The 138,158-nt window shown below is 44.2% G+C and overlaps 1 protein-coding gene across 1 annotated transcript; it reads right to left on the reverse strand.

Annotated features, from left to right (window-relative positions):
• Window positions 1–66,697: 66,697 nt before the first annotated feature.
• LOC311232090 (uncharacterized protein) lies at window positions 66,698–121,642 on the reverse strand. The gene is made up of 3 exons (XM_084318779.1): window positions 121,570–121,642; window positions 118,409–118,544; window positions 66,698–70,287 (listed from the first exon to the last, which is right to left on the reverse strand). The coding sequence occupies exons 2-3, from the start codon at window positions 118,527–118,529 to the stop codon at window positions 68,969–68,971; spliced, it is 1,440 nt and encodes a 479-aa protein (XP_084174905.1). The 5' UTR covers window positions 118,530–118,544; window positions 121,570–121,642; the 3' UTR covers window positions 66,698–68,968.
• Window positions 121,643–138,158: the final 16,516 nt, after the last annotated feature.

Consider the following 138,158-nt stretch of genomic DNA (forward strand, 5'->3'; position numbering starts at 1 on the left):
CTTTTGATTCTATTATATGTACCACTGTATTGCACATCGTTGCGGGCAAGACCACCCGCATTTCATTGTATACCTGTATGCCGTGACAATTAAAACTCTTGACTTGACTTGACTTGACTTACCAGCAGAGAGCCCGAAAATTCTTATATTAAACTTTCGGCTGTGATTCTCGAGCTGTTCTGTCTTCTGTCGCAGACGTTTATTTTCTTCCATTATCGCATTCTGGCGACGCTCCAGCTCAGAGATTCTCACATCAGCTTCCACACTGGCCTGGTCGTGGTCATTCATTCTGTCAATACAGGAGCCCATCTGGGTCTTTAGCTTATCCAGACTTGTATTAACTGAAGCCAATTTAATATCCAAGGCTGAAGTGATTTCTTCTCTCACAATTTCACGCATTACCGTAGCCATTTCAGCAGTGAAAGATTTACCGTGGCGCATGCCTTGAGCCATGGTGAACAGCAGCAGGTGCGCCTGTACGTGGCTCGTTAGACCAACAGGTGTAGTCAATCCAGATTGTGTCGTCTTGCGCTCTTACAAGCTTTGATAGTTCAAGTTCAACGAGGTATCACACAGCAAAATATAAAAGTCTTTCTCAGGACAAAGAGATTATAATTAATTAGCAGCAAAAGTCCATCGGAATACTTATATTAGATTAATGGGAGCAGCCGGAGAGAAGCAACCAAACGTGTCACAGCATGCCACCGGAAACGGAACCCAAACTCTGCCTGCGTTATTTCTTTTATTAGTGGTATCCATTCATTTTTCATCCATCCAGCCTCACGTTATCATTGGGAATGGCTCTGAGCTTGAAAAAGGCAAATACCGCCCCTTATCGTCTCCCGGATGGTATTGCACCCATTGGAATGGAGTAGATGGGAATGCATCAGAAAAAATAACTCCGGGCTCCACATTTGACTTCTGAGGCATGTAACCTGAGACTATTGCATCCACTGAGGGCACTGGAAGAAGCGTCGATTATGTGTTTCGGAGTATAACGTTGGATCAATAAACGCGATAGATATTTGGAATGGCGATCAGGAATTGGTTTATCTTTTTGCAGAACATCTGATCTGAGGTTCTGATTCTATTCTGAGATTGACAAGCTAAAAGCAATTTGTTTTGATAGTCTATCAGTGAGCTGGATACAATCCTACCTGGAGGGGAGAGAACAGATGGTGGAGGTAAACGGTACCCTATCCCCCCCCCCCTCCCAGTGAGCTGTGGTGTTCCACAAGGAAGCATACTAGGACCGCTACTGTTCCTAATTTATGCAAATTACATGTCGTCAGCTTGTGACTGCAACTTGTTCCTGTTTGCGGACGACTCAGCCCTGCTGGTCTCTGACAAGAACAAGTTACAGGTTGAAAAAACCCTCAGCTCGGCACTAGGAAAAATCTGCATATGGCTCGCCGACAACAAACTATCATTACACATGGGCAAAACAGAGTCCATTCTCTTCGGTTCAAATAACAAACTCAGCAAGACCGACGGCTTCTCAGTTACAGTGGGTGACAATATTGTCACAAGGAAAGATGAAATTACCTAACTGGGTTCCATCCTAGAGGCTAATCTTTCCTGTGACAAAATGGCATCCAATGTAATAAAAAAAGTCAACCAACGAACTCGATTCTTGTACCGGATCTCCTCTCTGGTAAACAAGAATACCCTGAAGACTCTGGCAGGAGCACTCATTCAAGGGTACTACGACTATGCTTGCACCTCATGGTACCAAAGCACCTCAAAGGCACTAAAAACCAAATTACAAACATCTCAAAACAAACTAGTCAGACTACTGCTTGCCCTGACTCCTAGAACCCACCTCACCCCTGCCCACTTTGACAACCTAGGATGGCTTAGAGTAGACGAGAGTACAACAACTTGCAATGGGCCTGGTCTACAAGATACACTACACGACCAAGGTACCCATGTACATGTCAAAATACTTCCCAAAGGTCAGTGAATACCACGATCACAATACCAGAGGGAGCTCCACAAATCATGTTAAACCCAGATTTGGCTCAAACAAGGGACTAAACACGTTTCGCAATTATGCATGGATTTAAGCAAAAACAAATCTCCTGACTGAAATTTTTTTCAGGCCAAGTCATATTCTTATTTGAACCTCCACTGTTTAATAGCGTTAGCGTTTTAAGGGAACCTACTTGTTTCGGTTTCGTCGATAATCCAATGTACAGTTACCCCTAGGGCTGAACGATTAATCGATTTTTTATCGAAATCGGGATTTGAAAGGATGCAATAAAAAATCGCCAGGCCTGCAATACATTTTTTTAATTTTTTATTATTTAACCAGGAAGTCCCATTGAGATACAAGATCTCCTTTGCAAGGGATACCTGGCCAATATGACAGCAATAACATTTGCAATACATCACACAGCAATACAATGTGTGATACATCACACAAGAACATAATAAATGTGCATGTATACAATACATCACATGTAAACACAAAAACACAAAGCAGAATAGTCTACATGATAGTAAAAGTGTATAATACAGGGTAATACAGTAATTTTGCAGTTGGGACCCGACTACAGAAAGCAGCAACATTCTTCTTGTAGGAAGTTGTGTAATACAGATTTAAATTCACCAAGAGAGACCGGGGTGTCTAAGTGGATAATGGTCCTGTAGCCCATTCCATGCCCAAGGTGCGAAGCTTGAGAAAGCTGTTCCTAGCTAACCCTGCTCAAGACAGAGAAAACATCGGAGCTGAGTAAGGAAAGGGTGGGGGGGGGCATCTCTAGGGATGGGTACCTTTCACATTTGAACCGATACCGGTACCGGTACCTGTGAATCGATACCGGTACCCAACGGTACCTTTTTTCGGTACTTAAAAAAAAAAAAATTGCTTTTTTTATTTATTTTTTTACTTTTTTCTTTTCATGTCAACGTTCACACGCACAATATATGCTTACCTAGGATTTGACTTGATTCAACAACAAAGCAGTCGGAGCAATGACAAGCCGAAAACTGTCGAAATTTAATTTACCTACCTCAGTCGTAAAAAAAAATCCAAACTTCAAATAACTACAATTTCGACAGTTTTCGGCTTGTCATTGCTCCGACTGCTTTGTTGTTGAATCAAGTCAAATCCTAGGTAAGCATATATTGTGCGTGTGAACGTTGACATAAAAAAAAAAAAAATTAATAAAAAATATTTTTTTTTATTTTTATTTTTATTTTTTTTTCGGTTTCTCACTTGATTCGATACTCGGTAGTACCGACGTGTTTCGGTTCGGTACCTCAAAAGTACCGAATTCGGTACCCATCCCTAGGCATCTCTCTCTCTCTACTGGTTCAATTAATGTAGAAAAGTTGAAAAACGTTGCACTATAAAAACAAACTGGATAGTTGATGATAATAAACATTTAACTTCATTAGCTGAAGTAAGTATTCTAAAATAATTTAAGCCATTCTCCTTTTCTGTGTGTGTGTGTGTGTGTGTGTGTGTGTGTGTGTGTGTGTGTGTGTGTGTGTGTGTGTGTGTGTGTGTGTACACGTCTCATATCTGGTCTGACATCAGAGGAGTTTGATAGTATTTACTGAGGATTGCCAGATAATGTTGATATTTAAACACAAAAAATTATAATACAAAATAAATATACATGATCATGCAACTAACATACTTTTTTTTTGTAGGAACAGTTTGGGAGAGGTAAGTGGTTTTAGATTGTGTGTTGTGAAGTTTAGACTTCAGAGAGGGAGAGTAAAGTACAGAAAAAAAAGGTACCGTTGGGTACCGTACTGGTATCAATTCCCAGGTAAAAAGAAACATTTTCAGACTCGGTGTCCCGAACAGACCAACCGCGTAGGCCAGATGCAAGCCGCATTTTACAATAAACCACTGTGGGGCTGCTTAAAAAAAATTATAATCGCAAATGTAATCGCAATCGCAATATCTGTCACAGACAGACTTATCCCCCCCCCACCCAACCACCTCCAATGTACAGTCCCCCCCCCCCTCCACTCCACCCAACCTACCCAAACTCCTCCAATGTACCGTTTCTTCGTCAAATGTATATACTCTCTTTTTTAGACTCTTTTTGTATCACAAACAATACTGTATTTGTAAATCTGGTATGTCATAAATGTATAGATGTAGCAGTATTGTCTATCTGTATGTCATATATGTTATGATGAATTGAAATTAGGGGACCCTGATGTAAACAAGACGAAAGTCTTTCTCTGGTCTGCATCCCCTTAACAATTGTGTGTATTGAGCTGTACTGTATTGTACCCATTCTGCAATCTGTTAATAACAATCAATCAATCAATCAATATTTAACAGATTGCAGAATGGGTACAATACAGAACAGCTCAATACACACAATTGTTAAGGGGATGCAGACCAGAGAAAGACGTTCGTCTTGTTTACATCAGGGTCCCCCATTTTCAATTCATAGTGACATACAGGTATATAGTAATGTTACATTTGTGACATACAATATGCAAATATACAGTACTGTTACCCAGAGTTCCTAACAGAGATTATACATATGATGGGGAGGAGACTGTACATTAGGGGTACTGTGAAGTAACACGACAATGACAAATGTGTTGTTTCTGTTTTTCTTTTTGACATACTTGTGGCACACGGAACAAGTTAACAACTCACCACTACAGACAGCCCCCAGTAGCCTAGGCCCGGGTTTCCGCTAGAAAATGTTTTTGCCACGCTAGGATTCGCCTGTTCGAATCCAGCTCACAACTGCGGGGTTGTCACCAGCTTGGCTGGCCGTTCACACTAATACAATTGGCAGTATTAGAGGGTGGGAGAAGCTGGCGGGGTGGGTCCGGGTCGTTGTAAACAGCGACTCCTACAGTTCGGTCGGGGCGCCTGCTAAGCGCGGATAGGATCTAAGTGGGATAGTGTGATCCTTCCACACCCTACGCCCTCTCAGTGAAAGTCCGCGCTGCCAGGTGAAAAGAAGCGGTTGATTGGCTAGACGTGTGTCGGAGGAAGCACGTGATAGCCTCCACTCTCCCAGACCGACTGTGGGGGGTAAGTGCGCAGCGACCAGGAAGGGGATTGGGAATTGGCATAAGGACTAACATTGGGATGGGAGAAAATCGGAGGAAAAAGGAGGGGGAAAAAGATAAAAAAAAAAAAAAAAAAAAAAAAAATTGCCGGTCTCCGTGTCCTTGAAGATTTCAATCTCCCGAACAAATGGGAGAAATTCCGGTCAAGAGTTTATTGAGCTTAAAAACAATTGATAACGCAAATAACGTTCTGATTAACAAAGGCATTCGTTTTGTGGCATTAACGTTACCTAGATTTATCAACATTCATATGTACATTTATCATACACGGAAAGCGAGCGGCGCAAGCACACACGCACACGCAACAACAACACACTGGTTGTCGCGTAAATATCGTTCTGACTCCAGTCACCCGTACAACTGCCTCTTTGAACTGCTGCGGTCAGGCAAGCGATACCGGAGTCTCAAGGCGAGCACAGAAAGACTCAGAAGAAGCTTCTATCCCCAGGCCATCAGGCTGCTAAACGAACAATGAACACTACACAACAACAACCATCAAACGCACATAGCACACACATCCACACGCACACTCACTTTAAACAAACACACTGTAGCACCCACTCCACACACTTTATAGCACACGCTCACTTTAAACAAACACACTGTAGCACCCACTCCCCACACTTTATATTTATTGATGAAGGATTGCACTACAACTCGTACACCTTACTGTAAATTGTACCTAAATTGTACCTCATCCCATTTCTGCTTTGCACTATATAGTATTGTACATTAGTACACTGCATAGTATTGTATATTATATGGTAACTCAGTTACGTCTATTCTGCATCGAACATTGTACATATGTCTATACTGAACACTGTGACCTCATTTTCTAATTCTAATTTACATGCTATACTATGTTATTTGATACTATCTTGTCTAGCCCAGTCTCTGGAGCGTAACAGTAAGAAGCATTTTGTATGAAAGTATTCTGTACTTCTGTATGACAACTATTAAAGAAACTTGAAACTTGAAACTGATTACAGTTTTTCTCAATTGCTTTGGTGCATTTCTCTGATCAGAATTAAAGTTCTCATAACTGTTAGTTCAACCTCCACAACATTTTGTGCACATCATAGTAGCAGTTTCTCATTCCTCCGAACAAATTGCAAATGCTTTTGGACATGCATCAATTGCTTTCATACAATTCTCTGCTGTTTTATAACATTATCATTTGCTTATGTCATGTCAGTCAAAATGAACTATACTTATGACTGCTGAATAGTCATTCCCTATAAAACTAATAGTCCTCATTTCATTGATTGAGTCATTACATACAAAAATGTTGAACTAGTCTATCAAGCACAGCCTCACAATGGCTGAGGCTGGTCAAAGGGTGCAGCCAAATGTTGAGAGAACCACTGTAAATTAAATTACTGTATTCAACATTTCGTCGGGAGAGCAGGTGTGTATACTGGACACTAAACAATCAGCACTGCACTACTGCCATTGTGTCATACATGAAGCTTGCAGTGGGACAAGAACTTGTCACTTTTTACATTTCACATTTAGACAGCTTTACTGCAGCACAGATTTACTGTATTGTAGTGTACAGTAGTGTTACAGTAAATATTTGCCATATTTACAGTATGGTACTGTACTGCATTATTTTACAAGTGGGAAGCACTGTTATTGTACACTACAGTAATATGGGTTACTGTTAGGGATGGGTACCTTTCACATTTGAACCGATACCGGTACCTGTGAATCGATACCGGTACCCAACGGTACCTTTTTTCGGTACTTTAGTCTCAAGAAATTTAATTTACCTACCTCAGTCGTAAAAAAAAAAATCCAAACTTCAAATAACTACAATTTCGACAGTTTTCGGCTTGTCATTGCTCCGGCTGCTTTGTTGTTGAATCAAGTCAAATCCTAGGTAAGCATATATTGTGCATGTGAACGTTGACATGAAAAAAAAAAAAGTAAAAAAAAAAAAAAAATGGTTTCTCACTTGATTCGATACTCGGTAGTACCGACGTGTTTCGGTTCAGTGCCTCAAAAGTACCGAATTCGGTACCCAGCCCTAGTTACTGTAAAGCAGTATATCTCATGTTTGCTGTACATGACTGTAATTTTACTCTGCACCACATAGGATTGCAAGACAACCTTGCAGAGGTGGAAGAGGGCCCCTTTTTACTCCACAACAAGAGGAAGCCATTTGTGCAATGGTGATTGCAAACAATGCCATAAGGTTGACAGAGATACAAAGCCAGGGTTCCCACGCTTGCCTTGAATTTTTTTTCCATACTACCTCCTGATTTTCCAGGTACCATATTAAGTGATGATCTATAGGCCCCTGAAGTTTTCCGCCCCCATCCGCGCCCCCCCTCCCCTCACACACACAACCCCCTAGGACACCTGACTACTTACTTGATTTAAAAGATGTACCAGTCAAGTCTACATTGTGAATGCTTAGAGATTATGTCTTATTGATAATATCAATGCATGAAATAATGCAACAAGCTGTAGATGAACAACAATTTATTGAACTGGAACACATGAGCACTGGGATTTATATATGTTCTCTCTTCCACTCCTCTCCTATCTCATCCTGTCCTCCTCTCCACACCTCCCATCGTGTCCGCTCCTGTCTTCTTTTCCTACTCTTCTCAACTCCTCGTAATCATAATCGAAATTAATCGTTGTGAGGTTGCATCGTTTCACCCCTACTACTCTTACTCTGTAAAAGCGTTTGTAAAAGCTTTTGTAAATCAATCGTTATGATGAGAGCTAACCAGGGGCGTATTTAGGATTATAGGAGATCCGGGGCTTAGCCCAGATAGGTGCCCGCCTTTTTATTTTTTTTTATTTTCTAATTTCTTCTTTTTTTTTGCAGGCAAGCGGCAGATTTTTTTTGAATTTAATTAACCTGTACGTGCAATTTCCTGCAATATAGAGCCTTCAATCTTGACCAATAAAGCTGCTCTTTTCACTATAAAACTCAGTTAACCATAACATAGTTATGGTTAGATTTATATATTGGGGGGGGGGGGTATATCATATTTTTCATATGATCAAAAAGTGGTGGAGCAAGAGCATACCTTTGCTCCCCCAAGTTCAATAGTGGGAGAGCAGAGATGCTCCGAATGCTCTTATGGCCAGGCGTCTATGATTCACTGATACAAAGTAAAATAGTGCAGTGCAATAAAATAGTTAGTAAAATAGAATAAAATAATGCAATAGTGCATTGCAATAAAATAGTTATCATCGTATTTTTTCGGGAGGCCGGTAAGGAGTGCATTACAGTAGTCGAGTTGGCTTGAAATAAAGACATGGATCTGGTTTTCAGCGTCCTTTTGATTTATAAATGCTATGTTTCTAAGGTGGAAGAATTAAGTTTGTCAACTTGTTGATTGTGATTTAAAGCTTAGGTCTGAGTCTACCATGACACCAAGACTTAACTCACTCAAATACAGTTAGCAGCTGGATAGACCACAGATGGAAATTAGCGTCTGCTAAATCTGGTGCAAACATATTTTCATGTAACAATGATGAATTGTCAGAGAAAAAAAAAAAAAAAAAAAAAAAAAAAAAAATAGATTCGGGGCTTTTCAGAAAACATTCGGGGCTTGAGCCCAAGTAGCCATCCCCTAGCCCCGCCCCTGGAGCTAACGTTGGCTAGCTACTGTACCTGGTGCTGGCTAACTGGCTCGTTATGAGAGCTAACGTTGGCTAGCTACTGTACCTGGCGCTGGCTAACTGGCTCGTTATGAGAGCTAACGTTGGCTAGCTACTGTACCTGGAGCTGGCTAACTGCCTCGTTATGAGAGCTAACGTTGGTAGCTACTGTACCTGGCGCTGGCTAACTGGCTCGTTATGAGAGCTAACGTTGGCTAGCTGCTGTACCTGGCGCTGGCTAACTGGCTCGTTATGAGAGCTAACATTGGCTAGCTACTGTACCTGGCGCTGGCTAACTGGCTCGTTATGAGAGCTAACGTTGGCTAGCTAGTTAGCAAGATTGCACTGCTTACTAACTAACGTTGATAAACCCAGGTTTACCACACAGTTAAAACACAGCTACTTACATTTGAGGATAAACTTGCATAAGAAGTTTCACTCAAGTTTCACTGTAGATGCCAAGGCTCCATTGGCTCACCAAGCTGCCTGCATCAAATTCCAACATCCAATATAGGATGCCAAGAGCATGCTCTACAACATGGGATCATCCATTTCTATCTACAGTAAAAGCTGTTCACGTGTAAAGGGTTTTTATAAACTCATGTTAATTCTGTGCTCAATAGTTAAATTTTATTACACATCATCCAATAGAATTTTCCAGGACAACTGTTTCTATTTCCATGTAATTGGTCACTTTTGCTCAGTTTCCATGCCTTTCCATACCTGGAAAATGAATCCCATGAATCCCATGTTTTCCATGTTTTCCATGTTTTCCAGGTCCGTGGGAACCCTGAAAGCGCTGTTATAGAGGATGACAATATCTTTGGGAATATTGAATCCGTTTCAATCGCTACAATTGACAGAGTGCTCAGTGGAAATTAAATGTGCATGAAACAATTGTAGTACAATTGACAAATAAGTAGCCATTTGACTGGAACAGAGTGAAGGAGATCCGCCACCAGTGTGCACAAGTAAAACATTTATGTGTTCTATGCATACTCTAATGTTCAGTGCTGTAAACTGGTTACTTTGTGTAGTGCCATGCAGTACACTTACATGGCAGTTCATACTGTACAATATGTTGTCCAAAATGCATTATGTTCAGGGATTAAAGCAAAAAAATATCTCCTGACTGAACTTTTTTCAGGCCAAGTCTATTCTTATTTTAACCTCCACCGTATTTTTTTTTAATAGCGTTAGCGTTTTAAGGGAGCCTACTTGTAGAGCCTACTGTCCTGACTGTGACTATAGACCTACTGTTGTGGTTGTTGTGCCAGGCAGGGAGGCTGTGTGCTGGAGAGCGTGAATGCAAGTCTTGTGGCTAGCTTCTGATTGATGGCGAGCTAGCACCCTTTTCCCATTACTTTGAACCATGAACTAAAAGGCTTGTTATCATACAAACAAGGGACTAAACACGTTTCGCAATTATGCCACAACAATGTGGAACGCCCTACCCACAGCCGTAAATTTTTTTTAATCCTCAGTGTTTCCCACAGGATTTAGTGAGACTGTGGTGGTGGGTGAACCTCTGCCCCTCGGTCCGGGGGCATGCCCCCTCGGATTTAAAAAAAAATTAAGTTTTAAAGTTAAATGCATCAATCTGGTGCACTTTGAGAGCAAAATTAAGAGGCTAGATCTATGATGATCTTTGTGCTCAAAACATACATTTGAGCCATCAAAGAAATTAAGCAAACGTGGTTGCCTGTGTTGAACTAGTTTATTTTTTAGAAGAAAAAAAAATAGACTGGATTACTATTACGACTACTACCAGTGCCAATACTACTGAAACATCCCTATTGGCAAACTTTATATATATAAAAAAGCGTAATTTTTTTTTTTTTTTTTAATATCAATTAAAATATTATATACATATAATCAAATAGACGGAAATCCGTCTCAAGACGGAACGCTTTAATGCCTGGGTATATATCTTCGATGACCATGGTTTCTGCAGTTATCAAGATATATTTAACTAATTTAACCTCACCAGCTCCACAAATTTTTTCTAGCTACAATTAAGAGCAGCTTTGAAGGCTCACGGAGTCCCATTAAATATTCCACTTGAGCAACACAGATTTCACAAATTCTTTTATAAAAAGGAGACATCGAGAGGCTTCGTCTCTGACTTTTATCGTCACTTACTTACGTCCTCATATGATGTCCTTCCCCTAGACTCGGTTTGGAGGAAGGATATCCCAAACTTGGATGTAGATTTTGATTGGGATGCAGTCTGGGCAAACGTTCGGCTATCATCACGCAACCCGGATCACCAACAGATTAATCTTAATTTTGTTCATAGGACTTACCTGACTCCTAGACGTTTGCACCTAATGGGGCTCAGACAAGACCCTCGATCCTCCTTGTGTTTAAACGGTGCTCTTGGTACATTTATGCATATGTATTGGAAAAAGTAACCACTCAATTATCAGAATTTTTATCTCTGACCATACCTACACTGCCTTCTGTATGGTTGTTGAATGATGTTTCTCAGTTATCAACCGCTGCCAAAAAGTTGATAGCGTCACGCTGGATTCAACCGAATAAAATGTGCCGGAAGGTATGGGTTCTTACCTATCTCGATGTGATTTATCTAGAGATATCTACTGCACGAATTTTAGGTGTTAATGAAGCCAGCATAGCAATCTGGTTAGCTGTGGTGGAGAAGATAAAGGGAAGCATATGAACTTGTAATTTCTGATGATAAATGGAATAGTGGATGTATAGTTCAAGTGGGGGTCCTGAGGGGGGGTGGAGGGGAAGGAAAGAGCGAGGAAGAGCGAGCAAGAGCACATTATTGTATTGTATTTATTATTTTTATGTCTTTTAATCTACATATATTTTGATTTAATTACAGGACTGTCATTATTGTTATTATTATTTCTGTCAATGTCCTGTGATTTATCATTGATTTTTACTGTTACTGTATTGTTTGTCTAGTTTTATGTTAAAAAAGGGAAAATAAAAAACATTTGTTAAAAAAAAAAAAATCACAACAGCAGTTATAATGTATGTTTTCATTAATACGTTTGTTTACCAATAGGTTAAAGTGTTCTTAGTTAGATTTTAGTTTAAAAAAATCTGTTGTTGTAGGTGCGGCTGGGTGGCGCAGCGGACACTGCGCTCGTCACCAACGCAAGAGACACCGGGTTTGACTCCGGCTGTCAGCGTTGCCTCTGGCTTGGGCCGGCCGTCATACTAACTCATTGGCAGAGTTAGCGGGTGGAAGTCGATGGGTGGTAATCTGGACATTGTGGACAGTGACCCATACAGGTCGGTTGGGGGACGCCTGCACAGCAGAGACAGGAAATGGCGGGGGTAGTGTGAGCCTCCCACACGTTACACCTCGCCAATGAGAGTCCGCGCTGGCAGGTGAAAAGATGTGACAGGCTGCCTCCTCGTGTATCGGAGGGTACACGTGATGCAAGGCTTCTATCCTCCCTACGACCGACCTGTAGGGGGCATATGCGAGCAACGTTCAAGACAGGGGGGGGAGAATTGGCACGATAAATTGGGATGGGAGAAATAGAAAAAGTGGATCAAAGAAGAAAAAAATAATGTGTTGTTGTTATCGCAGATCACCGGCCGTCTGAGAAGAGGACATCCTTCCAGAGCTTTCAAAGAGCGTTGGAATTTTTCAAAACTACACTTCCCAAAGGCTTCTAGTTTTCTGCAAGCAAGTGGCTTCCCGATTATTATTTTTTATTTTTCTTATTACGCAGGATTATATACCACAAAACTGAACGTTATTGGCATATATTGGAGCACAGTTAGTTTGTCTCCCCTATTTTGAGCATTTAGCAACCATCCGATTTGAAATCAGTTTCAAAATGGCGGAGCTCTTGTATGAATAAAAAACCTACTGTACATACAGTAGATTTCATTATCTGTTCTTCATGCACGCCTGGTGATACTAAATCCAAAATTTTACTCTGCCATTTGAAAGAGAAGATTTGGCCCAATCCATGTGCGAATTGGCTATAATAAAGTAATTTATAGGCCTGCTATTCTATAATAATATTTCAAATTGCATTGGTCCGGATGGGAGAATTCAGTACTGTATCTACAAAACCTTCTGTTTAATCATCTTCTCTTTATTAATTCCCTTAGATTTTTTGTACACGTGATCTCAGGAAGGTACTGAACGAGCTCAGTGGCCGTTTTTCATGTCTGGTCATTTTTAGCATGGTGTTATTCACTGTCAAAGATGCAAAGAAAAATCATAATTCATATTCTCCTTCGTTTCATCACAATTTAAGCAAGCCTAGTAATAGACACAATCTTTCTGACACTGGGAATACATTCACTTAGGTCCATAGATGTCCCTAGATAGATAAGAACATGCAAATGGACCTTGTAGAAGTGGAGCAATATTCCATTTAATTAGGTATGTATTTTAGGCAGATTTTCAGAAAATAGGGCTCCGGGCTTTAGAGGTTAAGCCGTAGCCATATTTTCAGAAAATCTGCCTAAAAGTACATACCAAAGTAAATGGAAGATTTCTCCACTTCTACAAGGCCATTTGCATGTTCCTGGTATCTAGGGACATAGATGGACCTCAGGGAATGTATTCCCAGTGTCAGAAATATTGTGTCTGATACTATGCTCAAGTAAATTGTAATGAACCAAAGGAGAATATACAGTATTTTATAAAACTGTTTAATTCACTTTGAAGGTGAATAACACCATGCTAACATTGACCAGTCGTGAAAGATTCAGGTGCTCATTCAGCACCTTCTTGAGATCAAGTGTACAAAAAATAAATAAAAAAGGTAAATGAATAAAGGGAAGATGATTTACAGTTTTTTTTGTAGATACAGTACTGAATTGTGCATGCAATTTGGAATATTAATATACCACCAGGCTTGTAGAAGTGGAGCAATCTTCCTTTTACTTGGGTATATACTTTTAGGCGAATTTTGAGAGTCTGGCTTAACACATTGAGTGCCAGCGACGACATATCTCGTTTCATCAGCCCCCCCCCGGTGAGTGCCGACGGACGATAAATGTCGTTTGTTTGCCGTATTTTTTTTATTTGCGATTTGAATTCATATTTCATCAATCGAGCCATGCTGCAGAGTCTCTCTGAGCTCAATTGGGAAGATACCGCCCCCTATCGTCTCTCCCTGTGTAACTGCACCCCATCAGCTCAGACTGATACAGGGGGAGGGGTCAGTTTGCTAATTTTATTTTTCTATCAAGCCAACTGAAGAGACCAAGTGATCGCCGGCCCTCAGAACAGCGACGATTATGTATTTACAGTACCAACACTGTAATCAATAAGCGTGATCGATATTTGGAATGGCGATCAGGACTTGGAATAATCTTTTTGGATAACATCTGATCTCAGGTAAGGAATCTATTTAAGGATAATTTAGGATAGTCTTAGGATAATCAGACCTGTTTTAACTGAGATTTCAGCGTTTGCCCTATGTATGATGTGGCTGTTTGGCTGTGATCACTGATGAGGAAATAAGAGAATCGATTCATCAGATCGCCTCTATAGCGTGCATACGTACACATATACTATCGATAATCTAGCGTTTATTTGTAAACGATTCATAAATAGGCCGAAAAATGACAACGTTTGTGTATTCTAGAATATTCCAGTAAATGTCTTTTATCAAGGAATCTTTATATTTTCCTTGAAAACAAGGGCTTTTCAAAATGCTATAAAACGAAAATGAACCGATAAAAAAACAATACGTTTCGACAATGTTGACTGCAAACAAGTCATTGATAAACGACAGGCAGATTAGACACAGCCATAATTTAAGAGAGAGAATATGCGTTCACAACGCCATCATTGAAGTGGGTCGCGGCATTCAACGTGGTAAATCAACGTTAATCAAAGGCACTGAAAGTGTTAAGAGGTTAAAGTCAACACTTATAAAGTCATAATGTTTACAGATTAAAGTCAACATTTCCATACTTGTTTCCATGCAGTCCAAACAGCTCTGCTCCTGGTCCAGCTGTGGCGGTTTCATGCAGTCCACCAAACAGACAGTTCTCTCAAACCAAGGTGTGAGAGGCTATGAGGGGTAGTCATATTCAGACCAATCTTCGGGGAAAGTAAGGAAAGAAATATCAGTACATTGTACATTCATCCTAACAAACAAAGGTCTAACTTTTCAGTTGAAATTCATCAGGAACACAGAAAGCCAAGCAAGAACCATCAGTCCTTAACCAGCTATACAGGTAGCTCTATTTTCCTAGGCTGACAAATTGGAAAGGAAGGAAAATCCTGACAGGAAGATTTTCATAAGAACTGAAAAACACATGGGTGTGTATATAGACAGATGCACTGCTATAGTTCTGATCTATGAATATAAGCCTATGATATTGCTTATGATATTTGATGGCCAAAACATCTGATTGGTTAGTGATGCAGGCAGCTGTTGTTTTTGGCCAATCAGATGTTTTTGTCTTCCAAGTGGTGTTTCCTGGGTCACATTTGAAAAACTAAGATTAAGTTAAACGAAATAAACTAAATTAAATGAAAATACAACTAAATGCAATATCGTGGACATCTACAGAAGATTGCAAAATGATTGTTTGGTCAAATGTAACTAATACAACTTTACCATGGACTCCTAAACCAAGCTAAACTAGGATAATGTATGTCAGATAAACAGATGAGAAACACTGCTAAGCTAATGTTAGTTCTGGATTTTGCTAATGAAGGGCTAATATCTGAGGCTGCCGCGGCTAATAATAATAATAATAACACTAATAATAATATAAAAGAAGAGCCATGGATGGTCACCACAGATAATCCAATATCAGTTGGATAACAGATTTCTACCACTACTGAACAAGCCCAGATCACCGTCAGATCCTCCTCACCTCCACACCGCTCGGTAAGGACAGGAGCACTTTTAAAACACCAGGCCACAGCAACAGCAAAGCAAGCTGGCACTAACGTTACTGTTACAACGTGTGTGTCCGTGTGCCCGTCTGCCAGTTCTGCATGCTAGAGGCCATCAGGCTCCAGAACCGGGGGCACGGACTGCTGCCAGCAGCTGGAGAACCAACGGCTGCAGAACTTGAGAACTATTAGGAATGTCTGACTTAGGGCTGGGCGATAAAACGATAACGATAACTATCGCGATAAATTATTTCATCGAAATAAACATGAAACGTAGTCGCAAAGTTTCGATATATCGATTTTCCAAGCTTGGATATGAGCACACGCACTAACAACCAATCAGTGAAGGAGATGGCCGACAGCGGAAGGAGACCCGGAAGGAGACCCGGAGGTAGGACTCAAGTAGTAAATAAGGCTGGCTAGGATAATTAGCTTGCACGGCGCTATTTTATAATTTACGTGCCGAGTGGGTGTGTGGCGTGAATTCTGAGGACACGGTTATAGTAGTGTGGGGTATACAGTGGACGTCGTTGCAATGTATTGGGGCGGAACGGAGTATTTTAGGGTCATATTTTGTACATTGTCATGGAATACACCGCTTGGAAACAACAGGCTGGCTAAGATAATTAGCTTGCACGGCGCTATTTTATAATTTACGTGCCGAGTGGGTGTGTGGCGTGAATTCTGAGGCCACGGTTATAGTAGTGTGGGGTATACAGTGGACGTCGTTGCAATGTATTGGGGCGGAACGGAGTATTTTAGGGTCATATTTAGTACATTGTCATGGAATACACCGCTTGCTCTGGCTAACTGCTAACGTGCGCGGACTGATGACGACATCAACTCCAGTCGAGACATTCGCAGCAGCAAAACAAGTCTATTAATAGCCCGTCCATCGGCGCCGTGCATAAGAAGTTAATTAAACTTGACAGACATTATATCGACGATAATTATCGATATCGAGTTATATGAAAATAATTTTATAATTTTATCGCGATAACGTTTTTGGCCATATCGCCCAGCCCTACTCTGACTCTTAACCACTAAACCCTGCATGGACTATAACGCATATTATGACCGTACAGACCATCATCTGCACCTTTGTGTATACTGTTTACTTTTAGTCATATTTTATATTGCCTATATTTATTGTAACTTATATTATGACCAATAGGGTATACAGACTCATCTGTACCTCTGTGTATATGGTTTAATTTATTAAAATTGTATATTCAGATTACATTTCTTTATTGCCTATATTTATTGCTCTCCTATTACCCTGACCATCCCGATCCTGAGCCAACCTCTCCAGCTGGCCCCAGGTGTGTCCCATCGGGATGCTTGGAGAACCCTTGTTGACAGCCTAATATGCCCCAAACGGGGTAAAAGGCGTAAGTAAGTAATTACCCGTCCCTGACCATACCTGTACCCCCCACCCCACTACTATGACGACTGAATCTCCCCAAGGGGATCAATAAAGGAATATCCTGTCCAGTCCAGAGGATAGAATGTTTTCCCCTCTGCGCAATAGCATAAAACTGCAGTGCCGCAGACCCATACATAGGAGGGGCCTGTAATGTGCGTTGGGGGCCTGTACTTAGCACTGTGCAATATTACACCTACTGTAGACCTCAGTATATTTTTACTGTATTTATTTACTGTATATTTTATTCCATTTTTATTCTATTTTACGCTACTCTTATCTTAGGCAACTTGATATTATTCTTATTCGTGACCTGTTCTGTCTAAATGTTTAAATGTTGAGCGATTTGCAGTGTCAAATTTCCCACGGGATAATAAAAGTATTTCTATTCTATTCTATTCTATACTGTGCGGTGCACTACTGCGCATGCGAGAAACAAAGTAAAGTCATTCTAATCTAGTCTAAGGGTTAAATTTAGGCCCTCACAGGGCTCTACAGTGCGACCATATTGCTCGCATATGCCCCTAAAAATATGTGTGTGCGAACCTGAAAAATCAATTACTCGCACGGTGTGCGAGTGCAGATTACAGCCCCAGTCGTTCTTTTTATTTCTCCGCTGAGAATCGTTAAAAAACTACAAGTCCCACATTGCACTCAAGCCAACGGTCCAATCACAGTAGAGTGACGTGACTGGTTTCATGGGAAATAAAGCAAATGACCAATCGGAAGCTCTCATTTGGCTTGTTTACTTTCTGCATGTCGGCCATTGCGATCAGGGCTCTGATTGCGATATGCGAGCTTTTTCAGAGACACTAACTTATTATAGTCTTACCAATAGCAATAGATTTTAGAACACCTATATTTAGCGATAGCAATAGTAATATAACGTTAATGCAACAAAATGAATGCCTTGCTTTGTTAATCATAACGTTGATGCAGTAGCGTATGTCGTTGTGTTGACTAACGGACATGATAACAACATAACACTGTGTACACATTCAAATTGCGATAATCGATCCTAACATTTTCAAATCGATGCAGTTGAATTTCCCCTTAGGATCGATGCATTGTTACACCCCTACACCAAAGTAACTGGCCCACTGTGTATGTGTGTACAGCTAACTTGGCTAGTGTTATCAACCCAACAGCAGAGGTGGGCAATAGGGTCCAGCTGCAGCGCCGGACGGCCGGAGTGCAAGCGGTGTGACGTAATTGGCAGACGCGACTGTCAATCAATGGTCTACCTGACACGCAAACTCCAAAACAATGTTTCTGTACTGGAGGTGTACAGTATTTCAATAGGCAACCCTGAAAGGATTATTTTTCTAGAAGAGCAACACAGCCAAAACATAGGCATTGTATGCATAAAAGGGGCAAAAGCTAAAGTTAAGTGACTGTTACTTTTGTAGCAGTAGTTTGATTTGATAGGGACAGCACATGTTAATGAACATCAAGTACAAAATACAAAATGTAAACATGCAGGGTTGTAGCAAGAGCTAATTTACACACATGCACGCACAGTACAAATTTACATTTATTTAAAAAAAAATGAACTCTGTTACTTGAAATATTTTCACTGTGCTCCTAAATATTTTTGGGTGCTCCTAAATTTCTTTGTGTGCTCCTAAATTTCCTTGGGAAAAAGGTTAGCGTAGAGCCCTGCCTCATCCTTAAGCTTATAGTAACAGTCAGGGCTGGTAATCCAATTGATATTCAGTTTAAGATAACAAATTCTAGACTATAGACAATTGGTTGCATTGAATGCTTTATTTGGTTACTCCTAATCCAATTGATATTCAGTTTAAGACAAAAATATTTTGGACATTAGGTCCTATTTTCCGTATGTTACTTTATAATAATAATAATAATAATGACTTGGATTTATATAGCGCTCTTCATGACACCCAGAGCGCTTCACAGAGTCCATTATTCGTTCATACACAGTCATACCGGTGGTGGTAAGCTACAATTGCAGCCAGAGCTGCCCGTATGTTACTTTATGTTTCTAGTGTCCTATATTATATAGGGATGCACGATATTGATTTTTTGACACCGATACCGATAATTTTATGCTCCTCAAGCTGATAACCGATATCGATATTTATTGTATTACATTTTTTTTAAATGTATATATTATTTTTTTAATCATTTTTTTCTTTTTTTTTTTTTAGTATTTATAAGCTTCGACGTCATCGGTACTGCTATCGGTACTCGAGAAATTATGGAGTTTTTTTTTTTAGGAATTTAAACGTCGCAAACTAATCTTGTTGGCCGTTTTCTATCTCTCCTCCCTGGGTCTCTCTCTGCCTGCGCTCTGCTCTGGCTGTGCTCTTACACACACACACACTCACTCACACACCACTCACTCACTCACACACACAGCTCTGCTCTCGACAGCGTGCGTGTGCGTGCGTGTGCGTGTGTGTGTGTGTGTAAGAGCACAGCCGGCTCGCGCAGGCAGAGAGACCCAGGGGAGAGATAGAAAACGGCCAACAAGATTAGTTTGCGACGTTGCCACAAGTGCAACAAGACATTTGCCAGTAATGTATAAGCGCTGGTACTTGTCAATGTGGCTGGCGGGGAGCAGCTAACGTTATAGCTCCGAGTAGAATAATGGCCGACAATCCGGAGGTAAATAAACGAAGAGAGCTTCTGATTGGTGGTAAGAAGAAGAGGTGGGTGCAAGCGGAGGGGCGTAATTGGCAGATCGACTGTCTGTCTCCGAATGTAACGTGACTACCAGGGGGCGAAATTAAAGCCCGCCGCCCGCCAGGGGCGCTCAGTTTTTACCTTTGGCGCTTGCCACTGAGAGCCCTGCCCGCCGTGTGGCGTGTAGACGTGTAGTTCATAATGATACTCTTATTTTGAAGATCTGTGCGGGTCTCATTTCCGGCCCAAGCGCAGCTAGAGTCATAATATCGATGGCTCCGGCAGTTAGCAGCATTCGGTTCGTATGATATTCTTATTTTGAAAAAAAACGTGGCAACGAGTCATATCCGCCCAGCCGGGCCAGCCCCCTGCAGCGGGATACTATTGGCTTCTGCTCGTATCAACACAGAGCGGCCCGCGCCCCGCAGCTCTAGTGCCACTGCTAACGTTAAGCTCTCAGAATGGTAGCAGCTCGCCTGCAGCATCTAGTGCTAACGTTAAGCTCCCAGAATGGTAGCAGCTCGCCCGCAGCATCTAGTGCTAACGCATTGTCTAACGGTATCTAGCTGGCTAGCTACTGATATCAACAAATGCTCCAGCAATAGTCTACTCGAGTGCATAAAACCTCCGTTCCCTCGTTAGCTAGCTCGCGTTAGCTAGCTCACGCTAGATCGATCTGTCCCAGTAAACTAAATTGTCTTAACGTTATCTACCGGGCTAGCAGTAGCTACAGATAGCTCCTGATATCAATGTCTTATAACATTGATTGAATGCGTATTCTAGCTGAGGGCATGTTGAATGTGATTTGACAACATAACCGTAACGTTATAAATGGGTCCAGCTGCATCGCCGGAGAATCCTTGCATGCTGAATGTAGGGTCTAGCTGCAGGGCCGGAGAATCCTTGCTGGAGCTGGAGGCTACTCAAGTATACACACAGACAGTGGAGCTGTTTGCAGATAGCAAGCATTTTGACTTATTGCGTGGTGGCGATGTCTCGCAGATAATACAACTACAAGTATGATTATATAATATATATTTTATTTAAAAAAAAATTTATATAAAATATATATATATTTTTTTTAATCAAAAAATTTTTGGCAAGTAAGAAATATGCTTGGCGGGTAGACTCTTCCCATCTACCCGCCACTGGCCGGTGAGTCAAAAAGTTAATTTCGCTCCCTGGTGACTACCGTACGTCACAGACAAGAAGGGGAGCGCTGGATTTGTGAAAAACTCCCTGTTCCTAAACCACACGCTATCAGTTTTACCACAGTACTGGCAAAACGGGAGGAGGCTATAATAAAAACAAGCGCCCTTCATCCAAATCCACCCACACCGGATTTCTTTTAACCAAAAAATGTATTATATGTTATCGGAGCTATCAATAACGTTATCGAGTTTATCGGGATGACGTCATAATTGCTGATATCGGCCCGATAATTATCGGCCAGATAATTATCGTGCATCCCTAATATTATATGTTACTTTGTTTCTCGCATGTGCAGTAGTGCACCGCACAGTACAGGCCCCCAACGCACAGTACATGCCCCTCCTATGTATGGGGCTGCAGCACTGCAGATTTATACCCTACTCCCTCTGCGTGGGCGAGACCTGTTTGAGGCCATCTCCTCCATCCCAACCTCATCCTAGAAGCATTAGCTTAGCATAGCCTCTCAATAGCCGAAACAGTGGCTGAAACGCTCAACAGTTGAGATGTTCGGTCATTATTAGTAACGAGCTGAATAAACACACATTTCTCTCTCTATACAGAGAGTGAGAGTCGCACCAGTTTCTGACCTAACGTCACATGATCTCCCAAACTCATTCTCTTCGGTTCAAATAACAAACTCAGCAAGACCGACGGCTTCTCAGTTACAGTGGGTGACAATATTGTCACAAGGAAAGACGAAATTACCTACCTAGGTTCCATCCTAGAGGCAAATCTTTCCTGTGACAAAATGGCATCCAATGTAATAAAAAAAGTCAACCAACGAACTAGATTCTTGTACCGGATCTCCTCTCTGGTAAACAAGAATACCCTGAAGACTCTGGCAGGAGCACTCATTCAAGGGTACTATGACTATGCTTGCACCTCATGGTACCAAAGCACCTCAAAGGCGCTAAAAACAAGATTACAAACATCACAAAACAAACTGTTCAGACTACTACTTGACCTTACTCCTAGAACCCACCTCACCCCTGCCCACTTTGACAACCTAGGATGGCTTAGAGTAGACAACAGAGTACAGCGACTTGCAATGGGCCTGGTCTACAAGATACACTATACGACTAGGGTACCCATGTACATGTCAAAATACTTCCCAAAGGTCAGTGAATACCACGACCACTACACCAGAGGAAGCTCAACAAATCATGTTAAACCCAGATTCGGCTCAAACAAGGAACTAAACACGTTTCGCAATTATGCCACATCAATGTGGAACGCCCTACCCAAAGCTGTAAAATAATGTGAATCCCTACCCACATTCAAAACCGCTCTTAAAGAGCACCTACGGGAGGCTGCAATTCGAAACTGGCCACCGTAAATGCCCAAACCCCCCACCACTTCCTAATAGACAGTCTCCTCCCCACCGCATGTATATATTCTGTCCCCGCTGTATGTATATTTCTCTCCCACCCACCCACCACCTCCTAATGTACAGTCTCCACCCCACCGTATGTATATTTCTCTCCCACCCACCCACCCCCTCCTAATGTACAGTCCCCTCCCCATCATATGTATATACTCTGTCAGGATCTATGGGTAACAGTACTGTATATTTGAATACCGTTTATGTCACAAATGTATCAGTACTAAATACCTGCATGACATGTATGTCCCTATGCCATAAATGTCATGTATGTTGTGTATGTCATAAATTCCAATATGAAATGAAAATGGGGGACCCTGATGTAAACAAGACAAACGTCTTTCTCTGGTCTGCATGACATCCCCTTAACAATTGTGTGTATTGAGCCGTACTGTATTGTACTAGTGTTGTCACGATACTGGAATTTCTACTTCGATACGATACCTTGAAAAGTATCGATACTTCGATACCATTTCGATACCAAAAAATAATAATAATAATTTTTTTATTTAAACAAATGTAGCTTTTGTTGCCGGTTGATTCTCCTCAGCTTCTCTCTGGTACTGTAAGAGAAGATAAATATAACACTTTTAAAACCCTTTGTTTATCTTTAGATCACACATTTAAAAATAACTGTTCATCTCACTTCAATAATTTTTATTGCAGATGCAGAACATGGTATTTTCTCAAGCAGACAGATGTAAACACTGTAATCTGTGTTGCATGTACCTGACAAACTGAACTGTTTGTATTACAGTTAGGCCCTGTCCACACGAGCGCTGGATTTAATATAACCGAAGTTTGAAAAAAATAAAACTACGTCCACACAGGTGAACAACAGGTGAACAACCGTGTATAACTGCGTACTCACGCCGGCTGGAAAACCAGCAAACCGATACATGTAGTACAATGTCAAAGCAGTAGGCGGCGATGTTGTTCAGACATGAAGGCCATTTCAACCAATCAGAAAAGGTTGAACGCTCACTACACTTCCTGTTTTGCCGCCATCTTTAAATGTCATTTTCAAACGGAGGATATATTTTTCAGCAAAGAAAGAAACTGCAAATAAAAGTGCAATAAACAAACGGATACATTCACTGTGTGTTCTGCCTCTCATTTGTTGATGAAACAAAACCATCAGCAACACAATTTACCAACAAGAGCGGATAGTTTAGTCTCACAAAAGACCGCCGGTGTTGTTAGCTACATGCTAATGTGAATGGCTATATCTATGTATAGTATATAGCTTAAATGCTAACGTAATGTGGTAACGTTACCGCTATGAATGGATGCAAAACGTTATTTAACACATTGCAGAATGGGTACAATACAATACAGCTCAATACAAACAATTGTTAAGGGGATGCAGTCTGGACTGGGTTCCTTATAACAATAACTTGACAACACATGAGTTTAGTTTATCCGCAGCTACATGTTTACTCTGAGCATCAGGTCAGGAATGCGACAACAGACGTCACATCAGTCGATCACAACACTCTTCAACACAGACGATATGTTTCGAACAAAAGTTTGTTACAATCATTTTCATATAACGCTACTATAACGCAGCTGTAAACACTGGCTCTGGCTCTGCTCTAATCTCTCTACCCCGCGGTCTGCCGTGAACATGGGAAATAATTGCGACAGCGCTGCTGTAAACACTGGGAATAACCTCGGTTGCTATGCCCACACGCAACCGCAAAACTTCACCCTGGCCACCGGTTTTCAAGGCCGCGGTTGTAGTGTAGCAAATCCCCGGTTGTGTGTGGCCGAACAGTGCAACTACGCACATACAATCATGGTTATATTAAATCCAGCGCTCGTGTGGACAACCCCTTAGTAACAGTTTCGATTTTTATTTAAAGATAACAGGGCTATATAACTTCACAACAGCAAAATTACTAGAGATGTTCCGATACCATTTTTCCCTTTCCGATCCGATTCCGATACCTAAGCTTTGGGTATCGGCCGATACCGATATTTATCCGATACCAGTGCATAAAAAAATAAAAATAAAAAATTATATAAAGTATACTTTTTTTTTTTTTACAGATACTGTTATACTGTTTTTTAGTAATAACTAGAACGTATGGTATTTATTCAACAACAGGTGATTGTATAGATTTGTATTAGTATCATTAATCAATGAGTATGGGCTGCAGCACTGCAGATATACCCTACTCCAATGATCCACACGGACATTAAACGGTGTTGCACTCGCTACTCTGCTCAGTGGCTCTGCAGATATACCCTATTCAGTCTGTAAGCTAGTGGCAGATAGAACGTTCATGTTGTGATTTTTGATGCAAAATAAATATTCAACATTCTCTTTTGAAACTCCGCCTCACTCTTATCCTTTGGCACTTGCTGTACTTTGCTTGCAGGTCTGCAGCCATTATTTCTGGATTATGAATAGCACCAACTTTAGACACGGTAACGTTATCAAGCTAAGCTAACTGACCTAGCTCGTCTTCCCGCATTGACATTTGATAACGTTAGTAATAGTCAGCTAACGCTAGTCCGTAGCTACTTAACTTAAATACAATTCACCGTGGGTGCATTATTGTTGATAGACGGTCACGGACAGTGTTAGGTCCTGGAGAAAGGACAGGCGATCATCTGATTTGATGTAACGTTAAAGCGGATGTTGTTCCAACTAGCTATCTTACCAGCTAATGCTATCATAACACCAGCCAAACACATCCCGATTCCCGTCCGAGCTCCCCGTCACACTGCACTGTCGGGGACAATGGAATTTAAGAAAGTGTATCTGCTGTTAAAATGACACAGCATCACACTTTAAAACATGTTCATTTTATAATCCTCACTCTCCGCAGGACTCGGCAGGAGATAAATTACATCATGGGATCGGAGGCTAGAATTTACGTGTACTCGCCGATACCAGCATTTTAGGCAGTATCGGCGGCATTTCCGATACTGGTATCGGAACAACTCTAAAAATTAGTACTAGGGGGGGGAGGGAGGGAGAGAGAGAGAGAGAGAGAGAGAGAGAGTCTCCGGAGGTATGCTCGGACTCGGAGCATTTATTAACATTACATTTTCAACAAGATTGCTGCTACTTAAACACTTCATGGAAAGGGGGTAACGTTATGTCGAGTTCATACGTGTACTAGTGTAGTTAGTATGAACTCGACTTAACGTTACTCCGTTTCCATGAAGTAATTATAAAGGTGGCCAGATAGCTAGCATAAGCTAACGTTAGCTAATAGCTACCGTTGGCACTGCTCTGTAACAACGCTTGCAAATGGGCATCGTGGCATCTTTAGCTTTTCCCGAAACGGGGTAACGTTATGTCGAGTTCATACGTGTACTAGTGTAGTTAGTATGAACTCGACTTAACGTTACTCCGTTTCCATGAAGTAATTATAAAGGTGGCCAGCTAGCTAGCATAAGCTAACGTTAGCTAATAGCTGTATTCGTATCGTTGGCACTGCTCTGTAACAACGCTTGGAAATGGGCATCGTGGCATCTTTAGCTTTTCCCGAAACGGGGTAACGTTATGTCGAGTTCATACGTGTACTAGTGTAGTTAGTATGAACTCGACTTAACGTTACTCCGTTTCCATGAAGTAATTATAAAGGTGGCCAGCTAGCTAGCATAAGCTAACGTTAGCTAATAGCTATCGTTGGCACTGCTCTGTAACAACGCTTTAGCTTTGCCTTTGTCGTTTACTTCAAACCCGAAGTACTTCCAAACAGCACTTCTGCTGTTTTCTTTATCCACAAGCACAAGTTGCGGAGGCTGTGCATTTTCCATCTTCAGCTAAAATGTTTGTTTACAAACTGAAGACGGCTCTGTGAGGGGGAGGGCTGGAGGAGGCGGAGGGGCAAGCGTGCTCTGAACAGCATGTCAACAACTTCCGGTAGAACACTCGCCAGCTGGTACCGATACTGCAGAAAGCAGGGCTGTACGTTAACTTTTTTTGCACATAGCACTGGTGCTACAGAGGTTGATAGTTTTGTAGCACTGGCCAAAATCTTGTAGCACAAGTATAAAACGTGTTATATTTGTAACAGTCACAAATGTGCCTATTGTATTTGTGTTATTTAGTTGCTGTCAGGGAACAAACTTAACTTTTTGACTTACCAGCCATTTGGCTGGTAGATTTAAAAAAGGCAGATTTTTTTACCAGCCAAAAATTATAAATTGCTTTTTAGTATATCGCCATGTGTTATTATTACTATAATACTCTCATATGCTATTTTCAATTAATATCATAAACAACATAAGGAATATTAGCATAATTTTGAGTGGACTGAAGGAATGAGTCAGCGTTAATAGTTTTAAATGCAAATAATTTATTGAAACATAGAAGTGGGGTCGGTTGAGACACACACACACACACAATGGGGGACCCTGATGTAAACAAGACGAAAGTCTTTCTCTGGTCTGCATCCCCTTAACAATTGTGTGTATTGAGCCGTACTGTATTGTACCTAGGGCTGGGCGATATGGCCTAAATAAATATGATATCACGATATTTTCTGACCTTTCGGCGATACACGATACACATCACGATGTTTTTCTTTTTTACCCCAAACAATTCATTATGAGGCTTACCAAGACAGTATTTGAGTTTGCAAGCTAACATCAAAGACAAAATAAAATACCCATGCATTTTTATATTAGATTTAGACTATTAGATTATATATTGCATATGAGATATTATATGATTTAGATATGAAATATGATGAATTGAAAATGGGGGACCCTGATGTAAACAAGACTAAAGTCTTTCTCTGGTCTGCATCCCCTTAACAATTGTATGTATTGAGCTGTACTGTACCCATTCTGCAATATGTTAAAGTTTTAAATCAATCAATCAATAAATAGCATTTTAGCATTTTTATGAAACTACTGTATATATGTATGTCTCTAAATGTTTTGATGAATTGAAAATGGAGGACCCTTATGTAAAAAAGCCGAAAGTCTTTTTCTGGTCTTCATCCTCCTGTACTGTACCCATTCTGCAATCTTTTAATACAGTTTTCATTCATTCATTCTGACGGAAACATAATCATTTTGATTGACAGTCGAGTCTGCCAATGACGTCACACCGCTTGCACCCGCCCTGCTGTTCTTAGCACCAATCGGCAAGCGTTATTAGTTTTTGACTTCCTGAATGTCCCGTGTGCTGAACATCAACAAAGCTACTAACGTTAGCTCCCCGCGGCCGTCGAGTAGGAGACCAGTGCTTCACAGGATGACTAAATGAGGCATAATGATTTTACTACAACGAATGTTATAATAAAAGCCTTTCCATACATCTGTCTGATTGAAAACTTTATTAACAGACCGCGGAATGGGCATATCTCAGCACAGGCTGAGATATGAACGAGTAACGTGTGGACAGATTGACGCGACACAATCCTCTTGGGCAAAACATCACGATATCCACGATACGTTGAAAAAGTGTATCGTTAATGAACTGTACCCGATATTTATATAATATCGTCATATCGCCCAGCCCTAATTGTACCCATTCTGCAATCTGTTAAATAAAGTTTTCATTCATTCACACTGTTTCAACTCACCACCCCTGCATCATATTGTAGTCTAGTCTGTCTTCAAACTTCCACTCCTCTCGACACACACCCTTTCCCCAGTCCACACTGTCTCTAATTCTCTATGGCTCTGCCTCTGATCAGGATTAGCTTGTTAGCTTATGCTAATGTAACGTTCATTTCGGGCGATGTGGGCATAAAGGAATGGCGACGATGCAAAGCGTGTTAGATGCATTTGACCCGTTGTGAGAAAAAAAAACACCACAGACTTATTTCGGATCGCAAAATAGCCGCAGTCTGCTGTGCAGCTCCGCTCCGCTCGGCTGAGAGCAGAAGGCAGAAGCACGGTCTGGGGCGGATATGACATCACGGAGTTGCTATGGGTTTTTTCAAAATAAGAGTATCATATGAACCTGACTGTTGCTAGCTGCCAGAGCCCAGATATATCATGACTGGAACTGCGCTTAGGCGGAAATGAGACCTGTGACAGGATTTTCAAAATAAGAGTATCAATCAATATGAACCGAATGCCTATCGCACCAGTGCTACTGAAGTAAATCCATTCATCTCACAGACCGCTGTTGCTGTAGCACGTGCGATATATATGTCGCACTGTACAGCCCTGCAGAAAGTATCGGTATTTCGGGAAATGAGTATCGAAACCGTTTTAAATATTCAGTATCGATATGTATCGATACTTCGATATTTTTGACAACACTATATTGTACCCATTCTGCAATCTGTTAAATAAAGTTTGTAGGGATGCACCGAATGGGAAATTCTTGGCCGAAACCGATACCGAAAATAGAAAACAGTTGGCCGAAAACCGAAAGCCGAAAGGCCGAAAATGATTCATAGAATAGAATTTTTTTTACCAATGTTGTGGAACATTATGATTATGGAAAAATATATGATTATGGCTAAACTTAACATAAATAATAAATAATCACTATTATGGGTCCATAAAACATTTATTCAGCACTTCTGAATGCATACAGTACATTAATTCCATCTTTTCTCTGGCTGCCGCGGCGGACATCTGTGCTCTACTGAGCGCACCTTTCTAGTCCCCAGATGAATGCGCTCTCTTGACTCGGCACAGTAGACGCGTGACAGACAGCGTCAATGTGAGAAACACAATCCCCCCCCCCCCTCTCGCTCTGAATAATATGCATATTAGATCACTCAGTGATTAACCGCGACGGGCATATAGTAAATAAGGATATAAAAGCATGCTAAAGACGCATTTATTGGACGCGTTGCGCGCAGAGTTTACATAGAAACAGTGCGACTCCCGACAGCATCACAACAACACGCGTTAGGTTACAGGTTGTTTCTGTTTCGGTGATATATTTTCGGTGAAAAAAACTCTTTCGGCCGAAAGCCGAAAGGCAATTTTTGGCCATTTTCGGCCGAAAACTTTCGGTGGCCGAAATTTCGGTGCATCCCTAAAAGTTTTCATTCATTCATCTTGACTGGAAACATCACTGCCTGGTATGGAAACAGCACGGCACAGGACAAGAAGGCCCTACAGAGAGTGGTGCGCTCAGCCGAGTGTACCACGGGTAGAGCTGCCGCGGTATTGATTATTTCCTTACCGCACAAATTTGCAAAATATTTCCTACCGCCGCGGTTATTACCGCATGCACACAAAAAATTAAAAAAAAAAGTTTGAATGCCTTTTTTTTTTTTAGTGGTAGTCTACTGTTTATAGCATATAGCCTGCCTCTAGTCTAAATGTCTATCTTTAGAGGATGACTGCAGCATGAATATTGTTTGGGATTCGGCAAGCACGCATTAGTTATTGAAAGTGAAACACGGATTCGAAGTTTCCACTCTGGTCGTGCACCGTTCACTCGGTGTCGCGGGCAGGGGTGGTTACCCCTAACCCCCCCGACCCTTTCTTATTATTATTACTATAAAGTTACTACTTTATAATAAAGGCATTCGTTTTGTGGCATTAACATTATATAGTTATACGTTCAATAACATCAGCGTATTTACCGGACAATAGCAAGGCAAGCAATACTCTATTCATATCTCAGTTCCTTTCTTTGCTCAGAGCGTGCTGAGTTGTCCCATTCTGCGGTCTGTTAATAAAGTTTTCAATCAGACAAGTGTATAGAACGAAGGGCTTTTATTATAACATTCGTTGCAGACAGTAAAATCATTATGTCTCGTTTAGTACTCCTTAGGAGCGATGTAGTCCACTCCGGCGGAGAGTTAAAGCTAACGTTATTAGCCGTGTTGTGATGATCTGACATTCAGGAAGTAAAAACCTAATACGCGCTTGCCGATTGGTGGTAACACACTGCATGACGCTACAACGTGTGACGCGTCTCTCTTCTGACCAATCAGTGGTCTGCAATGTTTCACGTGACTTTTCTGGTACCCAATAGGGTCGCTTGGAACCTCGATAGATGAGTAGGGTATATCTGCAGAGCCGCAAGCCCAACGAGAGGAGGGTAATTTATTATTATTATTATAAAAAACAGCGGTGACGCGGTATTCAGCCTACTCTGCGGTGGCCGTGATGTAACAGCGATACCGCGGTAATGCGGTAATCGCGGCAGCTCTAACCACGGGTATTGAACTACCACCCCTGCAGGTTCTATACAACAAGAGGTGCAAATCCAGAGCCTGCAGAATAATGAAAGACCCTCACCACCCCAACAACAGCATGTTCATGCTGCTGCGGTCAGGCAGACGCCTGCGAACACCAGCTACTAGGACAGAGAGACTTCGGCTCAGCTTCTTCCCCCAGGCCATCAGAGCCTTGAACACTGAACTCTCCACACACAAGCACACATGAGCACACACACGACACACACACTGTACACGCTCACACACTAGCAGCCACTTTAACAAGAGCAAACACACACTCATGCTGCACACGCTCACACTTACAAAAGGAAAGGTCACTTTAAGAATAGTATAGTATAACTTGAGATAATATAATATAGCATTGTATAGCAGTGTACATAAATACCCAGTGCCTCATCTGTAGCTAACAGTGTATTGCACTACCACAGGACCTAGCATGTCCTACCATGCTCTGTAAATAACTCATGTACATACCGATACGCCATACTTTGTTTTGATTGATTGAAAACTTTATTAACAGATTGCAGAATGGGTACAGTACAGCTCAATACATACAATTGTTAAGGGGATGCAGACCAGAGAAAGACTTTCGTCTCGTTTACATCAGGGTCCCCCATTTTCAATTCATTGTAACATACATGACATACAGATAGACAGTACTGCTACAGATACATTTATGACATACCAGATTTGCAAATACAGTACCGTTTGTGATACGAAAAGAGTCCAGAAAAAAAGAGTATATACATTTGACGTAGAAACTGTACATTGGAGGTTGGGTAGGTGGGGGGGACTGTACATTGGAGTGGTTGGGTGGGGTGGGGGGGGTTGGGTAGGAGTGGGGGGGGGAGGTTGGGTAGGAGTGGGGGGGGGGGGGGGGGGGGTTGGGTAGGAGGGGGACACTGTACAACTGTACAAGCAAAACTGTACATTGGAATATTGACAAAACCATACTTGGTAATTTACTGTACATTGGAGGGGGTTGTGTTAGGACATTTACAGGGGCCAGTTTCGAATTGCAGTCTCCCGTAGGTGTTTTGGGTAAGGATTCACATTATTTTACAGCTTTGGGTAGGGCGTTCCACATTGATGTTGCATAATTGCGAAACGTGTTTAGTCCCTTGTTTGAGCCGAATCTGGGTTTAACATGATTTGTGGAGCTCCCTCTGGTGTTGTGATCGTGGTATTCACTGACCTTTGGGAAGTATTTTGACATGTACATGGGTACCTTGGTTGTGTAGTGTATCTTGTAGACCAGGCCCATTGCAAGTTGCTGTACTCTGTCGTCTACTCTAAGCCATCCTAGGTTGGTAAAGTGGGCAGGGGTGAGGTGGGTTCTAAGAGTAAGGTCAAGCAGTAGTCTGACCAGTTTGTTTTGAGATGTTTGTAATTTTGTTTTTAGCGCCTTTGAGGTGCTTTGGTACCATGAGGTGCAAGCATAGTCGTAGTACCCTTGAATGAATGCTCCTGCCAGAGTCTTCAGGGTATTCTTGTTTACCAGTGAGGAGATCCGGTACAAGAATCGAGTTTGTTGGTTGACTTTTTTTATTACATTGGATGCCATTTTGTCACAGGAAAGATTTGCCTCTAGGATGGAACCCAGATAGGTAATATCTTCTTTCCTTGTGACAATATTGTCACCCACTGTAACTGAGAAGCCGTCGGTCTTGCTGAGTTTGTTATTTGAACCGAAGAGAATGGACTCTGTTTTGACCATGTGTAATGATAGTTTGTTATCAGCTAGCCATATGCAGATTTTGCCTAGTTCTGAGCTGAGGGTTTTTTTCAACCTGTAACTTGTTCTTGTCAGAGACCAGCAGGGCTGAGTCGTCCGCAAACAGGAACAAGTTGCAGTCACAAGCTGACGACATGTCATTTGCATAAATTAGGAACAGTAGCGGACCTAGTATGCTTCCTTGTGGAACACCATTGATTGATTGATTGAAAAGTTTATTAACAGATTGCAGAATGGGTACAGTACAGTACAGCTCAATACATACAATTGTTAAGGGGATGCAGACCAGAGAAAGACTTTCGTCTTGTTTACATCAGGGTCCCCCATTTTCAATTCATCATATGACACACACGACATACAGATAGACAGTACTGCTACATCTATACATTTATGACATACCAGATTTGCAAATACAGTACGGTTTGTGATACTAAAAAAATCCAGAAACATTTGACATAGAAACTGTACATTGGAGGAGGTTGGGTAGGTGGGGTGGGGTTGGGTGGGGCTGTACCTTGGAGGTGGGGGGGGGGGGGGGTTGGGTAGGGGGGACACACACTGTACACTATACATTGGAATACTGACATACATTTGACATAGAAACTGTACATTGGAGGAGGTTGGGTAGGTGGGGTGGGGTTGGGTGGGGCTGTACATTGGAGGTGGGGGGGGTTGGGTAGGGGGGTGGGCACTGTACATTGGAATACTGACAAGGCCATACTTGGTCTTTACTGTACAACTGGGTTAGGACATTTGTATGGGGCCAGTTTCGAATTGCAGTCTCCTGTAGGTGTTCTTTGAGAGTGTTTTTGAAAGTGGGTAGTGATTCACATTCCTTTACAGCTTTGGGTAGGGGCCGGGATGGGTATTGTTAGGATTTTATCGATACTACTACTCCTATCGATACTGCTTAACGGTTCGGTACTTTATCGATACTCTTATCGGTTCTTTTTGATAATTTTTTTATGATTTTTATATTTGCAGTTGAGAGCATTGGTCATCTCCCTACAGTAAAGATTAGAAATGATTGAATTATTGTAAATTTGTGTGGAGTGGTGGGAATAGCTGCTTCAATAATAACTTATAACAACAACAGACAAGTTAGACAACTATGTATACAAAAAAAACGATATACACTGAATGATTAGTTGTTACCTAAAGTCCTTGGACTCCACTGTAGAGAACGGGTGCAGGCCTTTGACAACAAACTTTGTCACAGCCCTGTGACACTCGTTCACCCTATCCTCTGTCATCTTTCCTCTAGCTGCTAGGGAGAAAGGACTTTGGGTGGTGGAGGTAGAGGGAGGATGTGTGGTGGGCTCACTGGGACACATTGGTGGCTGACCTCAGCTTGACGATCTATAAAAAGTTTTTAGATTGTAGTATTTGTAGCTAAACAATTATTTTGTTTATTAGCCTATTTGTAATAATTCGTTATTAGCCTAGGAAACTCCGTATCTTGGCTTACCGGCTGCAGTGGACGTGGATGCAGATGGACCACTGCGCGCAAGGCAGTCGAATACGGCGCATTTCTGCAAACTAATATAGTGTTTTGCAAACAAATGTTGATAGATTGCTCGTATTGCCACCCTTACTGGCAAATGTTTTGTTGCACTTGTGAACGCTTCGCTCTATCCGCCATCACGACTCAGTCCATGCAGAGCTGTCTGTGTCTGTGTGCAGCGCGCGTCAGCACGGAGACAGCGCTGAGATGCTTCCAGCTGCAGCACATCAGGTGTGCGGGGCTTGTATGTGCGGGGCTTGTAAGCGTTGCGGTCTGACGTGCTGCAGCTGCATACTATTGACAGCGCTTTCATTAAGGAGTACCCGTATGTATGTGTAGCGCGACTCGCGAGGAGTGTGTGTAATAATGACTCGCTGCGACTCGCTTCTCGTGCAGAGACAGAGAGAGGAGAGATCGTTCGCAACTTTTAAATAATAATAATAATAATAATAATTTCTCTAGAGTATCGATAGCAGTACCGAGGACGTCGGAGCTTATAAATACTCCGGTATTTTCTAATATAGTACCGGTTCCCGTTTAAAACCGGGGTCCGGGGGGCATCCCTAGGGCGTTCCACATTGATGTTGCATAATTGCGAAACGTGTTTAGTCCCTTGTTTGAGCCGAATCTGGGTTTTACATGATTTGTGGAGCTCCCTCTGGTGTTGTGATCGTGGTATTCACTGACCTTTGGGAAGTATTTTGACGTACATGGGTACCTTGGTCGTGTAGTGTATCTTGTAGACCAGGCCCATTGCAAGTTGCTGTACTCTGTCGTCTACTCTAAGCCATCCTAGGTTGGTAAAGTGGGCAGGGGTGAGGTGGGTTCTAGGAGTCAGGGCAAGCAGTAGTCTGACTAGTTTGTTTTGAGATGTTTGTAATTTGGTTTTTAGTGCCTTTGAGGTGCTTTGGTACCATGAGGTGCAAGCATAGTCGTAGTACCCTTGAATGAGTGCTCCTGCCAGAGTCTTCAGGGTATTCTTGTTTACCAGAGAGGAGATCCGGTACAAGAAACGAGTTTGTTGGTTGACCTTTTTTATTACATTGGATGCCATTTTGTCACAGGAAAGATTTGCCTCTAGGATGGAACCCAGGTAGGTAATTTCATATTTCCTTGTCACAATATTGTCACCCACTGTAACTGAGAAGCCGTCGGTCTTGCTGAGTTTGTCATTTGAACCGAAGAGAATGGACTCTGTTTTGACCATGTGTAATGATAGTTTGTTGTCGGCGAGCCATATGTAGATTTTGCCTAGTTCCGAGCTGAGGGTTTTTTCAACCTGTAACTTGTTCTTGTCAGAGACCAGCAGGGCTGAGTCGTCCGCAAACAGGAACAAGTTGCAGTCACAAGCTGACGACATGTCATTTGCATAAATTAGGAACAGTAGCGGTCCTAGTATGCTTCCTTGTGGAACACCACAGTTCACTGTGAGGGGGGGGGGATAGGGTACCGTTTACCTCCACCATCTGTTCTCTCCCCTCCAGGTATGATTGTATCCAGCTCACTGATAAACTATCAAAACCAATTGCTTTTAGCTTGTCAATCAGAATGGTGTGATTGACAGTGTCGAAGGCCTTTTGTAGGTCTAGCATGACCATGCCGCAGCTTACTGTTACTTGTTTTATTGCACAATGTCGTTCTATTGGATTCTATATATTACTATTGTATTATGCACATCGTTGCGGGCAAGACCCCCCGCATTTCATTGTATACTTGTATGCCGTGACAAATACAACTCTTGACTATTTGTTAATTCACTCATAACGTGGTGCTAACGTAGCATTAGCATAGCAGCTTAGCTTGTTAGCTGCTCCAGCTACCTCTGGTCAAGGCCCAGTCTGGATGGAAAAGTGGCAGAAACGCCCAACAGATCAATAATAGATGAATAAAAGCAGATGTTACTGTAACAAAACGGAGAGGTCTACATGAACCTAATGTACCGTTTGTTTACCAGAACGAGGATAATCGAGAAAGTATCCGGCTTTCGACATGGACAGTCGCATTATTCTCAGCTCCCAACAACGGCGTCAAAGAAAATCAGCAACAAGGTTTACTATACACGTTCTACTCTCCCTACTTTGGATTACGGACCAGTACCTTAATTCAACATGGAAACACCACCAGACAGGAGTGGAAATGGTAAAAAAAAAAAAAAAAAAAGTCTCGTTGCGACTTTTACCTGCTAAATGGCTCGGAGAGAAAACATCCAGCAGCAATACAGCGTGTTAACGTCGAATCCGGGACGAAAGAGTTTACCCCCGTCGGGCAGGTTTGATAGAAGGTCGATGATCTTCTTATACCTGCTTCTTTCGGGAGACATTTCGCTGAACCCAGGTCCAGTTATCACTCGGTACCAAGCGAGACAACTCGGACTACAGACGCAAACAGCGACGACCACCGCTGCGACCAACTCATCATCCAACGTCAACAACCCTCCTCCACCGCCCACTACTGGATCACCGGCGGAACGCCCGAGGGACCAGAACGAGGCGGAATGAACCGGAGGTTACAACACCGGTGCCACGGCAATACATCAAACCAGCCCAGGACAAAGGGTTGCCGCCAGAGAAGACAAAGGACTCCCCCTGGTGGAGTAAAGAGTGTGATGTAGCTGTAAGGAATAGGAATAAAGCATATAGGAAGGTGAGACAGTATCCAGGGTTGTGTCAGGCAGTATAATATAAGAGGTTAAGGGGAGTAGCAAGAAGAGTTATAAAAGATGCTAAAAAGAGTAGTTGGATGAAGTTCTGTGAAACACTAGGCCCTGAGACTTCTGTGAGGCAGTTGTACACAGAATGTCAGGAATAAAAAAAAAAAAAAAAAAAAAAAGCTTGATTCCAGTGATTCAGAAGGGTGGGGTAGAAGCAGTTACCAATAAAGAGAAGGCAGACATGCTGGTGGAGGCCTTTCAAGCAGTGCATAGTTCTGGGAGTTTCGGGGAGGAGAGAGGGAGAAAGAGGGTTGAACTGTTGTCGCAAAATGAGTGGAAGTTGAGTTGGAGCTCAGAAAATAAAAATCTGATTAATTTGTACTTTACAATGAAAGAGTTAGGGGATGCTATCCAGGCTGGTGCAAACACGACGCCTGGAAGAGATGGATTATCCTATGAATTATTTAAGAATTTAGATGAGTTTGTAAAGACACATACTGGGTTTGTTTAATAATGTGTGGTTAGAAGGCTGCTCGCCAGAGGAATGGAAGCATGCCGTCATCATTCCTATTTTGAAGCCAGGTAAAGTAGCGTCTGACCCAGGGTCATATCGACCCATAGCTTTGACGTCTGTATTGTGTAAAATTATGGAAAGGATGATTACTAATCGATTCGTTTATTTTTTAGAAAGTAAAGATCTTTATGTTGGATTTCAGAATGGGTTTAGGAATGGCAGGTCTACAATGGAATCAGTAGCTGTTCTAGATCAGGACATTAGAAAGGCATTTGAGAATAAGGAAGTAGTGGTAAGTGTATTTTTAGATATTGAGAAGGCGTATGATTCTTTGTGGAAAGAGGGGTTGCTTTTGAAATTGTATGATTTAGGAGTTAGAGGGGGAATGTTTAATTGGATAAAGGATTTTTTATTAGACAGGACGATTCAAGTACGTGTGGGGGGGCAAACCTCAAAAACTGTAAAAATAGAAAATGGCACCCTGCAAGGAAGTGTGATTAGTCCGGTCCTCTTCGATGTTATGATTAATGACATTTTTTGTCAAATTGGAAGAGGGTTTGGGTTGTCTTTATTTGCAGATGATGGGGCCATATGGAAAAGAGGGAGGAATGTTGAGTATTGTTTAAAGCAGGTTCAAAGAGCTCTGGGGGATGTAGAGGAATGGGGAGACAAGTGGGGTTTTAAAATCTCAGCCTCTAAGTCTAATTATATGATTTTTGGTTTTAAAAGGAAGTTGCCTAGAGGTGGGCTGGTCATGTATTGGTCTCCCTTAGAGAAAGTGAAGGTGTTTAAATGTTTGGGAGTTTGGTTCGATGAAAGAATGAATTGGGCTGTTCATATAGAGAAAACCCTGGTAAAGTGTGAAAGAATAGTGAATGTGCTGAGAAGCTTGGCTGGGAGTGGGTGGGGAGCGGATAGAGAGACCATGTGCATGATATATCAGGCGATGATCAGGTCAGCAATTGACTATGGCTGTTTTGTGTACGGTTCTGCTGCCAAGTCTAATTTAGGAAAGCTGGATGTGCTTCAGTGCAAGGCTCTGAGAATCTGTTGTGGAGCTTTTAAGACCACTCCAGTGGTATATATAATCCTATATATAATCATAATATACTAGTCCTTACTCCATACATAATCCTATATATATATATATTCATAATATACTAGTCCTTACTCCATACATAATCCTATATATTAATGATATGTGCGGTGCTAAAGCAATGTCCAAACATGAGACAATTCAAACTGAATTATAAGGAAATGATTTTCACGAGGTACAGGGATGAGGAAGGGATTTGACATTCATGGGTGTTTACATTTTTATTTGATTTCTTTCATGTTTTACATATATAATCTTTTTATTTTTAGCATATATATATATTGTTTTTGTAATGTTTTAAATTAGTACACTAATTTGAGTAGTGGAAAAGGGGTAGGATTAAATAAGTGTATACTTCTTCCTACTCCTTTTCAAACATGTAAATTGAGTTATGTTTTGTTTTTGTTTATTATTTATTCTTTTCCATTTCATAGAGATTTTATATTGTTTGTATTTACATGTTCAGACTGTTGCCAGACTGTTGACCGGAACCCGCAAGAGAGACCACATCACCCCTGTCCTTGCCTCCCTTCATTTGCTTCCAGTACGCTACAGGATAGATTTTAAGGTTCTCCTATTTGTTTTTAAAGCCCTTAATGGTCCCCCCCCCCCCCCCCCCCCCCCTCCTACATCTCAGACCTCCTATCCCCCTATTCCAACACCAGGTCCCTCAGGTCAGCCGATCAGAGGCTCCTGACAGTCCGGAGGTCTAACCTCAAGCTCAGGGGGGGCCGTGCCTTTGCTGTCGCAGCCCCTGAACTGTGGAACAGCAGCCCCACCTCCATTAGGCTTGCCCCCTCGATAGATGCCTTCAAATCTAGGCTCAAAACCCACTTCTACCTACTAGCCTTTCCTGTTCACTGACTCATGCCCCGTCTTCCTGTGTGCTTGCCTGTGTGCCCTCCCATAAAACGGAGTGTGATTGTTGTCAATATGTATCTATGTGTATCTACCCTCTGTACAGCACTTTGGTTGACACGTGTCATGTTAAATGTGCTATATAAATACATCTGATTGATTGATTGATTGATTGATTGATGTTCGAAATGAAGATTTAAAAAAAAAAAAATATATATATATATATATTCCCAAGTGATACAACATGCACACAGTGACATTATTGATAGAGTACATCATCTGTTCACTCACTCAGAGATCCAGTGCAGATCAGATCTTCAAAAATCTATATTCTATTTTCTTATTATTATGCTGGTTATTTGGATTCCTACCTGCCACCGGCGCTGTTGCTGCTGTGATACCTGTGTTTCTCCATGGGGAGGAATAAAGGTTGATCTTTATCTTAACCCTTTCACTACCACACTGCCAAAGGGTTAACCCTTTCACTGCGACAATACAGAGGGTTAACCCTTTCACTGCCACATGACAAAGGGTTATTCTGTAGTGTGGTAGTGAAAGGGTTCACTTTCAGCTGTTCATTCTCCGGTTTCAAAACGTCCAGATCTTATCGGGGATTCGGGATCCGACACGACGAACCACAATGTTTCTACCTTTGTACCTACCGGGTGTTCGTAGCTGCAGGATATTCTCACTCATTTTTCAAGGCAAAGACACTAATAGTGGAGTATGTCACTCCCCAGACATACTGGCTCTGCACCACTGTAACACAGAACACATGATTTACCACATATATATATATCTGTCTGAATATACCTGCATATAATCTATTTATACACCGCATATAACACATAACTCTGTATGATAGCATGTACAATAATGCTATATACACTGTATATTTATTTTAACGTATATATATTTATCCACACCGTATTGTCTTTATACCTGTATCACTGTACATAATAATACTACAACTCTGTACATACATCTGATTAGCACTATTATAGTCCTAATTTATATATTGTATACCCAGCTTAATCACCTGTACATTGTATATTACTACTGCACTTTACTGTTACATTTGCACTCTGGTTGGAGGCCTCTTTACAACTTCTGTATGACGACAATACATTTTAATCTAATCTGAGAGGAGAGCTCAACTTTAAAAAGAAACTCAGTGTCACAAAAGTATGTGCATATCTATCTGTGGAGTGGATTTATGGAACAGTCTGGAGTTAGAGCTAAAACAGGGTAGGAACATAAATCAGTTTAAAAAGATGTACAAAACACTTTCTTAAATAGTATATCTGGAAGAGGAAGTGTGTTGATTGGGAGTATGTGTCAAATGTAAATAAAAGATGAGATGAAATTGTGTATATTATATGGTATGCATATTTATATACATTTATTTATATATAAATGTATTGGATTATATAGAGATACAGCCTTTATACATATAATTAACAATAGAATACAATTATATAATTTGTGATGAATAGTTAAAAAGGGGTAGGGGAAAAAATAAAAAAAATTAAGTGTATACTTCTTCCTACTCCTTGTACACTATGATTTGTTTATCCGTTTCTCTATTTGTTATCTTTTTTGTATATATATATATATATATATGTCAAATTAACAGATATATTTTTGTTTTTATACTTTATACTATTCATTCATTCATTCATTCAATCTAATATAATCTAATCTAATAAAGAATTAAAGTGAATTACCTGAAACAAGGTGGATCGTGGCCACAAACGCATATCCCAGCAGCATGGCTCGACCAAGCTTCTAACCTCAAGACTAAAATATTCTTGAACAAATATCAAGTGTAATTATGGAAAAGAGTCCAAACAAGTGAGCATATGAGACAGTTGGTGAAAATAATATTGTAGCCCACTAACTGAGGAGGGTTTTACCACTGAGCTGCAGACACTTGGAAACTTGGAACACGTGAACAACCTGACTTCCTTCCTCCTAATAATTATCTTTCATAGTGAAATGAACTGTGAGTTAAAGACTCATCTGTAGGAATATCTCTCAACTGAACATCTCTCACACGTGTCATATTTACAATCAATGTTGTAGTTACTGAACACGTGTCATATTTAGAATAGAATAGAATATAAGTACATTTATTTTTTTAAACTCAATTTCTATTTACATTTTGATTCACAAACATACAAACAACATCACCCTTGAATATTAATCACACATCAGTTGGTCTTCCAGGCACATAATACAAAGACAGAATGTACAACACTGTTAAACAGACATAAATAATAAAGAAAAAAATTATAATACCCAAAAAAGAAAAAGAATTACTGACTAAAGCAAAAATGTGCGACATGGGTTCAGTGACCCTCCTTGAACCTCTTTCCTCCTTTACCCTTCGCCCTCTTGTGTTGCATTTGTTTCTTCCTCTGTGATGTCGTTCTCGTTCCCCTTATAGTCCTCCCACTTTCCCCATCTTTCCCCAAATTTCTCCTCCTGTAGCCTCAGCATGTGTGTTATCCTCTCCATATCCTGTATCTCCTCTACTATTCCTACCCATTGTGCTATTGTTGGTGGATCTTCCTTGTACCACAGTCTCGTTATTGCTTTTCTGGCCGATATCAGCAATAGCTTTATTAAATATTTGTCTCCCTGTGACGGGGTCCTCTCCCGAACTCCTTTGATTCTCTCATAAACAGGCGTAGTCGAAAGATCTCGTTGGTGGGTTTTTATTTCCCGCCTCCCAAAAGTGCAGAGGTGATATAGTTTTACAAAAAATGTGAAAAGTGAAAGTAACGTAAAACAAAATACCCTATACTTACTATATCTAACAAAAGTGGAAAAAGAGAAAACAAATAAACAAAACACAATATACTTAATACTTAACCCTACACAAAGTCTAAATACACAATATACACGACTACTTCCACTACAAGCAATACCAACACGTTTTACTAGGGATTCTGGTTACCTTCACTGTAACTCAGTCCATTCAAGACTGACGTCCCTGGGCCAAAGCAGCTCTCTTGTATCCAATAGCCCCTCCCACTAGGCTTTAAACAGGATGTACATATTATTATTATTATTATTAACACATTAAACCAATTCCTACACACAAAATATATATCCTCCACTATATCACATAACTTCCAACTGTTTTAAATTACAGATAACCAAGTAAACAGTACAATACAATAATATCGCTCACGTGACGATTACCTTGCGCCAACCCCTCCCATTTAACCTGGTGGACATGTGTGCTTCTGCTTGGCCAAACAACCTAGGAGTGCAGAGTAAGCGAATGCATCATGACTGTGAGTAATAAATGTGATGTGATGAATGAATGTCTTGCTGTATGAACGTCATTCTGCTATAACAACGGAAACGGAATGAAATGATTGTGCGCATTCGGACATCCTACGAAAGGTGACAGGAGGGAATGTTTGGTGTGTGTGTGTGTGTGTGTGTGTGTGTGTGTGTGTGTGTGTGTGTGTGTGTGTGTGTGTGTACAGTATGCGCACTGCCCACAAAGTCAGTGACGGAGCCGCACCGTCACACTCCCCCTTGTATATCCTTGTGTGTCAAGTTCCCTAAGTATAGTACCAGGCCCGTCTGGGGTATCACGTATCCTATTATTCTGGTTATTGTCTCACCTATCTCCTCCCAATACCTCTTCAGCCTCTAATACCCCTAGAATACGTGTGTGTGATTTGCCCCCTCCTTCCCACACATCCTCCAGCATGTCTTTTGTGTTGGTGCATACTTTCCCTTCAACTCCGGGGTTATAAAGAACCTGATTATGTTCTTCCATCCAAATTCCTTCCATACCCTTGACCCCAGGGAGCGAAATTAACTTTTTGACTCACCGGCCAGTGGCGGGTAGATGGGAAGAGTCTACCCGCCAAGCATATTTCTTACCTGCCAACATTTTTTTGATTAAAAAAAAATATATATATATTTTATATAAAAAAATATTTTTTTAATAGAATATATATTATATAATCATACTTGTAGTTGTATTATCTGCGAGACATCGCCACCACGCAATAAGTCAAAATGCTTGCTATCTGCAAACAGCTCCACTGTCTGTGTGTATACTTGAGTAGCCTCCAGCTCCAGCAAGGATTCTCCGGCCCTGCAGATTGATTGATTGATTGATTGAAAACTTTATTAACAGATTGCAGAATGGGTACAATACAGTACAGCTCAATACACACAATTGTTAAGGGGATGCAGACCAGAGAAAGACTTTCGTCTTGTTTACATCAGGGTCCCCCATTTTCAATTCATCAGGACATATATGATATACATGACATACAGATAGTCAGTACTGCTACATCTATACATTTATGACATACCAGATTTGCAAATACAGTACTGTTTGTGATACAGAAGGAGTCAAGAAAAGGGAGTATATACATTTGACGTAGAAACTGTACATTGGAGGAGGTTGGGTGGGGGGGGTTGGGTACATTGGGATATTGACAACCATACTGGGTAATTTACATTGGAGGTGGTTGGGGGGGGGGGGGGGTGGGGGGGGGGGCACACTGTATAAACAAGTAAAACTGTACATTGAGGGGGGGGGGGGGGGAGGAAACACTGTACAAACAAACAAAATTGTACATTGGACTATTGACAAGACCATACTAGGTAAATGACAATGTACATTGGAGGGGGTTGGGTTAGGATATTTACAGGGGCCAGTGTTGAATTGCAGTCTCCCGTAGGTGTCCCTTGAGAGAGGTTTTGAAAGTGGGTAGTGATCCACATTCCTTTACAGCTTTGGGTAGGGCGTTCCACATTGATGTGGCATAATTGCGAAACGTGTTTAGTCCCTTATTTGAGCCGAATCTGGGTTTAACATGATTTGTGGAGCTCCCTCTGGTGTTGTGATCGTGGTATTCACTGACCTTTGGGAAGTATTTTGACATGTACATGGGTACCTTGGTCGTGTAGTGTATCTTGTAGACCAGGCCCATTGCAAGTTGCTGTACTCTGTCGTCTACTCTAAGCCATCCTAGGTTGTCAAAGTGGGCAGGGGTGAGGTGGGTTCTAGGAGTAAGGTCAAGCAGTAGTCTGACCAGTTTGTTTTGAGATGTTTGTAATTTTGTTTTTAGCGCCTTTGAGGTGCTTTGGTACCATGAGGTGCAAGCATAGTCGTAGTACCCCTGAATGAGTGCTCCTGCCAGAGTCTTCAGGGTATTCTTGTTTACCAGAGAGGAGATCCGGTACAAGAATCGAGTTCGTTGGTTGACTTTTTTTATTACATTGGATGCCATTTTGTCACAGGAGAGATTAGCCTCTAGGATGGAACCCAGGTAGGTAATTTCATCTTTCCTTGTGACAATATTGTCACCCACTGTAACTGAGAAGCCGTCGGTCTTGCTGAGTTTGTTATTTGAACCGAAGAGAATGGACTCTGTTTTGCCCATGTGTAATGATAGTTTGTTATCAGCGAGCCATATGCAGATTCTGCCTAGTTCCGAGCTGAGGGTTTTTTCAACCTGTAACTTGTTCTTGTCAGAGACCAGCAGGGCTGAGTCGTCCGCAAACAGGAACAAGTTGCAGTCACAAGCTGACGACATGTCATTTGCATAAATTAGGAACAGTAGCGGTCCTAGTATGCTTCCTTGTGGAACACCACAGCTCACTGTGAGGGGGGGGGATAGGGTACCGTTTACCTCCACCATCTGTTCCCTCCCCTCAAGGTAGGATTGCATCCAGCTCACTGATAGACTATCAAAACCAATTGCTTTTAGCTTGTCAATCAGAATGGAGTGATTGACCGTGTCAAAGGCCTTTTGTAGCAGCATGACCATGCCGCAGTATTTGCCTGCGTCCACCTCTTGTTTGATGTGGTCATTCAAATAGAGAAGGCATGTGTCAGTGGAGTGGGATGTTCTGCAGCTAGACCCTATATTCAGCTAGACCCTACATTCAGCATGCAAGGATTCTCCGGCGATGCAGCTGGACCCTATTTAACGTTACGGTTATTTTGTCAAATCACATTCAGCTAGAATACGCATTCAATCAATGTTATAAGACATTGATATCAGGAGCTATCTGTAGCTACTGCTAGCCCGGTAGATAACGTTAAGACAATTTAGTTTACTGGGACAGATGGATTTAACGTGAGCTAGCTAAGCTAGCTAACGAGGGAATGGAGCACTCGAGTCGACTATTGCTGGAGCATTTGTTGATATCAGCAGCTATCAGTAGCTAGCCAGCTAGATACCGTTAGACAATGCCTCGTCATGTATTAAACTAAAAGTGAATAGTTGACTGGGTCATTGTTTAAACAGTAACGTTAGCTCATGGAGGTCCGATATAGACTAGAGCAGACGGAAGTAAACAAGCCAAATGAGAGCTTCCGATTAGTCATTTGCTTTCTTTCTCGTGAAACCAGTCACGTCACTCTACTGTGATTGGACCGTTGACTTGAGTGCAATGTGGGACTTGTAGTTTTTTAACGATCTCGCGGCGGAGAAAAAAAAGACGAGCTATAATCTGTACTCGCACAAGAGTATCGTTATGAACTACACGTCTACACGCCACACGGCGGGCAGCCCTCTAAGTGTCATGCGCCAAAGGTAAAAACAGACCGCCCCTGGCGGGCGGCGGGCTTTAGTTTCGGTCCCTGCTTGACCCCGTTGTTGAGTGCTGCTGCACCTCGCATATGTTGTCCCATTCCTTCTCTGTGATTCCTATCTCTAGTTCCCTCTCCCATTTCTCTTTTATATAGTTGGTCGTGTGTCCCTTGCTGGCCATTATAGCCCGGTACAGTGCTGATATTACCCTACCTTTCCCCCCTTCGTACACCCTTACTATCATCCTAATTATTCCATTCTGTTCCTCGTCTTTGTCCCCTCTTATTTCTTTGTTGTAGTAGTCTCTAATCTGTAGATACCTGAAGTGGTCCCTGTTTTCTAATCCAAATTTCTCCTTCAGTTTTTGTAGGGTCTGCATTTCCCCCTTCTCTATCATTTTGCATATCGCTGTTGCACCACCTCTTTCCCACCTCCTGAATCCATGGTCCACCCTCCCTGGCTTGAACCTTTTGTCGTGTGCTACCCATCTCAGAACCCCTGACTGCTTCCCTAACTTGTGTGTTTTTACTACTCTGTTCCATATAATCAAAGTGCACTTGGTAATTGGATCTAACAGTTCCTCTTTTTCCTTGAATAGTTCCCTATCCCCTACCAGAACCTGTACTTTGTATCCCCCCCCCTTCTTTTTCAATGTCTTTCCATCTAGCCTCATAGTTGTCGTTGCACCAGCACGTCACTGCTCTCAGCTGTGCCTCATAATAATAGTCTTGTAGGCTGGGTACTGCCATTCCCCCCTTCTCCTTTGGTAGCTGTAGAGTTTTATATCTGACCCATGGTCTTCTCCCTGCCCATATGAACCTCGACACCAGTCTGTCCCACTCCCTGAATTGATTCTGTGGTATCTGTATGGGTAGAGACTGAAACAGGTATAGTAACCTTGGTAGTATGTTCATCTTAATAACCTCTATCCTTGAGTTGAAGTCCAGGGGCATTACTGTCCATCTCTCTAAGTCTCTCTTGATGTTCTGATTGATCTGTGTATAATTCGCCTCAAACAACTTCCCAACCCCTCTCGTGATGTTCACCCCTAGGTATTTAATCCTGTCCATGTCCCACCTTATCCCGTATTCTTCCCTAATTTCTGTCGTTGGAGTATAGTTCCACGCTAAGGTCTGTGTCTTTGTCACGTTTAGCTTGTATCCTGAGTAGTGGCCATATTCCTTCAGTAGATCCATCAGTGCCGGGAAGCTCGTATCTGGTTGTCTCATGTATACTATCACGTCGTCCGCAAATAGGCCTAATTTGTGTTCCGTCCCCTTTATCTCTATCCCCTTGATGTCCTCGGTCTGTCTGATCAGTTGTGCCAATGGTTCTATGAAAACATTGAAGAGTGTCGGCGATAGACAACAGCCCTGTCTGGTAGCCCTCTCCAGTCTGATTCTATCCGTCAGGCTGCCATTCACCTTAATTCTCGCTGTCGGCTCCTGATATAGTGCCTTGACCGTCTTCATTGCCCTTTCGTTTAGTCCGAATTTCTCTAGTGCCTTATATAAAAATACCCATCTAACACTGTCGAATGTTTTTTCTGCATCTAGGCTAATCAGTACCGCACTCCCACCCTGCTTTTGTATCTTATGTGTAATGTCTTTCTTACGTTGTCCTGCGTCTGTCTCCCTTTAATGAATCCAGTCTGATCTTCATCTATGATGTCTGGCATGAACGTCTCGAATCTCTTTGATATTATTAACGTTAATCTTATAATCCACGTTGAGTATGGACACAGGTCTGAAACTACTACATAATTCTCTATCCTTCCCTTCTTTCGGTATCGTGGTGATTATGGCTTCTTTCCATGAGGGTGGCATTTTGCCCTCTTCCATCGTGTGCCTGAATGCCGCTCCTAACATGGGCGCTAGTTCTAATCTAAATGTTTTATAGAATTCCGATGGGAATCCGTCACTCCCCAGAGATTTGCTATTCTTTGCTCTACTAATTGCCTCTTCCAGTTCCCGTTCTGTAATTATTTTATTTAATTCTTCATTCTGTTCTACCCCTATTGATGGTAACTCTAGCTTCTCTAGAAAAGCGTCTATTTCCTCTTCTCCCGCTGCTATTGGTTGTGTGTATAGTGTCTTATAGTAATCTCTAAATGTCCTCTCTATTTCAGCTGGATCTCTCAATATTTTGTTAGTCTTTGTATCTCTTATTGTGTGTATCGTGTTTAACTTCTGTTGCGTCCTAATTCTCCTAGCTAACAGTCTGGTCGCCCTTGACCCCTCTCATAGTACGTCTGCTTCATAAACCTCGCTTTCTTTTCTATTTCCGTCAATAATTCCCTATTTATCTTGGCCCTTACTTCTTTGATTTCCCTGAGTGTTTCCTGTTCTTTTGAGATCTGGTGCTTCCCCTCTAATTCCTTCAGCTTCCCTATCAGATTGTGATATGTCTCCGTTCTGGCTCTCTTCAATAGTGCTGCTTTCTCGATCAATTTGCCCCTTATTACCGCCTTCAGTGTGTCCCATAGAATGTTCGGGTCGACCTCCCCGTTGTCATTTTCCTCCTTATATCTGGCTATCTCCTCCTTAATTCCATTTACCAATCCCTTATTATTCAATAGTCCCACATTTAGTCTACAGACCGTGTTCCTCCATCTACCCTCAAGATCTACTGTCAGATATGTCGCACTGTGGTCTGATATGTCCGCCACCCCTATTCTGCATTTCTTTGCCCTGTAGCTATCTCCCGTCGTCATAAGGAAATAATCTATTCTCGAATATGTCGCGTGCGGATGTGAGTAGTGCGGGTGCATCCCCCTCCAAACGTCTGTAATTCCCATTTCTGCCATTTGTATATTCATATACCTACTAATTTGTGGTCTCCCTTTCCTAGTACTTGTAGTGTCCATGTCATGATTCAATACCACATTAAAATCCCCCGCACATATCAGGATCCCTTCCAATTCCATTGCTATCATGTCATAAATGGTCTCAAATAAACATCTCTCACTCTCCGGGGGGGCATATACATTTACTAACGTAACCATCTGTCCCTCCATTTTCCCCTTCACCAGAACAAACCTCCCCTCCTTGTCCCTTATTTCTTTGACCATTTCAAATTTCACCGTGTTTTTGATTAATATGGCTACTCCTCTCCTCAGGGTCTGTTTAAAGGAACTATAATATGCATTCTCATATCCAAATCTTTTCAGTTTCAGGCCCCCATCTTCTCACTATAATTGGCCAGCATTCGTGCTGTTTAGTGAGTTCGAGCTCCTGGTCAAAGTGCTCTATATGTCCTTCCTCCTGTCCAAAGATCCCCACCTCATAGGTCTCTCTTAATGTGAGTCACACGTTCCATTGCCTCTCCTTCCACCCAGTCAAACGTGTGGTATCCTCTGTGTGCGCCCATGTATTTTGTTTATCTATTTCCTATGTGCTGCATATTTATCTTCTTGATTACTTCCATCTGTGATACTTGCAATGTGTGTTCATGTATGTGTTTCATTAGGCATTATGCATTGTTTATAGCCGGGACATGTCTGTTCGCCCCTGTAATTATCCTCATTCGTAATGCCTGCGGTCTCATTGTGCTTGTGTGTCCCCTCTGGGGCATCACCCCTAGGCCTTCGCTGGAGTGCCGGCTCCCTCTACTGGCCACTGTTGGTATACCCTCGTTTTCTCCCCCCGTCCTGGTCATGTTGTTGCCTAATTACATTCTTAATTATTTACCTCTGCAGCGTTTGTAGTGCGTGTTCATGCATATGCTTTGTCAGTTCTTATACATTGCTTCTATCTGGGCTGCTTATTCCATTCCTTGTGTGTGTACTCATCCCGTTCGCTTCCCCGTGTCTCCTCTCATCTCCTCCTCTCTGTCCCCATCTCTCGCCTCCTCGTCTGCCTCCGCCCTCGGTCTGCCTCGGTTTACTCCGGCCCTCCTCTCTCTCCTCTCTCCGCTCCAGGTCCCCGGTCTCCTACCCTGGTCCACCCGTGTGCCTTCTCCATTCTCCGTTGTAGGCTCAGCGTCGGCTCCACCTCGTTCCTCCCGTCTGCTTCCTCCGCTACCTCCATCCCCCTCCGTCTCATCTCCTTCGCCGCCTCCAGCGCCGTCGCGTATGTCACGGTCCCCTCCTTCCAGTGAATCCGCAGCGAGATCATGGGCGATTGGAACCTTATTCCGCTGTCCTTCAGAATTATCTTAAGCCCCGCGTAGCTTCGGCGTGTTATTGCCACCTCTGTTGAGTAGTCGTGGTCAATCGTGGCCTTTTCCCCTCGATCTCTATTTTCTTGCTCCACGCGGTTCTGAGTACCAATTCCTTTACCTCGAATCTCAGAAAGTTAATAATCACCGCTCTCGGGGGTCTGCCCGCGTGTGGCTTCGGAGCAAGCGCCCTGTGGGCCCTCTGAATCTCCATCTTGTCCAGTCCCGTCTCTTTCAATTCCTTCTTGATAAGCGTTTCCACATATAGGGCCATCGATTCCCTTTCGACTCCTTCCTTCAGTCCCCATAGCCTGATGTTATTTCTCCCTTCCATGTCCGACAGCTTTGTCCTTATCCTTTCCTGTTGCTGAATTGCTATCGTTAATACCTCGTGTATCTCCGTGTTCCACTCCTCTGCTTCCGCCATTCTTACTTCCACTCCTACCCTGCTCCGCCATCTTCTCCTTGACTGCTTTGAGTCCTGTATTTATTTCACCTCTGAAATCCTCCTGTTCCTTCCTCAATTCTTCCCTTAGCCTCCCAATATCGGTCCTTATCGTGTCCGTGTTCGTTTGTATAGTCGCCAATATTCCGGCCTGCATGGTCACGGCCCAGCCTGGCATTTCCCTGTCGGTCGCAGCCGATCCTCCTCCTTCCTCCACCTGTCCCCTCCCGTCCTCTTTTCGGGGGCTCTGCACCTTCAAATTCACCCCTTCTCGTGACCCCTCCATTTCTCTCTCCTTCGTATTCATTGTTTCCTCCTTGCTTCTTGTGTGCATCGCTATTTTTAATTTCTTTTCAGTTTTTTTTTACTTATTTGACCAAGAGCTCCATTGCACGTGTGCTATCCGTCTGCTCTCATACCGGAAGTCCAGAATATAAGTACTTTATTGATACCGAGGGAAATTCAGCACAATAAACAGTTAGGTAGTCAAAATCAAAGATCACAAATAGGAATAAAAATACAGTCTGGGATTTACATTCTAAATATGTATACATTCTAAAATAATTCCTTAACATGAAAAATCAAGTTGTTATAGTGATAGTTAGTTACTTACATCCTTACTTTAACTTATTTAGTGATTCATTATCACAGACAAAATCCTTTTTTATGCAAGAATGCACATTTTAGATGAACTAAATATGTGTTTATGCTGTGGGTATTATAATGTCTTTATATGTATAATGTTGCATGTGTTACGTATGCAAGGGTGCCCAATGCCCATGCAGGTTCTACTAAAGAGAGGCTTCCAGCAGATGTGGTCTGTGGTTAGTTGATCGTGGAAACCACTCAGAAGTCAGGACACAGATTATGATCTATGTGCTTCTCTGTAATAGAGTTTCCTGATTCTGCAAATATTTCAAAATTTGCCCTTTCGAGAGTAGAGCCTTTTCTGTTATAGGTGAGACACAACTTGGAAGATTAGGGCTGGCGATCGAGTAAATTATCGTTTTAATTAATTGCATGATTGTCCATTTTTCAAATGTTTAATACACATGAACATGGGAGTGAAGAGATATGCTTGCTTTATGCAAATTTACATTGATTAAATGAAATTAAATAAATAACCAAAACCAAAGATCAGGGGTGTAAAAAGTACCCAGAAATTATACTTAAGTCAAAGTATGGGTACCGTCTCAAAATCGTACTCAAGTAAAAGTCAAGAGTATCTGGCTAAAAACACACTTGAGTAAAAGTAAAAAAGTTTCTACTTTTAAATGTACTTAAGTACTAAAAAGTAAAAACGTTATCTATTCTTCTGATAGTAGGTGTTTATTAATCAAAGATCCCCATTTTCTAGTCTTGCACAAGGACCAATCAGCATAGGTATGGACGGGTTCATGTTCCATTGATGGGGATTTGATTGGCTGTTTTTAAATAAAGTCGGCGGCCGCAGGATTAATAACGTTAACGTTAGGTTATGACTATAACCAAGTTCTGTTAGTATAGCGACGCTCGGCATCACTCTTCTGCACTGTCCTCGCACACGTGCATACGCACTGAATAAAGACCACAATGTACCTTTAATCCCAATATTCGTCTGACCACACCCCTATCAGCTTACCCATATAAGCAGGGGTGGGGCCACCCACTCGCCTCCTTCCCAAGCTTTCACCACAAGGCGAGGTCAAGGGCTGCAGCGGCGTCGGATGCCGAGCGTCGCTATACTAACAGAACTTGGTTATCGTCATAACCTAACGTTCTGTTTCGTATTAGCTCTCGCTCGGCATCACTCTTCTGCACAAGGGAGGCCGAGCGAGAGCCATCGGCCGACAAATACACCCCGCTGAAAGCCCCCCACAACCATCAGAACAGGGAGGGCCGAGCCCCCCCGACCCACCCTAATGGAGGGCACCCCCCCTATTAGGGGCCTCACGGGAGGGCGACGGACCCGACCGTGCGAAGAGGCACTCAAGCAACTCAACGCTTGACCCCACGACTACACACACGCACAACCCGCATGCCACCCGGGAACGAACGGAGGAAACAACCTCGTTACTGCCCCCAGAATCACGGGGTCAAGGACAAACCCAACCCCGTGGCAAGGCCGTAGCAGTGGAGCGCGAAGGAAGACCCAGACCCACCAAAGGGACTGGACCCCCTGGAACGGGGGCCCGGAGAAGTCCATGATGCCAGCATCAAGACCCCACCAGGTGGGCACTTAGTGACCCCGCCCCCCACATCGCCACCGTATTCGGACAAAGGCCCCTCAGCCGAGCGGGCCCTGTCCCCCCAATAGTACACCGCCTGGCACACTGACCCTGCAGAACAGGCAGTCAGCATGGCCGTAAGCACACAAAAAAGGTTAACCAACGGAAGCAGGCAGCGCACCGGGGAAAAACCAGGCAACAGGCTATTAACCCTAGCCTGGAGACTGCGGACGAGACAGGCGCCAGAGGGGACAGCTGAACACAGCCGCCCCGGCGGAAGGAGCGTAAGCTGGCGGTGTTGCATGACCAAGCCTCCATTTAAAAACCCCCACCCAGAGTGGTTGAGGCAGAGAAGGCTGACACGATCGGCAGACGTCATGAACGTGCAGGGGCACCCTCAAACGGTGAACCCGGGAGTTGACACTGCTCCAACACACCAGGGAATCAACCACCTTGGTGTTACCCAATGCGGTGGTTGTTCCTATAACCCCTCAACAAAAAACTCCAAAACACACCTGCGGGTATACACCGGCTATACCGCAGTACAAGTGTTTTAGTTTTCAAAAAAGGGTTAACCCAGGCCTACGGGTCGACGAAACATTACTTCGGACCGGGCCTGGCGATACGGGAAGCACAGGGTCACCAGAGGAGGTCAAAGACCATCCCAACAGGCCCCTCTTCGCCATGCGCGAGAGAGGAGCGAAAAAGAATGGAGAACCCGCCCCTAAGCACACCGTACTTGGTATTCCCAGGCGGTCTCCCAACCTAGTACTAACCAGGACCAACCTGTGTAGCGGCCGAGATCTGACGAAATCGAGCGTGTACAGGTTGGCATGGCCGTAAGCCATTACGACAGTGCTGAGTAAAAAACTTACCCAACCAGGGTCTCCATAGTGCTTAACCCTGTGACACCCGGACCAACCTGGCATTTTTCCCCCTGAAAAAAGCCCAAGTCCCTCAGGGTACCAGAACAGCAGATCTGCATCCCCGGCGGACAACGGGTTCAACTGATCCGGACCAGCGTGACCAGAACCAGTCCCGTGTCCTAACCACACCGACATGCCTACTCCAGGAGAAAGGGCAGATATGCGTGTCGATCTTAACATGAAAAGAAGGCGCCACCCAGACGTTCGGGCGAACCGCGCCTGGTGGCCCACCCCCAGGGCGTGAGACCCCTCTACATATGTTCAGATCCATTCTGTCATCATCCCCCAGACATGAACGAGAATCCGTCGATAACCAACCCAGGTCGTGGGATGTGGTCGTCGGAAGAGGAAAAACCTCCATCCCAGTTGCTTTATAAAAACGCCGTTTTAATCTCAAGCAACCAAGGCGTGCCAATCAGTCGCCTGTTTACAGCGAGCTAGCACTATGTGTGCGTCGGGACACACCCACATCAATGAACAGGCTATTTAGACCTGTCATTGAATCCCCAAGGCGCCCAGGGGAACGACAAGAGGGGTGTGACACTTCCTAACTCCAACTCTTTTTGAATAGAAAAGAAGGAAGCACCAACAGTATGTATCCCAGTCTACACAGCCGGGGGTAAAATTTTTTCACATTTTTACATCCCACCACCCTCCCATAGGAAGGAGACGGGAATCCCCAGAGAGACTTCCCACGCGAGCTGTACAGATTGAAAAGAATATATTGCACCTTGAGCCATGTAAAAAATTGGTTTTAGGGCTCTCCGGGGAAGAGGCACTGAACCCATACACACTCAAAATCGAATTGAATCGAATACATACACAATAGAATAGGACACCTTCTAGAGGGTCCACTCACTTTGACAATCTGAGGAGGAAGGCTCTGTACTCTGATGGAGGCTCCCTCACATGGAAGGAGGAGTCCGAACTCACAGAAGGCCCTAATAGGCGCTTGGTGAGGAGGAGCCCTGACCACCCCCCCGAAACAGATCCATCACATGGACCTGAACAGCACACGGAAGTCCTACCAACAGAGACGCGCACGGTGACGTACTCTATGGCGGGGGAATTTCTGCGGTGCACACGCCCAATATCCCAGGCCGTGTTACCAGGAAACTCCCCCCCCCCCCCCCCCCGCCTCACCCCGTAACGTGCCGAACCGCAACGTGACAGGAACCTTGAAGGACAGGGGGTGTACCCCTGACCAACAGAAAAAAGGGGGGAGAGGAAAGGTTACCAGTTCACCCCTTTACGACCCCACACCCATGATACGATGTAATGACAAAAAGAGAGAATGACACAGTCATAGGCAGCTCTATGAAGCGTTTGACAGCTTCACACAGCGCATGAGCTAACCTGCTATCTGATTTTTACTAAGGAAAAAACACAGAATAGAGAGGGCTCTCTAAGAGCCCCGGTCCAATTTACACATATGCTTCTGTGGCCAGTCCAACCCAGTTGTAGGTCACATGACACACACAACCCATCATCACCTACAAAAAATGGCAAAAACACTCTACAGAGGAACGCCGTTTTTCATAATGAGAGAATATATAATTCTCGATTAGTATCGGCCACAGGCCTTGCTAAGCACACATGAAAGCGACCAAACAATCTTTTCTTTTAGGAAAATAAAGTTTCTCCAGCAGTCGTAGCACAACCTCAGCAATCAAGCTAAGGGTTACATCGCATCCCTACCACACAAAGACACAATGTAGTGCAACAACATGTCTGATAGGAGGATGAAAAAGTCCCCAGGGAACCGGGGGGAAAAACACAATCCTCCTACTTTACCCTTAATACGGCCAGTTAAAACAGGAAACCTGTTAATATGTGAACACACTGTTCATTGTCATCACAGGCTGAGAAAAGAATATTCTTTCACTCATTTGTCACTAAGCATAGCTTCATAGGTTAGTTACCTTAGTTGTGAGTACACGGTACATATAAACACACATGATGTTTCTCACACAACCAGATCATTTTCACATCTGTAACAACAACCCGATTTGCACGGAGAAGCTAATACCAGTGACAAGACAATTCACACAAAACTTGCGTCGTATCCTAATGTATTGCAGCAACACACGTTTTTGGAAAACAGCGTTATTTACAAAACATGTAGAAGGTAAAGCCAGAAGACGCGTATAAGGTCTGGCCAAACCTTGTCCTACCCGGAGCGTAGATCAGCGAAGTGCAGTCTCAAGACCCCGTAGACAACACAGCCGTCCTGTGTTGTTCGAACTGGGCAGCGTCGCCGCACCAACCCGTCGCTACAGTCCTCTTTGTTGACGCAATCCTTGCCGTCCTGGCTCAGGGCAGGGTCGACGAACATCCCCTGTCAAAGATGACGTTGTAGTCAAGAGTGTAAAACATGTTATAATCAAAGCACGTTCAACAGAGTAGCATTAAGCTAACGGCCGCCCTAACCGTCGGACGCCACCACCCCCGCCTGCGAGACGCCGAGCGAACGAGGGAGAGGAGAGTCGGGAACCGCGGCGGCGCGCGAGGTGCCGGAGCCACCCCGCGCTGGACCTAGGCCGATAGCAGCAAGCTAACGTTCCCCAGCCTAACCTAGTAGGCCACCTAGTGATTACAGCAGGCTAGCGCCGCAGCTAACAGCTGACTGGCTAACAGTAGGCCACCACTAGCACGTAAGCTAAGCAGCTATCACCTGAACGTGTACACAATGATATAACACTCACCCAGACAGGCCGCCGTTCTGAAACCCTCCTCACTTTTTAAGAGAAAAGAGAAACAAGATGTTAACACAGTTTTACAACAGTGATTTTACCCACACCCGACGGAGCCAGCACAATACCAACTGGCCTGTGTAGCTGACTTTGAACACAGATCTTCCGCTATCGAACATTGATGCACATATCTCCTCGTGAAGGAATACTCTCATTTGGATATGAAAGAAGGGGCTACACGGTGACAGAGAGACATCCACTCGTCCAGAAAACACAGGGATCACCAGTGTTAATGGTCGCGGCCCACTAGTTAAACTAAAATGGGCTTCAGACCAAGGTCTTCTGTCGCCTAAGAGGCTGAACAAAGGACCCTAGCCTGGGGCCGGTTTTCATAAACATTGTCAATTAGCCCCCATAGCACTAACAGACAAGTGGAGCCTGCCAGCAAACATAACTCACCAAAACCAGGAACCCACCGCTTCTCACAACAGCGGCGCGTCCTACAGCCCAGCTGTGCCTTTACCGCAACCAGCACACAGCAAGGACTGCAGTTGGAAAAGCATGTAGCGGCGCGAACTCCCAATACGAAAACCGGTGGAGGATTTTTAGAATGATCAACATCTTCCAGACACACGAAGACAATATCGCCGTATTTTCTCAAAAATAGTGAGAGAGAAAATAAAGATATGATGTCAACGTATCCTTGTTTTCCAACTTTTCTCCTACTTCTTCTTCCATCACATCACGTCAAGTGTGGGGATCTACCGAGGCACTTCTTCCTTGTGGTGAAAGCGAGAAGGAGGCGAGTGGGTGGCCCCACCCCTGCTTATATGGGTAAGCTGATAGGGGTGTGGTCAGACAAATATTGGGATTAAAGGTACATTGTGGTCTTTATTCAGTGCATGTGCACGTGTGCGAGGACAGTGCAGAAGAGTGATGCCGAGCGAGAGCTAATACGAAACAGAACGTTAGTTCGGCCAGAGAAATAAATATATTAATTAAAATTGTTGGACCTGCAAGATTTGTACTTTGCAGGTCTGCATTTTAAATGTAAGGGGTAAAAAGTATGTTTTTTTTTCTCTGAAATGTAATTGAGTAAAAGTACAAGTATACAAACCTAATAATACTGGAGTAAAGTACAAATCCCCAAAAACAGTACTTAAGTATTGTAACGAAGTACAATTACTCAAGTACTTTGCACCCCTGCATAAAATAAATATGCTGCAATCATAACAAGACAAAGCCCAATAGGCAACAACAGATGGCCACATTGACCTGCTACTCAGTAATATGAGTACTCACTCACACAAGGTAGTGTCAAACTTTATTCTTATAAAGGTTCACTAAAATACCCTGTTTCTATTAAAACCAAACAATGGACATCAATGCATCGCAACAACAGACACATTGTACAACGGGTACATTGGTAAACTAAGATTTTCATCACTCAAAGATCCTGGATTCCTTGCACTTCTAAAACAAATCACACAATGTATTGTGTCCAACCTCACATGGGGAAAAATAAAGGGTCACAAAAACATCCCCTTCTACAATGTGGAATCAAAACAGTGTCATAGATCCAACAGAATGGAGTCCAATGTTAATCTCTTGCCAAACTTTTACAGACTAATATACTTTTATACAGTAAAACTGAAGTTCTCTCGCTCTCACACACAGTACCATGTGAAGGTCTCTCTCTCACACAGTACCATGTGAAGGTCACTCTCCTCGATGTAAACAAGACTAAAGTATTTTTCTGGTCTGCATCCTCTTAGCAGTTTGTTTTGTATTGAGCCGTACTATATTGTACCCACTAAAGTTTTCAATCAATCAATCAAACCATGTGAAGGGCTCTCTCTCTCACACACAGTACCATGTGCATTTCTCTCTCTCTCACACACAGTACCATGTGAAGGGTTGGAGTTCTAATATCAGTCTAGCTCATTTGTTCTGAGCTGTCTGTAGCCTACCTTTCAGTGCTACTGTGATGCCAGTGTACCAGGAGGAGCACGCGTAGTCATAATGACATTGAGTCTGGGCCCCTGCCAGGACTTCTAAGGCTGACCTGTTAATATAGGTGGACACTCTGCCGAGAAATGTAATTCTCTGGTTGATCTTTGAGACCACCTTTTGTGCCATGCTCACCCCTGATAAGGTGTTGTCCAAAACACATCCTAGGTACGTGACTTCCTCCTTAGCTGTAACCTCTGTATCTGTATCTCCTACCACTAGTTTGAACCCAGGAGACCTATTTTCTTTTTTAGATATATTTTATTTTCAGTTTTTATACACAAATACACATCAAGACAAATCACAAAAAAAAAAAAAAAAGTTGCCAGGCACTGTCACATCAATGAACAAACATACACCATGTCATATGTACATTAATGACGCAAGGGGCTGATTTACTGACATATATACAGTATATATATATATTTTGAGAAGCACTTATGTTCTAGCTAAGCATTCCAAAAAGGGACCCCATATCATGTTAAATTTGTTCAAGGTCTCGGACCTACTGTGACGGATGCTTTCCAGCTGCAGAGAGGAGACCATCTCAGTGAGCCATCTTTTAAAGCATGGAGACGATGTATCTTTACATTCTTTTAGGAGACCTCTTAACATATTGGCCGCCAACGATTATTATATACGTGTTTGTCCGACAACCGTTGAACGCCAACCACGTATATACAGTATACATTATTTGATCGTTATTTCTTTTATTCTATATTTCTATTCATTACAGGCCCACTGACTTGGGGTTAACATTGGGAATTGCATTGAGAATGCCTAGGTGCAATACCGGCTGCATCACGCTAGACGGCGGTATCGAGCACCCTTTCTAACATTGTATCCTGAGCTGTGGGATGGCCAAAGGTGTCGGGTTACATTTTCCCTTGTCGGGCAAGACGAACGGTTCTGCCGGTTACATTGAAGCCCGTCAAATATGCCCGATCCATATGTTATGGTGGATTATGCCGGCAAGCAAATGGACATTGGATGTATCAGATGGCGATCAAGAAATTGGAATATTGTTTTTGGATTACTCCCGGCTACAGGTAAGGATGATTTGACGCCAATTTTAGCTTGATCTTGCAAGGCTTTTGTACTGATCGGGCTGATAAGCGTTTTTAGTGTTGAATACGAATGCCGTTACCGACAATCAAATAATCAGAAACGACTCCCTTTCATGCATTCATGATGGGACATAATACCTATGATGTAGATTTGATTCCGGAACAATAGCGGGTTCAGGCAAGAAACAGCAACGTCTACAATGGAATCGACGTATACTGCCATAACTAAGCATTTCATGAATTACCCTAGACCGCTCTAAAACCATACTTATATTCACCACGGTATAACACGCGAACGTATGGATGTAAAAAATTATCTCTTTTTTGCATCTTGACCGGAAGAAACTCAATGTCAAATGACTATAGTATTGTATCCATGGCTATAATATAGAATATAGATTTAGCTCTACAAACAAGGTGACTAACTCCCATCGTTTACAGCGTGGCAGTAGCTACCACAGGATAAGGCCAATCCCCGGCGGTCAATGAGTTAATTTAGTCGAATGGCAGAGCCAAAAAGGATAGCTTCGGTTTTACCCAGCTGGAGGGACAACCTATTTTCAACCAGAATCAGAATCAGAATCACAAAGGTCTTTATTTGCCAAGTAGTTTTCACATACAAGGAATTTGCTTTGGTCATTTTCAGTGCGACATTAGCGGACAGACATTACCAGACAGATAATACAATAAAGAGGGTGGAGTCAAATCAAATGAAATATGAACTAAGTTGAGCACAATAGAATAGAATATAATTATGAAATACAATAAAATATAGGCCAGGGCTGTACAACTGTAAATAAAGAGGTTGAATAATATTAAATGGGATATAAACTAAATGAAATATAGCACAATAGAATATAGTACAATAAAGATAAAATAGGAATAGGCCAGGGCTGTGCAATTGGGCAGTTATGTGCAAAGAGTATGAGTCAGTGAAGTATGAACCAGCCGATGACTGATCTCGTCAAGCTCATGACTGAGTGACCTCTGAACTTCTCTTTTGTCCTGATGGGAGACCATGCATCGTCCTCAAACAAAAACACATTCACAGGCAGATTTCATGTCATTGACATATAAAAGAAATAAAAGTGGTCCTAAAATACTTCCCTTGTGGCACATTCATTTCCACTAGGAGTGTAAATATTTGACCCCCACAACGATTCGATTACGATTTTTCAGGCAACGATTCAATGCATCATGAAATCCCTTCATTTGACCACAATTCAATTCGATACATTTTCTAGGAGAGGGGGGGGGAGAAGCTGGTCATAGACTACAGGAGAGGGGGAGAGAAGCTGGTCATAGACTACAGTAGAGGGGGAGAGAAGCTGGTCATAGACTACAGGAGAGGGGGAGAGAAACTGGTCCTAGACTACAGGAGAGGGGGAGAGAAGCTGGTCCTAGACTACAGGGGAAGAGAAGCTGGTCCTAGACTACAGGAGAGGGGAGAGAAGCTGGTCATAGACTACAGGAGAGGGGGAGAGAAGCTGGTCCTAGACTACAGGAGAGGGGGAGAGAAGCTGGTCATAGACTACAGGAGAGGGGGAGAGAAGCTGGTCATAGACTACAGGAGAGGGGGAGTGTCATGTACGAAGGTCTAACGACCATACAGGATAGTTAACTGGGCAGGTGGTACATGAGCAGAAACAACCCCCTCAGTAGAAAAATGCTTGTCAAAACAGTCCTGGGTAGGCAGATAGTAAACAAAGACGTTTTCAAATGGTAAATAATATTTATTGTGGTGGGGCTTGAAACCCACGGCTTTCCCCAAAGGGAGAATGATGTTTATTTTAGAGGGGATTTAAACCCAGAACGCACACAAAGGGAAAAAGGTAAGGGGAGAACACACAAGGTGATATATAGATAAACAACTAGATTAGCGTCCGCCGACACTAACCAACCAGCCAGAACGTACTAAAGGTACAAGTCCACACAAAGTGGCCATGGCATACAGTTTACCAATACATATATATATATGCAGTTCCACTTGAAGGGAACACTAGCAAAAGGGCAGGAAAGTATCACTCCACACTCAGTGGAAATAGGCACACCGGCCAACAAGAGGATACTCACTCAGGTAGAGAAGTGGAAATAGGCACATAGGCCAACAATATATATATATAAACACAACAGTGGTTTAACAATGGCAACCTCACTCTTAGTCACCAGCAATTGACAGAATGAGGCGCCGAGACGTGTGTGTGCTGTCAGGTATTTGGCTACCCATCCCTCTTGAGCTAATTGCCAATCAGCTGTCATTCATTAGCAATCAGCACTCTTCAGTAGGGATGGGCAGCACCTGACAGGGAGAGAAGAGACAGCATTAGCTCTCATGTTTACACACACACACATCATCTACAAAACATAACACATTAAATATACTAACCTGTTCAGAAGGTGTCATAAATACAGTAATAATTAGGGATGTCCCGATCACGTTTTTTTGCTCCCGATCCGATCCCGATCATGTGATTTTGAGTATCTACCGATACCGATATTTCCCGATCCGATCAACATTTTTTTTATTTTTTTTTTTTATTCAACAAACATGACCATGTTCACATCTTAAACTCATACTGAGGCCTTAGTTTTTTTTTTAAATTGCATATCATCATTCATTTATTTATTGTCACACAGAGCAGAAGAATTTTGCCAAAACAAACCAATAGTATCCAGCTGCAGAACAGCAGACCAGCCACACTCTCAGACCCAAATGCATTTCCTTTGATTTAATTATACATCAAATGATTTATGAAGTTAACTTTTCACCTGGATAACGTCAACATTCAGGGTGAATGTAATGTGAGAAATTGGGATAAAAAAAATTTAAATAAAAATTATTTGGGTCTGAGATTGTGGCTGGTCTGCCGTTCTGCAGCTGGATACTATTGGTTTGTTTTGGCAAAATTCTTCTGCTCTGTGACAATAAATAAATGAATGATGATATGCAATTTAAAACCAAAACTAAGGCCTCAGTATGAGTTTAAGACGTGAACATGGTCATGTTTGTTGAATAAAAAAAAAAAAAAAAAAAAAAAAATAAATAAAAAAAAAAAAAAAATTTTTTTTTTTATCCCGATCTTCGGAAAATCACGTGATCGGCCCCGATCCCGATCACGTGATCGGATCGGGACATCCCTAGTAATAATGGTAATGACAGGGAGAGAAGCTGGTCCTAGACTACAGGAGAGGGGGAGAGAAGCTGGTCATAGACTACAGGAGAGGGGGGGAGAAGCTGGTCATAGACTACAGGAGAGGGGGAGAGAAGCTGGTCATAGACTACAGGAGAGGGGGAGAGAAGCTGGTCATAGACTACAGGAGAGGGGGAGAGAAGCTGGACCCCATCACCATCGACGGGGCTGCAGTGGAGAGAGTCAGCAGTTTTAAGTTTCTCGGTGTCCACATCACCGACAAACTCATCTGGGATGTCCACAATAATCATGTGGTAAAGAAGGCCCAACAACGCCTTTACAACCTCAGGAGGCTGAAGAAGTTCGGCATGACACCCAAGATCCTGAAGGTGTTCTACAGAGGAACAACAGAGAGCGTCCTGACGGGGTGCATCACCGCCTGGAGGGGGAACTGCACCGATATCAACCTCAGAGCGCTGAGCAGAGTCGTGAGGACAGCACAAAAGATCTGTGGAGGTGAGCTTCTCTCCATCCAGGACATCTATGAGAGCCGGTGCATTAAAAAAGCCCAGAAAATTATCAAGGACCTTAATCACCCCAACCATGGACTGTTCCAGCTGATGCGGTCTGGAAAGTGCTACCGCAGCCACACAGCCAGAACCAACCGGCTGAAGAACAGCTTCTTCCCCCAAGCAGACTCATCAACAGAGCCCATTGACGCTCTCATCTTTATTTTAGTCATATTTTATCTTATTTTATTATTATTATTCTATGCTAATTTTATTGTATTTATATTATTGGAAGCTGCTATGGTGGAAGGACCACAACAAATATAATTTCACTCTTTCTTTGCTGTAAGGTACTGAAAATACGTGACAATAAACAAATGTGAATCTGACACGCTGTTGCTCTCGTTCACGTCTGTGTAATGAATGAGAAGCAGGCAGCACGCTCCCCCTATAGGTAGTTCCTAGCAAGGCAAGTATAATCAAGACCCTATCATTGATCACTTCTCAGACCCAAGTAATAGAAAACAGCATGAATGGAAATAAATCGTTTGAAAATAATAATATACTTCTTACACATTAAATAATAATAGATCATAATAAATAAGATATAAGATATAAGTTGTCCTCTTAGTCCCGGACTGTTCAATCTATCATTAGAGCCTTTAGCACAATATATAAGACAATCCCAATCCATAGAACCTATCGTAATCAAGGGCACACAACAAAAAATTTGTTTATATGCGGATGATGTAATATTGTTCATGAAAAACCCCAACACCACATTGCCCCATCTGCTCAAGTTGATTGAGGACTTTGGTGATTTATCGGGATTTAAGATAAATTGGCCGAAGTCGGCTTTCCTTCCACTTAACACCCCTGCAAAAAAAGATACAACCCTCCCAGGACAGATACCGATGGTAAAACATTTCAGATGCTTGGGAGTGGAAATATTCCCTACCATAAGACAAACGGTGAAGCACAACTACACAAAAATCCAAAACAAAATCAAAGACGACCTTGATAGATGGGCAAAACTTAAGAACACAGTACAAGCACGGATATCAATAGTTAAGATGGATGTACTACCTAAAATCAACTTCTTCTGTTCAATGCTACCGTTACCCCCTCCAGAGGGTTACTGGAAAAGATTACACTCCTCCACATACAAATTTATTTGGAATAACAAACCACCACGTATAAAAAGATCCACCGCACAGAGAAATAAAGCAGATGGTGGCATGGCATTTCCAGATTTTTTCCTATATTTTAAGGCGTACTCATTAAGTCCATTGACAACATGGTTTGACTCCCAAGCATTAGCATCTTGGAGAAAAATAGAAGAAAACATAGTAGCCCCACATAGACTGAAGGACATAGCATACACTAAACTACCAATCAAGCACTGTGAACGAAAATTTGGCCCCATAATTACTCATGCGATCCGGATATGGCGTGAATCACAAAAAAAAAATCCTAACCCACAAGAATGGCACAATCATACTCCCTTATTCAATAACAATGCTCTCTTAATTGGAAAACGACCTATAAGATTCCCTATATGGGAAGAGCAAGGCATACACTCATTAGGGGATGTTTTTAACAAACAGGGTTTTTGTAGTGATAAAGAAATACGCAAAAAATTTAATCTCACCAAGTCCACATGGCTTTTTCACAAACAGTTAGAGCTATGTTTGAAGTCTCACGGTGTTCCATTAGACAGACCAATTGAACACCACAGATACCACAAATTCTTCTACTCAAGAGAGACATCGAGAGGTTTTGTTTCAGAATTTTATCATCAATTACTAACGTCCTCGTATGAAACCCTCCAACTTGACTCTGTCTGGAGGAGGGATATACCAGACCTGGAAAATGACTTTGATTGGCAAGGAGCCTGGGCAAATGTCCGACTTACATCAAGGAACCCGGATCATCAACAAATCAATCTTAACTATATTCACAGGACATACTTGACTCCTATAAGACTGTGCCGAATGGGGCTCAAACAAGATTCCAAATGCACCCAATGTACAAATGGGGACGAAGGGACATTTATGCACATGTATTGGGACTGCTCACCAGTTAAGGCATTCTGGAAAGATGTGACCCAACAAATATCAAAACTCGTATCTTGGAATATACCTGTACACCCCTCGGTATTGCTGTTGAATGATGTTTTTGAGTTTGCAGTGAATCCACAGCTAAAGAGATTGGTTTTATCGGGTATCACAGTAGCCAAAAAGCTGATCGCATCACGCTGGTTTCAACCGGAAAAAATGTGCCGTAAAGTTTGGTTTCTTACATATCTCGATGTAATTTACCATGAAATATCTACAGCAAGAATTCTGGGTCTCAATGAATCCAAAATGTCAATGTGGTTAGAAGTGGTGGAGAGAATAAAAGCTAGCTTATAATGGTAGTGTCTGGTTAGGTGCGAGGGATAGTGGAGGTACTTCTCAAGGTGGGGTCCGGGAGGGGGGGGGTTCGAGCTGAGCATATGTGTGTAGGGTTTTTTTTTTAGATAACAGGTATTATGGGTATATCTTATATAAAACAACTAACCAAAAGGTGATCTCATTGGATGTGCCCTGACAATTAATGCTTGTATATCTTATCGTGTGTTGTCATGTTTGTTTATATGTTTGTTTAAAAAATAATTAAAAAATAAAATACAAAAAAAAGATATATATATATCTTCTTGTACATTTTCACTAGCCTTTGTTTACTTCAATTGTAGACATAATATAACGTGTTTTATTTAAAATAAAATAAAGTACACGCATGAAATCTTTTCGCATTACTCTTTTTCATGTCCACTAAACATACAGCTAGAAAACACATGTCAGTCACTACCTGACGAGCCTCCATCACCAGGAGGACGGGGCTCAGATGTCAGTCCCACTAGAGACACGATCAGGACAGAGGACTGCAGCAGCAGCAGGACCAGACTCACTGGAGGAACCGGCTGATACTGATGTGACGTTCAGGAACCATCAGGCTCTTTGGTACGGACAAAGGGAACCGAGTTGGTGGGAGCCAACAGAAGCATGTCTCCACCAATCACAAGTTAGAGATCCCCTCCCCCCAGGAATGCATGTAATCCAGGGGTTCTCAAACTTTTTTATACCACAACCCATTTTATTTAGGATTTTTTTTGGCAACCCCACACTTAACACTTTAAGTGCCGAAAACGTGTTTAGGCGTCTTTCCTAGCCATGCTCAAGTTGCCGCGGACGCCGTAACTCGTCTTTGATATCAATATTTCAAAAATCTGTGATCAGAATAGTATTACATATTTCCCCTCTGCAGCCTTCACACACAGTTCTGAGCTCCTCTCAATCCTCTAGCGGTTCAAGAGCGCCATCTGGTGGCCGATCGGCAGAAGCGCCAAACAGGAAGTCATGTGGATGAAGTGGTGATCACCCATATTACTTCCGGGCACTCGCTATAGGTCCCGGGACTCGAGCGCGACACAATACATAGCGATCCGTTGCCAATAACTCGATAAACAACATGATTTGGACGTATATACTATTATACAACCTGGAAATGGACCGGGTATTTTGACATCCCATAATGAAAAACTGTCTACCCCACGCTGATCGCCCAACGGCCCGAGGAGACTGGGGTGAGTTTTAGCGTGTAATATTTCCGTGTTCGATACTAACTGATCTGATGAACATATGACCCACATTAGATGAATGGTATAACGCTGCCCACGGAATTATAAACGCCCCCTCGCCCATCCGGTCAACATCAGATGACGTGTAGTAACTTCCAGAAGTACGTCCAGTTGGAATTTTTTATATCGCGCTGATTGCTATCAAACTGTATTTGATCATCAATATAATGCATTTGGGGCTATAAATCACGTTCTGGAGAAAGCTGCAGAAAGAGATGAAAACATACTTATACTTTAGATCATATTTTAGTATGAATATGTGAATGAAAAAGTTTAACATTGCTACACCATGAACAATACATATAGGACCTTGAATGGGCCCTAATAATGGCAATCTAGCAATAGAATTAAAAAAGTTATAGCCCTGCAAAGAAGGGGAACTTCTCCATGTTAATAGAGCTGGCAACGGATGGTATATCATGAATTTAGCCTTAGGCAATCAAAGTGTTAATGTATCACGTAATTTCAACGTGGAATATCAAAATAAAAGCACACGTTGTTGAACTTGATCATGCATATTTATTAGAAAATGAAATTACAGCACTGTTATCAATGAAATGAATGAATATCAACAAAAGCAACAGAATTGTTTGTATACACATTTATAAAACGAGGCATATTTAGCCAAAATATGATGCCAGAACATAAAAATAATTAAGAAAATGCATTCACATGTGCGTTACAAAAAAGAAAATACATAATGGGAAGGGTGTGCTTGTACAGTTGAACATTTCCAAGATACGCTGCAACAGATTTTCAAAACAATTATCATTGTTGCACTTAGATGAAGCCTTTCATACAAAGTAGGTTAAAAATGTAATATAAAAATTTCATACTTCTGAGTTAGTTACTTCTAAGATATCAATTCACACCATCCCACTTATCTTGACGCTTACAATTCATCCATATTATTAAATGGTTGCATTTATATATCGCTTTTATCCGAATCGCTTTACAATTTGTTCCTCACATTTTTACCTATTCACACACCGATGGCGGAGGCAACCATGCAAGGTGCCAACCTGCTCATCGGGAGCAATTAGGGGTTAAGTGTCTTGCTCAAGGACACTTCGATATGCTGCCCGGGAGGAGCGAGAATCGGACCTGGAACCTCCGGATTACCAGACTGCTCTACCTCCCGAGCCAATGTCGCCCCATATTATTAGCATATCATACATTCTAATGAGAATGTTTCAAAGTTTGGATCAATTCACTTTTTTATTCAAGATGTAGATTTTATTTCAAATATTGTACAAGTTCAATCATAAAAGGTTTTACTATCCAACCTAATGACAAGTAAATGTGAATGGATGTTCTATCATCATAAAGTAAACAACTTGTTTTGATTTTTAATTGATTGAATTTAAAGTGAATTGATTCCAACCCTATAACGTTTTGATAGTTTCATCAATAGTACAGCCATTACTGTCAATATACACACAATGACAAAATAGTTAGTTACTTGTGCAACAGGTTGCTCTGCAATTCCCATAAACCCACAAGCAGTTAGATGGTAGAAAAACCACTAAAGATGATAAATTCATATAAATTATTATTATTGACATTATTATTTTGCACATGTTATATCTTATGTTGTATGCCAGTGGTGATGTTCCTAACAAATTTCGTTGTACCAACAATGACAAATAAATATCTATTCTATTCTATTCTAAAGGAACATCCATTCCTTTAAAATAATACCAATGAAGACAATACATGGAACATTACTCTAAAATAAACACTTATTATTGTGTAGTACTAGGAATGTTGACAATATGTGTGACACTAGAGAAAAAAATCACTAGTATCCACATTAAAATATAAAAATCCATACGAGAAGCAGTTTCTCCCTCCAGTGTGTACAAAGTGTTTGTTAACCATCTTGGCTTTTGACTGGTAATCCCATACTGAGGTCAGAAAGTTCTTATGATCCCAGTATTTAAAACACCAGAACAATGTGGTGTTATATTTTATATTTATTAACTTGACCTTCTCTCCCCAGCAACCTCCTGCAAAGCCTCACCTTCCTTCCTCTTTCTACCTTTTTACCCTACCCTCCAATCTCCCCCCAATCCCATTCAATCTTGTTTGCTGCAGCTCAAATGTATCCCCTTGCCCCACTTTGCCTTTTATGTCTCTGTCTGTGTTTGTGTATTGCATGTTTTTTTTGTTTTGCTGCCATTTTGGCCAGGTCTTGCTCGAAAAAGACATCATTGATCTCAAGTGACTACCTGGTAAAATAAAGGTTAAATAAATGTGTGTTCACTCTTATACCATGACATATTGTCCCAGGAACATCCACACGGTCTGTCTCACTCCTCAGAGCGAAAACCGTGTCTATGCTAGTACTGCTTCTCTCTCAGAGGCTTCTGTGCAGGTCAAAAGCTCTTGGTAGTAGTTTTTCATTTCAAAAGAACGGCCAAATATTACTACCACTATTATTGTTATGATTGTTGATGGACTGATAGCTGTAATGACATACTGAAGCGTTTCCCACACTGGTCACAATAGTAGACCTTCTTCCCTGTGTGTTGTGTATTATCAGTTTGGATGGTTTTACATTCCTGCTACATTAGTTAAAATGGTACCTATTTTTCATGTGAAGTTTTCCCCACAGTGGTATAGTTTCTCTCTGTGTGAATGACGTCGATATCATTTCAGGAGCATCATTATGTGAAGAGTTATTCAGTAGGGTTTATCTCCTAAGAGTGTGCAGGTCAATTGACAGGTTTGACATTTCCCTGAATCTTCAGGTGAATCTTCTCGTGTTTTCTGAAATATGCTAATGTCCTGAATCTCTTATCACACAAACCACAATGATGTGGCTTCTCTCCTATGTGAATTATCTGGTGTGTTTTCTAAGGCTTCTCTCCTGTGTGAATTCTCTGGTGTGTTTTCAGATTAGACAGTTGACGAAAGCTCTTCTCACACTGGTGACAGAAGTAGGGCTTTTGTCCTGTGTGAATTATCTGGTGTGATTGCAGACTACCGTGATGTCTAAAGCTCATCCCACACTGGTCACAGAAGTAGGGCTTTTGTCCTGTGTGAATTCTCTGGTGTGATTGCAGACTACTCTGATGTCTAAAGCTCATCCCACACTGGTCACAGAAGTAAAGCTTCTCTCCTGTGTGAATTCTCTGGTGTGATTTCAGATTAGACAGTAGACTAAAGCTCTTCTCACACTGGTCACAGGAGTAGGGCTTCTCTCCTGTGTGAATTCTCTGGTGTGTTTTCAGATTCTGTTGCAGAGTAAAGCCCTGTCCACACTGGTCACAGGAGTAGGGCTTCTCTCCTGTGTGAATTCTCTGGTGTGTTTTCAGACTAGTTCGATGACTAAAGCTCTTTCCACACTGGTCACAGGAGTAGGGCTTCTCTCCTGTGTGAATTCGCTGGTGTGTTTTCAGATCAGACAGTTGACTACAGCTCTTTCCACACTGGCCACAGGAGTAGGGCTTCTCTCCTGTGTGAATTCGCTGGTGTGTTTTCAGATTCTGTTGCATAGTAAAGCCCCGTCCACACTGGTCACAGGAGTAGGGCTTCTCTCCTGTGTGAATTCTCTGGTGTCTTTTCAGATGAGACAGTAGACTACAGCTCTTTCCACACTGGCCACAGGAGTAGGGCTTCTCTCCTGTGTGAATTCGCTGGTGTGTTTTCAGATCAGACAGTTGACTACAGCTCTTTCCACACTGGCCACAGGAGTAGGGCTTCTCTCCTGTGTGAATTCTCTGATGTCTTTTCAGTTTATGTTGCGTAGTAAAGCCCTGTCCACACTGGTCACAGGAGTAGGGCTTCTCTCCTGTGTGAATTATCTGGTGTGATTTCAGATGGGACAGTTGACTAAATCTCTTCTCACACTGGTGACAGAAGTAGGGCTTTTGTCCTGTGTGAATTATCTGGTGTCTTTTCAGATTATGTTGCGTAGTAAAGCCCTGTCCACACTGGTCACAGGAGTAGGGCTTCTCTCCTGTGTGAATTCTCTGGTGTCTTTTCAGATCAGACAGTAGACTACAGCTCTTTCCACACTGGCCACAGGAGTAGGGCTTCTTTCCTGTGTGAATGCGCTGGTGTTTATTGAGATTCATCTTTGAACTGAAGCTTTTTCCACACTGGTCACAGCAGAGACCTTTTCTTCCATCCAAGCCTCTTTGTTTCATCCCAGGCCTGACAGGACAGTTATCTGGATGGAGACAGTGATGGAGAAGAGTGTCAGAGGAAGGAGATTTGGTGATTTTATTCTGGCTGGCTGACGTACTTGCTGACATATACAACTTGTCACTAACACAAGCTATTGTGCCCACCTGCTTCAAGACCACCACCCTCGTGCCAATGCCAAAGAAAAACACTGTAACCTGTCTGAATGACTATCGTCCCATTGCACTCACCCCAATAGTGATGAAGTGTTTCAAGAGTATAGTCATGTCACACATCAAGGAGACCATCCCAGACACACTGGACCCTTTGTAGTTTGCGTACCGTCAGAACTGGTCCACTGAGGATTAGGGCTGCACGATTTTGGGAAATAATCTAATTGCGATTTTCCTGACAGATATTGCAATTAAATTTTCTTTTTAGCAGCCCAAAATGTTTCTTTTTACCTGGGAATCGATACCGGTACCCAACGGTACCTTTTTTCTGTACCTTACTCTCTCTCTGAAGTCTAAACGTCACAACACACAATCTAAAACCCCTCCCTACCTCCGACACCGTTCCTACAAAAAATAATTATGTTGCATGATCATGTACATTTATTTTGTATTATAATTATTTTTTCGTTTAAATATCAACATTATCTGGCAATCCTCAGTAAATACTATCAAACTCCTCTGATGTCATCTGGTCTTTCAGAAGACCAGATATGGGAGATATACACACACACACACATTTGAATACTTTATTTGGTTCCACAAATTATATTACATAAACAGGGAATCAAATGTATCGGGGCCAAGCAGCACTGAACACTTAAGGGTACACATAGCACCTCCTTCTCCACGTGGCTAAGCTGCCAATAAGAGCTGAGACAGAGCAATATTTGGCTATTTGTTTGGCTTTTCTTTTAGACAAGGGTTATGGGGCGACCTGTGATGTGATGAGCATAAAAAACATGAGGAGGCTGGCCCAAACAAGGTTGGTGCTGTATTCAGGCCAATCAATTCTCTCGTTTGGCTTATTCAAAACAGAGGGCTAGATCTAGGGGTGCACCGATATATCGGTCGGGTATCGGTATCGGCCGATAAGTGCCTTGTTGACTGCCATCGGCCTATAAGCTCAAATGTGCCGATGGCAGTAGCCGATAAATATCCGTCAATTTGTGTCGCGTCGATCTGGTCCACACGTTCAAACTTTGAAAAAAGTTTCAGTCAAGCGACCTGCCCACACAAGCTACTAAGGCTGTCCCCGAACCCTGTTTTTAGGGTTTGAACGTTCGCCAGGGTTTATCGAACGAACGTTCGTTTTTTTTAAATTTTTTAATACATTTCTTTTTTAATAAAATAATTTTGGCTGGTATTCATTAATGATCCTTCTGCAGGTTCACCTACGGAAACCTTGTTACCGATTACTTCCTCGGCGGGCTACGGTACGTCTGTTGAGGCTTCTCACAAGCAGATTAATGGCGGCATTGCCTGAAGTAAAAAACGAATAAACGCTTACCGATTGGTGGTAACAGCAGAGGCGGGTGCAAGCGGTGTGACGTAATTGGCAGAATCGCCTGTCAATCAAAATAGAGCTCTGGTTGAGAAATAGTATCCCGCTGCAGCCCGGCAGACCATACTGGTTGAGCCGAGCGCCTCGGGTCGGGGGACGCGCCGCTTCACATCACCTCAACCCCGTGCGCATCCTTTATTTTTTTTTCACCGAACGTTCGAACCTATTAATTAAAGTCCGAATGTCAGCGTAACGAACGAACGTTCGAACGTTCGGGCTCAGCCTTACAAGCTACTGCATCAAAGTTACTACTTATGATTAACAAAGGCATTTGTTGTGGCATTAACGTTATATAGTTACACGTTCAATAACATCAGCGTATTTACCCGACCATAGCAAGCATTACTCATTCATATCTCTCACTTCCTTCCTTTGCTCAGACAGCCCATACTGAATTGTACCCATTCTGCAATCTGTTAATAAAGTTTTCAATCAGACAAATGTATAGAAAAGCTTTTATTATAACATTCGTTGCAGTAAAATCATTATGCCTCGTTTAGTACTCCTGCGGAGCGCTGGTAGTCTACTCGTGGGCCACGGGGAGCTAAAGTTATTAGCGCCGGTAGGTTTGTTGTGGTTCAGATCAATGGCGGACTTACCGGAAGTAAAAAACGAATAAGCGCTTGCCGATTGGTGGTAAGAACAGCAGAGGCCGGTGCAAGCGGTGTGACTTAATTGGCAGAATCGATCAATCAAAATTGTTCTGTTGCCATCTACATGCATTGCTTTGGTTGAGAGAGATAGTGCTCTCTTAAACTAATAAACAAGTCTTGAGCAAGACAAGTTAGTCTGTTATGAAAGCCAGTGAGTATTGTATGACTCAAACTTCAGCAATAATCATGACTCATGAGCATTATAAAATAAAAACACACATGGCATGGTGGAATTAATACCATAAACATATTTCTTGATGTTTCCTTTTTTTAAGTAAGTAAAGAGGCCTATGTTCATATCGGTGAGCACAATTTGTAACACAAAAAGAGAGACATGTAGCCTATTTATTTATTTAATATTTTTTCATTTCATTATTATTTTATTTGTTGCCATGCCTAAAATAATAGTCAAGCATAGGGCTAACATTTTGATAAACAATAATATAGTTTTTTGTTATATGGTTATAATAAAATCTTTTCTATACATTTGTCTGATTGATTGGTTGAAAACGTTATTAACAGATTGCAGAATGGGTACAATACAGTACAGCTCAGTGGAGGATGAAGACCAGAAAAAGACTTTAAGCTTTTTTACATAAGGGTCCTCCATTTTCAATTCATCAAAACATTTAGAGACATACAAATATACAGTAGTTTCATTTTTTTTTTAAGTAAAAAAAAAAGTATATACATTTTCTTTTTTGCCACAAATATAGGTATCTGTATCGGCCGATTGTGTTAGTTGAACAATCGGTATCGGTGGCAAATTTTCATATCGGTGCATCCCTAGCTACAGTAGATCCACAAAGAATGGATTGCACGGTGCAAGTTGCACCCTTACTTACAATTCATTATGAATTGAAAATGAGGGACCCTGATGTAAACAAGACGAAAGTCTTTCTCTGGTCTGCATCCCCTTAACAATTGTGTGTATTGAGCCGTACTGTATTGTACCCATTCTGAAATCTGTTAATAAAATCTTCATTCAATCAATCACCATGCAGATTGATTGATCATTTTATTAAGTGAGAGGGAAGACACACAAGCTGACCTTCGAGGTAGTAAGAAGCAGACAGAGAGCCCTTTTGTCAGGTGAAACCAGTGAGCGCCTAGGTTTGATGCGCTTCACCATCCCTGAGGAGCTGGTGATGGTAGAACATAGCAGCTCAGTCCCACTAACCAGGCAGCAACTTGTCTGTACGGACGATGAGGTTTTCAATGCCCCTGTGGAATCAGTCACAGGTGAAGTTCATTTTGAGTTAGACAGTAATGTAGCCCCAGTGCAAGCTGCTCCACGTAATGTTCCAGGGGCAATTAGATAAATACGAGAAAGATGGCCACTTGGTTTCAGTGTCAGAGCCAACAGAATGGATCAGCAATATGGTGATTGTCAGACGGCCAGAGAAGCTGAGGATATGTATAGACCCAAAGTCATTAATTAAATATGGCTTTAAGGAGATCTCACTACTTAATGCCGACGCTTGAGGATGTGCTATACAAGCTGCCCAGGGCTTGTATTTTCACTCTTGTGGATGCATGTGATGCTTTGCTACAGTGCAGACTAGACGAGGAAAGTAGTTACACCACCACATTTTGGACACCTTGGGGCAGGAAGCGCTGGTTAAAGCTGCCATTTGGGGTGTCTGTGGCCCCAGAGATATACCAGCGAAAACAGCATGAGCTTTTAGCAGGGCTCAGTGGGGTAGAGCCCATCGCAGACGATATATTGATAGTTGGCTGTGGGGAGACAGAAGAGGGGCTATACAGGACCATGACACTAAACTGATAGCACTCATGGAGAGGTGCAGAGAGGTTAGGTTGAGGCTAAGTTTAAAGAAACTGCAGTTCAGGCTCAGAGAAGTCAAGTTTCATGGGCACATCCTGTCAGCAGAGGGGCTCAGGGCAGACCCAGAGAAGATCAGGGCGGTCCAAGACATGCCACACCCCACGGACGCCAAGGCAGCGGTTCATTGGGTTTGTGACATACCTCGCAAGGTTCATGCCCCTCCTCTCTGAGATATGCGAGCCACTGAGGAGGCTGTTGGACAAGGCCGTCCCATGGCACTGGCTACCCAAACATGGTGCGGCGGTCGAGGAGATCAAGCAGCCCGATCCTGAAATATTACCATGTGACCAAGCCGGTCACCATCCAGAGTGATGCAAGTCAGAAAGGACTTGGCTGCTGTCTGTTCCAGGAGGGTCAGCCATGTAGGGTACGCATCACAGGCACTGACTCAGACAGAACAAAACTATGCGCAGATCACGAAAGAGTGTCTGAGTATTGTGTTTGCGTGCCAACGCTTTCACTATTATCTGTATGGACGGGGGGAGATCATGGCGGAAACGGACCACAAGCCACTCATCTCGATATTCAACAAACCCCTCCTCACTGCACCCAAACGGCTCCAGAGCATGCTGCTCACGCTACAGAACTACAACCTCAAGGTCACATAGAAGCCAGGCCCGGACATGCACATCAGTGACACATTGAGCAGGGCCACAGCTCCACCACAGAGGACTGACACGAGATACATGAAACACACAGTCTACAGCCTGCAGAGAGCACAAGAGGACACTGAACAGATTAATCAGGCTGATTATCTGAATGTCACCAGCCAGCGGCTGAATCAGATCACACACTGGGGAGATGAAACCCTTCAGTTGCTGAAAGTGGCAGTGCTCCGGGGATGGCCAGATCACCGGGAGGAGACTCCGCTGGCGATCAGAGTATTGGTCAATCAGGGACGAGATCAGCGCACAAGATGGGGTGCTCTTCAAAAGCCAGCGAGTCATAGTGCCGAAAACGTTACGGGCAGAAATGTTGAAACGCATACACGCCAGCCATGTAGGAGGAGATGCCTGCTACAGACAGGCCAGAGACACGCTGTACTGGCCCAACATGCAAGGTGAAATCAAGGATTACGTGAGCCAATGTTCAGCATGTAATGAATATTCTCATGAGCAGCAGCAGGAGACAATGATGTCACATGCACTCCCAACACGGCCATGGCAGATTGTCAGTATGGATTTGTTCAGACAAGCAGGCAAAGACTTCCTACTCATGGTTGATCATTATTCGGATTTCTGGGAAATAGAGCTACTCCCTGACCTCTCAGCAGACACCACAGTGTTAAGGTGTAAGTTCCAATTTGCACGCCACGGGCAGCCTGACCGGGTGATAGACTGTGGTTCTCAGTTCAACTGTGAAATATTTTGAAAGTTTGCAAAGGAATGGGATTTCGACCATGTCATGTACTCACCCAGGCACCCAAGGTCTAATGGAAAGGCTGAATCTGCGGTGAAGATAGTGAACAACCTGTTCAAGAAGGCAGCTAGTGCAGGTAACGACCCATGGTTAGCTATCTTGCAGTGGAGGAACACGCCCACAGAGGGCACGCTTAGCAGCCCAGCGCAGAGACTGATGTCCCGGAGACTGAAGACCCCAGTCTGGTCGCTGACACACTCCTGGGCCCCAGCGTGGTCACAGGGGTTCCTGAGAAGCTGCGGGTTAAGCATCAAACGGCCAAGCTTGTTTATGACAAGTCGGCCAGAGATCTGCCCGAGCTGTGTCTCGGCCAGGACATAAGAATGAAGCCCCTGCCTGGAGAAGGGACGGGAAAGTGGAGGAGAGGAGTGTGCCTGCAACCGGTGGCCCCCAGATCGTACTTGGTGGATGTGGAGGGGACATTCTACCGGCGGAACCGGGCGGACCTGCGACCAGCGGAGGTGGACCTGACCGGACGCCGCCCGGAGCAACACAGAGTGCAGCACAGCAGCCCACCTGAGGAGCGACACAGCAGTCCGCCCAGCGAAGGGATGGACAGTAACACGGGCAGTGACACCATCACCCAGGAAGTCAGGCCGTTCAGGCAGAGCAGCCTGTACCAGCCTGCGGAGGACCCTCCACCGGCGCCAGAGTACAGGACGTCCAGTGGTAGGCTGGTGAGAGCGCCACAAAGACTGGACTTATAGAGACTGGTTAATGGGTATGGTAAAAAAAATACACAGAAACGATGATTAGGGTTTTAAATAAGGACGTATATGGGGTTTCTTGTATTAATAAAAATTTGCACTAAGGGATGTTGTAACTGTTATCTTAAAAAAAAAGTAATAAAAAAAAGGAGATGTTACAAGGGAATGGGGAATGTTATATAAACCCCCCCACAGTGGTGTGTGTAGTTGGTACATCCCAGCAGGGACCAGGATGTAAAATATGATGTTGTGTTATGGGTTGGCAATACAGACGCACAGTTGACACACGCTCTAGTCTCGTGGCTCGTTATTGAACACAAACAGCCTTCCCCTCACTACAGGACATTTACTCTACCAGGGCCACCAGGAGAGCACAAAACATAATTAAGGACAGTACACACCCCCAGCACTCTTCAAACTGTTTTTACAGACGGGCCATCAGGCTTGTGAATGCTAGCCCACTTTTTATTTTGTGCCAGGCAGACAGACACTCTGAGCTGACTGCTGCTGTGACCTCACTGTCACCCTTCCCCCGAACTGTCAATCACTAAAGACACTTTTAACTGCTGCTGTGACCCATTGTCACCTCCATATTTATATTTGTAAACACTACTGGATCCTACACTGTGAATCGGAATGTGCAATAACGTCAATGTATTGTGTGATTTTGTGTGAAGGGCGGACTAGCAAAGTAAGATTTTCATTGTACGGCAAACTGTCTGTTCTTGAATCTTTAAGCCTGAGCGGTCCGGTTCCACACTGATGATCCTCCTCTACCATGTCAGCATGACCAACCTCTATATACTGATGATCTTCCTCTACCATGTCAGCATGACCAACCTCTATATAATGATGATCCTCCTCTACCAGCATGACCAACCTCTATACACTGATGATCCTCCTCTACCATGTCAGCATGACCAACCTCTCCATACACTGATGATCCTCCTCTACCATGTCAGCATGACCAACCTCTATATACTGATGATCCTCCTCTACCAGCATGACTAACCTCTATATACTGATGATCCTCCTCTACCATGTCAGCATGACCAACCTCTCTATACTGATGATCCTCCTCTACCATGTCAGCATGACCAACCTCTATATACCAGGGCTGTACACTTTTATAATGAACCAACTGAAGTATTACCACAGCTGCAAACATTTCTTCTTTAATTGATAACAGTGTATTAACAGTGTTCATTAGGGATGGGTATCGTTAGGATTTTATACTACTACTCTTATCAATACTGCTTAATGGTTCGGTACTTTATCGATACTCTTATCGGTTCTTTTTGATTATTTTGCAAGAAAAAAAGACAATTAATTAAGAACAGAATCGACATTGCTTTATTGTTTATAACTTTATAAATAAATATTATAAATAAATAGATATTATTTCTTCAGCAACAGCAGCAGCAATGTTCTTTTATAATTATAAATAAATATTATAGCTAGGGTGAAGGGACTTTGGGCTTGGCTGGGACCGGTGGTGGTAGAGGGAGGAGGGGTGGGCTGGGACATGGTGGCTGCAGCCTCAGCCTGGCGATCTATAAAAAGTTTGTTTGTTTGTTTATTATATTATATATTTGTAGCTAAACAATTAGCTAAGCAATTATATTTTATTTATACAATGGCATGCAAATGTCTTGATTCTGATTGGCTGAAACAGTTGTTTCAGACGCTGTTATTTTGTATAACTAGGCCTGCCACGATAACACATTTTGCTGGGCGATTAATTGCCCCCGAAAATATTGCGATAAGCGATATTATTGCGACCGGTTAGAGATTTTTTTTTTTTGAAATTTATTTCCCAAAACTTTTATTTTGAAGCCCACCGCTCCGTCTTTTCCGGTTTTAGACTTTTATTTTGAAGCCCACCGACCGGAGCGGAAGTATTGTTGTTATTATCCTAGCAGCATCTCGTCCGGTTCTGTGTTTTTGAGCTAATGATAAAACAAATGTTGAGATTGTTGGTGAGCAACTAACTTTAGGTTAGTTTTAACGTTAGCTACTAACGTTAGATGCAGCTACTACAGGCAATCAACGATGAGGAGGAAGCGTCAAAGCCGTATAGAATAGAATAGCCCTGTGGTGCGTAGGCACGGGAGCGCAACTCGATTACCCGTTATAATAAATGTATTCATGTTTAACTTGTCCCCGTGTCCAGTCCTTTGACTAGTCTCACCCGTTCATTGTAAACAATGATGCATGTAATTGTATTAACGTTATTCTGTGTTGTAGCTATGCTATACGTTGTATTTCGTTTGTTAGCTATTTAGCTAATGTTGTTGGCATTGAATGAGCATCAACACTAGATCTTTAATCTTTATTTAGCAGTCCAGTTTCTCCGGGCAGTAGCGAGTAACTACTTGGGTCTAAAAATAGCTAACGTTACACTACAAAGAACGCTATTTGGTTAAAAGGAGCAACACTATTGAGAAATGTAGTTAAGCTATATGTGGCGTTGCTAGTGCCCCACGGAGCTCCCGTGCTGTGCTCTGTAGTAAGGCCAGCGGCCCCCCACACGGAGTGACTGACGAGGGGTACTACTGGTTCCGCCTCATTAAAACAAACGCGCAAATAGCAATTAATCGCGCCCGTCAAAATCATTGCATTAATTTTAATTATCGCGGCAATTAATCGATTTATTGCTTATCGCGGCAGGCCTACGTATAACACACTCCACGTGACCCCAGAACCCGCCCACAACTGAATTACTTTTTTTCAAATGAATCCGCCGTTCGTCTTTTCCGAATGAAACCAAGATGGCGGACAATAATCTTTATGAATGGATGTATTGATTTCGTCATAACGACTCATTCAAAAAAGATACACTCACCTGGAATATGTTAGTTGTTTACACAATGTTGGATTATGTAATTGGTTTGTGGAGAATTATCCGACGTTTTTCCCAATATATTTATCATTATTATCCCTCATTATTATCATGGGTAACATTTATTGTATACATTTATTGCATGAGTTAATTAGTATCTGGTGCCGCCTAGTATTAACGAACTATCAACAGAGGCGACTTGGTTGAACATTACCGATACCATATCGACCTCTACTAACATTATCCACTAATGCTTGGATGTAAGCTACTACCATCTATCAGCTACAAGCTAACCCTTTGTTAATTGACCACCTGGTGATTATTGTAACAGAGGATGAATTGGATGCTGGACTTCAAGGCCAAAATAAACGAACATTCTTATAAAGTCCGAATTGTTTCAATGGTTTAAGAAAAGTCATTTCACCCACACCCTTCCAAGGGGGACATCTAGTTGACTCATTGACTGAGACTGCTAGATAATTGGACAATTATTTACCGCACGCGCCCGCTACGAGACGGGACGGACGGAACGCAGAAGGAGGTGCCGCATGGGATACCCCTCAACGTCAAGGTGGAACCAGGACGGAGTGAATACACACGACGGGGCACATTGGAGAGGACGCGGTCAGCTCAAGGGAAGTGAAACGTTGATGTTGACTGCTTATTGGGTTGGAATCGCCGTATTCCGCCCACATGCTGGTTGCTTGAAGTGGTGGGGTCGCTGAACTCCATCCAATGTTAATGCTTAACGCTAGCCATTAGCCAACCAATGCTAATACTGCTAGCCACCAATGCTAACGCTGTTAGCCAAAGACTGCTAACACTGCTAGCAGCCAATGCTTAACGCTAGCCATTAGCCAACCAATGCTAATACTGCTAGCCACCAATGCTAACGCTGTTAGCCAAAGACTGCTAACACTGCTAGCTGCCAATGCTTAACGCTAGCCATTAGCCAACCAATGCTAATACTGCTAGCCACCAATGCTAACGCTGTTAGCCAAAGACTGCTAACACTGCTAGCTGCCGCTAACTACATTGTTGCTCCAAACGCTGTGAACATTATCATTGACACCCTTGCCTTGGTTGTGTTGAACTAAGCAACTACATTGTTGCTCCAAACGCTGTGAACATTATCATTGACACCCATGCCTTGGCTGTGTTGAACCAAGCAACTACGTTGTTGCTCCAAACGCTGTGAACATTATCATTGACACCCATGCCTTGGCTGTGTTGAACCAAGCAACTACGTTGTTGCTCCAAACGCTGTGAACATTATCATTGACACCCTTGCCTTGGTTGTGTTGAACTAAGCAACTACATTGTTGCTCCAAACGCTGTGAACATTATCATTGACACCCATGCCTTGGCTGTGTTGAACCAAGCAACTACGTTGTTGCTCCAAACGCTGTGAACATTATCATTGACACCCATGCCTTGGCTGTGTTGAACCAAGCAACTACGTTGTTGCTCCAAACGCTGTGAACATTATCATTGACACCCCTATACCTTGGCTGTGTTGAACGGTGCAAATACATTGTTGCTCCAAACGCTGTGAACATTATCATTGGCACCCCTATGCCTTGGATGTGTTGAATGGTGCAAATACGTTGCTCCAGACGCCGTAAACTATACTATGAATGGATTAACCAAAGGCTGAAACGGTGCTCACAAACTCTATCCTATTTGCTCACTCTCATTGTGGCCATTACCAGGTTTCAAGTGAGTGAAGAAGCTGTAGCAGTGCTCACCAACTATATCCTATTTGCTCACTCTCATTGTGGCCATTACCAGGTTCAAGTGAGTGAAGCGAAACTACGTTGACCCACTATACGGTCCCGTCATTATCTCCTGCTTGGAGCAGTGTCATTGTAATCACTCTGCTACACGCCAACTGTACGAACTGTGCTTCTGAGTGTTAACCCCATTGTTACTACTGCCTGCGACCAGCGACTCAGCCGCAAAAGGAGCTCCAGTTGAGGCAACGGCTGACTGGGACAAGATGGAAGGTGTAGATGTGGAAGAGCTAAAGAAGAGGCGTACTGCGGCGCAAACAGCTTTCACAAGGAGAGCCAACCAAGTAGCTGACAATGTTGACACTGCATCGCTAGCGGAGCTTGTCAACGACAATAAAGCTCTTCAGATAGAGTTTGCGAAGCTTGTTGACACGACAGGGGACTATGTTGGAGCATTGGAGGAGGCCGACGGAACTGCGCATGCTACCGTGATGGCCGACGCCACAGCAAAGAAAGACGGAAGCAAGCAGAGGAAAATGACACTAGAGAAGAAGATCTTCTCGGAGGTATGGTCCCGCTTCGTTCAACCAAAATTAGGCCCCCTTGAAGCAGAGTTTAAGGAGGCCTTGGAAGAGGCAAAGAGGCTCAGCACCCAATGGGCACCCCAAGACAAGAGAGCATTGGAGGGGAACAAATTGGAGAGAAGACTCAACGCCTTCGAACAAATGATGAGAGAGTGGAGATACCTTCTTCCAACTCCCAACATATCTGAATTAGAGAAGCGGTACAGGCACTTGGACGAGGAAAGAGCAGCACTGATGGACAAGTGGTCGACCCTCCTAGAGCCTGGGGGAAAGGGTGACACTGGATGTGCTTATGAGGGTGAAGAGGATATAAGGACACACAACATTGAAAGGGGCGGCGAAGTAACCAGCCCACTTGATATTTCAAACGATGTTCTGCAACGTGCCGCGGAAGCTAAACCTTCCCCGTCCACCAACGGCAAAAGTGAAGTCCTTCACATCCACATTCACATTCAGCTTGACAGTAGTCAAATAGAGGGCGCTTCCAAAGACTCTCCCTTACCTTTCGGGAGCCACGAGGGGGCCCCGAAAGCAACCCATCTCCAGCTTGGAGCAAAGACCACAAGAAGTGGACCTCATGAGTATACCGACAGGAGTTCGCTCCCACGGGTAAGACAACCCGGCAGCGAACCCTATCTTTACCAGAGAGCTGACCTCGCTATCATGCCTCAGTTACGAGGTGACCACGCCACGCCATCAGGCGATGAGGGCGCAACGCGGGAAGGTCTCGCTCACCACAGAGCCCACCAGGGGGCCCGACAAAAGATAAAGCTCGCCGCCATCAATCTGCCCAGATTCTGTGGTGACAGAAGGACCTATTGGCGCTGGCGGGATAATTGGGAGGACCTCCAGGCTTTGGCCGAACCATCAGGATTGCCTGTATGCAAATTATATCACCTTCTTGACAGCGTAGAAGAGCCACTGAGAAAGAAACTCGGGCTGGATCGCTGCAGAACAGCGGACGACGTTTTCAGGCTCCTGGACAACCGCTTTGGAGACAGGAGCACAACCGCAAGTCTGATCCTCAAAGGTCTGGAAGAAGTGCCTCCAGTACGGAGTAACCAGCCTAGGCCAATGATTGACCTGGTCCAGGCAGTGGAAACAGCACTGTACGACTTAAAAGACCTTGGGATGGAGGACGTGATCAAAAACCACCTAACTGTTGCCGCCATAGAGAGAAAACTGCCTATAGGCATGAGAGAGAAGTGGATCTCCTATGAGCGTGACCCCGCTAATGGCGTCACTCCCGCTAGTTACTTTGACAGACTCTTGTCATTTCTGAAAGGACAAGAAAGGATCCTCGAGAGGCTAGCACAGTTGGAGATCAGAGCCACCCACGCTGGCGAAAGACCAACCCAGAGTGAAAGGCTGAGCGACAGGGGAGGTGATAGACGGTCATTTACAAGAACGACAGCGAGCGAAGTAAGAAGGGAGCCCCAAAGGGACTTGTGCACCATGTGTGGAGAGGAAGCACATGGGAAAAGACTGTACTTCTGCCCGGCCTTCAAGAAGGCTAAACTAATGGAGAAACGAGCCCAGGTGAAGAAAGCTGGAGCTTGCGTAAAATGCCTCGCTTATCACGGGGCCAACGGCCTATGCGAGAAAAGGTTCCTCTGTAAAAAAGATATGTGTAAAGGGGGGCGGCCCTGTCAACCATCATTTTCTCCTCTGCTCCAAGACACAGAGCAGGAACGAAGCAACCAATGAGCCCGGCGCTCGGGCTGGCCGGGGAACCTATCACACTGGTCGTGTACGGTGTTGGGAAGATGGCAGTCAGAGTCGACACCAAGAGGTATGTGGTGGCAATAAAAGTATGGACCCCGAAGGGGACCTTGAGAGCCCACGAGATGCTCTGCTACGGCCTTGAGGACATCGCCAAAGTAGATAGAGTGGTGAGCTCCGAGAGGCTAGAAAAGTTTTTCCCATGTGTCAAGCCAGGAGAATTGACCCGGCCTGATACAATTGATCTGCTCATTAGCACCCGGGAAGGTCGCCTGGCCCCACAAAGAATGGAGAGAGCCGGTGATCTGGTGCTATGGGACGGCCCACTGGGCAAAACTGTGAGCGGTGCGCATCCGGACCTCTTCGAAGAAGTAAAAATGACCACGCATCAATAGAGAATGCAAAAACCTCACAGTAGACTTAACCAAGAGGAAAAGCATGAAAGAGGCAGTAACTGCCACAAGCAACAAGGAAGTCTTCGACTGGCTGAAATGGGACAGCATCGGAGCAGCCTGTGACCCCATCTGTGGGGGATGTCGCTGTGGCAACTGTCCTCCCGGAGGAAAGGAGATGACACTGGCTGACGAGCGGGAGCTAGAGATCATCAAGGCTGGCTTGACCTTCAAGGAGAAAGACTCGCACTGTGGGGACTCCCACTGGGATGCAAAGTACCCCTGGAAGGAACAACCAGCATCTCTCCCTAACAATCGCCGAGCTGTGGAGTCGACCTTCCTCAGTACAGAGAAGCGCCTTGAGAAGGATCTTTCATGGAAAGTCGCCTATACTAGGCAAATCCACGAAATGGTGGAGAGAGGAGCTGCCGTGAAACTAACTAGGTCTATGATGGACCAATGGAAAGGAGCAGTATGGTACGTGAGTCACTTGACCGCACCGAACCCACACTCCGTCACCACTCGAGTACGAATCGTCTGGGACAGTAGCCAAGAATACAGAGGTGTAAGCATGAACAATATCCTACTGAAAGGTCCTGATGTGTTGAACCAAATCCGTGCAGTACTCCTCAGATTCCGAGAGGGAGAACATGCAGCCATCGGTGACATCAAAAAGATGTATAACTCAGTGTGGCTTGAAGAGGAGGAAGTTCATGTACACCGTTTTCTATGGAGAGACTCACCGCAAGACGAGATAGAAGATTACGCCGTTGTCAGGGTGAACATGGGAGACAAGCCGGCCGGATGCATCGCCCAAGTCGCTATGCGAGAGACCGCATACCTCCCTCAGTTCTCCCACCTGACAGAAGAAAGATCTGTCATCGTGGACAACAGCTACGTGGACGATCTCCTCGTATCACACAATGACTCTCACAGACTGGAAGAGATCCTTAAGGGGGTCGAAGTCATCTTGAAGGCAGGCGGCTTCCACCTCAAACCCTGGGTCCGATCTGGTCACAGTGGGAGGCATGACACCCCGGAGACCAAGCCAGAGACACTAGTTCTACCGAACCAACTTAAGGATGAAGATAACAAGGCTTTGGGAGTCGGCTACCTTGTTCAGGAAGATAAGCTCTTCGTAATGGCATCCATCAACTTTTCCCGGAGAAGGCAAAAGATGAGGATGGAAGCAGATCTAGCCGAAGAAAATATCATAGAGAGGACGCCTAACCCTCTGACACGCCGAGTTCTACTCAGCCAAGTCGCAGGACTGTATGACCCGATTGGTCTCGCAACTCCACTCAAGCAGAAGGGAGTGATCCTAGTGAGAAGAGCATTCCAGGAGGCTGGAAAAATTACCAAGGACACTTGGGACCAGCCACTATCAGAGGAGCTCCGAGAGAAAGCAGTGGAGTTGTTCAAGGAATATGCTCGCCTGAGCCGCGTCACATTCCCAAGAATCACGCCCGCCGGCTGGTTGGGCAAGCCATGGGGGATCACGTTCTCAGACGGGAGCTGTGATTCCTATGGCGCAGTACTGTATCCACGATGAGAGACGTCTGGGGGAGCAGTTGCCCGGCTAGTGGAGTCAAAAGCGAAACTGGCCCCTCTTGATCTTAGAGGTGATCCAGTAAAGGCGGAAATCTGTGGGGCGGTGTTCGCATCCTGTCTAAAAAAGTATGTACTTAAACATGGAAGAATCAAAATCGAAAGGTGGTTCCACTTCGTCGACAGTCAGACGGTGCTGGGAGCCATCCAAAGACAAAGCTATGGCTTTCAGACATTCTTCGCGAATCGGGTCGGAGAGATCCAGAAGGCTGGTCCCGTCACTGATTGGTGGTGGGTACCAGGAGAACGCAATATTGCTGACCTGGTTACAAGAGGCCACTGCTCCCCAGAGCTACTCGGAGAGGACTCTGCATGGCAGTGCGGCCCTGACTTCCTTGCCTACCCCGAAGAGGAATGGCCAATGAAATCAGCCTCAGAAGTTTCTACCGCTGCGAGAGACGCAGTAAGCAGGCTTCAAAGAAAGGCCTTCACAGTTGCTATCACAAGAGCGCAAGCAAAGACAATGCTTCCCCTTCGCAGCTCATGGGAAGAGAAGAAAACAGCCACAAAAGAAGAATCAGATATCATTATCTCGCCAAACAGAAGCCCTGACAAACTTTGGGGCGGGGCTCTCGTAGGCCAGATAAACCCAAGGAGATACAGTTCTCTCAAGACACTCTGCAACGTCGTCGGCTTCATCCGAAGGGCACTGAAGTTCTGGGCGACAGTAAAAACCTGGAAGGCCCAAACGACGAAAGCACATTTGCCAACCCAGACATTGTTAAAGTGGGAGGCATTAACTGTAAATGAACTGCAAAGCGCATTCAGAGAACTATGCCTGGCCACACAGGAAGGCGCAGAATTCCCCGTGACCACACTAGACAGACTTGTGGTCCACAAAGAGGAGGACTCCAAACTCTTGCTGTGCCACGGCAGAGTTCAAGCCATGGCCAAAGAATGGCCTGGGGTGCCCTTACTTCCCTACAGGGAATGGGTGAGCATCCTCCTGGCAGAGGAAGCTCACAGGGCAAACCATGAGGGCATTGCAGGAACCCTCTTGCGCATGAGAGATAAAGCCTGGGTTGTGCAGGGGCCAAGAGTAGCCCGAAGCACAATTGACTTGTGTATACACTGCCGAAAGAACAAGGCAAAAATGTGCCGTCAAATCATGAGCGAACTCCCCCCGGAGCGCACAGAGCCGGCCGCACCATTCGAGTATACCACGTTGGACCTCTTTGGTCCCTACACGATCAAAGACTCAGTGAAAAAGAGAACAAGTAAGAAAGCCTGGGGCGTAGTTTTCTGCTGCATGGCATCCAGAGCAATACATGCCGACATAGTGGAAGACCTCTCGACTGAAGGTTTCCTAAAAACATTCCAACGCTTCACTGCATTGAGAGGCCAACCTAAGAAGCTCTGGTCCGATAAAGGGACTAATTTCGTGGGAGCAAAGCCAGCGCTGGAAGAACTTTATAAGTTCCTAGCAAATATCGACAATAACAAAGTACAGAAGAAAGCCGCAGAGTCTGGTACAGATTGGACTTGGGTGTTCCACCCCGCTGACTCTCCTCATAGGAATGGTGCGGCTGAAGCAGCTGTGCGAGTATTGAAAAGAGCACTAAGCAGCATAGGCGAAGAAGGGAGCCTCACGGCCCTGGAGTTCCAAACCCTCCTATACCTAGCTGCCAATCTATCAAATGAGAGGCCTATTGGCGCCAATGCCCAGCTTCGGGATGGCACCATTGAGGTCATCACCCCCAACACTCTCCTACTGGGACGTGCAAGGCCCCGTGGAGACCCCAGAGGTTTCGTGTCCGCTAGCTACCCCTTCGTCCGTCTGAGAGCAATCCAGATTGAAGTGGACAGGTTCTGGAAACGATGGAGCCAACTGGCGGGACCAGAACTCTTCGTCCGAAAAAAGTGGCACACTCCCGCTAGGAATGTCACTGAGGGGGACCTGGTCTGGCTTGCGGACCAGAACGCACTCAGAGGCCAGTTTCGACTGGGCCGAGTGATAAAGACTCACCCTGACCCAAAGGGTGTCATCAGGGACGTGGAAGTAAGGACTTGCCATAGCCTTCCCGTTACCGCCGGTCATCCCAAGCGTGATCGTCACGTCGGGGTGTGCCCCACCACCGTCCTCCACAGGGACGTCAGGAGGTTGGTGGTACTTCTACCATTCGAGGAACAATGACCAAAAAGGGACGTCGAAAGTCGCCTTGTTTCTGGCACAAAGGACGTCGAAAGTCGCCTTGTTTCTGGCACAAATGATGTAGAAAGTCGCCTGTTTCTGGCACAACGAAGGACGTCGAAAGTCGCCTGTTTCTGGCGCAAAGGACGTCGAAAGTCGCCTGTTTCTGGCACAAAGAACGTCGAAAGTCGCCTGTTTCTGGCACAAAGAAGGACGTCGAAAGTCGCCTGTTTCTGGCGCAAAGGACGGCGAAAGTCGCCTGTTTCTGGCACAAAGAAGGACGTCGAAAGTCGCCTGTTTCTGGCAGGATTGAGGACGTGAAGAATCACCCAATGCCGATGGAACCTGAGTAGTTTTCGCGGGAGCCGCTTGTGCTACCACCGTAAATGCGGCATAGCTTAATTCTTCGTGCCCCTGTAAAGAAATAATAATAATATAGACCGGGATCACTTGTATAGTTTGAATAGTTTTAGGAGCCTGACGTTCAGAAAACTAAGTGTGAGGTGGAGAATTATCCGACGTTTTTCCCAATATATTTATCATTATTATCCCTCATTATTATCATGGGTAACATTTATTGTATACATTTTAGGGCTGCAACTAATGACTAATTTGGTAGTCGACTAATCTGCCGATTATTTTTTCGATTAGTCAACTAATCGAAAACCAATGTAAACAACAAAAAAAAAAAAAAAAAATTATTATTACCTATCTTTGTAAAAGTGGCTTCTCAGCTCTGGTCCAGCTGAAGACGGAGCAGAGGAACAGATTGGACATTGAGCATGACCTCAGAGTTGCTTGTCTACCATCACCCCAGACTTTGAGACTCTTGTCAGGACCAAACAACAACATCATAACATGATGATCCCATAGCAAATTAAAATAATGACTCATGAAACATTTGAATTTGGATCTTTAAGCCACTTTAAATGAAAATGTATTTGAAGAACAATACAGCAATCACTCATAACAAGATAAATAAATTAAATAATACAAATTAAAGTGGAAGTGTACTTTAAATAACTTTTGTTTGCTGTGTGTGAGAGGAGTCCGTGTGTGTGTGTATGTGTGTGTGTCTTACTCTGATCGCTGTGTGAGTGAGAGGAGTGTGTGTACTGTGTAATTTGTGTGTGTGTCTTACTCTGATCGCTGTGTGAGTGAGAGGTGTGTACTGTGTAATTTGTGTATGTGTGTGTGTCTTACTCTGATCGCTGTATGTGAGTGAGAGGAGTGTGAATGTGTCTGTGTCTTACTCTGATCGCTGTGTGTGAGTGAGAGGAGTGTGAATGTGTGTGTGTCTTACTCTGATCGCTGTGTGAGAGAGAGGAGTGTGAATGTGTGTGTGTCTTACTCTGATCGCTGTGTGTGAGTGAGAGGAGTGTGTATGTGTGTGTGTCTTACTCTGATCGCTGTGTGTGAGTGAGAGGAGTGTGTATGTGTGTGTCTTACTCTGATCGCTGTGTGTGAGTGAGAGGAGTGCGTGTGTAATGTATTGTGTGTCTAGTCTGATCATCATCTCCTGCAGGGGAACAATGTTTTCAATGTCCAAAATTTGCTATGGGATCATCATGTTATGATGTTGTCTGGAACCCTGAGAAGCCACTCTCACAAAGATAGGTAGTGCACAAAAAAAAAAAAAAAAAAAAATTAAATAATTTTTTTTAATGACTAATCGACGCAACAATTTCTCGTCTAAATTTCTTGAGACTAAAGTACCGAAAAAAGGTACCGTTGGGTACCGGTATCGATTCACAGGTACCGGTATCGGTTCAAATGTGAAAGGTACCCATCCCTAATGCTGACTACACGCTATTGACAATAGACTGGCTAACGTCTGACTGAATGTACATGCTGACTATAGACCAACTACATGCAGACCAACTAATGTCTGGCTACACTATCCAGAACCGGTTGCTAAATTGCAACCTAACTATTAACGAACTATCAACAGAGGCGACTTGGTTGAACATTACCGATACCATATCGACCTCTACTAACATTATCCACTAATGCTTGGATGTAAGCTACTACCATCTATCAGCTACAAGCTAACCCTTTGTTAATTGACCACCTAACAACGTGGTTAACGTTACCTCGTTAACGTTTCGAGGTATAACGTCAAGTCAGTTATGCTGGACTTCAAGGTCCAAATAAACGAACATTCTTATAAAGTCCGAATTGTTTCTATGGTTTAAGAAAAGTCATTTCGCCCACACCCTTCCAAGGGGGATATCTAGTTGACTCATTGACTGAGACTGCTAGATAATTGGACAGTTTGTCATGACCCATTGTAAAACAAAATATAAATCACGGAGGGGGTTCTGAGGCTGAGTGCTCTCTGTGTCTGTGTCCGTCGCGCAAAAGCTGGCTGGCAGTCTCATTGGATAATATAAGTCTGTAAACTTATACAACAGGAGAAGCCGGAGAAGGAAAAAAGACATGCCGACATTGACGAAAACTAACTTATCATTGTACATTTTTATCTATGTACATGTATGATGTTACCCCGAATATGTAAAGCCGCGGGCACCGACACAATTTACACCAATCATTGTTTAAGAAGCACAGTGAAGTTACCGGTTGTTATTTGATTGATTGAAAATTGTATTAAAAGATTGCAGAATGGGTACAATAAGAGTACAGCTCAATACACACAATTGTTAACACATTGGGTGCCAACGACGAGAAATCTTGTTGTTGGCCGCCATGCGTTGAGTGCCAATGATGAGAAATCTCGTTATTTAATCGTTATTTCTTTTATTAGCGATATCCATTCATTTTTCATCCATCCAGCCTCACGTTATCATTGGGACTGGCTCTGAGCTCGGAAAGGGCAAATACCGGCCTGATCGTCTCCCGGATGGTATTGCACACATTGGAATGGAGTCGATGGGAATGCATCAGAAAAAAAAACTCCGGGCTCCACATTTTACTTCTGAGGCATGTAACCTGAGACTATTGCATCCATTGAGGGAACTGGAAGAAGCACCGATTATGTGTTTCGAGGTATAACGTTGGATCAATAAACGCAATCGATATTTGGAATGACGATCAGGAATTGGATTAATCTGATCTGAGGTAAGGACTTTATTTTACCAGTATTGGGTTAATCAGAGTTTCTTTTCAGAGCGTTCACAACATGTCTCCTGTGTGTGTACAGTGTGTGTGTAACGTAAGCACGGCATAGATAATCGATTTTTCAGCCCGCTTCTCTAGCGTGCATAAGTACACATATACTATCGATAATCTAGCGTTTATTTGAAAACGATTCATAAATAGGCCGAAAAATTACAACGTGTTTTGTGTATTCCAGTAAAGCGCGATTCCTGCAGAACCTTTTTTTCCCTGAAAGTAAAAAAAAATAGCGTTTTTCAAAATGGTATAAAGCGGAAATGAACCGATTAAAAAACAATCCGTTTCAACAATGTTGACTGCAAACAAGTCTCTCTCTCTCTCTCTCTCTCTCTCCCACCCCTCCCACCCTCCCTCTCTCTCTCTCTCTCTCTCTCTCTCTCTCTCTCTCTCTCTGTCTACCAGTGCAGACTGTGTGGACTGACTGTCACTCAAAGTGCTTATGGGCGGAGCCAGGCCATAACAGCCTGAAATCTTGAGGCTGAAAAATTATGGTTGAGTACTTGATTAGAAATATAAAACAATGTATTTTTTTGAAAAAAACCTTACAAATGTCTTCAATAGACTAACAGGAATTGTGTAAAGTTGCCCAAATAGTGCTAGGAATAGCAGTACATAGCAGTACATAGCCCCTTGGCAAATGTGATCGCTCTCTCATTGAATAGAGCGTCGGCACTCAAGCGATATTTTTGGCTCCCCCTGCTGGCACGGAAAGTGTTAAGGGGATGCAGACCAGAGAAAAACTTTCGTCTTGTTTACATCAGGGTCCCCCATTTTCAATGCATCATAACATATATGACATACATGACATACAGATACAGTACTGCTACATTTATGACATACCAGATTTACAAATACAGTACTGTTTGTGATACAAGAGTCTAAAAAAAGAGAGTATACATTTGATGAAGAAACTGTACATTGGAGGAGGTTGGTAGGTAGGAGATTGGTAGGTGGGGTGGAGGGGGGTATTTCGTATAACACACTCCACGTGACCCCAGAACCTCAATGTAAATAAACCATAATAACCCTACAAAAACAGAACTGTATTTATAAATCTGACATGTCATAAATGTATAGATGTAGCAGTACTGTCTATCTGTATGTCATGTATGTCTGTAAACTTGTGCATAACGGAGTGTGGCTCTGCCATTTTATATGAAGTTTGTAGTTAGATGGCATGCTTTGTAGCAACCTCCCTCTGCAAAAGGACACTGTCGCTAGGGTTGGGCACCGAAAACGTAAGGTTATGTATATAACCAAGTTCTGTGAGTTATGGTGCGCTCAGCACCAGTTGCACTGTACTTCACTTCGTGTACATACACTGAATAAAAAAATTCCACCATGTACCTTTACATCCCCATATTCGTCTGACCACACCCCCTTCCGCTTACCTTCATAAGCAGGTGTGTGGTTACCTACTCGCCTCCTTCCCAAACTTTCACCACAAGGCGAGATCAAGGGCAGCAGCGGCGTCCTGGTGCTGAGCGCACCATAACTCACAGAACTTGGTTATATACATAACCTTACGTTCTGTTTCGTTAAGGCTTCGCTCAGCACCAGTTGCACAACAGGGGCTGAGCGGGAGCCTTAGCCCGACAAATACACCCCGCTGAGGCCCCCCACAACCATCAGACCGGGGAGGACCGAGCCCCCCCGACCCTCCCTAATGGAGGATACCCTCCCTATTGGAGGCTTACGGGAGGGAGACGGATCCGACCAGGCGAAGAGGAACTCAAGCAACTCAACGCACAGGGTGAGCAGACCGTGGCTTGACCCCACGACTACACACACGCACAACCCGCATGCCACCAGGGAACGAACGGAAGGAACAACCTCGTTACTGCCCCCAAAAATCACTGGGTCAAGAGCAACCCTAACCCCGTGGCAAGGCCGTAGCAGCGGAGCGCAAAGGAAGACCCAGTCCCACTGAAGGGACTGGATCCCCTGGAAAAAGGGGGCCTGGAGAGGTCAATGACGCCAGGCATCAAGACCCCACCAGGTGGTCACTTAGTGACACCGCCCCCCACATCGCCAGCGTATTCGGATAGGGCCCCTCCAAGAGCGGGCCCTTTCCCCCCAATAGCACACCGCCTGGCACACTGACTCTGAAACACAGGCAGTCAGCATGGCCGTAAGCACTCAAAAGGTTAACCAACGGAAGCAGGCAGCGCACCGGGGAAACCAGGCAGCAGGCTGTAACCTGAGCCTGGAGCACTGCGGACGAGACAAGCGCCAAAGGAGTCAGCTGAAAACAGCCCCCCCGGCGGAAGGTAGTTGATTGCCATGACAAAGCCTCCATTAAAAAAAAAACACCCAGAGGGGTTGAGGCAGAGAAGGCTGACATGATTGGCAGACGTCATGAACGTGCAGGGGCACACTCAACCGGGTGTTGACTCTGCTCCAACACACCAGGCAATCAACCACCCCCTTGGTACCATATGCGGTGGTTGTTCCTATAACCCCTCAAGAAAAAGGGTTATCCCAGGTCTACGGTATCAACAAAACTTTACTTCGGACCGGGCCCGGCGGCTCGGGAAGCACACAGGGTTACCAGAGGAGGTCCAGAAGACCACCCCAACAGCCCTCTCTCCGCCATGCGTGAGAGAGGAGCGAAGAAAAAGAGAACCAGCCCCTTATGATAGTGCCAGGTACAAAAGAGTACCCAACAAGGGTCTCCATAACGCCTAACCTTGTGACACCCCGGGCCGACCCGGCATTTTTCCCCCAAAAAAAGCCCAAGTCCCTCAGGGTACCAGAACAGCAGATCTGCATCTCCAGCGGACAACGGGTTAACTGACCAGAACCAGTCCCGTGCCCTAACCACGCCGACCTGCCTACTCCGTGAGAAGGGGCAGATATGCGTGTCGATCAAAAAACATGAAAAGAGGGCACCACCCAGACGGGCCGGTGTGAACCGTGCTCGGTGGCCCACCCCAAGGGTGTGAGACCCCTCTACCTATGTTCTGATCTTATTCCGTTAACATCCCCCAGACATGAACGAGAACCCGTCGAGAACCAGTAACAGGTTCTTGGAAGAGGACAAACCCTCCATCCCAGTTGCTTTATAAAAATGCTGTTTTAACCACAAGCAACCAAGGCGTACTAGCTACCCGCATGATTCCCATCAGAAACACCCCGAGCTAGCACCATGCATGCGTCGGGACACAACCACATCAATGAACAGGCTAATTTAGACCCTTCATTGAATCCTCAAGGCGCCTGGGAGAACGACAAGAAGGGTGTGGTGCTTCCTATACTCCACACTCTTTTATTAAAAAAGAAAAGAAGCACCGACTGTATGAATCCCATTTGACACAGCTGAGGATAAAAACTGTTTACATTTTTATATCCAGTCACCCCCACCACAGAGGATTAGACGGAGCTCCCCAGAGAGACTTCCCACGTGAGTCATAGAGTGAAAAAGCCATGGCAATCTTGAGTCATGTGACCAACCGACTCAAGTTACACATATATCGAGCGTAGTGGAACCCACGCTTTATCCCGACACTTTGACAACAACAGACCGTACATACGGGTCTAACTCACGGAAGCCATCGTCAATAGCAACGTGCGTAGTGACGTGTGCTATGACGGGGGGAAACCCAATACTCAACGCCTGTGTAATAGGAGCAGAGTTAGGGAACCCTTTCACCCCCCCTCCCTGCCAAGTCGCCTAACGGCTTGGCCCTGACTGGACTGACAAGAGATGAATAAAAACCCCTGACCAAGGGCGGTTAGGTGGCGTAGCGGAGATTGCGTTCGTCACCAACCCCGGAGCTGTGAGCTGGATTCGCCTGTTCGAATCCAGCTCACAGCTCCGGGGTTGTCACCAGCTTGGCTGGCCGTTCACACTAATACAATTGGCTGTATTAGAGGGTGGGAGAAGCTGGCGGGGTGGGTCCGGGTCGTTGTAAACAGCGACTCCTACAGTTCGGTCGGGGCGCCTGCTAAGCGCGGATAGGACCCGAGTGGGATAGTGTGATCCTTCCACACGCTACGCCCTCTCAGGGAGGATCCGCGCTGCCAGGTGAAAAGAAGCGGTTGATTGGCTGGACGTGTGTCGGAGGAAGCACGTGATAGCCTCCACTCTCCCAGATGATCTGACTGTGGGGGGTAAGTGCGCAGCGACCAGGAAGGGGATTGGGAATTGGCATACGACTAACATTGGGATGGGAGAAAATCGGAGGAAAATGGAGGGGGAAAAAGATCAACAATAAAAAAAAATAAAAAAAAATGACCAATCAGAAGAGGGAAGGAGGGGTTTATCCGGTACCCACTCACAAGCCCTTTCCTTGCACACAGCAACAACTTTAGCACACGATACCTTTAATAGCAATGCTAATGAATAGCGCAAGCTAATACAATGCATGCTAACCACAGACAACTGTGAACAGGGTTTACAACAAAACCAAGTCGCGTGTGTGTGAATCATACACCCGCATCCATGTTGAACATAGAAAAACACTGATAGAGAGAGCGAGAACGGCTGAGCCGTGGTACGTGTTCATACGAGCATTACTGCAACCAACACAACAGTGTTGTAGCTCAACATTACTCGTGCAAGCAACAGAACATACAAGTAACCTCTACCTTATGTGGAGACTCAGGCCGAGGTAGAAAAAAACCCTTTTTCAACCGAGTGTAGGCTGCAGACCTTGCTTAAAGCTCTTAACATGAACGTAACCCTCCTATCAACCCATACTAGTGAAGATTCACACTTTGCAACCCCATCATATGTTTGGTGAAGAAACACACAGTTTGTTAACAAAAAGAGGGAACTTTTTATTTTCAAACAAATCATATGGCAAGGCCGGGAAGGGAAAAACAGAGGGGACCACAGGGGAAAAAAATCACTGGCAGCCGTCTGACCCCACCGGCAACATCGGGAGGGGGAAAATGAGGTTGAAGCATGGAGCGTTCCTCCTGCATCTCTCTACAGGTTGAGGTCATCAACTGTAGGGCCTTCCCGAACAGTCCAGCATCGGAGAGGGGTGCCGTCAGAAGTGGAAGCCTCTTCTTCTCCGGCACACGCGCCTGCTCCAGCCAAAGGTGGCGCTGGTTCAGAGTTGCCAGGGCGCGCACTTTCCCAGCGGCTATGGCCTGCAGCTGAGTCAGATGCAGGACAGCTCCTGCCGCCTGGGAGAGCTGGTCATGTTGTACATCACTCTGCTCCATGCCGCCCGTCAATATCCCGGACATGAATCTTGCCAGCTGCGCGATATTAGACGAGAGATTGTGTTCCGGCGATAAATGACTGGTCGCTCCAGTATGCCAACCGCCTAGCCGATTTCCCTTGAGGAACTGGCTTCCGTAACGGCTCCCACACCACCTCCGGACAGAGGAGCGCGGCCATCGGCCTATCAAGCCGTGGCACGCCCTCCCTCATACCGTCGACCAAACCCGCCACCCGCGTAACTTGTACGTAGGCGGGGGTGAGGCCTATGATGTGGGACACCACCTGGCCCTGACGAACATAGGCCCCCATTGAGGGGAAAAATGGGTAGACAACGTCCACCCCTCTCACCGGGCGACGCTGCCATAAATGACCTATGAGATCATCAGGGACAGGAACAGGCAGTGGCTGCGGCAGCGGCACGCCGTTTGCGACTGCCGCCAGCACCATGAGCTCGGGAAACAAAGCCTGCAGTTCCCCCTGCAGACTTTCCTCCACCGAGCCCGCATCCCTCACATACAGCAGGCTGCTACTGGTCAAGGAGCCACACTCCGATGTGGCTGATAGCAGGGCATCCCGCCGACGAGTCAGAGGTTCTTCTCCAACGTCTTCAAACGAGGCGCCCCAAGGAGACATCTCACCCCCCTCCAGTGTTACCTGGATGGGCGGGATACCTGTCTCCACCGGGCCTTCAAATAAGAACCCGTCCGCCTCTACCATGTAATCCTCTGTTTCCATTGGGCATGTAGAGGCCGACGCATCCTCACTGGGCTCCAGCAACTCACCAAACCCTGGCCGTTCGCGTCTGCAAGCCACCATCTTGCGACGGGAGCGAGCCGACGCAAAAAGTTTGCGTCTCAAATCCCCTGGAACCAAAGGAACCGGCCGCCCAACAGCGGACGATTCCTCGGAAACAGAGGAACCAGAGCCAGAACCAGGCCATCGCATAGGCGACGGCACCGGTGCACCAGCTCCTTGGAGAGGCGAACTACCCATCGGACGCCTACCGGGCGTGGCTGTCAACCACGAGAGAGGCAACAGCCCCGCTCCAGGACGTACGACAGAGGCGGAAATGGAGAATCGCTGGTGGAGAGTGGCGCTGCGAACACGACCCTTCGGAGTAGACATTATGACTTAGGTTTTTCTATTGAATATATGAGAGAAGAAAAAAATAAGCACAATGTAAACACGTCTCAACTTTCTTCAGCTAACAACCTCGTCAAGTGGGGATCTACCGAGGCACTTCCTTGTGGTGAAAGTGAAGAAGGAGGCGAGTAGGTGACCACACACCTGCTTATGAAGGTAAGCGGAAGGGGGTGTGGTCAGACGAATATGGGGATGTAAAGGTACATGGTGGAATTTTTTTATTCAGTGTATGTACACGAAGTGAAGTACAGTGCAACTGGTGCTGAGCGAAGCCTTAACGAAACAGAACCGGTTCTAATAGGAACCGGTTCTGTAACATATTTGCATTTCGATTCATAATTTCGATTCTTACAAAAAATAAAAATAAAAAAAGTACTTTGTTAATTAATACCCCTAGTTACAGTACAGCAACCAAATTAAACTGTATCAAGTCAACTGAAAATGTGAATAGTATGAACAAAATGAAAGATATTTCAAAACAAAAACAAAATCTCCTGCGAAATAAGCTGTGACCTGTTTTGACCTGCACATCAAAGAATCGGAATCGAGAATCGGTTAGAACAGGAATCGATATGGAGAATCGGAATCGGAATCGTTCAAATCCAAACGATGCCCAACCCTAACTGTCGCACGAAGCGATTTCACTGGATGTCCCAGACACAATGGAAGTATGGATATATTCGTAACGAATAATTTAAAAAAGATAGTCAATTGGAATATGTTAGTTGTTTACACAATGTTGGATTATGTAATTGGTTTGTCATGACCCATTGTCAAAACAATAATACATTGCGGGATTTATATGGTTTGTTGTTAGATAGCATGCTTTGTAGCAACCTCCCTCTGCTTCTAGACACAGAGGCAACTTTTTTCTTAATTTTTTTACCTACTTTTTCTGCGGATGGTTGTGTGAATAAATCTCCATTATGCTTCAATTACTGTGTGTTTATTCTATAGCAATAAGGTTGGGTGAATTCGGCCATTGTATAAAAGTATTACACCACTTTAAGTCATGTGTTATAGAAATTAGATCACGCCTATGGGTGGTCGTTAGATCTAATTTCTATAACACACTCTGTCGCGTGATGTAATGCTTAATTATTAGCCTATTCGTAATAATTTGTTAATAGCCTAGCTAACTCCGTATCTTGGCTTACCTGCAGTGGACGTGGATGGAACGCTGCGAGCAAAGCAGTCGAAAACGGCGCATTTCTGCAGACTAATGTTATGTTTTGACATTATAGTGGCTGTTCTGTATAGTTTAAAGGAAAACGCCAACATTTTGGGAAATTAGCTTATTTGCCATCTACCCTGGAGTTAGACAAGAAGATACATGCCTTTTTTCTTCTCTGTGCATGCAGTAGGAGTAGGAAGACAGGCCTAGCTTAGCGTCAGTCACTGGAAGTAGGTTCCTCCATTAGCCTAGTTCCCAACGTCTTCCTACTCCTACTGCATGCACAGAGAAGAAAAGGGTATGCATCTTCTTGTCTAACTCCAGGGTTCCCAAAATGTTGGAGTGTTAAGATACTAGGGGTGCACCAATGTATCGGTCGGATATCGGTATCGGCCGATAAGTGCCTTGTTGACTGCAATCGGCCGATAAGCTTGAATGTGCCGATGGCAGTAGCCGATAAGTTCAGTCACGTCCTGCACAACGCCGCCCCCAGTCCCCCACTACTGCATCAAAGTTACTACTAAATATTCAACATTCTCTTTTGAGACTCCGCTTCAGACTCTTATCATTTGGCACTAAAAGCTAAACATTGTCACCGATATGGCTGTCCACAACATGTCATTAATTGTGTACACGAGGTGGTCGCTCAGTGACGACGCTAACATGAGCTAGGTTAGCTAGCATGAGCTACCGGGAGATGGAAAGACTAAAGTTACTGGTGAAAATGTGATTTACGTTGGAATACTCCTTTGCCAACTTGCTGTACTTTGCTTGCAGGTCTGCAGCCATTATTGCTGGATTATGAATAGCCCCAACTTTAGCCAAGGTAACGTTATGGCTAAACCTTTAACGTTAGTTAACGCTAGCTGGTAAAAATAAACAAGATGGCGCCGCTACGTCCGGCTGCCTGTCTGTGCGCTCCGTCGAGATTGTGCTTACTTTTGTTATTATTTATAGTTTTAAGAGTTTTGTCTGTACCAACAGTAGGTGCATTTAATGTGTATGACCGTCAGTCACTTATAGACATCGGATTACGGGAAACTTACCGACTAGATTACTCCCTGGATCAGCTTGGAGATTCTGAGGACAATGGGACCAGATCCTGACCCCAGGAACAAAGGAATCATCAGGCGGAGAGGGAAGAGAGCTGGGATCCGTAATAGACTGAGAACCAGACGACACCGAACGCCACTACCCAGTATATTGCTAGCCAATGTACAATCAATTGACAATAAACTGGACGACATCCGAGCAAGGATTCAATTCCAGAGAGACGTTAGAGACTGCAATGTTCTCTGCTTCATTGAAACGTGGCTGGCGCCAGAAGTCCCAGACCACGCCATCCAACCGGCCGATCACTTCTTCATCCACCGCAAGGATAGAACAGCAGAGTCCGGCAAACAGCGTGGAGGAGGTATCGCCTTCATGCTGAACAACAATTGGAGCGATCCAGCCAACGTGAAGGAATTATCGAACCACTGCTGCCCCAACCTGGAATATATAACCATCAAGTGTCGTCCTTTCTTCCACCCGAGGGAGTTAACGGCGATCATCCTGGTCGGAGTGTATATTCCACCGCAAGCCAGCAATAGTGTCGCGCTCTCCAGACTCCACGACGAGGTAAATAGAATCCAAGCAGCGAACGTTAACGCCGCCATTGTAGTAGTGGGTGATTTCAATAGCGCCAATCTGAGGAAGGTTTTGCCTGACTTCTATCAGCATGTGACTTGTAACACCAGAGGCGGTAACATTTTAGACCACTGTTACACACAATTCAAGGGTGGCTACAAGGCTCATTCTGCTAGTGGCTTTGGTAAGTCTGATCACGCGGCCATCTTTCTTTCACCAAAATATAAACAAAGAATCAAGAGCACTCCTGTAGTCTCGCGAGAGGTGCAGAAATGGGATTTGACGTCAGAGGAGACGCTCCAAGCTGCGCTTGAGTGCACAGACTGGGGTGTGTTCCGCGACACAGATAACATTAATGTCTACACGGAGACAGTGCTGGACTTTGTTCGTACTTTGGTGGAAGAAACAATCCCCACTACCACAATTAGAGTTTACCCAAATCAAAAACCCTGGGTAGACAAATCCGTCCGTGAAGCTCTGAAAGCGCGCACCAAAGCATACAACGACGGCCTGGTGGCAGGCAACATGAATGACCACAAGGTGGCGCGATACAACGTAAGGAGGACAGTGACAGAGGCAAAACGGCGCTACAGGGATAAAATTGAACTCCAGTTTGAACAGGCTGACTCCAGAGCTATGTGGCAGGGGCTCAAAACGATGACAGACTACAAAGGCACCTCCCTCAAACTGAACAGTGACATCTCCTTAGCAAATGACCTCAATACCTTCTATGCGAGGTTTGATGCTGGTAATAACAACACCAGCCCACAAGCCACGGCAAGGGGGGGGTCTGCTGCTGATGGAGACTCAGTGTTCAGGGTAACAGAGCATGAGGTGAGGCGGACCTTTAAAAAAGTGAATATCAGGAAGGCAGCAGGACCGGACGGCATCCCCGGCCGCGTCCTAAAAGTCTGTGCCGACCAACTGGCCCCGGTATTCACTGACATATTTAACCTGTCCTTAGAACAGGCTGTCATCCCCACCTGCCTGAAGAAGTCCACTATTATCCCTGTACCCAAAAAATCCAAGCCTGCTTGCCTCAACGACTACCGCCCTGTAGCTCTCACCTCCATAGCCATGAAGTGCTTTGAGAAGCTAGTAAAGGGCTACATCTGCTGCTCCCTCCCCATCAACATGGACCCCCTGCAATTTGCATACCGCCCCAACAGGTCCACGGAGGACGCCATAGCCCATGTGCTGCACACAGCAGCATCACACCTGGACAAGAGGAAGGGGAACTATGTGAGAATGCTATTCATCGACTACAGCTCGGCATTCAATACCATAGTCCCCTCCAAACTCATAGCCAAGCTCAGGGACCTGGGCTTGAACTATGACCTCTGCCAGTGGGTCTTGGACTTCCTGACGGGCAGACCCCAGGTGGTGAGAGCAGGCAACTGCACCTCCTCATCCATCACCCTCAACATAGGGGCCCCCCAGGGCTGTGTTCTGAGTCCCCTCCTCTACTCCCTGTACACACACGACTGTGTGGCTCAGCGGAGTAGCAACACAATCATCAAATTTGCTGATGACACAGTGGTGGTGGGCCTGATCTCTGCCAACGATGAGAGGGCCTACCTGGAAGAGGTCAAGGTCCTGGCGGGATGGTGCCAGGAAAACAGCCTCTCCCTGAACGTCAGCAAAACAAAGGAGATGATTGTGGACTTCAGGAGGTCGGGGGTCAAGGACTACAGCCCCCTCAGCATCGACGGGGCACCGGTTGAGAGAGTGAACAGCTTTAAGTACCTCGGAGCTTACATATCCGAGGACTTGACATGGACCACACACATTGACAGTGTTGTGAAGAAGGCACGACAACGTAGGGCTGCGCGATATAACGATAACGATAAATATCGCGATATATTTTAATAATCGATATCGAATATCGAAATTTAAAAAAAAATCGAAAAATCGTTTTTTCTTTTTTTCCTGCAACAGGGCAGTTTTAAAACCAGAGACAGTGGACAGACTTGTCTTTCTTGCCTGCAACTTAAAGTAATGGCTTTGCTTGTCCAAATGACAATACTGACCTAATTCAATTTCTTTTTCTCTTGTCCATTTATTTTGTTTGCTTTCTAATTTAAAATACATTTTGAAACCGTCTGTACACAGTAGGCTATGTGTGCTAGCAGAACTAGACTCCAGTCACGAGTCACAGTGCACATGTGCAGTGGTTTGTCCACCAAAAAAGCACCAAAAGATCGAAAATAAACTAGCAGAGCCAGAACTGTTCAACTCCTCTGGAGCCACAGCCAGCAGAGAAGCCGGTTTACTTTAGCTTTTAAACCAGCTGCAGCCTGAGAACTGGAGTGTGAGGGGATGTAACACTAAAGATGGCGGCAATGACAAAGAATTGCTGCAAAATAAACATACATATGTTGTTAAAAAAAAAAAAAAAAAAAAATGTTTTTATACTTATAACAATTCGATAATTATCGATATCGAGAAATAAAATAAAATTATCATATCGTTATCGCGATATGATTTTTTTCCATATCGCCCAGCCCTACGACAACGCCTCTACTTCCTCAGGCGCCTAAGGAAGTTCCAAGTCAGTCAGAAGATCCTTAAGAACTTCTACTCATGTACAATAGAGAGCATCCTGACTGGCAACATCACCTCCTGGTTTGGGAATAGCACTGCACAAGACCGAAGCAGACTACAAAGAGTGACACGTTCAGCCGAACGCACAATTGGAGGGGGGCTCCCCACCCTCCAGAACATTTACAACAAGCGGTGCAGGGGCAAGGCTAAGGGAATCATTAAAGACTCCAGCCACCCGAACAACTGCCTCTTTGAACTGCTGCGGTCAGGCAAGCGATACCGGAGTCTCAAGGCGAGCACAGAAAGACTCAGAAGAAGCTTCTATCCCCAGGCCATCAGGCTGCTCAACGAACAATGAACACTACACAACAACCATCAAACGCACATAGCACACACATCCACACGCACACACTCACTTTAAACAAACACACTGTAGCACCCACTCCCCACACTTTATAGCACACACTCACTTTAAACAAACACACTGTAGCACCCACTCCCCACACTTTATATTTATTGATGAAGGATTGCACTACAACTCGTACACCTTACTGTAAATTGTACCTAAATTGTACCTCATCCCATTTCTGCTTTGCACTATATAGTATTGTACATTAGTACACTGCATAGTATTGTATATTATATGGTAACTCAGTTACGTCTACTCTGCATCGAACATTGTACATATGTCTATACTGAACACTGTGACCTCATTTTCTACTTCTAATTTACATGCTATACTATGTTATTTGATACTATCTTGTCTAGCAGTCTCTGGAGCGTAACAGTAAGAAGCATTTTGTATGAAAGTATTCTGTACTTCTGTATGACAACTATTAAAGAAACTTGAAACTTGAAACTTGAAACTAGCTTTCGGTTAGCTGTTCAATGCTAATAACACAACCAAGCGAACCCATCACAGCTCCCCGTCAACACCCCTCTCTCGGGAAGATGGCATTTAAGAAAGTATCTGCTGTTAAAATGACACAAACATTCGTTTTGTGGCATTAGCGTTATATAGTTAGTGTTACACGTTCAATAACATAAGCATAGTATTTACCCGAACTACTAGCTCAATTCCTTCCGTTGCTCATAGAGCCATGAGAGTTGTACCCAATCCATTCTGCAATCTGTTAATAAAGTTTTCAATCAGACAAATGTATAGAAAGGCTTTGTTTTAGGGATGCTCGATATTGGCTTTTTTACCGATACCGATATTCCGATATTGTCCAACTCTTAATTTCCGATACCGATATCAACCGATACCGATATATGCAGGGTTTCCCCGTCCAAAAAACTGAATAATTTCAGGTAACTAATAATTTCACTGGATATATATATAACAAATATTGTTATTGTTTTTTTTGTTTTTAAACCGATACCGATATTTTCCGATATCACATTTTACTGCCGATATCGGCCGATAATATCGGTCGGCCGATAATATCGGACATCCCTACTTTGTTTTATTATAACATTCGTTGCAGTAAAATCATTATGTCTCGTTTGGTCATCCTGTGGAGCGCTGGTCGGCGGGCAGCTAACGTATTAGCTACGGTAAGCTTGTTGTGGTTCTCGCAAGCAGATCAATGGCGGCATGCCCAGAAGTAGAAAATGAATAAACGCTTGCCGATTGGTGGTAAGAACAGCAGGAGGTGGGTGCTAGCGGTGTGACGTAATTGGCCGAATCGACTGTCAATCAAAATTGTTCTATTGCATTGGTTGAGAGCTCTGGTTGAGACAATAGTATCCAGCTGCAGGCCGCCAGACCATACTGGGAGAGGGATAGTGCTACATGGCATGGTGGAATTAATACCATAAACATGTTTCTTGATGTTTCCTTTTTTTAAGTAAGTAAAGAGGCCTACAAATACAAACATACACATACAAATATACAGTAGTTTCATTACAAAAAATATATAAAAAAAAAAAAATTACAAATATATATATTTTTTTGCCACAAATATCGGTATCGGTATCGGCCGATTGTGTTAGTTGAACAATCGGTATCGGTATCTGTGGCAAATTTTCATATCGGTGCATCCCTATAAGATGCATACCTTTTTCTTCTCTGTGCATGCAGTAGGAGTAGGAAGCACAGTTAGCCTAGCTTAGCGTCAGTCACTGGAAGTAGGTTCCTCCATTAGCCTAGTTCCCAACGTCTTCCTACTCCTACTGCATGCACAGAGAAGAAAAAGATATGTATCGCATAGGTCTATGAATCGAGATCGCGGTCTTTTTACGATTAATCGCGCAGCCCTAGCAACTACTGTGCCCGTGGAAACTTAACACATGCACCCACCTGCACGTGACCACGCCACTTCCGTGCGTGCCTCTACAATAGGCAGGAAGTGGTCACGCTTACACCCTTCCTCATTCTTTTCCATCCGCGGAAGCTGCTCATATGCACTTCAACCAGGTGGAACATTGTTATGAAGCGTAGGGAGGAATTACGCAATGTTGGGCTTTCGCCAGATGTACGCCAGCCCCCGGATCCTTCTCAGCACATCCAGACGGAACGGCGGTCCTATCCTGTGCTTTCCTCGTCGCTTGACACCGGACGATGTATTGGCGCGGGGGGCTGGGTATTTGGATAAACGTGGTCATCATGACTCATTGTTGAATGTTTTTCCAAGTATCCTAGCGCGCTAAAGTGTTTGGGGCGCCGTTCCCATGTGCCCCGCCGGGGCTGTCTTCACTCTTCCCTCATCTTAACCATTTCATTGCTGACGGTCAATCGGTGTCTAATGTTGGGGGTTTAGCTGAGGCTTATTTACCCTTTACACGGGTGGATGGGCTGACGACAGGGCCCAGGACAGGTGTGCCGTGCTTAGAGGAGCAGGTAGCATCGTTTTTTGCCCTGGCATGGTTGAACGGTACCCCACCCGGAAGCCAACGCCGGAGGGCAAGTCCGCCCGGCAGGTGGCTGAGTGGGCTGATGAAGCTTATACCGCCGCGGGACAGAATTTAGCAGCAACTAATAACATTGCTCAATTGGCTGCTTTTCTGTCCGAAATGGTGTCAGGTGGTGGGGCCTTAGGGCCAGCCGACGTCCAAAACATCGCACAGGTTTTTGAGGTTATTCAGCTTTTGACCCACCCGCAAGCTATAACCGCAGGGAGGGCTAGGATGCTGTCAACGCTTGTTCACAGGCATCTTTGGTTGGAGAAATCTCCCCTTGAGGAGGAGAGGAGACTTCCCCTCCTCAGGGCTCCCCTCTCCGCGGATTGACTTTTTGGTCTGTCCGCAGGGGCGCGGGCAGTATTTCCACGCCGCCCCACACTGCGCAGCCAGAGGTGAGAGCACGGCCTCGCCAGCGGCTGCGGCGAGGCCCCCCGGCCATGTTTCCCCCGCCTGAGATGACCTGGACACAAAGAGAACAGGTGGTCACAAGGCCGACAGCCTCGGCGGCCGAGGGATCGGCTATGTTAGATGGGCACGCCCTGAAAAACCGTTGCCATCTAGCTGTGTCTAGCACGCTCTCCGGTTACTCCCCCCCGCTACACTACGGGACTCAGGGCTCTGATTCTTCCCCTTTGGCTGCAGGCCGCGTTCTTCCAGTGAAGCGCAAGCGGCCCCACATATCGCTTCTCATGGAGACAGGGGCTGACACCCAGTTGCTAGCTAGGCCTGGGTCTGTCTATGAGAATGCTGTGCTGTCATGCGGCTCCCACACCACACTTCCAGCGTCTGTTTGGTGAGCCTGGTGTTGTGTCTGTCGACGGAGCAGGGTTCCCCGTCTCTAAAAAAATTTGTCAGAGGGGGAACCCTAGGCCCAGGAGGTCACAGCGTGGGTTCCCCCAGCCCCGCCCTTGCCAGGCCGGGTATTCAGAAATATTGTGTCTATTACTAGGCTTGCTTAAATTGTGATGAAACAAAGGAGAATATGAATTATGATTTTTCTTTGCATCTTTGACAGTGAATAACACCATGCTACAAATGACCAGACATGAAAAACAGCCACTGAGCTCATTCAGTACCTTCTTGAGATCACGTGTACAACAAATATAAGGAAATGAATAAAGGGAAGATGATTAAACAGAAGGTTTTGTAGATACAGTACTGAATTCTCCTATCCGGACCAATGCAATTTGAAATATTATTATAGAATAACAGGCTTATAAATGACTTTATTATAGCCAATTTGCACATTTATGGATTATGCCAAATCTTCATTTCAATTTGGATTTAGTATCACCAGGCGTGCATGAAAAACAGATAATGAAATCTACTGTATCAGGGCTGTACGCTAAGCTTTTTCACTAGGGGCACACTTCCCCCTAAATGAGAAATTTAGGGGCGAAGAATATTTTTAGGGGCACATTTTTAAATAACAATTTTACCATTATAGTGCAAAAAAAATTGTGCGGCTATGTGGTGCAGGGCAAGGCGCTTACCTCCAATGTTGGAGACGCTGGGTTCGACCCCCAGCTCTTCACATTGCTTTCAGTTTGGCTGGTCGTTCGTACTAATACATTTGGCAGTATTAGGGGGTGGGAAACTGATGGGTGGGGATCGGACGTTGTGGACAGCGACTCCTACAGGTCGGTTGGTGCGCCTGCGCAGTAGAATCAGGAAGTGACAGGGGCGGAATCCCTCCAAAGCGCAGACCCCTGACGCTGAAAGATCGCGCTGTGCAGGTGGAAAGATGCGACGGCTGCTACCTCGAGTACCGGAGAGGACTCGTGCAATGTATGGCTTACACGTCCACATTACAGCCAGCTTGTGGGAGGCATGAAACAGCGTTCGAGATAGGGGAGGGTTGAATTGGACGATACAAAATTGGGATGGGAGAAAAATTGAAAATGGGGGAAAAAGTGGATAAAAAAAAAATGAATTATAAAATAAAATATGTTCCTCCTGCCTCATCACTGTGGTCCTTTTATTTAACATTTAAGTGCGTTTGTTTTCAGGTTTGTATCTTTTATAATGAACCAACTGAGAAAGTGTGTAAATCACTAATAGAACAAAAACAACAAACTGTGTGTGTGTGTGCGCGCGCTTGTAGTGGTCCTTGAATGAGATCACCACAACACACACACACACACCATTGCATTAATCAGGAGGACAAGAAACTCTGCATACCTTTGTTTCACAATGAAAAGTGCTTTATAAATTAAATGAATTATTATTATTGTAAATAACCCCATGAAAGGTTTATTATTTTTATGGGTAATTACCCGCTTCATATTTGTGATGTTACTGGTTTCAGGGTGTGCCTAAAGTGATCAATGTGTTGGGCCGTTTATAGAGATCTGACTATGCCATGTTTATGTATATCCGGGACTTTTTTTTATAAGAATTGAGAGGCCTACTACGCTATGTGTATATGTGACCTTTATTTTGAAAACGGTGTTGCGACGCAACCTTGTTTAAGTTTGCGCTTTTGACAGTGAAATGTTCAGTTCAACTTAGCTCGAAGGAAAGACTAATCAAAAAGCTTTAATTGACCCGTATGAGGCTCTTACGTAGGACTTTGATTGTTTATAGAAGTGGAATGTAATACTATGCAAAACGAGAAATAAACAGTGATTTTACCAGCAGTAAGTTGCAAGCCACTTTCATTTCATATACGGGGAACCGTGACAATTATTAGTATTATCTTATTTGCATATTGTCTCATTATTAGATAGATAGATAAGTTGATACTTTATTGATCCCCGGAGGGAAATTTAAGTAGACAGTATTTAAGTATTGAAAAACGTCCTGTGGGCGACTCACAAAATGCATGGCTGAACTGAACGTTAGAAGTGTCCGTGTCCCCGTCAATCATCACTGCCAGATCCGACTTAATTTAATCGGCTATGGTCTCTTATCATCTCTCCACATCGGACGTGGTTGTCATAAGATGGACTGGTATCCGCTCCGTTCTTCTTGCAGAGCAAAATTAGCGGCTTAAACTTATTGAAAGGAAGTTCTTATTTGGCGATGCATAGCTCACATTCAGTTTCGTATCGATGGTTCGCTAGGAATTATGGGATTTGGTGTTGGATGTATGGACTCTACGCAGACGGGACATGGTATTTAATCGCACGATAGACTACAACTACCAAGTTGCGTGGCCCAGATTCACTTCACACGCAAATATTGTTTTCACTCAGGCTATCGCAGTAAGTTCATTCATTGCCGACAGATTCTTTCATAGCACCGCAACATTATGTCGCACTGTACAGCCCTGGTTGTAGGCTAATGTTTTACTATTTTTTTTATCCAATTTGTATGGATTAATTTAGGAGTGAAATGCGAATGAAGGGTTGAAATCACTACTCGCAAGGTTGCCCCCAAATATTATTTTCCACTCGCACGGGCCAAATTAAGGGGCAATTTGCGATAATCTCGTTGCAGTGTACAGCCCTGTGTATGTACAGTAGGTTTTTTATTATTGCAAGAGCTCCGCCATTTTGAAACTGATCAAATCGGATGGTTGCTAAATGCTCAAAATAGGGGAGACAAACTAACTGCGCTCCAATATATGCCAATAACGTTCAGTTTTATGGTATTTAATCCTGAGTAATAAGACAAATTAAAAATAATAATCAGGAAGACATTTGCTTCCAGAAAGCTAGAACCCTTTGGGAAGTGTAGTTTTGAAAGATTCCAACGCTCATTGAAAGCTCTGGATGTCCTCTTCTCAAAATGACTCAAAATGACATTCACCGACGGCCGGTAATTCAAAATGGCCGATTTCCGCGATGACAACAACACATTTTTCAAAACTAAAACCTCACTAATAAAACTTTAACCTATTGGTAAACAAACGTATTGATGAAAATATACATTATAACTGCTGTTGTGACATGGTTATAATGTTTATTCTTGAATATGTTTGGGGGAAAAAAACTATTATTATGTCAAACAGTCTGGAGAGCTTGATTCATGACGTGATGTCATTTGCGGTCCGGGGCAGGCGGAAGAGGTTAATATGATATTCAATATACATTATTCATTAATTTCCAATTAATACAATTTGTATGATTAACCTCTTAACCTCTTCCACCCGACGGGACCGGTACCAAAATGACATAACATCATAAATCAAGCTCTCTACACAGTCTGTCATAATTATCGTTTTTCTTTCTCAAACGTATTCAAGAATAAACATCATAAGTCACAACAGCAGTTATAATGTATATTTTCTAGTGCTGTCAAACGATTAAAATATTTAACTCGATTAATCGCATGATTGTCCATATTTAACTCGTGATTAATCGCAAATTAATCGCATTTTTTTTTGTTTTACCTTAAACAGATCTTTTTCAAGTTCCAAGTTTTAATACTCTTATCAACATGCGAGTCAACAAATGCTTGCTTTATGCAGCCATTTAACACAAAAGGATGACTCTCATGCATTGCAAATTTGTATCAAATTCAAAACAGAGTGATGCACAAAATAACTTAAAAGAAAATAATAATTTAAAACAATGAATAAAGTGTGCATGAAATAATAGGGGAAAGAAAACGTTAGGAACTTGTTACATTCACCCACACAAGGGCTGATTAATCACACACCCCCTCTCTCCCTCACACACACACTCTCCCAGCTCTCTTTCTCTCTTGCCCCTTCCTCATCTCTCTCAGCCCCCTCTCTCTCTATATCTCACACACACACACACACACACACACACACACACACACACACACACACACACACACACACACACACACACACACACACACACACACACACACACACACACACACACACACACACACACACACACACACACACACACACACACACACACACACACTTCAGAAACAAACATAGTATCAATTAGGGCTGGGCGATATGACGATATTATATAAATATCGGGTACAGTTCATTAACGATACACTTTTTTAACGTATCGTGGATATCGTGATGTTTTGCCCAAGAGGATTGTGTCGCGTCAATCTGGTCCACCCCGTTCAAACTTTTGAACAACGCCGCTCCCACACACACACTACTGCATCAAAGTTAGTTAGTACTTATGATTAACAAAGGCATTCGTTTTGTGGCATCAACATTATATAGTTACACGTTATATAGTTACACATCAGCGTATTTACCCAAACATAGCAACGTCCGATGACGACATAGATAGCAAGCGTTACTGTTCATATCTCAGTCCGTGCCGAGTTGTGCGTGCCCATTCTGCGGTCTGTTAATAAAGTTTTCAATCAGACAGATGTATGGAAAGGCTTTTATTATAACATTTGTTGCAGTAAAATCATTATGCCTCGTTGTCATGCTGCGGTGCGCTAGTAATCACTCGTCGGCTGCGGTGAGCTGTTGTTGTTGTCGTTGAGCTGAGCTCTCGTTAAAATCAAGGAGGGCATTCAGGAAGTAAAAAAAGAATAGCGCTGCTTGCCGATTGGTGCTAAGAACAGCAGGGCGGGTACAAGCGGTGTGACGTAATTGGCAGACTCGACTGTCAATCAAAATTATTATGTTGCCGGCTGAATGATTGAATGAATGAACGTTATTAACGATTGCAGAATGGGTACAATACAGTACAGCTCAATACAACAACAGTGGACTGACTGGAGGATGAAGACCAGAAAAAGACGTTCGGCTTTTTTACATAAGGGTCCTCCATTTTCAATTCATCAAAACATTTAGAGACATACAAATATACAGTAGTTTCATAAAAATGCTAAAATCCTATTGATTGATTTAAAACTTTATTAACATATTGCAGAATGGGTACAGTACAGCTCAATACATACAATTGTTAAGGGGATGCAGACCAGCGAAAGACTTTCGTCTTGTTTACATCAGGGTCCCCCATTTTCAATTCATCATATTTCATATCTAAATCATATAATATCTCATTGCTAAATATATGCAATATATAATCTAATAATCCAATAATCTAAATCTAATATATAATATAAAAATGCTAAATGCATGGGGATTTTATTTTGTCTTTAATGTTAGCTTGCAAACTCAAATACTGTCTTGGTAAGCCTCATAATGAATTGTTTGGGGAAAAAAAGAAAAACATCGTGATGCGTATCGTGTATCGCCGAAAGGTCAGAAAATATCGTGATATCATATTTAGGCCATATCGCCCAGCCCTAGTATCAATGAGAGCATCAATAATACACCTGAGTGAAGTCTAGTAAAAAAATAAAAATAAAAAAGTAAAAGATTTTTTTTTTTTTTTTAGTTAATCTTGAGTTAAAAAAATTAGTGGCATTAATAGAATCGGGAGTTAACGCGTTAATATCGCGTTAACTTTGACAGCCTTAATATTTTCATTAATACGTTTGTTTACCAATAGGTTAAAGTGTGCGAGCAACGTTCAAGACAGGGGAGGGGAGAATTGGCACGATAAATTGGGATGGGAGAAATAGAAAAAGAGAAAAAGTGGATCAAAGAAGAAAAAGATTATGTGTTGTTGTTATCGCAGATAACCGGCCGTCTGTGAATGTAGTCATTTTGAGTAATTTTGAGAAGAGGACATCCTTCCAGAGCTTTCAATGAGCGTTGGAATTTTTCAAAACAACACTTCCCAAAGGCTTCTAGTTTTCTGCAAGCAAGTGGCTTCCCGATTATTATTTTTTATTTTTCTTATTACTCAGGATTATATACCACAAAACTGAACGTTATTGGCATATATTGGAGCACAGTTAGTTTGTCTCCCCTATTTTGAGCATTTAGCAAACATCCGATTTGAAATCAGTTTCAAAATGGCGGAGCTCTTGCAAGAATTAAAAACCTACTGTACAGGGCGGTTAGGTGGTCGAGCGGAGATTGCGTTCGTCACCAGCCCCGGAGCTGTGAGCTTGATTCGCCTGTTCGAATCCAGCTCACAGCTCCGGGGTTGTCACCAGCTTGGCTGGCCGTCTGCACTGATACAATTGGCTGTATCAGAGGGTGGGAGAAGCTGGCGGGGTGGGTCCGGGTCGTTGTAAACAGCGACTCCTACAGTTCGGTCGGGGCGCCTGCTAAGCGCGGATTGGACGTGAGGGGGATAGTGTGGTCCTCCCACACGCTACGCCCTCTCAATGAGAATCCGCGCTGCCAGGTGAAAAGAAGCGGTGATTGGCTGGACGTGTGTCGGAGGAAGCACGTGGTAGCCTCCACTCTCCCAAATGATCTGACTGTGGGGGGTAAAGCGCAGCGACCAGGAAGGGACTGGGAATTGGCATACGACTAACATTGGGATGGGAGAAAATCGGAGGAAAATGGAGGGGGAAAAAGACCAAAAAAAAAAAAAAAAAAAAACCTACTGTACATACAGTAGATTTCATTATCTGTTTTTCATGCACGCCTGGTGATACTAAAATCCAAGATTGAACTCGGCCATTTGAAAGAGAAGATTTGGCCCAATACATAAATGTGCGAATTGGCTATAATAAAGTAATTTATAGGCCTGCTATTCTATAATAATATTTCAAATTGCATTGGTCCGGATGGGAGAATTCAGTGCTGTATCTACAAAACCTTCTGTTTAATCATCTTCCCTTTATTAATTCACTTAGATTTTTTGTACACGTGATCTCAGGAAGGTACTGAACGAGCTCAGTGGCCGTTTTTCATGTCTGGTCATTCTTAGCATGGTGTTATTCACTGTCAAAGATGCAAAGAAAAATCATAATTCATATTCTCCTTTGTTTCATCACAATTTAAGCAAGCCTAGTAATAGACACAATATTTCTGACACTGGGAATACATTCACTTAGGTCCATAGATGTCCCTAGATACCAAGAACATGCAAATGGACCTTGTAGAAGTGGAGCAATATTCCATTTAATTAGGTATGTATTTTAGGCAGATTTTCAGAAAATAGGGCTCCGGGCTTAAGAGGTTAAGCCGTAGCCATACTTTCAGAAAATCTGCCTAAAAGTACATACCCAAGTAAATGGAAGATTTCTCCACTTCTACAAGGCCATTTGCATGTTCCTGGGCCCTCATTTATCAACTTGACGTACGCACAGATATGTGCTTAAGCCGTGCGTACGATCATTTCTAAGCAAAGTGTGGGATTTATCTATTTGAACTTGTGCTTGACTTTGTGCGTATATTTAAGCACAGGTCGGACCATGCGTAGGTGGCGCCGGTGGTAGAATATTTTCACAACGCGGAAATAAGCACTGACTGTGCTCTGCGTAACTCAACTCGTTATTATTTTGCGCATATATTGCAGAAATACGGGAACGTTTTGATTATATTTAAAAGGCTTTGCCATTGTTAAACGTAATAAGTGGAACCCCGAAGCTGTAAGCAGAATACAAGTCATATGAACACCCACGATATAAAAACGCATTGCAATTAGAACAGACAGAGGTTATTTGTTGAGTGTATGTGTATACAAAACCCTTGCAATAAATGTGTCTTATGAATGAAAAGCATACATGCTCTGGACACAGAGCATATATCGTGTGGGCAGTGATGCCAGTAACGCGTTACTAAGTAACACGTTATTATAATCTGATTACTTTTCCCCGAAAATAGTAATCTAACGCGTTAATCTTTAAAAGCCAGTAATCTGATTGCAGTTACTTGTCCAAGTGGCTGTGCATTACTATTTCGTTACTATCTCATCATAAATTCATAATGCAGGCGGAATGCAGTATTTTATTTCGTTTTCGACAGTCAAAAATACATTTTGAGCTGTTTTTCTTTTGGGAGTGACGTGGTGTGGCAGTGAAAGGGTTAAATACAAGAATGTGTCCCGCGGCGTGACTGGTCCCTCTGTCTCTGAGTGACTCTGCTTTGGTCCAATCACATTCCCCATCCACAGTCTGCGAATCAGAGGCAGAGTAGGGCGGGTCTTCACAGCACGTCATGTGACATATGCGCCAATCGTGTGCCAGCAGGGCTCCGTCGTCGGAGAATTCCACCCCAAAACGCTTGGCAAAATTAAAAGTGAAACCGCAAGATGACTTTTGCCGTTTCTGTTCAGAATTCCACCCCAAAACGCTCGTCTAAACGTAGCCTCAGTCACTACTTCACGGCGGAGGAAACAAAATACTGTCTACCGCTAAAAACAGCACATCCAATTGCATTGAAAGCATCTGGAATCACAACACTAGCCGACGCTTCGACTAGGTACAGGAGGGTTGATGGTGGCAGAGCAAAAGCTCTTATTTGCCAGATTTACAGTTAATTTACATGTTAAAGAGAGACTGATTGTATGTTTATAGAGAGACATTTATAAAAACAATTTAATAGTTACAGTTGATATAATTGAATAGTTCAGCCTGCATTTGTTAGATGTGATACACTGGTTTTGTAAAACCACTGGCTGGCTGCTCTAATGCTGTGAGCATCATAGACTGTTGCTTTACCATACTTGATTGTACAGAAGCTGAAGCACTAGTTTAACAATTTACGTTATGTGCAGAGAAACAAGTTAAAAACTATTTATGCACTTTCAATAAAGCGTTTAAAAAAAAACTGTTGGGGGAACGACGACGACTTCGTAACCTAGTTACTTTCAAAGTAACTAAGTTACTCTGATAATCAAGTAATCAGTAAAGTAACTTAGATTACTTTTTAAAGGAGTAATCAGTAATCAGATTACTTTTACAAGTAATCTGTGGCATCACTGCGTGTGGGTGATATTACAGAATTTCACTTATTTAGTTTTACAATGTCAAAGCCTAAATCAAAACGTTCCCGTATTTCTGCAATCTATGCGCAAAATAATAACGAGTTGAGTTCTAACAAAGAACGTATTACATGCTGGTAGGCTGATAGAGTAAACTATGATATGAATATGAATATAATATGATCATATAAATACTGGTCCGTCCGCGAGGATATCGAGGACTCGGATAGCCATTAAGCCATTTGAGAATATAGGCGGCCTATAGCCTATACATATTATTTAATGTTTTCATAAGCGTAAAGATACAAAAGCTAGATTAATGATCAAGTTAGTTTACTGTATGCAGGCTTCGCAGGGCTGTGTGTTATATATGCGCAAGTTACTGTTGCATAATGTAGGCTGGCTGCTATTATATGTAATTCATAGGCTACCTAATACCAACAACAAAATGGATTGTATCATATGCCTCTACACACATTATATTATACACATCATATTATATCTTGGTTCGGCAGCGCCTCTGTGAACAATCTCTCAGAGTTTGCTCCATCAATAAACGCGCATTTTGGCTGATAATGTGCCGGTGGCCGGAGTCTCATTCAGGCCTAATTGTATTTAATTCAATTGTAATGTTATTACTGGGGTATCTAAAACATCACAATGTAGATCAGGGTTATCCACTGAAGCCATAATGACTCTGATCAGAACCACGGGCTCATGACGAGCGCACACAATAGGCATTGTAGAGCACAGAGTTGGCGTGCTGAAATTGATTTAATTTCAGTCATTACAGTGCTTAATGTCGGGTCATCTCTTGTCATTTATTTCTGTCAATGTGCTGGTTCTGTAGCAGGACTGGGTCAGTCAACATCCTTGGCTCCCGGCGCACCGAAGATTATACGTTCAAGTTCGGTTGGACCTCGGTGATCAATCTCGCTCTCAGTGAAGTCTCTCAGAGTTCGCTTGGGTTAGTCCACTTCTCCACATTTCATGGCGGTGTTCCATTACCGTATATGGTTAATCGGGGCGGTTCTGGTATGCAAATACGTGAAAGTGTGCACGAGCCTCGGCGTAGGACCAAGGTGATATTTATCATGACAGGTGTGCGTAGGACCTGTGTACGCACGTGTGATGAATCCCGTTTTTTTTGTGCATGCACACATTCTAAATTCTAAAAGTATGGAAATAGAAAATGTTCTACGTCACGTTGATGAATGAGGGCCCTGGTATCTAGGGACATAGATGGACCTCAGGAAATGTATTCCCAGTAGGGATGCCCCGATCACGTTTTTTGCCACCGATACCGATCACCGATCGTCGTGAGCCATATCGGCCGATACCGATCCGATACTGATCGTTTTTGATTAACATTTTTTTTATTTAATTTTATATAAATATATTTTTTTCTTTTTTTATAAAATATATATATTATATAATTAGACTTGTACTTGTATTATCTGCGAGACATCGCCACCACGCAACAAGCTCCACTGTCTGTGTGTACTCTAGTAGCCTCCAGCTACGGCCAGGATTCTCCGGAGCTGCACCTGGACCCTATACTCGAGTAGCCTCGAGCTACGGCAAGGATTCTCCTGCGCTGCAGATGGACCCTAATGGTATAACGTTACTGTGGTCATATCACATTCAACATGCCCTCAGCTCGAATACGCATCGAATCAGTGTTATAAGACATTGATATCAGGAGCTATCTGTAGCTACTGCTAGCAAGATATATAACGTTAATACAACGCCTCAGTGAATTATTTAGTTCAATGGGACATTTAGTTTTGAACAGTGAACTAACTTGCGCTAACGTGAGCTAACAGCTAACAGCTAACAGGTATCATACACGTCTCTACTAGACTTGATGGAGCGTTTGTTGATGTCAGGAGCTATCAGTAGCTGGCCGGCTAGATACCGTTCGGTTAGACAATGCCTCATCATGTATTAAACTAAAAGTGAATAGTTGACTGGGTCATTTTGTAACGGTAGCTAAGCTAACGTTAGCTCAGGGAGACGCCGTCCTCCCGTGTCCCGTCCCACTAGACTACTAGACCCGTGTTTACATGCGTGCGGGAGGGGCTGGAGGGATGAGCAGACGCCGCACCACCCGGTGTCTGAGACAGAACTGAGACAGAGAGTGAGATCGGTTGACGATCGGCGAAAATAAAGCATTATCACCGATCACCGATCGCATATTTATACTGATTATCGGCCGATAACGATCGGTGGCCGATTGATCGGGGCATCCCTAATTCCCAGTGTCAGAAATATTGTGTCTGATACTATGCTCAAGTAAATTGTAATGAACCAAAGGAGAATATACATTATTTTATAAAACTGTTTAATTCACTTTGAAGGTGAATAACACCATGCTAACATTGACCAGTCGTGAAAGATTCAGGTGCTCATTCAGCACCTTCTTGAGATCAAGTGTACAAAAAATTTATAAAAAAGTAAATGAATAAAGGGAAGATGATTTACAGTTTTTTTTATACAGTACTGAATTGTGCATGTAATTTGGAATATGAATACCGGTATACCACCAGGCTTGTAGAAGTGGAGCAATCTTCCTTTTACTTGGGTATATACTTTTAGGCGAATTTAGAGTCTGGCTTAACACATTGAGTGCCAGCGACGACATATCTCGTTTTATCAGCCCCCCCGGTGAGTGCCGACGGACGAGAAATGTCGTTTGTTTGCCGTATTTTTTTTATTGGTGATTTTAATTCATATTTCATCAATCGAGCCATGGGTTAGTGCTGCAGAGTCTCTCTGAGCTCAATTTGGAAGATACAGCCCCCTATCGTCTCTCCCTGTGTAACTGCACCCCATCAGCTCAGACTGATACAGGGGGAGGGGTCAGTTTGCTAATTTTATTTTTCTATCAAGCCAACTGAAGAGACCAAGTGATCGCCGGCCCTCAGAACAGTGACGATTATGTATTTACAGTACCAACACTGTAATCAATAAGCGTGATCGATATTTGGAATGGCGATCAGGAATTGGAATAATCTTTTTGGATAACATCTGATCTCAGGTAAGGAATCTATTTTACCAGTCTTAGGATAATCAGACCTGTTTTCACTGAGATTTCAGCGTTTGCCCTATGTGTGATGTGGCTGTTTGGCTGTGATCGCTGATGAGGAAATAAGAGAATCGATTTTTCAGATCGCCTCTATAGCATGCATACGTACACATATACTATTGATAATCTAGCGTTTATTTGTAAACTATTCATAAATAGGCAGAAAAATTTCAATGTTTTTGTGTATTCTAGAATATTCCAGTAAATGTCTTTTATCATGGAATCTTTATATTTTCCTTGAAAACGAGGGCTTTTCAAAATGCTATAAAACGAAAATTAACCGATAAAAAAACAATCCGTTTCGACAATGTTGACTGCAAACAAGTCATTGATAAACGACAGGCAGATTAGACATAGCCATAATTTAAGAGAGAGAATATGCGTTCACAACGCTATCATTGAAGTGGGTCGCGGCATTCAACGGGGTAAATCAACGTTAATCAAAGGCACTGAAAGTGTTAAGAGGTTAAAGTCAACACTTATAAAGTCATAATCTTTACAGATTAAAGTCAACATTTCCATACTTGTTTCCATGCAGTCCAAACAGCTCTGCTCCTGGTCCAGCTGTGGCGGTTTCATGCAGTCCACCAAACAGACAGACAGTTCTCTCAAACCAAGGTGTGAGAGGCTATGAGGGGTAGTCATATTCAGATCAATCTTCTGGGAAAGTAAGGAAAGAAATATCAGTACATTGTACATTCATCCTAACAAACAAAGGTCTAACTTTTCAGTTGAAATTCATCAGGAACAGAGGGCGGCTAGGTGGTGCAGTGGGCAAGGCGCTCACCACCAATGCAGGTGACGCTGGGTTCGAGCCCAGCTCTCCGCATTGCTATCAGCTTGGCTGGTCGTTCATACTAATACAATTGGCAGTATTAGGGGGTGGGAAGGTGATGGGTGGGGATCGGACGTTGTGGACAGCGACTCCTACAGGTCGGTTGGTGCGCCTGCGCAGCAGAATCAGGAAGCGACGGGGGCGGCGTGTCCCTCCCACGCAGACCCCCGTCGCTGAGAGATTGCGCTGTGCAGGTGAAAAGATGCGACGGCTGCTTCCTCGAGTACCGGAGGGGACACATGATGTAAGGCTTCGTCCACATTGCAGCCGGCTGGTGGGAGGCATGGCCTAACAGCGTTCGAGACAGGGGAGGGTAGAATTGGACGATACGAAATTGGGATGGGAGAAATAATAGAAAATGGGAGAAAAAATAGATAAAAAAAAGAAATTCATCAGGAACACAGAAAGCCAAGCAAGAACCATCAGTCATTAACCAGCTATACAGGTAGCTCTATTTTCCTAGGCTGACAAATTGGAAAGGGAGGAAAATCCTGACAGGAAGATTTTCATAAGAACTGAAAAACACATGGGTGTGTATATAGACAGATGCACTGCTATAGTTCTGATCTATGAATATAAGCCTATGATATTGCATATGATATTTGATGGCCAAAACATCTGATTGGTTATTGATGCAGGCAGCTGTTGTTTTTGGCCAATCAGATGTTGTTGTCTTCCAAGTAGTGTTTCCAGGGTCACATTGGAAAAACTAAGACCATGTCCTCGTCAGAAAGTACACTCAATTAAATGAAAATACAACTAAATGCAATATCGTGGACATCTACAGAAGATTAAAAAATGATTGTTTGGTAAAATGTAACTAATACAACTTTACAACTTTAATGTATGTCAGATAAACAGATGAGAAACACTGCTAAGCTAATGTTAGTTCTGGATTTAGCTAATGAAGGGCTAATATCTGAGGCTGCCGCGGCTAATAATAATAATAACACTAATAATAATATAAAAGAAGAGCCATGGATGGTCACAACAGAATATCAGTTGGATAACAGATTTCTACCACTACTGAACAAGCCCAGATCACCGTCAGATCCTCCTCACCTCCACACCGCTCGGTAAGGACAGGAGCGCTTTCAAAACACCAGGCCACAGCAACAGCAAGCTGGCACTAACGTTACTGTTACAACGTGTGTGTCCGTGTGCCCGTCTGCCAGTTCTGCATGCTAGAGGCCATCAGGCTCCACAACCGGGGGCACGGACTGCTGCCAGCAGCTGGAGAACCAACGGCTGCAGAACTTGAGAACTATTAGGAATGTCTGACTCTTAACCACTAAACCCTGCATGGACTATAACGCATATTATGACCATCATCTGCACCTTTGTGTATACTGTTTACTTTTAGTCATATTTTATATTGCCTATATTTATTGTAACTTATATTATGACCAAGAGGGTATAACTCATCTGCACCTGTGTATGGTTTAATTTATTAAAATTGTATATTCAGATTACATTTATTTATTCCCTATATCTATTGCTCTCCTATTACCCTGACCATCCCGATCCTGAGCCAACCTCTCCAGCTGGCCCCAGGTGTGTCCCATCGGGATGCTTGGAGAACCCTTGTTGACGGCCTATGTAATTACCCGTCCCTGACCATACCTGTACCCCCCACCCCACTACTATGACGACTGAATCTCCCCAAGGGGATCAATAAAGGAATATCCTGTCCAGTCCAGAGGATAGAATGTTTTCCCCTCTGCGCAATAGCATAAAACTGCAGTGCAGCAGCCCCATACATAGGAGGGGCCTGTACTGTGCGTTGGGGGCCTGTAATGTGCGTTGGGGGCCTGTACTTAGCGCTGTGCAATATTACACCTACTGTAGACCTCATTATATATTTTTACTGTATATTTTATTCCATTTTTATTCTATTTGACTCTACTCTTATTTTAGGCAACTTGATTTGATTTGTTTTATTATTCTTATTCGTGACCTGTTCTGTCTAAATGTTTAAATGTTGAGCGATTTGCAGTGTCAAATTTCCCACAGGATAATACAAGTATTTCTATTCTATACCGTGCGGTGCACTACTGTGCATGCGAGAAACAAAGTAAAGTCATTCTAATCTAGTCTAAGGGTTAAGTTTAGGCCCTCATCCAGAAGAGGTTAAGTTTATAGTAACAGTCAGGGCTGGTAATCCAATTGATATTCAGTTTAAGATAAAAATTCTAGACTATAGACAATTTGTTGCATTGAATGCTTTATTTGGTTACTCCTAATCCAATTGATATTCAGTTTAAGACAATATTTTGGACATTAGGTCGTATTTTCCGTATGTTACTTTATGTTTCTAGTGTCCTATGTTATATGTTACTTTGTTTCTCGCATGTGCAGTAGTGTACCTCACAGTACAGGCCCCAAACGCACAGTACAGGCCCCTCCTATGTATGGGGATACGGCACTGCAGATATACCCTACTCCCTCTGCGTGGGCGAGACCTGTTTGAGGCCATCTCAACCTCGTCCTAGAAGCATTAGCATAGCATAGCCTCTCAAGTAAAGCCGAAACAGTGGCTGAAACGCTCCACAGTTGAGATGTTCGGTCATTATTAGTAACGAGCTGAATAAACGCACATGTCTCTCTCTAGTATACATACGTCACATGTTTTCCCAAACTCATAACGTGGTGCTAACGTACAGTAGCATTAGCATAGCAGCTTTAGCTTAGCTTGTTAGCTGCTCCAGCTACCTCTAGTCAAGGCCCAGTCTGGATGGAAAAGTGGCAGAAACGCCCAACAGATCAGATGTGCGGTCAGTAGAGGAATAAAAGCAGATGTTACTATAACAAAACGGAGAGGTCTACATGAACCTAATGTCCTTTGTTTACCAGAACGAGGAGAATCCAGAAAGGAGTCGGACGCGTCAGAGAGGAGGAGGAGCTACTGTAGCAACTACTTCCGTCTGCGTGTATCCTTTGCGTTATTTTTTTCCGTAGCCGCATTTCTGGCAAGACGCTCTCTGATTGGCTGACGCCTGTTTCTACACTGGTTAAGCTTAGGCCATGTCCCCACGTATCTGGATCTTTTGCCAAACGCACATTTTATTCCACGATTGGGCATTTCATGTTTCATCCACACGTAAAGGGTGTTTTCAGAGACATAAACAGAGATTTTCTTAAACGCATTTTAAAGTGAAGATTTTCCAAAATATCCGTTCAGTGGAATAGTGGATCCGTGCAGCGGGCCACTGTAAATGCATAGTCTCTAGATAAACGATTGTTATATCTGATCTGGTAGTATAACAAGGAATCATCACAGACACGGAGGTACTCAGTAACGAGGCTTTATCTTGATAGCAGGTAAAAACCACAACAACACAGGGGCGCAATCACCACATACATACAGGGCGAGTACGGCGATCGCCCTGGGACAAACCCAACCCAATACATAACATCTCCTCCCCACTTAGCATAATGGTACCCCTAAGTTGCAACAGCCCGCATGGCAATACAACATCATAATAATATATATATATATTTTTTCTTTTTCATTTGCCCGGTCAACAACATTCCAAAAAATCTAACAGTCCACTCTCCCCCTTTCCCATTTTGGACACAGACTTTTTTTTTCTTTTTTTTACTTTTTTTTTTTTGTATAAGTCTTTCATTTAGGTAAGTCTATAGATCCAAACGAATGGGTGGCCGCCGTTCCCGACTTGGATATCGGCGGTCACCACTGTCCATTTGTGGCGTCGGTGGCATGGACTTTGGTGCCGGGGTGTCGGCGTCATCATCACCCTCCTGGGTGGGTGAGGCCACTGTAGGCTCTTCCAGGGAAGGCAAGTCAATTGACACCGGCTGCATAGTTGGAGTGTCATTCAAAAACAGCTCTGTAATTCCAGCAGTGGATTGGGGTTCCCTAGGGGTCTCTACACTCCCCAATAACTGCTCTGTGTGCCGTTTCCACACCAGATCGCTGTCTGTCTGTACTGTATAGGACAGCGGTCCTGTCTGTCGGACTACAGTGGCGGGCACCCACTTCGGTCCACGATGGTAGTTCCGTGCCAGTACGTGGTCACCAGCACTGAAAGCCCTGGTCTTGGCTCTCAATGCTCTTCTTCTTACTTGCTTATCCTGTTCACGCCACACAATTTCTGCTTCCTCTGGTGGTCTGAGAAGATCCAGGTTGGTGCGCAGCGGTCTCTTAAGGAGCAGTTCTGCTGGGGATGCCTTGGTGGTTGCGTGTGCGGTGTTCCGGTAGGTTAAGAGGAAACCGTGAAGGCGTTGGTGGAGACTACCTTGTCCCTGTGACGCCTTTAGGCTGTGTTTCAAAGTCTGCACAAATCTCTCAGCTAACCCATTAGTTGCTGGGTGGTAGGGTGCAGATCTAATGTGTTTAACTCCGTTGACCTTTAAGAAAGTGTCCATCTCCTGAGAGATAAATTGGGGCCCATTGTCACTCACCAGTTGTTCTGGACACCCGAAACGGCTAAACATTTCCCCCAGTTTCTCAATGGTCCTCTCAGCTGTTGTGGATTTCATTATTGCCACTTCGGGCCATTTGCTGTAGGCGTCTACCGCCACAAGGAACATTTTCTCTTCGTACGGCCCAGCAAAATCAACATGTAGCCGTTTCCATGGCTCACTTGGCCACTCCCAGGGGTGTAGTGGTGCCGGCTGGGGTGCATTACGGACCCGCTGACAGGTGGGGCATGTCTTAGCCTTTTCTTCGATGTTGCTGTCGAGCCCGGGCCACCAAAAATAGCTACGTCCGACCTCTTTCATACGGACCATGCCACAGTGTCCCGTATGAAGTTGTTGTAGCATGGACTTACGCAGCGAAGGAGGGATGACCACTCTTCTTCCCCAGAGCAGGCACCCAGCTTGAGTCGACAGTTCATGTTGTCTAGAGATGAAAGGCTTGAGCTCGGGTGTGTCCTTCATTCTCCCCCCCTTTACGATGGAGTCCATTACTTGTGAAAACACTGGGTCATTCCTAGTGGCCCTCCTCACCTGTTGCGCGGTGACTGGTGCATTCTCCACTTGACTGAAATAAAAGATGTCAATCTGACCCGGGCCTGGCTTTGACACGGGTAACGGTAGCCTGGAGAGGCCGTCTGCGTTACCATGCAATTCTGACTTCCGATATTTAATTGCATAGTCATGGGCAGACAAGAGCAATGCCCATCTCTGCATCCTGCTCGCTGCGAGCGGTGGGATGCCCACATGCGGACCTAGTATGGTCGTGAGTGGCTTGTGGTCGGTCAGGAGTGTGAACCGTCTCCCGAAAAGGTACTGGTGAAATTTTCGTATGCCGAACACGATGCTTAGTGCTTCACGCTCTATTTGAGCGTAATTTGATTCAGCCTTGTTCAGTGTTCTGGACGCAAAAGCAATGGGTTTCTCTACCCCATCCAGCATGATATGGGAGATAACCGCCCCTACTCCGTATGGGGATGCGTCACAGGCCAGCTGTATCGGCAATGCCGGGTCAAAGTACGTTAAGGCCTCTGACCTCAGCAGCGTCTCTTTTGATGCTACGAAAGCCTTCCGACACTCCTCAGTCCAGGCCCATGGCTTCTCCCGACAGAGCAGTTGGTGCAGCGGCTTCAGCGCTGTCGAGAGACCCTTCATGAATCGTCCATAATAGTTCAGTAGTCCCAAGTATGAACGGAGTTGGGCCACATTTTGGGGGGCAGGAGCCTCCACAATGGCCTTAGTCTTTGAAGGAGCCTTGTGCAGCCCTGCAGCGTCAATTACATGGCCGAGGTATTCAATGGAAGACTGAAAAAATTCACATTTCCCTTTGTGGACTCTCAGTCCATAATCCTGCAGCCTCTGCAGGGTCTCATCCAGGTTCTGAAGATGGTCTTTATCATCCTTCCCCGTCACCAGGATATCATCTAGGTAGCATTGTACCCCAGGCAACCCACACAAAATCTGATCCATCGCCCTTTGGAACAGAGCAGGGGCTGAGGTTATCCCGAATGCCAACCGACAGTACCTGAACAACCCTTTGTGGGTGTTAACCGTCAGAAACTTTCTGGAGTCTTGATCCACGTGCATCTGCAGGTACGCATGGCGGAGGTCAATTTGACTGAATTTCTGGCCGCCAGACAGGCCAGCGAACAAGTCCTCGATAAGAGGCAAGGGGTATTTCTCCACTTCCAGCACTGGGTTCAATGTAGTCTTGAAATCACCACATACCCTTATTTCCCCATCCTTTTTTACAATGGGCACGATGGGGGTACTCCAATCGCTGACGCTAACTGGCTCCAGCACCCCACTTTTCACCAGAGCATCCAGTTCCGCCTCCACCTTGGGCCTGATGGCGTAGGGCACTGGCCGCGCTTTCAAGAACTTAGGTGTGCTGCCTGGTTTAACTCTCAGCTTCACCGTAATGTCCTTCATGCTTCCGAGCTCCTTTTTAAAAACATCAGCATGTTTCTTAAGAACTGCGGGTAACCCTGTGTCCCCCTGTGTCACCAGTCGCACCGCGGGCCAGTCCAATTGTATTTTCTCCATCCACGCCCGTCCCAGTAAGGAGGGGTAGTCGCCATGCACCACATAGAGTGGTAGTTTAGCGTGCTGTCCGTTCAGCTCCACTTTGACCTCTGTGACCCCTTTTAGGGCCACCGCTTCTCCGGTATATGTCTTCAGCACCACTCGGGCTGGCCGCAGTGGTAGGTGTTTCAGTGTTTGTCGATACACTCTGTCTGACACCAGTGACACCGCCGCGCCGGTGTCTATCTCCATACGCACTGGTTTCCCCTCTAGCAAAGGTAACACCCAGTAGCCACTAGACCCACCCGCCACAGTTAGTATGTGTAGTGGATACTCCTCGTCAGAGGAGTCACTAACAGCCTTGTGTTCCACCTGGTATATGCCTTTCTTGGTCCTAGGTTTGAATGCCTCTTTTTGAAACCTAGGTTGTCTGAGCTGCGACGGTGCTTCGCTCCTCTTATTACGGCATGCCCGCTCAATGTGGCCCCTTTTGCCACAGCCCCGGCACTCTAACTCCTTGCACCAACATTCCGTCGCTTGATGCCCTGGCTTGCCACACCGAAAACACATGCCCTGTCCTGACATTTGTCTTTGGTTTACATTAAAAGCCTGATGCACTTTGGCAGACGCACTCAGTTGTTGTGCCTCTCTGGCTGCCAATTCCATTGACACACTGACATCAATGGCCTTTTGTAGGGTGAGCCCATGTTCTGTTAACAGTCTTTTTTGTGCTGCCTCACTTTGCAGTCCACACACAAGTCTATCCCTGATGGTGTCATTTAATACCTCATTAAATTCACAGTGTTCAGATAATTTCCTAAGTGCTGCTACAAACATTGTTACAGTTTCCCCCTCCTCTTGATTCCTCCTATGGAACCGAAACCGTTCCGCTATCAGGAGTGGTTTAGGAGAAAAATGTCCCGTCAATGCAGTCACAATCTGTGCATATGTCATTTCCCCCGGTTTTATCGGTCGTACCAAACTTCGTAGAGTGTTGAAAGTCCTTGCCCCAATCACACTCATAAACGTGGGCACAATCTTAATGTCTTTAATGTCATTTGCGAGCACAAAGAAATCAAATCTCTCCGTATATGAACTCCATTGTTCCACGCTCTCAAAGGGGCCGATACTCCCCAATATTCCAGCCATTGTTCTTGTTACGACATGCACTTCTTGTTTGTCCGTACTGTTATCACTGGCTGTGTCTAGATCCGACATTCACACACACATCAACGTTACCAGTCCGCCGCATAGCTCCGTTAGCCGCTCAGGGTACACGTATTAGCTCCGTTGCTAATGGCAACCAAATGTCCTCCACTTAGTTTCCAAAGTCCAACTTTTCTTTCGACCAAGGATGCCGCGCAGTTTCGTCGTCCTCATCGCCAATTTGTTATATCTGATCTGGTAGTATAACAAGGAATCATCACAGACACGGAGGTACTCAGTAACGAGGCTTTATCTTGATAGCAGGTAAAAACCACAACAACACAGGTGCGCAATCACCACGTACATATACAGGGCGAGTACGGCGATCGCCCTGGGACAAACCCAACCCAATACATAACAACGATGACGCCACAGCGCATGCTCAGACTGTGGCGGGCCGTAATAATATCTGGCCCGTCAGATTGTTTGGTGAATATTACTTTACTATTTCTCTAATATATATCAGACCGACTATAGGCTAGCTAGGCTATATATTTCAGCTATAATGTCCTAACAGAGAAACTACCACCACCTAAAACATCCTTATTCCACCTTGTTTTATCCATATAGGCAGTAGCGCTTTGAAGTAATAATAACTTCGGTGGACTTGGTGCTGAAATGTCATTCAAACTATCCTTACTTATATATGTGACGACGGCACCACACGTGAACAGTACAATGCAATTAATGAATGTCTTGTTGTAATTAGTATATAGTTTGTGATAAGGACTCGCCATATTTAGTTTCAGAATCCGGAGATTGTTAGCCCCTTTCGTGACTGTGATGCACCGAGTGAATCCACAGTCACTTGCTCCTCAATAGGAAACCAACCTAGATTTACCCTGAAGGACTGGTTCTAACCGAACCGTTCGTTATACAAGTATCACAGAGAAATGTCAAAGTTACTCACAGTTGCACGAGGGTTTCGAACAGAGATACGGCATGGTTTGAAAGCTCGGCGTTGCTAATAAACATTTTAAATATTTTTTATAAACGGCTCAAAACGGCATTATTTCCGGCGTTGGCTGCCTGGTGTGATCACAGCGCATGCGCATCATGCACCCAACGCCGGAAATAATGCCGTTTTGAGCTGTTTATAAAGAATATTTAAAATGTTTATTAGCAACGCCGAGCTTTCAAACCATCCCGTATCTCTGTCAGAAACCCTTGTGCAACTGTGAGTACCTTTGAAACGTCTCTGTGATACTTGTATAACGAACGGTTCGGTTAGAACCAGTCCTTCATGGTAAATCTAGGTTGGTTTCCTATTGAGGAGCAAGTGACTGTGGATTCACTCGGTACATCACAGTCACGAAAGGGGCTAGGAGATTGTGATCTCAACATTGACATTGTATCTCTCCGTCGCCCAGTGCGCAGAAGTAAAGCATTGAATCGTGACATCTAGATTGGTTGTTTCCTCTGGACTGCATAATCCTCCGCTATATCTATCTATTTATTATCTATGTATGTCAATAGAAATGCTAGGAATGGTCACGTGGGCTGGGTGAACCAATGGACAATTCCTATCGTTTCTCAGCCGTCCTGACCATAGATATCTATAGAACACTAGATAGCTTAAGGCGGAGTCACCAGCGTCACTGAACCGCCGCCATCTTGCGCAGGTCAGCCTTGAGTGAGAGTGAGTGAGCTGCACAGACAAAAATACTCATAACTCGCTGAAATATTGACGGATTTACAAACGGGTTGGTTTGCTATAAACATCAAATATGTAGTTATGATACTGCATACTTATAAAAAATATTTTTTAAAGATGTATTTTTTTACAAACCGCTTGAATCATAGCCACGTTAATAATGCTTGTAATAAACCAAACCGTTTGTAAATCCGTCAATATTTCAGCGAGTTATGAGTATTTTTGTCTGTGCAGCTCACTCACTCTCACTCAAGGCTGACCTGCGCAAGATGGCGGCGGTTCAGTGACGTCGCTCTCCATTGGCCGGCAGCGCGGGCAAGCTATCTAGTGTTCTATATATATCTATGGTCCTGACCACTCGTACCACTATGGTATTTGGGATATCGCTTATCGCCACCTACTGGCCTGGCCCGCATGCTTGTTGGAGCAATTCATATGCGTTCATGTGTTTGCGTCTGGATCAGGGTTTTTTTTAACACTGTCGTGTGGACGAGGATTTCTTTTTAAACAGAGCCTGAGAATATCCGTTTGGCAAAAGATCCAGATACCTGGGGACATGGCCTTAGGCACTCTTTCGCAGTTGATTAAGGTTAGAGTTTGTCTTAGAGCGTGACGGCAAGTTCTTTCGACGGTTAAGCTTAGGCACTCTTTCGAAATTGGTTAAGGTTAGAGTTTGTCTTAGAGCAGCGGTTCCCAAACTTTTTTGGCCATGCACCCCCTGTCACCTCCCGACCTAGCTGACGCACCCCCCAATGGGTTTCTGTTAGACAAAATTGTTGCTGGTCTCCGTGCACAGATGAAGCACACCTGTGTCAGACACGCCCGAGACATTATTGTTTATTATTATTATTAAAACGTACGTTTTTTATTAAAACATTTCTTGAATTTCATGATTTACACAGTGAAAATCCCCATTTGAAATAATGTATATTAGTTATATTTATTAGGCATACAAAAAATATTGTTTGGTTCCTGTTGGTTGTCAGTTAAGGCCATGAGTAGGTACTGGTAGGGAATTTATTTAATTTTATTTTTTATTTTATCTCTTCCCACGGCGACTATGGATAGGGAATTTCTTTATTTAATTAAAATGTTCACAACAACATGGATGCATGTACTCTGCCAGCATGTTTAATATCCATAATACTAAAGGTTTGACTAAGATTTTTATGAAATTTTATTGTAAAAAAAAAACCATTAGCCTTTTCATGTCACGCACCACCTAGAGGGCGCTCGCGCATCACAAGGGGTGCACGCACCACAGTTTGGGAACCACTGTCTTAGAGCATGGCGATAGAACGGCAGGTAGTTTGCAGGCTGTTTGACGCGGAAATGGGCAAAGACACAGCTCGTCACGCGATTGGGCAAACGCGTCAGTGGCCAATCAGAAAGCGTCAGTCAGTGGCCAATCAGAGAGCGTCTGCCAGAAATGCGGCTACGGAAAAAAATAACGCGTATCCTTTCGGCAACAAACGTTTCCTTCCGCGTTGCTCTGATTGGCCAGCGATCTACGCTTGTTTCGCCCCTACGCCGGTAGCGCGCGCATGCACATTTTGTTTTTGCCCCCACACGCCCACACGCTCACACACGCAGGTTTTAATAATAATAATAATGCAGGTTTTGCCGCCACGCCGGTAGATAATAATAATAATAATACTTAGAATAATAATACTTAGACAAACGCACGCAATTGGCACAAGTGTAAATTATGCATTCGTCACTCAGTTTTAACATCGACGCACTTAGCTCAACTCGTTCGCCAGCTTGCTGTGGAGCCTATGGTCACAAGTTTGAATCACTCTTAGTTAAATTTTTTATTTTTTTTTACATTTAATTAATTGATCATCTCTCTATATTAACGTAACTAGCTATTCATATCAATCGAAATAACGTTCATCTCTCTATATTAACGTAACTAGCTATTCATATAAATTGTAATAACGTATTGTATTGTTTTCATCTCTCTATATTAACGTGATTCCATTAACACATAGGTAATATTTAGATCACAGGCTGGTCATGCATAATCTCGCCCACCAGACTCTTCTACCGAATTGACTAGGTCACGCAAGTCAATCAATAGATTACACTTTCTGTAGGCCTAACACTCACCTACTCATTCTGTTGTGACACAACATGACATGTTAGGGTTGTCACCTTCCGTGATCGCGTTTGAACCAATGTGTAAAAAATCTGTTTTAGATTAGGCTGTAAAAATCATCAATTTATTGCCATCATGAATGTTGTGAAGGGCCAGATTAAAGCTGAGAATCTACGTTTTATTGTTTTATATAACTTGTATATTATTTATATATATAAGCTATATCCCTTTAAGCCTCCGTTTGAATCATAGTAATATTCGCTTTCCTCATTGGATAATGCCCTTGACGTTCTCGGCGCCAGGCACCGCGCCCCTGAAGTCAGGTTCAAAGGCGAGTCTGGGCATGTTGGGACATGCCTGGTGCCGGCGCATTGATTCCAGACGAGAGCTGAGGCTTGGCACTAGAAAGCCACTTAAGTATATATATCGTGGAAGGCGCGGCAGCAGTAGGGCAAGCAGTTCGTCTAAGCAAGCAAACAGTGTTCGTCTAAACAGAGTGTTGTGAACCTAACATGAATAAGTGAAAGTGTCAGAGCTAATGCAGTAACGTCAAGTTCGACTTAGCTTAATGTGAAGTAAAGAGTCGTCATTTAGTGTGAATCGTGTTACAGCAGTTCGTTCGGTATGTAGCATTTCCAAGCAGTTCATTCGTTTAGTAACTAGTGTAAAACCTTAGCAAGTGTGCGTGGACTTAGTAATTAGTGCCAGTACACGAGGAGGGCCTAGTCGTGGAACTACTGGACATGTGCATATTGGAACCTACCGCGGCGATTGCAGAACCAGTATTGGTTGGATTATAGTAATTGTGGAACGTACTCCCGTGGAGAAGAGCATCGTAATCGTTTGGATTTAACCACCTTGAAGATCTTACCTCAGGCTAGCTTCGAGGACCGAAGCTAGCTGGCTATCGTCATTGCTATCGAGCAATTGGATTACAGCTATTACCTTGCTACTGAGCATTTGGATTATAAGGACTGGATCTATACGAGAACCCCTTTTCTTCAAGTGAACAGACTGAGTATCCGAACATTCTTCCTTCCTCCAGAGCTTACATCTCTGGGAGGATACCCCCTGTCTCCAGCGGTACCATCGTTTGCCCCCTATAGTGCCATCCCACGCCAGGCGGCGTTTAGTCTAGTATACCCAGCTTAGGAATTATTCATTCCAACTGACTTTGCTACTCACTGACTTTATTCATATTCTTCGCCATACAAGCGCGACCATTAATTCCCATTCTGTACATTGCTGCATAATAATAAATACTATAAATGATATTTCCTTGTCACCATGCCGTCTTATTCTGAGTGTCTGCCATATAATAACTGTACTGTCTGGCAAGTAATAATAATAATAATTAGCAGTGGTTTAATCTATCACAATCTTTAATACAGTCAGGTAGGGGTGGACGGTATGGTCTAAAATTTATATCACGGTATAATTTGAAGCATAGACGGTAACGGTATATATCACGGTATCATGGTTTTTGATAATTTTTTTTTTTATTTTATAATTTTTTTTTGTATAAAATATATATATTAGATAATTAGACTTGTACTTGTATTATCTGCGAGACATCGCCACCACGCAACAAGCTCCACTGTCTGTGTGTACTCTAGTAGCCTCCAGCTACGGCCAGGATTCTCCGGAGCTGCACCTGGACCTATACTCGAGTAGCCTCGAGCAGAGCTACGGCCAGGATTCTCCGGCGCTGCACCTGGACCCTATTGTATTGGTATAACGTTAGCAAGCCCTCAGCTCGAATACGCATCGAATCAGTGTTATAACTTATAAGACATTGATATCAGGAGCTATCTGTAGCTACTGCTAGCCGGATATATAACGTTAATACAACGCCTCAGTGAATTATTTAGTTCAATGGGACATTTCGTTTTGAACGGTGAACTAACTTGCGTTAACGTGAGCTAACAGCTAACGGAGCTATCATACACATCTCTACTAGACTTGATGGAGCGTTTGTTGATGTCAGGAGCTATCGGTAGCTGGCCGACTAGATACCGTTCGGTTAGACAATGCCTCATCATGTATTAAACTAAAAGTGAATAGTTGACTGGGTCATTTTGTAACGGTAGCTAAGCTAACGTTAGCTCAGGGAGACGCCGCCGTCCTCCCGTGTGCCGTGTCCCGTCCCACTAGACTACTAGACCCGTGTTTACATGCGTGCGGGAGGGGCTGGCACGCCCACTGCGCGAAGCCTCCTAAATAACTTTTTCCAGTTCGCACATATCTATTATCTATGACTAATTCTATCTATTTTTAGGGGCAAATGCGAGTGAAATAGTCGCGCTGTGGTTACATGACGTCATTGCTATTTTAGAGCTGCACTACCGGTTACACGGTATAGTCAAAATCCATACCGTAGAGCAAATTCATACCGTTTATACCGTATACCGTTTATACCGTCCACCCCTACAGTCAGGGATTTGTAACCCCTCAGTTACAATTGGTCCTTCGAGCCGGAGGGTATCAGTAATCTTAATCATATTAATAGTGACACTCTCCAAACGGCTCTCCCAAACTATCGCGCCCTAGGCGCCAACGTCAGCCCCCTCCACAATTGGAGGACTACGCTTTCGTTTTACCTCCTAGCTTATCTAAAAAGACGCTAAGCACGGATAAAACTAATAGTTTAAGCATGCCCAATCCTATCGACTTGTCGGCCCCACTAGTAGAGACCCCCGCGGGTTCAAACGAAACTGACTTAGCTCACGGGGGGGGGACAAGCGGGACATGACGTGACTATACCCAAAGACCACAGCGCCACCGAGATGGACCTCGGAGCGCCAAAGGATAAAGACAGCGCCACCGAGATGGACCTCGGAACGCAAGAGACCAAAGAGCGCGCACCCGAGATAGACCTCAGCGCGCACCCAAGAGAAGAGTACCACGCCTCAGAGATGGACCTCGGAGCGCGGGAGAAAATAAGAAGCAGCGCCCTCGAGATGGACCTCGGAGCGCGTAAAGAGAACAGGTCACCACCAAGTCCTGTCAACGCCAGATCACCCTCATCAGCGTCATCCCCCAGCGAGGCTGACCAGAGACTAGCGCAAGCCCTGATCGCCACACTGGCAGCTTCAACTGAAAGAGACCGTCTCCAAGCGCAACAACAGAGTGAGCGCGAACATTCTGCAGTGGAAAGAGAACGTCTCCAAGCGCAACAACAGAACGAGCGCGAACGCATCCGACTGGAAGAGAGTCGCCTCCAGGCTGACGCCGCGATGACCATCAGACTGGAAGAGAGGCGCCTCCAGGCTGAAGAAAACATTCAGCGAGACCGCACCAACGCGCAACGCCATGCACAGCGCGACGCCGCCAATGCACAGCGCGACGCCGCCAATGCACAGCGCGAAGCGGAGCGGGACCGTCTGCAGGCGCAGATGATGGAGCAATTGCTCCAGAGGGTGACTCCCCACTCCTCCACCCGGAGCTCCCGGAGATCATCACGACACAGGTCGAGGGCACCTTCCCCTCCCCGACAAATCTACACGGGACCCAGCCAGCAGGAAGAACCTGCTTATGTCGCCGAGTCCTCTCCCCGACCAATCTACACGGGACCCAGCCAACGGGAAGAACCTGCCTACGTCGCCGAGAAACTAACCAAGAGACTTCAAGACCTAGCGGAGGACGAGGGAGGACATCAAGCCCCCACGCACGAACCCATCTCGGACCAGGAGGAACAGTACAGCCCCGACCTCAGCCCCGAGACGCTGCGTTACGAACCCCCGACCCAACCCAGGGGTGAGTTTAATCAACAGTCAGCACCGAGGAGCAGTACCTGGGGGCCCGGCCTCTGGTTCCCACCCAGCACTAACCCACGACCACCCGTACGGGGAGACTCGCCCAGGAGGCCTCTCCCCCTACGCGCATCGGTGTCCCAGCCATCCATGGCATCTTACCTTGGGACACCCACATTCCCAGACTTTACGCGTGAGGACAGAGCACAGTATACTGAACTACGCATGTGTTTAGAGACTATTATGTCCGAGGTACATGACGAGTCCTATAAATATGCCATCCTCCTCAAGCACCTTAAAGTACCCAGAGCGCATAACATAGCGCTGGCATATTCTAACTCAAGAACCCCTTATTCTGATGCTCTGATGGCCCTCGACGCGCGCTATGGACGCATATGGGATTACGTAATTCAAGAAATACGGGATATCGTCCGCCTCCCCGCAGCTAAAGACAATAGAGCCCTAGATGACCTCTCTATCAAGGTACAATCCCTAGTAGGGATGCTGGGGTCCCAAAAGGAGAAGGGGAGATATGAACTGTATGCAAATTCTAATGTGGAGCGAATACTGGAGAAGCTCCCTCCAGCCCGCCAAGAGCGTTTTCGGCGGCAGAGAGACCACCGTGATCCCGACGGCCCCGAGCCATCCCTCCTAGACCTGGCCGTTTTCCTCGCAAGGGAAGTTAGCAGCCTACGACTGGACACATTCGTGTGGAGTGGATCTAGCCCAAGAGATGGACCTCGGAGGTCCAACGATAACCGCCGGTCAGTGACCGGTATGCACCAGGCCGAGTCAGTGCCGCAGCACAAGAACCACAGCACCCCCCCCGACCAAGGGGAAGTGGAAGATTGTATGCCAGTACTGTGAAAAGGAACATTGGCTGTCTCAATGTGACACTTTCAAGAAGCTGACCGCTGACGAGGTGAGTCAGTGGATCAAAGCCAACCGCCGCTGCTTCCGCTGCGCGCGCAGCCATTATGGCAGCTGAGTGCCGTTTAAAGAAGAAATGCAGCAAGTGCGACGGCGCCCACTTGGAGGTCCTACACGACAGCAACAAGAAGAAACCCGTACCCCCAAGCAGCTCGAGAGTGAACGTCATGTACATAGACCCTGCGAAGAGCGGGAGCTCCCGAGTGCTCTTGAAGGTGGTCCGAGTGATATTAAGCTACGAGGACAAGGTCATGGACACTTACGCCGTCCTAGACGATGGGTCAGAAAAGACTCTCCTCCTCGCATCCGCCGCAGTCCGGCTGGGTCTGCGGGGGAGTGAAGAAACAATGACAATCCGTACCATTAGAAGAGACCTGAAGACCATAAAGGGTGAAAATGTCTCCTTCACGATAGCCGCGGTCGGGCAGCCCGAGGAGCAGTATAGCATTACTAACGCCTTCACCAGCCACGACATAGGCCTGTCACAGTACACCTACCCCATCCCAAAGCTGATGGAAAAATACGTGCACCTACGTCAACTACCTATACCGTTCATCGACAACGCCACCCCGACCCTGCTCATAGGATCCGACCACGCACACCTCATCGTCCCAACGGACCGGGTCCACATCGGGCCCAGAGGCTGTCCAGCAGCGGTCGAGACCCGCCTGGGTTGGACACTACAAGGCCCCCTCTCCGGGTCTTCCAACCGACCGACAGCCACTCGCTGCCTCCACTCGAGGATAAACGAAGAAGACACCGCCCTCTTACAGCACGTCGAGAGGCTATGGACATTAGACGCGATGCCCTTTAAGAATGAAAAGAAACTCGTTCGCTCAAAGGAAGACACTTATGCCATAACCCTCCTCGAGCAGAGGACAAAGAGAGTCGAGGTCAACGGAGTGATGAGATACGCAACTCCACTCTTGAGGCGAGAGGGTATGCCCACCCTCCACGCCTCAAAAGAAGCGACAGAGCGATATCTACTGAACACCGAGCGGCGTCTAGCCAAAGACCCCACTCAAGCCACTGTGTACCGCGCTGAGATCGACAAGCTGATCACAGCGGGACACATAAAGAAAATTGACATTCAAGAGGCCGACCAGACGATCGAATCATGGTACGTGCCCCACCACAAGGTCCACCACAACGGCAAGGATCGCATTGTATTCAACTGCAGCTACCAGATCGGACTACAGAATCTGAATAAAGAACTCTTGCCCGGCCCAACACTCGGCCCCTCTCTACTCGGCGTACTACTATGTTTCCGCCAAGACAAGGTGGCCATCAGCGGCGACATCAAAGGGATGTTCCTGCAGGTGCGACTAGTGGAGGAGGACAAGCCCTTGCTGCGGTTCCTATGGAGAGAGAGGATCAAAGATGAGCAACCATCCATCTACCAATGGGAGGTCCTCCCCTTCAGAACCACATGCAGCCCATGCTGTGCTACGTTCGCACTGCAAAAACATGTGACAGAAGACCCTGAAGCTGACGAGGAGGTCAGACAAAGTGTAGAGAGGAGTTTCTACGTGGACAACTGTCTGCAAAGCGTCTCGACTCTCAACTCGCTCCAAAATGTGAACATACGCCGAAGCTACTTCCCACCCACAGTGCGGCTGGAGACGTGCCAGATGGACCTGCACGTCTTCAGCGACGCCTCAGAAGTGGCCTACGGCTCGGTGGCTTACTTGCGGGCCCGAGAGGAGGGAGGAGAAATACACACAGCCTTCATCCTGGCTCGCTCAAGAATAGCCCCCCGCAAGCAACAATCGATCCCGCGTCTAGAGCTCTGCGCAGCTCTGGTAGGCGCGCAACTCGCCACGTTAATCCAACGTGAACTCACCATCCCGGTGCAAAGAACAATCTTGTGGTCAGACTCCATGACCGTACTCACATGGATCCAGTCCGATTCTTGTAGATACAAGGTCTTCGTGGGAGTCAGAATCACAGAGATCCAAGACCTAGTAGGATCAACGTGCTGGAGGTACGTGGACACGAAACAGAACCCAGCAGATGTCATCACACGGGGGATGTCCCTAGATGACCTCACACGTCACAATATCTACGAGTTCCTCAAGCTCCCGGAAGAAGAGTGGCCTAACCCCACCCCTCGGGAGGCTAGTCAAGAGGAGGCAGAGATCAAGAAATATATGTTCTGTGGGTTGACGCACACCCCAGTCCCCACTGACCCTAACATAGATGACTGCCTCACCTTTGAGAGTGCGCAGCTAAAGACATTCCTGTGGCACCACCCTGAGGTTCCCCCCACTACCGACATTAACGCAGCTAACTACGAAGAGGCAGAACTCCTTCTGCTACAGCGAGCCCAAAGAGACTCGTTCCCCGACGAGCTAGACTGCCTGCAAGGAACAAAGCCAGTCCCGTCAGACAGCAGACTGCTCCACTTGGCCCCCGAGCGCGACACCCATGGCCTCATCAGGGTGGGTGGTCGTCTGAGACGGGCCCCGGACTTAACGGATGACGTCAAGTTTCCTATAGTCCTCAACAGCCCACACAAGGTCACTGAGCTCATCATAAAGAAATACGACGAGGATGTGCACCACGCTGGGGCAGAGAGAGTCTTCGCTGAGATCCGACGTCGCTATTGGATACTGAACGGAAGAGAAGCAGTACGTCGCTTCCAGCGGACTCGACCAGACTGTCGCCAGTGGCGAGCACAGCCCAGTATACCCAGGATGGACGACCTGCCTCACCGCCACACCCGACCCGTGGCGAGATAGAATTGCCGAGGCTCCCTGACTCCCCTGATGACGATCATGACCCGCTGACTTTGTAGATTGCCCTACTCCCCACAACAGACATTGAGCAGTTGACTGGACTATTAATCTGTCTTCCTTTTAACTAATTAGGTGCGGACTAATTAGGAGGCGGCTGTTGTGAAGGGCCAGATTAAACTGAATAGATATATGTATCGTTTGATATACTTTGTATATTATTTATATATATACACAGAATATCCCTTTACCTGCGTACAGACCAGAGTAATATTCGCTCTCCTATTGGACAGCGCCCCCAGGCGCCAATGCGCAAGCCCCCAACGGCAAGTTCAAAGACAACTGCAGGCATGTCAGAACATGCCCAGAGTCAGCGTAGTAATACGAGACAAGGACTGAGGTTGGGACTAGATATTCACTTAAGTATAAATACGGCGCAGGTGTAAACAGCAGTACCTTACCTTACCTAAACCTTACCCACCTTCACCACGAGTCAACGTGCAGTGAAGTGAGCAACCTTGCGTCTAAATAGAGCATTGAGAACCGCGTGCGAATAGAATGTTAAAGTGTCAGAGTTTAATGAAGTAACGTTGAGT

The sequence above is a fragment of the Notolepis coatsorum genome (genome assembly GCF_963971535.1).
Source record: "Notolepis coatsorum genome assembly, chromosome: 7".
Taxonomy (NCBI): domain Eukaryota; kingdom Metazoa; phylum Chordata; class Actinopteri; order Aulopiformes; family Paralepididae; genus Notolepis; species Notolepis coatsorum.

Coding starts and splice junctions, on each gene's coding strand:
- LOC311232090 (XM_084318779.1), bottom strand. CDS start 118,529: ATGACTACCCCTCATAGCCTCTCACACCTTGGTTTGAGAGAACTGTCT. Junction 70,288..118,408: donor TTTGGACTGCATGGAAACAA/GTATGGAAATGT, acceptor GTCTCCATCCAG/ATAACTGTCCTGTCAGGCCT.